At 43.9% G+C, this 138,215-nt stretch overlaps 9 protein-coding genes and 1 long non-coding RNA gene across 22 annotated transcripts; 7 read left to right on the forward strand and 3 right to left on the reverse strand.

Annotated features, from left to right (window-relative positions):
* Positions 1-1,900: 1,900 nt before the first annotated feature.
* rel (v-rel avian reticuloendotheliosis viral oncogene homolog) lies at positions 1,901-14,493 on the forward strand. The gene is made up of 11 exons (XM_029521252.1): positions 1,901-2,002; positions 2,425-2,460; positions 3,874-4,013; positions 4,092-4,240; positions 4,885-4,976; positions 10,860-11,000; positions 11,585-11,689; positions 12,003-12,221; positions 12,322-12,372; positions 12,474-12,548; positions 12,653-14,493. The coding sequence occupies exons 1-11, from the start codon at positions 1,996-1,998 to the stop codon at positions 13,549-13,551; spliced, it is 1,914 nt and encodes a 637-aa protein (XP_029377112.1). The 5' UTR covers positions 1,901-1,995; the 3' UTR covers positions 13,552-14,493.
* A 6,823-nt stretch (positions 14,494-21,316) lies between these two features.
* On the forward strand, positions 21,317-24,296 carry pex13 (peroxisomal biogenesis factor 13). Its single transcript, XM_029521430.1, has 4 exons — positions 21,317-21,495; positions 22,162-22,868; positions 23,103-23,225; positions 23,389-24,296. Exons 1-4 carry the CDS (start codon positions 21,422-21,424, stop codon positions 23,742-23,744), a joined length of 1,260 nt encoding a protein of 419 aa, XP_029377290.1. The 5' UTR covers positions 21,317-21,421; the 3' UTR covers positions 23,745-24,296.
* Positions 24,297-24,842: 546 nt separating this feature from the next.
* On the forward strand, positions 24,843-32,138 carry sanbr (SANT and BTB domain regulator of CSR). Of its 2 annotated transcripts, XM_029520600.1 has the most exons (21): positions 24,843-25,142; positions 25,850-26,001; positions 26,109-26,277; positions 26,368-26,464; positions 26,547-26,785; positions 26,985-27,043; positions 27,796-27,956; positions 28,106-28,192; positions 28,276-28,386; positions 28,518-28,641; positions 28,736-28,888; positions 29,039-29,181; positions 29,268-29,364; positions 29,451-29,483; positions 29,569-29,668; positions 30,586-30,671; positions 30,841-30,869; positions 30,965-31,038; positions 31,121-31,209; positions 31,342-31,424; positions 31,591-32,138. In XM_029520600.1, the coding sequence occupies exons 2-21, from the start codon at positions 25,852-25,854 to the stop codon at positions 31,625-31,627; spliced, it is 2,121 nt and encodes a 706-aa protein (XP_029376460.1). In that variant the 5' UTR covers positions 24,843-25,142; positions 25,850-25,851; the 3' UTR covers positions 31,628-32,138. The 2 variants fall into 2 exon arrangements, 1 of the variants encoding a protein (XP_029376460.1); XR_003841657.1 differs by lacking the exons at positions 29,451-29,483; positions 31,121-31,209; positions 31,342-31,424; positions 31,591-32,138 and having other exon boundaries at positions 29,268-29,384.
* Positions 32,139-32,846: 708 nt separating this feature from the next.
* On the reverse strand, positions 32,847-53,924 carry xpo1b (exportin 1 (CRM1 homolog, yeast) b). 5 transcript variants are annotated; one of them, XM_029520598.1, is made up of 25 exons: positions 51,760-51,794; positions 51,366-51,467; positions 47,584-47,656; positions 46,733-46,781; positions 46,240-46,301; positions 44,094-44,138; positions 42,675-42,856; positions 42,017-42,065; positions 41,812-41,931; positions 41,579-41,707; positions 41,333-41,491; positions 41,042-41,239; positions 40,125-40,263; positions 39,417-39,598; positions 38,942-39,098; positions 38,671-38,834; positions 38,457-38,591; positions 37,694-37,886; positions 36,799-36,905; positions 36,149-36,343; positions 35,694-35,862; positions 35,357-35,491; positions 35,108-35,267; positions 34,924-35,020; positions 32,847-34,265 (listed from the first exon to the last, which is right to left on the reverse strand). In XM_029520598.1, the coding sequence occupies exons 3-25, from the start codon at positions 47,650-47,652 to the stop codon at positions 34,119-34,121; spliced, it is 3,042 nt and encodes a 1,013-aa protein (XP_029376458.1). In that variant the 5' UTR covers positions 47,653-47,656; positions 51,366-51,467; positions 51,760-51,794; the 3' UTR covers positions 32,847-34,118. The 5 variants fall into 5 exon arrangements, with proteins under 5 accessions (XP_029376458.1, XP_029376459.1, XP_029376456.1 ...); XM_029520599.1 differs by lacking the exon at positions 51,760-51,794 and adding an exon at positions 49,827-49,893 and having other exon boundaries at positions 51,366-51,439; XM_029520595.1 differs by lacking the exon at positions 46,733-46,781 and adding an exon at positions 53,314-53,924 and having other exon boundaries at positions 34,119-34,265; positions 51,760-51,891.
* A 4,345-nt stretch (positions 53,925-58,269) lies between these two features.
* Positions 58,270-66,939, reverse strand: nanp (N-acetylneuraminic acid phosphatase). The gene is made up of 3 exons (XM_029520900.1): positions 66,815-66,939; positions 65,570-66,233; positions 58,270-60,648 (listed from the first exon to the last, which is right to left on the reverse strand). The coding sequence occupies exons 1-3, from the start codon at positions 66,902-66,904 to the stop codon at positions 60,527-60,529; spliced, it is 876 nt and encodes a 291-aa protein (XP_029376760.1). The 5' UTR covers positions 66,905-66,939; the 3' UTR covers positions 58,270-60,526.
* Positions 58,795-64,358, forward strand: LOC115055242 (RING finger protein 122-like). 6 transcript variants are annotated; one of them, XM_029520905.1, is made up of 7 exons: positions 58,797-60,210; positions 60,426-60,682; positions 61,215-61,368; positions 62,712-62,754; positions 62,854-62,895; positions 63,243-63,325; positions 63,797-64,358. In XM_029520905.1, the coding sequence occupies exons 3-7, from the start codon at positions 61,259-61,261 to the stop codon at positions 63,915-63,917; spliced, it is 399 nt and encodes a 132-aa protein (XP_029376765.1). In that variant the 5' UTR covers positions 58,797-60,210; positions 60,426-60,682; positions 61,215-61,258; the 3' UTR covers positions 63,918-64,358. The 6 variants fall into 6 exon arrangements, with proteins under 6 accessions (XP_029376762.1, XP_029376765.1, XP_029376766.1 ...); XM_029520906.1 differs by having other exon boundaries at positions 60,492-60,682; XM_029520904.1 differs by having other exon boundaries at positions 58,797-59,583.
* Positions 66,940-70,701: 3,762 nt separating the features above from the next.
* On the forward strand, positions 70,702-73,026 carry LOC115055699 (uncharacterized). The gene is made up of 4 exons (XR_003841712.1): positions 70,702-70,819; positions 70,988-71,060; positions 72,237-72,473; positions 72,654-73,026. It is a non-coding gene; the product is annotated as an uncharacterized LOC115055699 (long non-coding RNA).
* An 11,271-nt stretch (positions 73,027-84,297) lies between these two features.
* cyp1b1 (cytochrome P450, family 1, subfamily B, polypeptide 1) lies at positions 84,298-88,884 on the forward strand. Of its 2 annotated transcripts, XM_029521025.1 has the most exons (3): positions 84,298-84,600; positions 84,682-85,704; positions 87,034-88,884. In XM_029521025.1, the coding sequence occupies exons 2-3, from the start codon at positions 84,692-84,694 to the stop codon at positions 87,626-87,628; spliced, it is 1,608 nt and encodes a 535-aa protein (XP_029376885.1). In that variant the 5' UTR covers positions 84,298-84,600; positions 84,682-84,691; the 3' UTR covers positions 87,629-88,884. The 2 variants fall into 2 exon arrangements, with proteins under 2 accessions (XP_029376885.1, XP_029376884.1); XM_029521024.1 differs by having other exon boundaries at positions 84,298-85,704.
* Positions 88,885-91,167: 2,283 nt separating this feature from the next.
* Positions 91,168-112,710, reverse strand: rmdn2 (regulator of microtubule dynamics 2). Of its 2 annotated transcripts, none has more exons than XM_029521166.1 (11): positions 112,667-112,710; positions 110,978-111,432; positions 102,730-102,907; positions 102,543-102,645; positions 101,247-101,307; positions 95,619-95,694; positions 95,053-95,130; positions 93,824-93,922; positions 92,806-92,859; positions 92,626-92,706; positions 91,168-92,537 (listed from the first exon to the last, which is right to left on the reverse strand). In XM_029521166.1, exons 2-11 carry the CDS (start codon positions 111,421-111,423, stop codon positions 92,484-92,486), a joined length of 1,230 nt encoding a protein of 409 aa, XP_029377026.1. In that variant the 5' UTR covers positions 111,424-111,432; positions 112,667-112,710; the 3' UTR covers positions 91,168-92,483. The 2 variants fall into 2 exon arrangements, with proteins under 2 accessions (XP_029377026.1, XP_029377027.1); XM_029521167.1 differs by lacking the exon at positions 112,667-112,710 and adding an exon at positions 111,894-111,939.
* A 14,931-nt stretch (positions 112,711-127,641) lies between these two features.
* cdc42ep3 (CDC42 effector protein (Rho GTPase binding) 3) lies at positions 127,642-133,086 on the forward strand. The gene is made up of 2 exons (XM_029521478.1): positions 127,642-127,884; positions 131,251-133,086. Exon 2 carries the CDS (start codon positions 131,472-131,474, stop codon positions 132,549-132,551), a length of 1,080 nt encoding a protein of 359 aa, XP_029377338.1. The 5' UTR covers positions 127,642-127,884; positions 131,251-131,471; the 3' UTR covers positions 132,552-133,086.
* The last annotated feature ends 5,129 nt before the right edge of the window (positions 133,087-138,215 follow it).

The raw sequence follows: 138,215 nt of genomic DNA on the forward strand, positions 1-138,215 counted from the left end.
AGGCATTTTTATTATGTTTGATTTGGTTCATTTTCAGTCAGTGAATCAAATGAGAATTTACATGCTCAATTATTTTCAGAGAAACAATAAAACAGGAGTCACGCCTGTTAACCTCGGTTAATGTTTTCAATTATAAGGGCCACAGATGACTTCACACTAAAATGCCATTCATTGTTGTGAGCCAACCAGTCGCTGAGGAACACCCCTGGTGACATAATTTAGCATCACTGACTCTGTCGCAGGAAAATATTTGGTTTTGGGTGGAACTCGACAGTCAGGGCATCCAGGGAATCTGACACTGCAGAGCGTTGGCCGAAGGGCAGGAAGAAAACAGCTGATACACCACATGACCCAGTACAAAAAGAAAGGGGGGGTTGAATCAAAGTACCAACATGTGACATCAAACATTTCTATTTGCTCTGCATATGTCACTACAGTCTGATACTTATCGCTATATGCACCAATACACAACATACATCTAGAATCTTGTGTTGGACAAATAATAATAACTAGCATATTTTATTGTACGTGAGGACTGAGTGGGGCTGTCTGTTTCCTCTTTCACCAGACTTTATGCTCAGCTACAGCTACATGTCAAGTGTGAAATACTGAGCCAGCTAAAGCTAGGCAAGCTGTCTATTGATTCAAAATGTTCCAGTCCATTTTTATATGTTCTTTAAAACCAACTCTCTGCTGTTCCAAAATCCGCAGGTACATTTTAGGTTTCTACAATGTGGATTAAAATGAAAACCATTTTTTTTCTTTTATAATGCATTTTTTTTACTGAATATAACATAAGAAATGTAAGTAAGTGCTTTCTTTACCTAAGTTAGATGTAAATCAGGCCGAGGGAGCGACCTCTGAAACGTTTTCAAAACCAATGTCTCTTCATCAATATATGAGTATTAAAATCTCTTCTTCATCCGTGATACCAACCAAGGTTGCAAGAAGAAACCTGGGTGCCCCTTCTCTGACCCTAAATCAGTGCACCTGCTCCCAGTCCAGGTTTTGCTTTTCCCAGGGTGCAGCAGCCAGTCCAGTCTTAAATTAACCCAAAAGACCACACATCCCTCTCCTGCTCATTGATGTGCTCCGGCCACCTCTGGTGCCTGGACCGAGGTCAAGTCTGTAATGTTCCTTCAGAGACTTCTGGGTCTGAACCGTTTTTGTTGAACTTAGTCATTCATCCCTGTGATCCTTCTCTTCCTTCCCAAATGTGGTCTGTCATCATTCGTTCCTGCCAACCAGACCATCTGAGCCCAGGCTGTTCTGGTCTGCGGTTCTCTGATGGTGAGCCAGGTCCTGACGTCTCAGAGCAGGGACGTCCCTCTCGTGACGACTCATCTCTTCAGAGGGAAGCTTGTCTCCTGAAACCTGACAGGATGAGCTGGAAGTTTTGTTGCACGTTGTTATCTGATCTCCTGCAAAAATGCAACAGACATAAACGTTGACCCCAAGTCCCGAAGCTGCACTGACGACCCTCAGTGTGAATCACTTCTGAGGAAATGTACGTCAAAGTGAAGTTTTTTTCCCAGCCCAGTCCTTGGTCTGAGCTTCTCAGACTGAGTCCTGGCTCAGAGGGAGACACAAGTCCAAACCTGCTCCTTCAAAGAATCAGAATTTTAAAAAGAGCCGAGATGCAACAAGATGAACTGCAGCATCTCAACCGGCCATAATCCTGTTATTATCTATTATACATAACAAACTGTAAGTAAACTATTACACTATGCAATCTTGTATAGTGTCTTCATGTGCTCTGCCCCCCCTTTCAGGCTGTGTCAAGGGGAGGGGCTCAATCTGTATTCCCTGGAGCTGATTGGTCTATTCAGATTAAATGGGCGGTAACAGAGGGGAATTCCCGCTGGTGCCTTTTTAACAAATAAAACTTTTTCCTGTCTCCTGTCAGTCATTCATCTCGGGCTCATCTGAGAACCACAGAACTTGTGAATCCACTGAGAGTGAAGGTGTGTGTGCGTGTGTGCGTGTGTGTGCACCATGAATGGTGAGTAAATGCACTTTATCTACTGAGTATTGTGTAAAAGTGTGATGTATGAACTCCCTGATGTTCAGACCGTGAGCACCAATGTCAGTTATAGGAGGCTTTTTGTGTGTATGTTGATCTGAAGCCTTTGTGAGGAATAACTAAGTTTTGATGTTTGTTATCGATATAATTATTAGCTGCCACTTTATCCTGAATCTTTGAAACTTCCTCTTTGTCGCAATGATTGACAACATCACTGGAGTCAGTGTCAGTGATTGTAGAGTAGTTTTAACAGAACTGAATATTCTTTGTTAACAGTAAAAACTGTGAGAGTGAATCACTCTAACATGATAATGTCATTATTATTCATTGTTCTTTTGCATCTATGCCAAAGTCAGTTTTGCTCTAATTTGTTCCTTCATGTCCTTCATTTTTCTCCTCAGTTGTTATGCCCTCTATGCTGGACGACCCACACTTGAGTAAGGACACTTTATCACCTCTTGTGTTGTATTTTTAACTGTCTGTCTCCAAAAGTCAAAACTCATCTCATCAGTTAAAATCTGTGTTGCACGTCTTTTCACTTCCTCAATTTCAAACCTTTTTATTTTGATTGGCTGTTTTCAGACCTGGGTGTGTGAGAGACCCTGAGGTCCTGGGAGTCTTCATGTTTTATAATTTGTGTAGCTGTGTGTGTAATTCTTAATGTTGTGTTATGACCGTGTGTATGTGTACGTGTGTCAGCTTGCAGTTGTGTGTTTGTAAATGTATGTATCTGCAAAATGAGGAAGGCAGGGCGAGGCTGAGCCACTTCTTTTTTTTTTTCCTTTTTTGTTAGCAAACGCACATATCTTAGTTATTTTAGAAATGTGACTTGACTTGTCTCATACTGGTCGACAACATCTGTGTGTGTGTTCTATATGTTCTATATGTACACTTTGTCGCTCGGCCACAAAATCATATTTTGTGTTGTCAAATAATTGGAAACACTGCACAACCTAAACAGACTCACTTCCCGTATCAGTTTTAGTTCCTCTCTTACTCAGCCATCATGTGCTGCAGGTTTGTTCTTTTAACACTGGAGGGTAAAAGTTGCGGACAGTTGACAAACCAAGTTCATGCTGATTTGGAGATACAACATCTTAAGTCTTAAACACACAACACCCTGAAAAGACACTTTACATTCTCATTTTGGCATGGAGGACACACATTGTGTTGTTGTCAGCATCTGTCCTTTGACTTTGAAATTTTTTAACTGTTTAAGATGTGCTGACTAACTGAAAATCCAACTGTCCATTTTAAATTCAGGCCTTTAAATGACGTACAAAAGAAAAAGCAGAAGGCAAGGATGAGAAGGGAACAGCTAAATACTCCGAGGTTGATGATCTGGGGCCTGTTTGTGCTGAAAATAAAATGAAAATTAATACAGAAATATAACTAAAACAAGGCATTTTTCTCCAAAAAATTGTATAAAACAAAGATTTAGACATGAAACTGACAACGCTGAGGAGAACTCAGCTATATTTTTGCTGGCTCCACCTTCGGCAAGGAAGCTAAAGCTCTCTGCTTCATGGTGACAATTTGTCCAACTCAGAAAAAACCCAAATCATTTCTGAGATGCTCCTTGTTAAAACAACCTGTTTTCAAAGATCATATTTGTTTATGAAAGCTTAGGAGCTTTAGGAGTTTTACCAAAACCTACTCATTTCTTTATAACAATCAGAAAAGACAATAATACTTGATTTGAAAAAGGAGCATCTACACCTGAAGCTTAACTTGTAAACCAGGATTTTTTAAATGTTTGACAACAATACATAAACTTTAACAATTGGCAACGACTTGTTGATGTCCCAGCTGCTGAAAACAACTCAGTCCTTCTTCTCTTCCTCCTGCAGTGGCGGAGCCAGCCATCCAGATCTTCGAGCAGCCGAAGCAGAGGGGAATGCGCTTCAGGTACAAGTGCGAAGGTCGCTCCGCCGGCAGCATCCCCGGAGAGAAGAGCTCTGACAACAACAGGACCTACCCGAGCCTGCAGGTCAGTCCCACGTCCTCTGGAAATCAGCAGCATTGGTGGTGCACAAACTAACCTCTAACCTCTGCGCTTCGCCCACAGATCTTGAATTACTCTGGTAAAGGTAAGGTGTGCGTTTGCCTGGTGACGAAGAGCGATCCGTACCGGCCTCATCCTCACGACCTGGTGGGGAAGGACTGCAAGGACGGATTCTACGAGGCCGAGTTCGGTCCGGACCGCAGAGTGATTGCGTGAGTCCTCGTCAATTATTTACTCAGTCTTAATCAGCAACACACACACACACACACACACACACACAGCAGTGTAATCAGGATGCTTTCTGTTTGTGTTTTGTGTTTCACGTGACTGTTTCGGAAGACACCAATAGTAAATAGGTGACCACTGAGACAGAAAGGAAGAAAGACACAAACAGACACACACTGAAAGCATGTTTGTTAACCTGCAATGGCAATGGCAAAATGGGAATTCCCCAAGTGACATCACTCATACTTGCTGTGTGTTGGGGAGAAAACTGTGTGTGTGTGTGTGTGTGTGTGTGTGAGAGAGAGAGAGTGAATGAGTCAGTATCTTCTGGGTGTATAATTTACAAATCCCTCCTGGTTTTCTGGAGTAACTTCAGACTCCTGCAGGTGGTCTTCACCTGCCTTCTACCCCGGTCCTGCAGATCAGGATCAAGTCTGTCCATTAGTTTAAAGAGACGTGTGCTGAAATGTCCTCGAACTAAAGGGCTGAGAAATAATTATTGCATCATCACATGTGATCTTAACCACAGCATTCATGTCATACTTCATTCAGGTGCGGCTCCCTGTTAATTTTAATCCTGCTGTTGTAGCAGTTGTGTCACTGTGTCATCATATTGTGTTATTCCCGACAGTTTCCAAAACCTGGGGATCCAGTGTGTGAGGAGGAGGGAGGTGAAAGATGCCATTTTACAGAGGATCACCAGAGGCATCAACCCCTTCAACGGTGAGTCCCCCTGAATGTTTCCTGTCTCTCACACCGACATGTCGCCGACATCAGCTGTGGATTTATTATCGTCTCCACTGATGAGAGAAAAAACAGACAACTAAAACGCTGAAAGTTCGTACTCAAAATACTGGCAGGGTATCTGTACTACAGGATTAAGTCCAGCAGCAGAGGTCGCACAACGAAAACACTGATTTGAGGATAGAAAGGGATAATATTCATTATTTTTCCCCTTTTCTAAAAATCCTGATCATTGAAATTATGTACTGATGGGGCGGCAAACTGATGACTAAGGGATGAAAGTTTCAGGACATAACCAACATATTCCAAGTTTAAGATGATATTTCTTTCAAATAATTAGAAAAACATTTGTTTGAGATTAAGATTATTTGATGAAAACCACTCATGAGGACTAGTGGTGAATGTGTGGTTCCTTGAACAATCTGATTTCAGCTGTCAGATTTGATAAAGCCCAGGAAATCACAGGAAGTCAAATTACAAAAACCTCATAAAATTATATTAACATCCCAAAGGATGACAACTTTATCATGAATTCATCACGAAAACCAATTAACCTTAGCTTGTTTCGTGTTTTCAAATTTTCCTGCTTTAGTCGTTAAAGGCACAGTATCTTTCTTATTCACGTTCACCTGCTGCACTGTGGCTGTAGGAGGTGAGCTGCCTCAGTTCAGGTGGTGCAGACGGTTCAAGGTAGTCGGAGCAAAACAGGACACTTCATTTAACCCTCATGAAGCAAAATATGCAAATGATTGGAAACATGAAGTAGATTGCAGCCGTAAAACACATTTCTTCTTCTCCTGAGGATTTTCGGTGGCAGTGACACTGCCACTGTGGTGATCAAGAACAAGACGAATTTGAATGAAAAAGTCACAATTCAGACTTTGACAGTTTGATTCAGACAGTTTCTGGTGTGAGGGTCTATTTTCCTTATTGCTGCCTAATCTGAAGTTTACTCTGACCGCCATATCTTCATGACAAACACAACGAAAGTGTTTGAAACCTGAAAAAGGAAATTGCTGCACTGAATTTTGTTTTGTTTCCATATTGGCCATAATCTTGTTAGCTCCAACACCAATATATATCTGATAAGGTAATATCAATAGATGAGTGCCAACTGTTATCTGCTGCGTTCTGTTAATGCCGCTGCTGCTGTTGTTGCTGGTAAACTGGTTGAAAACAATTCAAAAGAATTGTTTTGCAGACGCTGGTTGACCCAGTTCTCAGGCAGATGAGATGATTTTCCCTTACATCGAGTCAAACAATCTGTCCTGTTACCGCTGCGCTATCTACAGCAGCTGCCGTTTCCTCTGCATGCTTTCAATCTGCACACGTCCAGCATGCACACACACACACAACCACACACACAGTTCTCATGTACAAACAGGCGTTGAGCTACTTCCCCATTCTTGTTCACAGTTGCTCAATTCAGAGCAGTGCAGGATGCCACGTGAGAGCTGGGAATGCAGGATTCATTAGGGGGAGGGTGAGCTGAGGGGCTTCCCCAGCTCTCAGTGAGACTGACAGAGGCAGACTTTGGTTCTTTACAGGTCTGTAGGTTTGGGTTCACGTTCTCTCCGTTCTCCCTGTTAAACAGAACCAGCTGATCAGATCTGATCAGTCCGACTCTCTGACTCCTTCTGTGTGTTTATCCGTCCGTTCTCATCCTCCATCTTTGATAGTGACGTCTGGAGTCACGTCTCCACATCCGACGCTCCTATTGGCTCTGCTGGATGATTTCACAGCCAATCAGGGAGTCAGTACAGTGCAGTACAGGATCAGTCCTGTGTGTTTATTGTGCTGACAGAATAAAGACAATCAGATATTTGGAGCTGATTTTTCATCATTAATGAGCAGAACTCCTGATCAGATAAAGACAGAAAGGATCCAAACAGATGAGGGGAACTTTTCTTTCGAAAAGGAGGAAACATTCGGTCAGTATTTTTAGTTTTTCTAGTTTTCTGAGTTACTGTCTCTGATTATGGAGAACAGAGTCTTTATTGAATCACATAAATAAATTTTTGAAGTTGAGCTGATTCTGGAAATGTGGAGACTTAAAGGCAAAAAAGGCTGTCATAGAAGGATTCTTCAACTGACCTAAAAATAAACATGGCACAGATGAGTCTGTGTGAGGAGTGATGAACCCCTTAACCCTGCTGACAGTTTTAGACTTTTTGGTTTAGTGTTCTGAATCAAGAGCGTAATTCAGGCTCAGCTGTTTGAAATTAAAGATGGACAAATGAGAAAAAGTCTCGAGTGCTGCTTCTCGATATATTTCATAAAGGGATTTTTTTCTGCTCCAGGATCATGAGGTGAATATTTGTCATCTTCACCAGACAGCTGATCTGCTCTGCAGATAAGATATTTGCATGTCTTCACATAACTGAGCACAAAATTATAATTTCTGTTCATGTCAGAAACAAACAGAGACATTCATATCTCGTCGCTTGTGTTCCATTAGTTAGATCCTCATGCGATTGCCTTGTTCCTGGTGTGATGGGAATTACTGTCAGATGGATAAACTATGTGGAAAAACATGACATGAGCTTCTAAAACAGACGAGATCTTTATCTGATAGTGACGCATCATCATTATGTAGAAATTCAGCTCCATCTGTGAAGAGATGATATCAATATTTTAGTGCAGCATTTTATATTAAAGGTCGACCTTTTAGATCCAACTTCAGACCGTATGGACCTTTAAGTAGCCTGACTTACTAACGGGGGTGTAAGTTTGAGTTATTACTCTTCATTTTTACAGAATTGATGATTATTTGTTTAATTGTTTAATTGAAGACTTTGATCCACATAGACCAATGACGACGTAGCTCACAATATTTTATTGATCTGGACAATTTGGACCTTTCAGTGATCGTACAAATAAGTCACCAGATTTTCTGTCTTGGCCGTGATGACGGGGATGTGATGTGATGTGATGTGACGCCTTCATCGTATGCAGCGAAGGCGTTGATGGTCAGGTGACGGCAGAGGCAGATCAGACATATTTTTGACGTGGCGCCTCCCTTCAGCTCACTTCTGCTTGGAAACCCAGCTGCTTCCTGTGTTGGAGGGAGAGATAAGCTAACCCCCCTCCACACACACACACACACTTTCATCGCCAACCCTCTGCACATCCACATACACCGCTGACCTCACCTCATGAGGTGTGTGAGACCTGCGATTAGAGAGTAAAGAGGGTCACAGCACAGATGACACAGAACTGAACACCCACTGTGACGTCACGTGGTGTTTCTCTTTTACTGTGCTCATCTCTCTGTCTGTGGTCGAGCACCTGGATCAAAGATGGGTTTTATTTTCCATGAAAGACACGGCACATGATCATGGAGGGTAGAAGGTGTGTGCAGACAAATTACTCAGTAATTGTCTTGGATTAGAAATGTTGTTCACCACATTTAAATCTTTGTTCCCATGAAACGATGTGAAAACATCAGGTCAGGATTATTCCGAGCCAGAATAATTGTGATTATCATAAAGATTCAGCTCAATGAACTGAAATCACTTTTCTTTTTCATGACCAAATATCATGACAACATCACAGAGAGGACGCCTTTTCTAGGTTAAACAATCAAACTTAAATTATGCCATTCCAAATTAAAAAGGAAACTAAATAATACATAATCCTATATTGTACTCTTTCATCATGATCCTTTATGATCTAAGTCCGAACCCCAGGAGGCAAACCACGTTTTCTTTCCTGTGAGGAAATTATCATTTAAAATGAAAAATTCTCTTTCTCTTATTTGAGCCAAAACCAGACACACATTATTTGTCTTTGAAAGCGAAGTAGTGCTGGTTGTTGTTATTATTTGTGTCACTTCCTCTCTCTTTACTGAAGAGTCATTGTGTTTCCCCCATTGGCCTATCATCATTATTGTCATTATTGTTATTAATGAAAAAACATCCTTTATGGTTGTTGTGACTTTAGTCATTCCCCTCTGAGCTGTTCAGATTTAAAGATGGAGACTGAGTGCAGGTTGCATGTCATGTGTCCTGATGAAATTGTGACTCATTCAGTGTAGACACAGTTTGTGGCGACGTTTGGCAGCTGCCTCCCCTTCTTTCTCACTCTCCCACATTCAGATTACCTCTTACCACAGAGCCCCTACCCCGCCAACGTCCTCTTAACACCCCCGCCCCCGCCACTGTCACACCTCGGTTGTCCTCCGTCGCCCCCTCACCGCTGAAGCCTCGTCTCATGATGCCCAGTGTCTCTTCTTTCCAGCCCTCCTCTGTCCACCTGCATGTTTCTCCTCAGGCGTGCAGATCTGCTTCTTTATGTTCCACCGCCATTCGCTTCCACTTTCATACACAGGAAAGCCTCTGCATCTTTCCTCCCTCAGTTTCTCCACTGTCTCTGTTTCTTCCTCCCACTGAACTCAAACCTGATGACCAAACACAAATGAAACAGAGTCGAGCTTCTGGCAGCTGCGAGACTCTGAGCAGCAAAGACCATTCAGAGCTCCGAGGTTTGCATCTGATATCTGTCACTGTCAGTTTAAGATCAGCACACATATGTCACTTCTCTGCACAAACGTGTGCATTTTAACTTCTGCCTGTTGCTTTCTGTGTCTAGCTGCAAGTCAACGTCTCTGTGAGGGAAAACAGAGCTATTTCTAAAGGAAAGGACATTGTTAGGACCTTGAACGTTACCTGACAGTAACATCTCATCGGATTAAATAATTACTTCACCCGCCTCCAACAGTCATCTTTGTGTTTAGAAACCAAATTTAGACTTTTAACACTCAGTGTCTCACTTTGTGTCCCGTTGTTGAGGCTCATTCCAACCACAGCGGCCCGCTCTCTCCTCCAGCACCATCCTGTCTGTCACCATATCTTTAATGAAGGCAAAAAAAAAATCTCATGGTGAGTTAGAGCCAGACCGACTACTCAGCTGTAGCTGATATTCAACATCAGGGCCTGAGAAGCTGAAACCATTTTTGCCCCTCTCACTTTGTAGTTTCTGACTAAGCAGAATTCAGACAGACTTTAGCTGCCCTCACGACCCGGGACTCCGCTGGGAGCCTTCAGAGGAACGAAGGTGTTTGGTGCCAGCAGCACATGCAGAGACAGAGCCGGTGAAATACCTCATCTAAACTTATTTACACAGGATGAGGAGTTTCCCTTTGTCTCATGTTTAACTGCTCAACAGCTTTTTATTCTTCTGTGTCTGTATATTGAATACGTTCTACGTGAGTTAAACTGAACTGTCAGTTTTGAGATCATGCAAAGTTGAAGACGTTAAATTGTCCCACCACTTTCACACACGTCAGGAACCACCATGGTCACTTATGCAGGAGCCTCACAACTCATGCCTGCGTGTTGTGCAGAAGTTCACACACACACTTCTTTCCACCCGGTGACGTGGCTGAGCGTCACCGTATCGACAGTCTGTGGGTGGGGGTGGCCTCGACTTGAGTGCAGCACATAGAAATTGGACGATGTAGGCAGATGTGAAAGCCTGGTGTGTGTGTGTGGGTGTCTCTCCGTATAAAGCAGTCCTCGTGAGGCTGTGCGTGTGTTGCCTCTGAGGGCGGGATGTGTGACGTGGATGTAAATGCAATCCACAAAATCTGCTGTGATAATTCAACACTTAGACATTTAGATTTATCACATAAATCACCAAACATCTTCTAACTTCACCTGCTGTGTGTTGTTGAGATGAAGTCCCGGCTGTTTACTGTAAACATCCGTTCTATTGTTAGAGAGGTGAGAGAGATGATCAGACATGAGGTTATAAAAGGTACTTTTAGCTGTATGAAGTTTCAGTCAAGCTGATGTCGGTGACCCTGTCAGGTTAAAGGCTTTAGGAAGCATCTCTGTTTTATCTCTGGTGTTGTGACCTCAGTGCCACGTGAGCAGCTGCTGCAGACGGAGGAGTACGACCTGAACGTGGTCCGTCTCTGCATCCAGGTTCTGCTGCCGGACGAGAACGGCCACTACACCCGCTCACTGAAGCCCATCGTCACCAACCCCATCTACGACAACAGTGAGTCATGCAACGGGCCGTTACACATTAAAGCTGCTGCACAACTACACCACTGCAACACAAAATCAGTCTCCACCTCCAGTTCAGTAAATAATGACATAGTAATGATGACAAAACAACAGTTAAAGGTCATTTTGTGACCGACCCAAAGTTCTATCAGTGTCTGACAACTTGAAATGAAGAAACGATGAAAAGTAAATGGGATGTCCTGTCGGCAGGTCTACGCACTGTGCTGTGTGTTTGTGTGTGTGTTGCACCAAGTGTTGCATGTAGTGAACTGGCTCAGTGTTCCTCTCACACATTGAGAAAGAGGAAGTTCTCTGAACACACTAACCCTCAAACAACACCGTTGCCATAGCGCGCTTCCTCTTCTGACACCAGACATGTGACATGTGACTCAACGTGGCGAAGCCTCGACTGTAAACTGTTGATCGCTGACAGGAGGTGAATATTGGACCAGCTGCAATGAGTCACAGAAGCTGCTCACAACATCACATCCAGCTAAATGAAATAAAATCAGATGTCAACCTTCAGCTGTGCGTTTGTTGTGTCCGTCGGGTTCTGACCTGTCCCCTCACCCTCAGGGGCCCCGAACACGGCGGAGCTGAGGATCTGCCGGGTCAACAGGAACAGTGGCAGCGTCAAAGGCGGAGACGAGATCTTCTTACTGTGTGACAAAGTCCAGAAAGGTACCAACTATGCAAACAAATGGCCATGCCTTAATAGGCCTTAATAAAATGTAACGTTACATAAAACGTTTTAAAATGGAAGTGTCAGCCTACTGTGACGTCACCAAAGTTTAAGGAAGTTCAGCATTGACTTCACTTCACAGGTCCGGCTTTAGAGCTGGTCTGTGGGAGCCATTTTATTATGTTTGTCATGTAGCTTGTTTCTGTTTTCTCCTCATTCATCTTCATCCTTTCTCCATTAAACCATTCAGTTTGTCTCTTAGAGTCCGTCTCATTCATTTCCTGTCCTCCATTAATCCTCCTTCACCCCCAGATGACATTGAGGTGCGATTCTTCTCCGCTGACGGCTGGGAGGCCAAAGGCTCCTTCTCCCAGGCCGACGTGCACCGCCAAGTCGCCATCGTCTTCAAGACCCCGTCCTACTACAACACCTCCATAACAGAGTCGGTCACCGTGCACATGCAGCTGCGCCGACCGTCCGACCAGGAAGTCAGCGAGTCGATGGATTTCAGATATCTGCCAGACGACAAAGGTGAGCAACTAGTTCCTTTTCTTCTTCTTCAAACTACCGCTGCCCGTGGCCAGGCGATGGCGAGTGATATATGTGAATGTTTTTGTGATTGCTGTTGCAGATCCTTACGGCTACAACGAGAAAAAGCGCAGAAGAGAGCACTTGATGAAGAGTAAGAAATGAGATCTCGTCCAGCTTCTATGTGAATAAACGTGTCAGCTGTATGTTGACTTGCTTCTATTTATTTTAACAAAGATTTTCTGCCCTCTTCAGCTGCCCCGTTTGCTGGTCTAACCATGAACAGGCCGAAGGCGGTGCCACAGAGCACCATGAGTCACATGCGGAAAGGTAACTGCTTCAACTTGATTTCCCTCCAATGGCCAAAGGCGACGTTTCCATCCAACCAGATACTTTTTCTGCCGTCACGCTAAAAGTCACCTGGTGTTTTACAGAACTCAGCAACACGTACCTGAGACAACAGCCAGCGATGCAGCACCAGCCGGCCCCGTTCAACCCCTCCTATCAACCAGGGTCCCAGAATCCGTTGATGGCTTCACAGGTGCCCAATTTACAGATGAGCCAGACGTGGGCGAACCCCAACGCACCAATCCCGATGGATACGGTCACCATAAACCAGTCTGGCATCATGAACAATCTGCCCCGACCAAACAACAGCCGACAGCAGCAGCAGCACAGCCGGGGGGCCGGTTACCCCCACCGAGCAGAGCCCAGCAGCTGTGAGAACAACATCCTGCCCCAGCTCTCCATGAGGGACTTGCAGTGCTTGGATACAGTCGCCCAGGCCCCAGTAATGACCCAGGCGGAGTCCCAGCCTCTCTTCCACCTGCAGCACCAGCGGGACGAGCTTCCCTCCAACAACCAGGCCCATAACCACAACCAAAACCAGAACCAGGGCCTCCAAAATGTGTGGTCCAGCTTCAATCAAGTCCCGAACGCCTTCAATGGGTCCGTGCCTGGAGGCGTAGGGGGCTCTCAGGGGATGGGCACCTTCAACTTCCTGCCTGAAGGGGAGGACTTTCTGAAGAGCCTGGTGGGAGGAGTTTCTCAGACGGGCTTCCAGCTGAAGCAGGAGCCGCAGATCCTGGTGGCACAAGAGACCCATGGTGCTCTCATGCAGTCCCCGAGAGACACCCAAGGAAATACTTACACCAACTTGCTTCCTCGTCCTATGAGCAACGGCACGAACATGGATCTAATGAGGCAAGATGGAAGCGGCAGCAGCCAGGCCCTCAAAAGTCTCCACAACCCTTACTCCAGCAGCAGCATGAGCGCAGATGGACACTTTCCAACTCTGGACGACTGGATCAAATCGACTCGGCAAAGCGAATAAAGGAGGGACATTTTTTGAGATCAAGAACTGAACAGAAGCGGTGCCAAGCAGCGTTCTTTGCTCGCCATGTGAGGCCGGAGTTTAGTGGCCTCTTTATGCTCAGCAGCCGTTGGCTCGGGCTGTTGCATCTGTGGTCATGTGATCAAAGTTATTGGCAGCCATTTGGATCCGTGAGCAGGTGAAGGTATCATTTCCAGGTGGGACAGGTCTTTACCTTAATTCAGTTCAGTTTTATTTGTATTACCTCAAATCATTATAGACATTATCTCACAGCTCTGTAGAGGCCAAAACCCGACATTATTTTAGAAAGAGACTTAAAAGGTCCCATTAAGAAGAATGTGTGAGAAGAAACATCTCTTCCAAACTATATCAGCCAACTTTGTTGTCTTGACAAAACAGTAGATCATTAAGTTCATGATCAATGTAAAGTGTTGGTTTACTGAGTTTACCACCAAGTGGTGACGCTGTGACATCACCCATCGGTTCGTAGATGGCTGTCTGAAGCCTTTAGTTTGTAATTACTTTGATTTATTTTTAAACCGTTTGAACCATTTTTGGAGGAGAAGCTGGTGCTGAGGAGGAGTGAGTGGATGAAGAAGACGAAAAACACAAACTTACCAGGAAATCATTTACTGAAGTAATAAATCAAGAAAGTAAAAAAGGACTTCAGGCCAGTCGGGCTTCCTACCGAACCGTTCGCCTCTGGAGAGTTTCCAGAGCCGCCAAATTGAGTTATCGTTATAAAGACCACTCAGCTGGTGGATCCAAAGGTGAATGTACGGCCTTCTGCCTTCGTGTTTCACTGTCACTGTACAGTAATAAGTGTTTATTAAGTGTTTGATAATGAAAAAGCAAAAAAAAAAAAAAAATGTTGAGCATCAAAAAACTGCTTTTAGCGTTTATTTACTTCTTGCTTTCCCCACACACACATATCGATGTCAGCTAAGTGTTTGATGGTTTTATTGATTTTAGTCTTTGGTGTTAAGTGCACTCGGTGCATACATGTTCGCCATCGTTGAGAGTGAAAGCATGAAATGTGCTGAAACACTCAAGAATTGGCAAGGTGCCGAAATTTCCAATGAGGAAGTGGGAGGAAGCCTTTCCTTCGTAATGACTATGTCATACCTGTGATCACATGTTTCCCAGAGTTCTCAGAGCATTTCTACCAGATGTTTTATAGATACTGAATCAGATTTTGTGTGTCTCGGTTTTATTGATTGAACTGATGCTCTAAGGGCCGCTCACAGGAAACGCCTCGGCCCCCCGGCTGAGCTCAGCCTGACGGATTTTCTTACTTGTATATCTTTCAGATGCTTTTTTTTTTTTTGGTTTTAAGTAAAAGTAAATATTATCTGCTTTTGTATATTTTATTTTGTTCCTTAATAAAAATGTCTGTTTGTTCACATCATGTTTACATTGTGTTTTATAAATGCAGCACACTATTATACATAAACATAAAGGGGATTCTGAGTTACACAAAAATCTGCCACGTCATAAAAACTTGAGCACTCTTTTGAACAATAGCCTTCATTTTTTGGTCCTGTTGCTGTCAACAACCTGATGTTCACAAAGTCGTCGGGTCGTGTTGCCACAGGCAGGCGGTGAGTCACATGACCTCCAGTCTGACGCCTCGTGTCACTGTCAGGATGACTCTGCTTTTCTTTCTGGATCTGACAGTGAAACATGTTTGTTTCACATCCAGGTACGAATAAAGTGTCATGTAATGTTGACAAGAGGCGTCACTGTAAACTTTATCAGCCTGGAGACTGAAAACGAAAATGGGAACAGGATGGGAACACACGGCAGGTTCACATTAAGATTCAACATTAAACATTCTATAAAATACATTAAAAATACCACAAAAACAAACGGTGGAAAATGGGAGTTTGGATATTTCATACATCTTTAAACTCAAATATTCAAACATTCAGAAGACATATAATCATTTTTTAAACAACACAAAAACAACAAGCTGACCAAGCAGCGTTCTCAGAGACGGCGGGCTGACGTTCCAAAGCAGAAGGATGTTCAGGACATGATGAAGTCGATCTGGGAATGTGTGTGTCAAAAGTTACATTTCTGTGTGTTTGTAACTCTCAACAGAGCTGTTTTCATGCTGAACCAACTGAATTCTGGCTGTAAATGTGCTTCACAGACTCTTACAGCTCTAACGGATGCCCTGTAGGTTTATTAGTCAAAGTTAAACTCATGTTATGACTTCAGCTCACAGCACAGTGAAGTTACATAACACACAGAAACACAATATACAGTCAAATGAAGAAATCACCTCTTGCATCATAAAGGAAAGTGACAAAAAAGAAATCAATTCTGTCTATGGATGTTTATGTGATTTACACACACACACACACACACACACTCACATGCAGGAGTGTATTAGAGGGTGTGAATGAGATGAACGCAGTAATACAGTTGGTCATTTTTGGATGTGTGTTTTTTTGAAATGTATAAATATGTAAGTAATCTTATTGATGATATTCTACTTAAAAACAATAATAAGGGGCCTTTCATATTTAATGTGGCTCATCCAGTCTAACAGATCAAAGCTCCAACTATCATCCAAGTCTCAGGATGAAACCATAAAGGTTTCTGCAGAATGTGAATTTCCCCAAAATGAACAACGACCTATTCATCCTCCACAGACTGAGATTCCTTCACCTTGATGCCAAAGAACTTCTTTTTATCTCTGCCGTAGATGTCAGGAAAACAGTGACGATGTGCATTTGTTGTTTTCATGTTTACATCAGTGTTGTTCACAGTTCCATGTCAATGAAGCGATAAATGTGGATGTGACTAAAATTAATATATTGATTCTAATCTTGTTTCTTGTAAAATACAACACTGGTGTTTACAAGCAGTGTGTCCTGAAGCGTCATTACCGAGGAACCCAGGATGTGCTGCACGGACGACGTTGGTTTTCTCTTGTACTGGGAGCCAGAGGTGAAATGATCAGAGCGGCTTCCTTCCTGTCTTATTTAGAGGAACCACAGTGAACCCCAGTTTAACTTCAGCGCACAAGATAGCGTCAATAAACCTGTCGCAGGTTCTGATTGGAATCATCCAGCTGCTGCTTACAGACACTCTGCCTGCTTTCTTTGTTATCCATAAAATTCAAGGCAACAGATTAAAAATCACTCAGAACAAACAGGAGCCCCTCAGTGTGTGCAGCAATATCAAAAAACATACAAACAGAAAACAGACAAAATTTATATCGCGGGGCAATAAGTCAGCTGTAATGATCTTAAATGATTGAAACTAGAGAATGAGACCAGAAACTCATCAGGAAAACGTTTACTGAGCTCATAAATCAGAGAGGAGGACGAACATTTTCCCATAGACTTCAAAGCTCTGGCTCTTCATCGTGGACTTCGTTTTGCCGTCGTTGTCAGTGAGCCGTTTCCTCTGCGGATGACATCATGTTGTCAACCTGTCGAGGTTTTTCCTGTAACGGGTGAATTTCACATGACAGTGACCTTTTGACATATTTTGTCACCACCGTCAGTTCGGAGGAGAGACTTCCCTCCTGTTTGGCAACAGTTCGTTTCAGGTCCAACACAAACTCGACGTTAGTCTGTCGAAGAACGAGGATCCTGGTGTGGTTCTGTTCAGACGCTAAAGAGACAATATTGTTGCAGCAACAATGTTTAAAATGAAGTTGATGAACGAGATGATTATTTTCAGGTTTCATGTCAAGTTCATGTTTTATTTATATCGCACAAGTTAACAAGACTTTCCAAACAGAGCAGAACCAGAATCAGAACCAGAACCAGACTGAGGTCCAACCAGTTTTATCAGATAATTGGTCCTGTGTGTTTGTGAGTTTATTGTGTTGACAGAATGAAGGCAGTTAAACATTTGGAGCTGATTTTTCATCATTAATGAGCAGATAAAAACAGAAACGACCCAAACACATGAGAGGAACTTTTCTTTGGAGAAGACGGAAACATTCAGAGTGAGTTTAGTTAGTTCTTGTTTTCTGATTACAGAGGACAGAGTGTGAACGGAGGGACGTTTGTGCTGATTCTCAATATTGGGGGGAGGAGGTGTAATTTTTAAAACTTGAGGGGATTTAAACTAGAAAAGGCTCAATGTGGCTGTTAGGGGGTTAATTCAGCGTTTCCATCTCCTGGTAAATGAACGTCATCGTGTTCTGCTGCAGCACCACATGAAGAGACGGAGACCAGATCGCCTTAGTGGACGGAGACCAAAACGTCCTCACAGAGAAGCAGCTCTGAAAAAACTGTTTGACAGTCAGGATGTTTCACTTCTCCATGGAGTTATATTTGTATTGGTGCCTCACAAACACTGCATGAGTGTGCTGGTGCACATGCATGTGCAGTGTGTGTCTGTGTGTGTTTCCTATGCACACACACAGAGGACACTTGGTGCCTTTGGTCTCTTTTAGTATTTCCTAAGCATGTCCTGGAAAAGGCGAGCTAGACCTGTTTAGCCACCTATTTCCAGTAATTGCCCCTCCCCTGCTGCTCTGGCCACGCCCCCTTTCCTCCACCCCCCTTTCTTTGAAACTTGCAGACGCTCTCTCTCACTGCAAATGGTTGCTGACAGCAAGCATCCGGTCACACTTCACCTGAACGAGCAGTTTTTTCGGGGTTCCCTGAGGACGTCCATTCCTGCTGTTTCTAACATTATCTGATGTGATGTCACACAACACACTTCATATAAACGCACTAAATTTGTCTTATTCTGGGCTTCTAACTCTCTCCCACCAGAAATAAGATACTCCGTATCTGAAAACATTATCATTTTTATTTCAAAATGAGCCAAGTTCAGACTTTAATCATTCGGCAGTCTGCATCCAGAAAAGCCTCCAAAGGGTTCATTCCTTTCGTTGTCAAGTCATCTTCAGCACCTCTAAGATCATCGCACCAACACCTCCGAGAAACATGGAGGGCGGTTATTACTTCCATTCTCTGAATGCAATTTCCCTGATCCTACAATTTGCAAACTTCCTGCAGCACAGCTTAATTATAGGCCGCGTAGCAAATGTGCAGCTAGAAAGGCTTCTTGTGCAAGATTGAACTCATGTTTCTGAGGAGGGAAAACCCCGCAGAGCTCCGAGTGTGGCTGTCTGACCAGAACTGTGTTTACATATTTATACACTGTCTCTGTTGTTGTTCATCTGGAGGTCAGTCTCCATGTTTGTTTATGTGGATCGAAACATGAGTGACGTGAACAATGATACACAATCTGCTACAAAAACCACAACACAGTAACGCCACACATGATCGAACACTCTTAAAGCTGCAGGTCATTTGTAAAACAGTTTTCAGCGTCTTCATCTTCCCGCTAACTGAGAGACTTTGGCCAGTCATTGGCCTTTTCAGAGAGAGAGAGCGATCCTATTGGCTGTTCAAATCCAAACAAACAGTATTATGACTGGCTGTTTTCGGAGATAGCTACTAAAAATAAAGTGGATTTCAGTAAAACATTGGGAGAGTGTGAGGGTTTCTCTGAGACATTTACTGGATTACTGTAGAACCTTTAGATGGGATGGACCTTCAGTTTCTTCCTTCAGGCTCTGTAGTTTCTGCACTCTGCAGAAAACACGACTTTATTCATCAGACTCAACTGCCACACAACTATTTCAACACTTCACATCGACTCATCTCTGAATGTTCCACCAATATTTTTTTCTGACAGTTTCACTTTTTTTTTATTTTTTTTTTTTAGTAAACCTCCATCTTCCTCTCTTCTGCCATCGTTGTTTTGTGCGATTCAGCAGCGAGGGGGAACTAGTGCCTGTGAAAAGTACACACATCACTTTCAGGTCAATCCAGCGTGCTGCCCAGCAAAAATACAGAACACAACCAGTCAGAGATGCTGGAATTTCAGAGCAGGAGAAGGAACGCTGTGTTGCAGTGAAGTCACTGGTCTGGTTGGACCATGTTCCTAAATCAGCTTGAACCGAAGAGATTGCACAGATATCGTGTATCAGGGGAAACTCAGGGATTCTTTTGGTGTCTTTTCTGATTCCCATCTATTGTGTCAGTGTAAACAGAGACAGGAGGGGTAAGTTTGTGGCTGCTCCAGCAAATTTTTCTTTCTGAAATGAGCAGGTAATAATAGAAACTAGAAAATCGAAAACTCTTACAGAGTAAAACGTTCATAGCACCATGTTGGAATGTCTTTGCTGCATTTCTATGATTGCTGATGGTTTTCCTCCATCAACAGGCCGTCAGACTGTCGTTCCTCAGCTCTGATCGAACAAAGATGCTTTTCGTTCCTGATAAAGAGAAACAAAGAAACAAAGTGCCTGAAGATTTCGAATGATTTCATTTACATGAATTATTCAGTAAAATTCGTTTTATTTTCTGTAGAAGTCATTTCTCTGTTTCATTCATTCGTTATATTTAAACTTTCCTGACTGACTGACACTTATTTGGGGTTTCTGTGTGGATTCCCAGCAGAGAAGAAGCTGCAGAATATTTAAGTCCTGTCTGGATGTCTCATGTGGGATTTGTGAAGCAGATTTTTTTTTGGTGAAATCTGTTTAGTTTTTAACCTTCCTTTATCGTCAGGGTGCAAAGGTCACCATCATGAAGGTCACCATCAGCTCAAGGATCTTCCCCCACACAGCAGCAGCACAGGCTGACACGTTGGATTCCCACCTTTAACCTGGGATTCTGTCTCTGTGATGTCACACCCCCACACACACCTACACAATACAGCATCTCACAGGCATCTACTGCCGCCATACTGGGACAGCTCAGGCGACAACCCTCCTTCCTCACCCACCCACCTGCAAAAACACACAACACTTGACATCACAGGACTCCCTCACAAAACCGCACACAGGCACTGGCTGCCCCCCCCCCCCAACACACACACACACACACACACAGTCTTCACTGCGGGGTTAACTGAACATCACTCAGTGAAAGCTCATAGGGGAACCCGTCCTCATTCAAAATACACACGTCACTGTGAGTCAAATCTCCGAGCTCACTGAGACACAATAACATTAAACTGACATCAGTGATCTCACTGATTCAGGCCTGTCGTTGTTCTGCTGATGGTTTATGTGAAGTGATGGAGGGGCGAAAGTCTAAAGTCTTTCTTGGAGAGGATATTTAGAAGAATTGGAAATAGCACCTCACAGTAAAGTGTTTGCATCAAGTCGCAGCACTATCAGAGTGAGAATAGCAGATTTATCAGGTTCTGTGATAGTTAGGAGATTAATTTGAGGTATTAAATCGGGCTCTAAATGTGGAGGATGTTCTCTTTTGGGGAGTCGCAGAGCGCCCTCTGCTGGACGGAGCGGGGCAGTACACTCCATTCTGCAGTCCAGCCCAAACTAATCGAGAGAGCTGCAGGGTTGTTAATCGGCTTTCGGGAGAAGAGAGAGCGATTCGACAAATAATTGAACAAAACTGAGAATAAACAGAATTCAGGTGATCATTTCAAATTTAATGTGACAAACAAGAACAAAAAACAAGTTACATGAATTACATTGAACGTTTTTCACCTATTCCGGCGTGATGACATCACTTCCGTCAATTGCGGATGGTGCCTTCATGAACATTTGGTACATAATCCATTTTTTGACATTAACCAAACCCTTGGTAATTCCATTATTTAGATGTGGTTAAAGAGTATAATCTATATAAATAAATAATACTATATCTATATAAATATATTATAAAATTCTACGGAATAATTTACATGAAAATCAAAACAAGTCAAATGTTATTTAGCGGTTTTTATGGTCTCCGGGTTTGGTCTAACGCTGCGACATCAGGTGTCAGACGTTCCGAGGGGTCCGTGAAGGCAGCAGCGGCTCGGCCTGGGCCTGATCCACAGCTCGGTTCGTTCTGCGGACTTTTCCTCCGTCATGGACCCGCAGCCTCCACCCAAACCCTGGGAGAGACGGATTCCTGGCGCGATGAGCGCACCTGTCAGCTACAGGTAACCAGCTGCAGCCAAGGATCTGTGTTTGTGGGCCGCGGTTAGCTCTTGTTGCTAACTCGCCGTAAGCTAACACTAAAGTTCTTCAATAAAAAATAAAACAAAATAATAATAATCATAACAACAAAGTGAAGGAGTGTTATGTGTTTGTTATTTTATCAACCTTGATCCGGTGTGTCAGCTGGCTGGCCGAAGTGAAACAGCAGTTGTGACCTCCATTAAGGATCTTCATCCGTCTGTCTGTTTGCTCAGTTACACAATAATACACAAAGTGATTCTGGTTCTGAGGAGAGCGGACCACATTTGGACTCAGATCTGGATTCTGAGTTTTTAATTAGAATTATTTTCCATGAGGTTCAGTGTGTGTTCTTTTTACTTTATCTCCTGAATGTCCTTCTACTTCGACATATTTATGTCGATATCATGTTCAAGATAAGTTCTGAGAAAACTGTCCGTCCAATCTAGTTAAATCGATCTAATCTAAGTTTTTACCAACTACTGTTAAACTGAAGCAACAGATTCCTCTTTTTAATTGTAATGTGTTCATTTCCAGTCCGGTATTGAAGAATCTTATTCTCGGGTTTGTTCTGATTATCTCCTTTATTGACAAAAATCCAAAGGTTTATATAAGAATATCATTTATTTTTAATTATTTGGCTTTTCCAGATCTGCAGAGTTTGTACCGGCTGGAGGACCCTCCACTTCTGTCGGCCCTCCTGTCCTGACCAGGATGGCGCCCCCAGTGCCCCCTCGTCCCGTCCAGCAGTCCTACCGTCCAGCCTACAGCTCCTTCACGTCAGCATACAGCCCCTATGGGAGCTCCATTTACGGTGGCTACAGCCCTTACAGCTATGGTGGTGGCTATGGCCTTGGGGGGTACAGCCGTTTGCCCCACTCAGAAGATATTGCCCCCAGTAGGTTTGTGCAGCAGGCAGAGGAGAGCAGCCGTGGTGCTTTCCAGTCCATTGAGAGTATCGTCCAGGCCTTTAGCTCCGTTAGCATGATGCTGGACGCCACCTTCTCTGCCGTGTACAACAGCTTTCGTGCTGTACTGGATGTTGCCAACCACCTAACACGCCTGCGTGCCCACCTCACCCGAGTCTTGTCAGCCTTTGCTCTGGTACGTACATTGCGTTACCTTTACCGACGGTTACAGAGGCTGCTGGGCTGGAGGTCAGATGTTGAGGTGGAGGATCTATGGGCAGACAGTGCTACAGATGCCGTAGGTACTAGTGCGTCAGGAGGATTTGGACCAGGGATGGAGGATCACACTGTGAAATCCTGGCCAATCTTTCTGTTTTTTGCTGTCGTCCTGGGTGGACCCTACCTTATCTGGAAGCTACTAAGCTCAAACCCCCGCTCTGAAGAAAACGGTGAGAGTTCAGTACGTTTGAGATCACATGTGACTTTCCACATTCATAGACACCTTCAAGGTTTGAGAGTGTCATGCCTTTTTTTGCATTTTAGAACAGCAGCTCTCAACATGAGCCGTTAAAGCTATCCAAACTGCTCTGGGAAAGTAAATGTTAGCAGAGAAGGCAGTGATCATAATAAGATCGGTGTGTGTGTTGTGTCTCTATAACAAGTTGCATTCTGTGCTTCTTTAGCCACTAACTGGGCAAGTGGAGAGGATGACCACGTAGTCGCCCGAGCTGAGTACAACTTCTCAGCCCTGTCTGAGGAGGAGATTTCTCTGCGGGCGGGAGACATGCTCAATCTTGCCCCTAAAGGTGACAGCTCTTCAACAGTAGTTATTTATTAGATTTATGTCTCCCACATAGAAAATTTGTTGAATATCTGTCAGTGCAAATTATGACAACATTGGATATGAGTCAGATTTTTGAATCCCTCCACGCTGACAAGCTCAAACTCTGTACTCTTTCCTGCATGCAGAGCAACAGCCCAGAGTTCGCGGCTGGTTACTGGCCAGCGTGGACGGTGAGACCACTGGGCTCATCCCCGCCAACTATGTCAAGGTCCTTGGTAAGAGGAGAGGCCGTCGACATGCAGAGATGGAGAGCGTTTCTCAGGCGCACCAAGGCAGCACACTGGCCTCCCAGTCAGCTGTGGCTACGCGCCCACAGCCGAATCTGGCCCAGGGCTTCACCCCCAGCCTCGGTTCAGCCTCCACCTCAGCTTCCTCAGAGGAGCTGCTGGAGTCGCTGTACAGTGAAACACCAGCCTCTTGCAGTCTGGGAACGTCCAACTCCAGCACAGTTTTAAACATCCCTGAGAACCCAGACCTGTGATGTACCGGTGTGTGTACCTAATGTGTCTCTGCAGTTCTGGCTCTTTTCACTACATTGGATGGCTGAGTCAGCACTTGTGTGTAATGTTTAGCTTTGAGGCTTAACTAGTAACCAACTGACAGTATCTGTGCGAGGAAGTACCACAGATCTCTTCAAGGTAGTTTTTAGGCTCCACTATGAAGATTCAAATCACCTAATGCAATCTGGACCTTCTGATGAGGCCACTGGATAAACCGGTCGTACTGTTGTGTTTAGAGTGTGGGATTCACATGAAGAGGTTATCTTTTCACTTATTTCATGCTGATAGATCGGGTGTGTGACGGTATAAACTATTTCAGTGTTTCTGTTTAAAGCTGTAATTATGTAACCTGAATGTGTGTCTGGTCTTGGCCCTTGCTTGTAGGCTGCTCTGTCCTCTGTGTTGCCATCTTCGTAAAGCAAATGCGAGCAGATTGATTCAGGCTGAGAAGGGGCTGATTTTGCACATTTTCAACTGTTCAAAGAAAAATAATTTTGTATATATTTAATATAATTATTTTGAAAATAAATATTTTTCAAAATCATTTTGCCTGCTGCGTTTTCACACTGAAGCTATGCTGCCGATGGTCGGAAATAATTACAGCAAAAAAAAAAGGTCGCAGGACGGTTTACGGCAGCGATGGCAGATTTACGACCCCCGTCTCATAGCAGCAGGACGCTGAACCTGCTGCACTGCGACAACATGGACGAGCAGCTGCCGGAATTAACGGCGTTTTTTCCGCTAAACTACAGAAAAACTTTATCGCTAAGTTTGTATTCTGTCGGTGGAGCCTGTTAAGAACACGTTTCCTTCGCCACCACGTTAAAAATACTAACATTTAAAGTATTACTACGGACTTAGCTAACTGCTATGCTAGCGTTGAAATAAATGCTGCATTGAGGGACTGTCGGAAATTAATACTGAGCTTTAACTTAAAGGTTAGTTAGTTAATTAATTAATTAATTGATTAATTAATTAATGATACCATCTCTGAAGTCGAGACTTTACTGAAAATCGAATCAGACTTTTTCTTAGAAATCGTTACGATTTACTTTTAAGGATGTTACAAAAGTTCACTTACACTAAAATGGAGAAAAATACCAAAGGAGGGAAATTCAATCATTAACCCTGATGCTATAATTCCGCATCTTCCATAACTAATTAAAAAATACTAACAAAATCTGAGTGATTTAATTTGACTGATTTCATCTTTGCCGCTCGTGACGCTTTCTTTTCCCTTTTTCGTGGTGGTACTCGGAGTTTCCGGTGAGTCCCTGAAGGCAGCAGTTAGCTTAGCATTAGCACGATGACATAAAACCGGCTGCAGCTCAGTGTATCCAGATCAGGCGACGGCGGAGAAGCTCCGTGACACCGGATAAGTAAGCTATCTGTATCTGTTCCTCATTTTTGTTGTCGTCGTCGTTGTATAAATTGTTTGTTTGCAGCGAACCGGCCGAGTTCATTTTTGAGCCGAGAGCTTCGGGTGATGAGCAGCCGGAGGAGGAACCGGAGAGCCGGCCTGTTAGCATCACTCCTCCGGCCATTCACATCACACTCATTTATCAGATGCATATAAAACACCATGGATATTAAGGTTATTATTATTAATAACCACAATAAAGGTCCGGAAAGCTTCACATCATCTTTTGGGCTGCTGATTATTTATTTAATGAATGAAAATCAATTAGATTGAAAGAGAACGTCACATTATAATATAATATAATATAATATATAATCAGTAGTCACTGAGATGAAAATGAAGACTTGAATTTAACATTTGCAGGTTAAAGTTCATACAAAAAATATGAGTACATGTAAAGGACTCTGGCTGAAGCTGTTTCCATCATTGATCATTCAAAGATTATGTTGTTGGGTTTTTTTGGTAACATTTTATAAACTGGAATTTAAAATGTCACAACATGTAGAAAATCCATTCAAATCCCAAAGCAACATTAATTTAAAAACAAAACAAAAAATTATTAAAACTAATAACTAGTTAACTAATAGCCAGTTAATTTTCTGTCCGGCAGATTGAGAATACTGCTGCTGTTCACTTGCTGATACTTTTCTTTATTGTTTCTTATAGAAATGAGCCGCTTCTGCTCAGATAACAACAACTTTCCCTACGACAACAACGTCCTGGTTCTGGACATGGTGCTGGGCTCTCTGTGGGGGGTTCCCCAGCCCATCAACTGGGACAATGTGGCCAAGCTGGTTCCAGGCTTCACTGCCAAAGAGGTAACTGGGTTGTTGGCTCTGTGTACACCCATCTGTCCCTGATATGGGCCCATTAGTCCTGACTTGTTGGTAGGAGGTAACATCCTGGCGATCATGTGACCTTGCAGTGTGCCCGTCGGTTTGAGGAGCTGAAGAACGGCGGCGGTTTTCCTCAAGTGGACAACCAGTGTAATGCCCTGATGGAAGGGAACACCTGCCCCTCAGACGGCCTGTCCACGCTGATGGACACCGGGGAGGTGGAGACGGGTGGAAGCCAGAGCACCAACAAAGTTACAGGTTAGTCAGCGCCAAAACATGAACGTCAGCTTTACTGGGGACTGTTGGTATATGTCAGTCATAGTTTTTGTTCCTTTCTGGTATCTTCAGGCTCCAAATCGACACTGGCAGGAAGGGTCGGTTCTCTGGAGAAGAAAGAGAGAAAAGTCTCATCTGAGGAGGAGGACAAACCTCAGAAGCCACGAGAGTAAGTTGTTGTGACCCCCCAAAGGCCTGAGAAGCAGCTGTAAGAAGTTCAATAAACAGCAGATGTAACGTTCCTCCCACAGTCCCAACATGGTGATCCACGTGTGCGACGAGACCAAGAACCTGAAGCAGGACTTCACCTGTCCCCGAGACCTCCTGGTCAAAGAGATGCGTTACTTCGCTGAGTACTTGTCAGTGGACGCCCAGAGGTGGGAGGAGGTGGACATCTCTGTCCACTGTGACGTGCAGATCTTCGACTGGCTCATGAACTATGTTAGGAGGAACTCTGCGGGGGAGGGCAACAAGGACAAGCCCCGGCTCGGTAACACCTCCATCAAACCATAACAGATCTAACATTATTCCACATGCGATTGCCTGAACTGTAAATCCGTGGACGGTGCTCGATTTCCTGGTCACTAAACGTAGTGTGTGTCTGGTGGGTCACTGGCTGTGTGTTTTGTGCTGTTGTTTGTCGGTTGTGGGGTTTGCTTGGTTGGTCATGTGGTGTTTGTCGGTTACAGAGCCCAGCAATGTGATCTCAATCCTGATCTCCTCCGAGTTCTTGAAGATGGATACCTTAGTAAGTGTTGTGACATGTGATGCTTGGTGTGGTCATGTGCTCCTGGCCCCTTGTTTTTCAGACGTAATGCAGAGAACTCACGCTGCCGTTCAGAGCAGTATTTCTCAAGGGACGCAGATGGTCCGGGTTTTCGGTGTTAAACCAACTTATTTTTCTGCTTTTGGACGCACCGACTGTCTCCTGTCGTAGCTTCTTCAGCCAATTTATGGTCAGCTCACATTAGAGAGGAAATGCAGATGAAGCTGAAAGTTATAATTCAGTAGGTAGCTGAGTGGTCACGTTTCTCTGAATCCTTTTCTCTTCAGTTTTCACACTTTTGGATGGTTAACTGGATGGTTATCCAAAAAAGGAAACTCATATATTATTATTATTTTTTTTTTAATAAATTCTTCAGCCTCATCACAGTGACAACGAAGTCGTTTTTTTATTTTTGGGGATCTTAAATGGTTGTTGATCTGAAAGAGTTAAAGAAACACAACTTTAGAGGGTTGACATTCAAAGGTGCAAATGTTCTTTTGTCTTAGTTATAGTAACATTTATGACAAAAATGATTTTCTAACTTGTTCAGGGAAAACAAGAGGCCTGTGGAGAGAGCTTAAGTTGGTGTTGCATGGATGCTAAGAGTGAAGAGTTTAGTTGTGTAACTGTCCTCATCATGGCATTGACCTCTGTAGTGTTACAGCAGTGATGATTGTGCAGATGAATTCTTAAACTCAGTGAAAGCCCCTTATAAAATCTTTGTCCCTGTCCAGGTGGAGGAATGCATCCAGTACTGCCACAAACACATGAGCGCCATCGTGGCCACGCCCTGCAACATGAACTGCATCAACAGCAACCTGGCGACACGCATCGCCGAGCTCTTCAACCACAACGAGGCCGACGATATCCGGGACAAAAAGGACAAGTTCAAGAGGTGAGAGCCGACAGAATCGACACAAAGTGTGGCGCAATTACACACTCGCTCCCCGAGCATCACAACTGACGCTCCGTCCATCCAGCATCAGTGACATCACAGTGTCGTGTCAGATGTTTGATTGCCTCCGTTTCCTCCCACATTTGAAGCAAATTGTTCCAGAAGAAAATCGAGTGTCTCTTCGACCCCGTCCATCAGAGCAAAGACTCTCCGGGAAACGCCTCCACTCTCTACAGGTGAGCAGGAACTTGTCACGCTTTTCAGTCGGCCTCTGGTGTCTTTCTGAGACCTCATGGATGTTGGTACCTTCGTCTCTCAGGTGTGGTCTGTGCCTTAAGCTGCTGACCAAAGACACAGAGAGGAAGATTTCTTGTGTTCCAGGAAAAATCAACATCGACGCTCACGGAGAGATCATCTACACACACAGCAGGTACAACAGCAGCTGCTCAGCCTCACTTCCTGTTTTTATTTACCCTCAGGTAAACAGTGGAGGGAAATATAAACGTAACTTTATGGATTAGTTTCATATCCTGTGGTGTGTGTGTGTGTGTCTGTCTGCAGACAAAAGAGCTGGGATGTGCATGAATACATCACTGGTCTGTATGAGGACCTGAAGTCCTGGGTCCTGGTCTACTGGAGAATCTGGGGCACCATCAACGTCCTCACCTGCTCCCGATGTCAACAGGTGTGTTTGTGTTTGTGTACTGACAAGTGACTAATCACAAAAAAGGAGAAAATGATTCCATGAGATATTTATCAGGTCCTTTGTTTGTGTGCAGGTGTTTGTGTGTGCTGAGCTGACTCACTGTAAGTACCACCCAGACAGTGTGTTGTACCCCAGCCTGGGGGCAGAAAAAGGTCTGCACGGGGCAGGAATCTACCCCTGCTGCAACCAGAGGGTTCTCCGCTTCGACCCCACTGGAATTCCCAAGGTGTGAGCACACACTAATGAATGCAGGTCACCTCTCATCACCTGGAGGTTAACAGGATGAATTCAGATGAATACTCACGAACCTCAACAGCTGTTTGGAAATCCTGATCCAGCCGTGTGTGTGTGTGTGTGTGTGTGTGTGTGTTTTCAGGGCTGTAAGATGCGAGACCACATTGTGAGTGTTCCTGACGAGGAGAACTGTGACGAGGTGGCTTTGGCCCAGACCCGAGTCCTGAACGACCTTCTGCTACACAGAGACGCAGTGTGTTTGTCCAACACACCACCGGCAGACGGGTGAGACGGCGATTCTTCTTCTCAGCTGAGGACACACCAGGAAGCAGTGAACTGATAGTGTGTGTGTGTGTGTGTGTGTGTGTCAGGGCTGAGGAGAGTCCATCCGGTGCTGAAAAGAGTCAGGACTGTGATGTTCTGTTGGAGCCGACGCTGCTTGGACCTCTGAGAGGAGACGGGTGCACTGTAGGTGTCTCTCTCTCTCAGTGAGTGTCTCTCTACCTTTCTCCCTCTCCTGGTTCTGACCTCAGATACTTTCTCTTTTCAACCAGTTCTCCTTTTTGAAAAACTGGAGTCTGCAGCTGGTAGGACTTTTCCTTCATTTCCTTCATTACACAGAATCCGCTGCTGATCATGTCGTCGATGTTCAGTGTTCATGTCTCCCCTCAGAGGCAGCAGTCTCTCCTGTCGGAGGATGAGGACTACACCACGGGGTCAGAGGTCACCGAAGACGAGGTCGGGGATGAGGAGGAGCTGTTTAAGAAACAAGGTGGAGTGAGATCGTTTTTGTTTTGTTGCTGTTGTTGAGGAAAGGTTATTTTCCTGTCCATCATTACTTCCTGTTTCGAGCTGGAACCAGAACTTTATCTTAGTTCAGCTTAATCTGAAACAGGAGATGAAATTCAAACTTTGTTGAATCTAAAGACGACGAGCGACGTCACGTTTCATCTTTTAACAAACGAAGAAGTAAAAACACAAAATTGGTTTAAGGGAGAATTTGTGTTCAAACTGCTTCTTGTTGAAAATCAGTCTGACATGTTCTGGATGTTTGAAGAAGAAGATTGTCGAGAGGTTTGATTTTATTATCGTACTGTGACGACTAGTTGCTGGTTTTGTGGCTCATTGTGTATCTGCATCAGTGAGTCCTGACAGTTACATTCACTCTGATGTGAGAAGCTCAGTTTTTATTTCATTTTTCATTTTTCATTGGTTTACTTCTGTATGCCTTTTTCTTTTTGATTCTTTATTTTAGTTGCTTTAATGTTTATTTCTGCTTTTATTTTCCCGATTTTTATTTCTGAATCCATTTGGATATTTTAGTTATATTTTTCTCATTAGTAGCAGAAGTAGTAAAGACTGTTCGATACTTTCTTATAATCAATAGTCAGTTCTAGTCTGATTGAAGGAGGAATATCTGACCGACTCAGTTTATTTTAATGTCACCTAATTCAGTTTCCTCTGATGCTGAATTTTCGACTTCCAGTTTAAATGATGGAATTAAAATGAGGACACGTGATGAAATGTTGTTCTAATTATAGACCCCCCCACCCCTCCTCCCCAAACACCTATTTTTACTGCTTCGTTGTTCCAGCTCTACATTTTTAAAACCTGAAAATACTCCAGGTGCTGATTCTGACCAGCAGGTGGCGTCAGATGCTCATGTTTTTTTCCTCTTCTGTTTTCCAGCTGCTAAAAAAGCCAAGAAAGCTCACAGACCCCTGAAGAAACAGATGTCATCTCCCAACTTCCAGCGCAGAGACAAGCCAGAGAAGGTCAGTCGGTCGCTTCGTTCAGACTGTTTTCAGAGGTGTTGTGCATGACTTCCTCCAAATATCGGTAGACCCCGAGCATGTTTGCTGCTGCAGATACTGCTACAGTCACTGTTGTTGGTGCGTTGTAGTGTCATGTGACGAGCTGCTCTGGTCTCTTTCCTTCTGTCAGTCCCAGAGCAGAGACAACACGCCGTTCACGTGAGTTCACCGCAAACAAACATCCTCGCCAACACACGCACACACACCTGAAGCTGCTGCAGTTAGCACAGTGTGTATGTGTGTGTGTTTTGTAGTGTCAGCGTCCAGAAAAGTAAGTGGGACAGCTCTCGCTCGATGCGTTACAACCAGGATGCTCAGAGGGAGGAAGGTAAAGGAGAGGTGCTAATATCTCCGCATGTTGAGCGTGTCAGTGAACGCACCACGCAGCTCATCTTTTGTCCTATTCTCAGATCAGCGACGGATGGTGGAGATCATCAGCTACCTGACCAAGATGAGGTTTGGAGACCAGGAGCAGAGCAGATCTAAGGACACTAAGGAGGTGTGTGTTGTGTGGTGTGTCGCTGCTGGAGGTTTGAGCAGGATTTTTTCACATCATGTGTTCGATGTTGAATCATCAGCAGGCGATCTGAGTTTTTACAGCTGCCGTGTGTGTGTGTGTGTGTTATTGCAGCCTTCAGGGGGAATCTACTCCAGATTGGAGGCTCAATTTAAGAGTTCATCTCAAACCAGACAGAGTTCAGAAAAGACACCCAGGTATGGACACAGACAGACAGACAGAGACAGACAGAGACACACACACACACACACACACACACACACACACACACACACACACACACACACACACACACACACACACACACACACACACACACACACACACACACACACACACACACCTTGTATTCTTTTTCTGCAGATCTAAAATACGCTACGCTCAGATCCGGACCACATAAAGAACCGAGGGGGAAGATCAGAGCGATGTGGACCTACTGACCCCCCCAGCTTACCTCAGGTGACGACGTATGGATCACCGTTAACTGCATCCTCGCTGTTTATTTGTGCAGCTGTGAGCTCAGCGACTCTTCAGGACCTGACGATGTGAGAGACTCATCCAGACCCAGATCCCCGTCTGCTGAGCTCCAGACTGAGTGAGGGAAGAAAAATGACAAGTTTCAATAAATAAACAATAACATATATAAACAAATGCAAAATGAAAACATTTTGGGTTTTATCATTCATCCAAAATGTTTCTGTTTTGTTTGTCTCAGTATTTAATTTGTTTATTTGCTGACACTTCGGTCACTTTCTGTCCCTCAAACCAAACGGAGTGTTTTCCTGCATTAACCATCTCAGCTTCAGTTTCACTGAACAACATTAAAGTCTGTTCCAGTCTGTGTCTGTGGTTGTGTCCTGACCTACTTGTTGTTTATTTGCCCACTGGGGGGCAGCAGAGCCCTCAGAGAGGCCCCCCTCCCTCTGCAGGTAAACTTTACCCTAGTTTGAACTCTGACCTTCAGCCGGGTGGTGCCACCATCGTCATCCTCATTGTCGATCTGAAAAGGAAAGGTCAGTTTTTAGAAACTGAATGAGAGTCCTGGGGGGGAAGGGGGTGTCACCTGGGGCTCTTCCTGTCAAACTTACTCACAGGGGTATTAATAACCACCCCACAGTGCAGATGGAGGGCAGGAGCACCAGCTGTTCCCTCTTCTCCTCGACAGCAAATACCGAGAGTGGCTGAGGATCCGGATCCGGATCTGAGGGGAGGGGTGGGAGTCCAGTTACAGCCGGGCTGAGATACAATCCTAGAAAGATGGAGAGAAATAAACCATCAGAAAGCACGAGGTGCTGACACAGCAGGAAGGGAAACCTCCAGGACCACCGGCCAAGACCAGGATCTGGACAGGCCAACCTCGTCCATCACCGTCCTCCTTCCTTTATGAGACCAGAACAGGTCCTTTCTCTTCAAGGTGATGAAGAAAAATTATCATCCTGATTGTCTTCCCAAAAAAACAAGTTTCAAGAACTCAATATCAGTCTGACTTCATCTAAACAGTTTAGGGTTTGTTTGGGGGGTTTTTTTGGATCGAGGTCAGAAAAACATGTTTTTCTTTCCGTTGAACTAATTCTCATTAAGGTTGCGGTAAAATGAACAAACCTGAGCAGACGCAGACGGTTATAAAATTCTCAACTTTAATCAGTTCAAAAAGTTCACAACAAATGTAACACCTCGAGAAGGGAAACCTGCCATTAGAGACCGGGTACTTATTTGGATTTTTACATTCTTTTCCTAATTAAACTCGTTGGCAATTCATTTGCTCTGTGGACAAAAAGCCTTTTGTTTATTTGGACAGAACTCAAACAGGTACAAGTGAAAAATGCAAAAATACAAAATTAAATGTAAACCCAGTTTTTATTCGTCATTTTGCTCTAAAGGTAGTGACTTGCAGCACTACTGCGTGGTAAACAATCTAAATTAGTACAATTCAAAATCTTGAAAGCCATCTGAGTTAAACAGGAGTTGTTACAAAGATGCGACCAACCAGAGCGCCCATAAATACGTCACTTCCTTAAAACGTCCCATTAATGGAGGCTCACCAATGAGCAACAATCCTCTTAGAGGAAAACAAAACGCTGATGTCGACTCGGCGACAGCACACACGCACACACACAACAAAAAGAAACAATAGAATAAAAGGAAAAAAAATGTTCCCATGGTAGTAAAGATGCTATACAATTGGGATGATATGCACATATTCAGTTTTGCTTCCCCTAAAAAAAAAAAAAAAAAAAAAAAAAATTAACCAAAAACAACAAAAAAACAAAACTCCAACAGCAAACACTTTTTTTTAGGTTAAGCAGAACTCATGAGCAACAGATGCTGACACATGACGCAGCATCTCTCAGCCTTCATTCATTATCCATTAGGTTCACATTCTCCCACAATGCCGTGGGGCACCGCGCAAGTGGTGCGTTCATCTCTGTCTGTCCGTCTCAGGTCTGAAGCATCTACACCGACGTGACACTAAACCCGCCTCAGACTATTTGTACATTTATACATTAACAAATATATGGAGGAAGGGGTGGGGCGGCAAACAAAAACAAGATGGTGGACTTGTTATAACCTCTTCATGCAGGTCTTGGGTGGGACAGAGACCAACAGATTTACGGTTCTGAGAGATTTGACATAAAAGTCCCATAGAAAAGACAGATTATGTAAAAAGGACCACAGGGCGACGCGGTAATCAGGTTCAGGTTATTGGCGTTTTGGTCAACAAACATCAGGTGGGACGGCCCGCCCTGCGGGGGCGGGGGGCCGCCACACTCAAGTGCCTCTCCTGGGTTTTGATGTGTTTGCTGTGGTTAGGGTTTGTTTGTTTGCTTGTTTGTTTGTTTGTTTGTTTGTTTGCTGTAGCAGTACTGTACAGTTGGGCGGAGCCGTCCAGCTCAGTCACACATCTCCTCCGGGATCTCGTGGGGGTTCAGGATTCCCGGGACCGACATCTGGATCTTGTGTTTCTCCTCCTGGGCCTGACGCAGCGACGCCTCCCGCTCCTCCAGGAACAGGTCGGACGTGTCCTCACCGGCAAACTCCTGAGACACAATGAGGAAACGCCGATCAGCTGATCATCAATTCATTCATCTTAGTCCAAAAAACGTCAGAAAGAAAATATCCAGATAAAAAACAGAAATCTGTTGACTTTTTGAGCCACATTAAGCCTATAAGACAATTTTTTGTTTTTTTTTTATGAATCATTCTTCAAAGCCTCTAATGCTCTAAATATCTGATTGTCTTTCTTCTGTCAACACAATAAATTCAAACATACAGGAATGATTCAGAGACTTTGACAGCTAGGCCTCTGATTGGCTGTGACATCACCCACCGGAGCCAATAGGAGCGTCCGATGTAGAGACGTGACTCTAGACGTCACAGATAAACACACACTCCGTATGACTGACTGGAAATGATTTAAATGTTTTTGTTTTAGTCGTAATTTTGTAATTATTTTCAGATTATCTGGTCAAATCCAAAAATGGCTGTCACGAACTCAAGCCCTCCATGTTGGCGGCCGGTCATGTTGGAAAACTAGTTATTTCAGGAAACAACCATCAGCAGCCAAGTATGAAGCCACTGATAACGTCTGTGAGAGGAGACAGTGGCCGGGGGGGTCAGGGTGAATCCACCATGTGGATGAAATGAGCCAGTTTGAAAGTACGACGGCCGATTTTTGAAGATCATCCAGGCCCTCACCTTAATCTGGACCAGGAAGTCCCTCAGATGTTCCTTGAAGGCGGGAATGTCCTGATTTAAGCTGAACAGTCCAGTCACAAACACCTTCACCTGAGCACTGAGCACACACAGAAAAGATCAACAAGAGCTTTACTATAGTACAGAGAGAGAGAGTGTGTGTGTGTGTGTGTGTGTGTTCACTCACTCCTGTAGATGAGGGAAAGCGGTTTTGAGCAGATTGGCCACGTACTCCTGGATGAAGACCTGGTTGTTGGTGGGACTGGCCGGGTTCAGCCCAGTGGTGATCTTTCCTTCCTCTACCAGGTTGAACATGTAGGCCAAGATGGATGCGTGCATGGTCAGCCCTGCAGGACACACACACACACACACACACAGACTTCAGTCACCTTTCTAAGACGCTGAGTCGGTCAAATGGCGGCGACTGTGAGCTCACCTGCTGTGTGTGACGTGTCGGTGACCACGGAGAAGATGTGCTGCAGGATGTCACAGAAGTATGTCTGGTAGAAGCTCTGAGCGGCAGCTTCCTCCTGGGCCACGTTCTGCAGCATGGTGTAGAGGATCTGCAGACCTGCAGGGGCACAAACAGACTCAGCTGCAGCTTCACGCCGTCCCACTGTGGGACCAGAAGCTCGAGGCGACACACCAAAGTGACCGAGAACTCTGAAGTTACATCTCACACCTGCAGTGTCTGAATTCAATCAGCTCCTGCTCTGGGTTTGTTCCTCTGTTAAAAGATGGAGTAAAGTGTGTGTGCGTGTGTGTAGCCCCACCTGTGTCAGCCACATTCCTCATGGTGTGTTTGAAGGCCCAGATGATGGAGTCCAGCACCAGTTTGAACTGGGCAGGCGGGATGGCCAGGAATGCAGGGAAGCAGTGGGAGTTGACGGCTTGGAGCAGGTAGAAGAAATGAGTCCGGTGTTCCGGATACTCCTCAAAGTTCTGCAAGGAAAACACAAGAGAGCTGTTCAATGGTGCGTTCACAGGGTGTCAGAATAATCAGAGAAACAAGCTCCCAACTGGGAGAAGTACATTTAAAACTAGAACTCAAAGAACTGACAAGAAACTTTGGTTTCTATTGTTATTAAAGTTTTTCTTTTCTTCTTCACTGTCTCTTGAAAACAGGACCTCGCCTGTGTACTGACCAAGAGTCTGATTGAACTGAAGTCTATGGGAAAATGTCCCTACTATGTTTTGCTGACAAGTTTCAGGTTTTCTTCAGTCTCACCTTGTTGATCATGTTAAGGGTGCACTCGAAGACGGCGTCAAAGATCTGGGGTATCTCGCTGGTGATGTGTCCTCCCAGCTTGTTGACAATGGTTGCCATGGTACTGAGGACCTCGGGTTCTCTGGCGGCGGGGACGTTGCGCTGGTAGTCAATGAGGACGGCGTCCAACAGCGGTGGGACAAAGTTCTCCCCAACCTGGGAGACAAGAGACGGGATGGGTGTAGAAATTAGCAGCGGTAGGTTTAAACCTACCAACTAAATCCTGCTGATAGAACCTGACTGAATCCTTTTCACACTGTCGGTCCAGTTCGGTTCTGTTGAGACTGAAAACCGATGACTGTCCATGAAATCCTGATTGAAGTGACAGTCCAGATGTTGCAGTTCTTAGTGTGTTTCTTAGCAGCAGAAAAGTAGCTAAATATTACACCAAAGCTCAACATTAATAATTAATAAAAACAGCCAAGGACACAAACGGCTTCAGGGAGACATTTGATTTCGATCTAAAAATACGACTGGATGAGCTGCACCCCCCCAATTCAGCCATTTCATTTATCATCAGAGTGTGAAGATTCACCTGGGGACACATTGCTGTGTTTATCTGTGTTGTAAGTTTAGAGAATGAGCGTCAGAAAAGTTTCCTGGTTTCTCACCATCTGAGGGTCGTTTGATCGGCTGACCCAACCTGAGATCAGTTTCAGTGTCTCCCGTTTCACCGTCCTCATGCTCCGGATCAAAGGCTGTTTTGTCACCATCTCACCTGCGCACAGAGGACACACACATTATACACACAGTGAAAACAAAACGCCCAGAAAGTGTGTGACTGAATCACTGCATCAGTGCTAATCGACCCACCCTCATGATAAAAAGAGCTGAACGGCCCTCCTTCTGATTTTAGGAACAATATTTTTACACCAAAGACAAACTGGATGTGTTAGAAGTGTTCTCATCTTAACTTACATGTTAACGGATCAGAGTGAACACACTTCCTGCTTAAGAGCCTGCAGCAGACATTTTCCGAGAAGAGACCTGTTGATGTCATTTTGTCCAAAAACTAAAGAATACTTTCCTGTGTTCAGGCTGATTCTGATAAATGTGACAAACATGAAAATTATTTTTGTTTCAGCTTCTGCATGTGAAGAAAGGCGATTTCTGTCAAAAATAAATAATTCACCGACTTAAAATCAAACATTCATGATCCTGTAAACTCGACATGCAGCCTGTTGGGTAACTGCAGCTTTGATCTGACACCGATGGAGAAAACAAACAGATGATCCCAACAAACATCACCATCCTAACACAAAGCAGCTTTCCTCTCTGCTAAACACAGACTGACTAATGAGCCACCAGAATAAGTCTGAATATTAAAAATCTACTCAGCAACAAGCGGCATGAATAAAGACAGAAGGTCTGACCTCTGACTGAAGATCACACACCAGCAATTGGAGCTGGTTACAGATTGACACCTAAACTAAACCTGGTCAGTCAGTAACCACAACATACTTTATGACATGTTAGAAGTTGGTAGTATGGATTTCAAACACACACCTCCCTTACCGTTTGTCTGGATGGCAGCAGAGATGTTCTCGCTGAGGCACTTGTAGACGTTGAGCATGTCAAGGTAGATCCGCCCCAGCTGAATGACGAAGGGGTGACCGACAGCCTTACAGGCTCTGACATTGGTCTTCAGGATGCTGCCCAGCTGTTTCACAGTCTCTGGGTCCTTCAAGATGTCCACGTTCTGATGGTGGAGAAGGATCGAACAGATTATAAATGAATACACACGCCTTGATCTGATAGCACAAAAATCAGTGAGGTGCTTGTTTTTTCATCTCTTGGTGTTTTTAAAAATGTCTCCACATGTTTGGAAGCAGTTCAGCAGCTAATTGTTTGATGAGTTACAAAAAAAAAAAAAAAAAAAAAAAAAAAGAATAGTGAATTTATTTGAAAGATCAGCAGATTAAAATTAGTGAATAAAGAAAAGATTTATAGACCTATTCCGACAGAATGAATGGACATGCAGTTTCTAAACATGAATAAAGGACAAAAGTATATTAGCCGCAAAAAGCATTAAGATGTTCAAAAAATAACGCTGACAAAAACTCAGAGTAGATCTGAATGTTTATTGTCAGCCTGATTGCTTGCAAGATTTTGCAATAGTGGAAAAATTGCTTAAGCTGTTTGCGTGTGTTTATTTTTTTTTTCCTGAGCCATTCAACTGTAAATTTGATAATATCACATCCCAACAGAGAGCTGCACAGTTAGGAAAGAAGAAAGTCGGTTTGTTAGTTGCAGCCAACCATCGTCTCACCTTCGTGGCCTGCTGGATGATGCTGTCCCACACCTGATTGGGCAGCAGCATGTATTTCTCTATGAGGTGCTCCTGAACAGCCTGATCGGTCTGAGCACCGATCATATAACCTACAGCCTCGTAGAACGTGTGAACCTGCACGTCAAGAAGAAAAGCTGTCAGCCTGTGGGTGGGTGGAGAACATGGGCTTGTTTCCAGAGCTCACAGTGCTGACCTGTTGTGGTTGGAGGTCACAGATGATGGTGTTGATATTGTTAAGGATCTCGTCGATAAAAGGCATCACCTCTCCCACCTGCACCTGGATGAAGTGGCGCCGGCACTTCTGGGCGATCTTGATGAAGGTGTCACAGGCCATATCCTGAACACCATCATGGGTCTCTGATGGCAAAGAGACCCAAAGTAGCTTTTAAAATTCAGTCTTTAGAGATTTATTCTGTTTCTAAATCAAACATTTGTTTAGAGGAGAGAGGGAGAGGATTTCTCACCGTGCATGAACTCGAACAGCTTGTTGACCACAGTTTTGAGGAACTTCCAGTGAGCTCTGAGGAAACGTGGATACTGGCCAACAATATACATGATGTTGGATGCAATGATGGCCTTGTTGTCCTTCCCTCTCTTCTGCTCACAGAGACCCAGCAGATCCTGTGACGGGCAGACGATAATTCAGGATGTGGCGACTGCGCTTGCAAAATTGTGTCAGAAAGAAACTGAAACGTCTGGAAACTTCAGTTGAATCGCTCAAAAATCCATAATGCAAAATAGAAAACATACTTTTGTAAATCTATGTCAGTCACAAAAACAGGTACATTCAACTCACAGTACAAAACATTTGATTTATTCTGCCCAAATTTTGATATATGAATGAAATCATGTGATGAAACTTGAAGTTTCATAAACAATAAGAATCTTGGTTTCCTTATTATTCATATGAACCTGAGCTCCTTCCTCTTTGTTTTTTACCTTGATTACAGTGACCAGGAACCTCTTCTCATCTTCCTCGTGCATTGCCCCGCTGATGGAGCCGATGGCCCAGCACAACGTGTTGAGGTTCTTCCAGGACCATTCAGTACCGTTCACCTGGTTGTGGAGCTTCTCTGTCATTATGCGTTCAGTGTCTGCGTAGTCCAGGTGAGTGAGGTACACTGCAGGAGGACAAAGCAGCGGTTAGTGTTGGAGAGCTAGTGTTAGAAAAGTTTTAAGGATGAGGCTGAATAAATCTGCTCTTTCTGAAGTAGAAAAAAGAAAAAAGCTCAAACCATCACAAAGCCATAAATCTCGAAAGACATGTGATCTTTATAAGTGTTCACGCTTCCATGAGCTTAATGGGGTTAAACAGTTTGTCTTTTTCTGGGTCACATCACATCAGTCTGAGTCCATCCTGATTCCCTTTGGACAGAAAACCTGGATAAAAGCCACACAGCTGCTGAATAGCAACAATCATTCAGCAACTGGGTGTACAGTTATCTCACAGCATTTTAATATTCAAAACGTATTGAGTCTCCTGCCGGACTTATCTGACCGTTGAGTATATGTGCATCTCCATATCAGAAGAAGTTTGAAAGAAAAAACAAATCAGAAGCTGGCTTATGAAGTACCACCCATTTAAAAGAGAGAAAAAGAACATACAGGCTAAGACAGTGGGGGGTGGGCTTTGTTTCTGAGCCGTACCAAGAGTTTCCCTCATGTTCTTGTAGAGGTTGATGGAATCCGTGTCCTTCATGAACTCTCTGACCACCTCTCCCTGGTCGTTCTCCACCACCAGGACCTCCTCTGGCTTCGCCATTCGACTCACCATCAGCAGACGCACCTGTCAGGGGAGATAAAAACCCTGTCAGCACATACACACATCGAAGAACTGCATCGCTTAGCTTGTACACAAGCCGATGAATGCACGGACACACACACACAAAATTCAAACGTGTCCAAGTGTTGCCTGTGTGGGTATAAATGTTAGAGGATACTATCCAACCAGGTGTTTGTCACTGGGCTGTATTCACATTCTGTGCTGTGGAAAATTAAATATTATCATGAAAGAGAAAATCAATCTGCTGTTATTTTGTTTTAGCGGCTGCTGATTTTTCTGGGACATTCTAACTGGTAACTCTGCTGGCAGCAGCTCAGCAGCCACCTGTTGGGCAAGCAGCGCCAAATGATTCTAATGTGACTGTGAGCTGAGACTCTAAAGGGTCCATAGATTCAGACCTCTGAATTTGTTGCAGCCACATCCCAGCTACAGTCACTTATCATGCATCAATAGACACACAAAAAGGGGGGCGGGGAAATCTGAAAACTGACAGTGTGTAAGTGCTGATTCTTTAACTCATTCACTAAAACTTGCATTTTGTAGCTTCTGAAACAAAAACATTTAAAATGTAAAAAAAAAAGTAAATTTTTATGCTTCCAAATGTCACATTATGGTGCCAAGATCGTTTAGAAATAAAGGTTTTAGTATCAATCCGAACTCTAGCTAGCTTTGATGCAGTCCTCCTCCTGAGTCCCCCTCCTCTCACCCTGAGCCTCGACTTGCTGGTTAGCAGCTAATAGGGTGAAGTCTGTATCGGACAGATGATTGGCTGGTGCAGTACCTTGGAGAGGACGGGCAGGTAGAGCTGTCTGCGAGGCGGCACATCGAAGTGCTGGTTCCCGGAGAGCAGGGGAGAAGTGGACGTGGAGAAGGGGCTCTCTCTGTAGAGCTCAGCCGCCAAGTGGTTCCAATACTCCAGGCAAATTTTAAAGATCTCGGTCTCCTCCACCTCGGACACCAGCAGCATGTAGTGGAGGGCCTAAAAGGAGGAACGATAACGCTCTGACAGTTGTTCGTTTTGGGGTTTTTTTTATATTTCCTCCATACCTCCCATGTCCCCGTGCCCGCTTGCCTCCATTAATGTTTCTCTGAGGTTGAGCCTCTTCTCGATGAGCTGCCCGTGCTCCTTCAGGAAGGTGCAGAGGAACAGACTGAGGTTCTGGATGAAGTTCTGCTCATCGTCTTTCCCATTGGCATATGCCAGACGGATGTTGGTGTTCAGAGGCAGCATCTAAACAGACACAGTCCAGATTAAAAGCGTTCTCCACCCCTGAGCAGGACAGAAATGTCAGCATTGATTCGTCAGCTCATCACTCACCTGTTTGAGTTGACACATGGTCAGTGTGAAAAGCGTGACGAACTGCTCCTCATACTGGCTGACGCTCACACCGGCAATCTCCGTCAAACACTTCAGTGTCACATTTCGAAACATGGGCACGTTCAAGAACTGAGAACAGTTGAAAGGTGTTTAGTTACAATCTTATTGGGTAAAATTGTGTCTCTTCTGCACATTATTTCCACACAACATTGTATGTGAGGTTGTGTTCAGACCTTATAGACCAGTGTGCTGATCAGTTTAGTTTCAAAGATGTAGCCCAGAGGAATCCAGTTGAGAAAACGCAAGAGTGTCTCCAGAGTGGCGTGGACCAGAGGGGCATTCTGGGAGTTTTCCTAAAGTGGAACCAATGAGTTGAGGAAGAGATGAAATCTAAACTGTATGACAGAAAATAAAATGTAGAGACGAACATGTGCTTACCATCACAAACTGGCACAGCTGGAAAATCTGGGAGAATTCATTGCACATACTGAGAAAGAGACAAAGACAAAGCAGCATGTTATATTAATACAGTTTAATGTGAAGAACATTCAATAATATTGTCATAATTGGCTTTGTTCTAAGACATCATGTATCCTTACTCTGTACTTTTCCACTGAACCTATGTTTTCTGTTTTGCTGCTCATGTTACACAGTGTATGTCCTTGAAGGTCCAGAATTATAAAGATAACCTGACTGGATAGAACTGGTTTGCATACAAGGAGGAAGATGAAACTTTTCTATCTTGTCAGCTACAGTAGGTCTGTTGCAGAAGATACACGAAGATAAATCTTTTATCTATTAGTTTTATTGTTAATTATATTTTGTTAAATGCTGCTACAGTATGAAAACACAAAATAAATTTTCACAGTTAGATGAAACCTGAACTTCTAATTAGAGTTGCGTCACACTTGAATCACAGATGACCAATAAATATTTAGGTAGTGAAGTGTGTGAAATGGTGAGGAGACCAGATGGAAACATACATTTTGTTTGTAGGAAACTTCAAAGTATGCCATCCGGATCCTTCCTTTTCTTTATTTATTTACATCAAGATTTGTTTCCCAGAGTTTAAGACAGCAAGTTGTTGTGTCCTCACCTGTCTTTTAGGTGCTTGGCTTTGACTTGGGTCATCTGTCCACTGGAGAAGTCAAAGACCTCTTCACTGAGCAGCTTTAGAATGACCATGTTGTTCTGACAGAGGCTCTCGCTGGTGCGACTCGCCCCCACAATGTCACTGATGAAGGTGGGCCAGTGTTTGGGCCACTCCTGCTTCAGGATCTGCACACATAGGGAAACATTTATATGTTGATGTTATATCAGTGCTCATCAGTGACATTTTCTCTGTCAAGTCTGAATATTAAAAACCGAAAGGAAGAGTCTGAAAATTGAAAAATTTCTTCTGGCAGTCTCAAGTCAAGCATGTGCCAGTTAAAGAACTAACAGCGCAGCAAACAAACAACTGGTCATGACATTAGTGGTAGTACGTGCTCAACGGTAGCACTTGTTTAAATACAACACACATTAAACACAGCCTCCTGAGGTTGCGTGTGGATCTGGAGCTCTGGTTCCTCAAGGCCAAAACAACGTTAGCTCAGCTGACGTAAGCAGTGACTCACTCGCTTTAATGCCAAGACACTCGCGTGGCCTCGGACCCAGTCGCTGATTTAAATTAAACATACACAGTGATGGCTGCAGTCACTGTGTGTGTTTCACTAGTACCAAGGCTGTTATCTGATGGAGGACTCCAGGACTCTGAGGGGTCCTGAAGTGGTTTGGATCAGAGATCAGTTCTACAGTTGAGCCTTTACAGGATTCAGCGTTTTCCTGGAGTGAAGCTGCAATTATCACAGACACTATTTGTTATGTAACATCTGGTTGTGTAGATAATGTGCGTCATTGTTGAGGACCACTAAGAGCTGTTGGTGTTTTCATCTCCACTCTTCCTCTGTCATTATGATCCTCAGTTCGACCACAAGGCCGCAGACTGAGGTGTTCAGAGAGAGTAAAGACACAATTTTATGAATTAAGAATCATGAACTTCAGACACTGATGTTTTAAGAGCCAGTTAGATTAATTAAGAGTGACATCTTCAGGAAAAAACATACAACTAAAAGGGCTGAGGGGACCAGTCAGGTGGCAGCTCAGTGCTTAAAGCCTCAGTTACACCAGACTGACCTCCACATGCAGCTACACACACAGAAACAAGCCAAGACATTAACCCCATTCAGCCCAGAGAGTGTACACTTCCAAACATCAGCTGGTCTTTAAGAGCTGTTATTCCTCCTGACGGTTCTTCCTGTTTCCTCCTTAAAGACAATCAGCTGATCTGTCCAATCTGAAACTGACTTCTGTGATAAACTGATGAACCAAGTTAGTTCAGATATGGATCAGTCTGACGCTCTGCCTGGAGCTTTGCTCTACTCAGGTGTTTAAATTTCAACAGTCGTTCAGCAGCAACACAAGGCTGCGCTCGAAAATCAGCTCGTCAACTTGTCCCTTAGTTTTGTAAACTTACCTGAACAAGGATCATGTTCAGCTTCCCGATGTACACCTTCTCTTTCTAAACAGCAAAAATAAAGAGAAGATAAATGAAAGTAAGTGATATTGGCTCCATTTCACAACACAAGCCTCCTATCATGACAAATGATAATGTAATGTGATAAAATAATAAATATATTTGGGGGTAAAAACAACAACATAATTAAAACTCTAATATTCTGATTTATAAAAGCTCCCTTTTGGTAATAAAAGTGTGTGTGTGTTTAGGACTAGTTCATTAAATCTGAAGATAAATGTCATGGATCTAATTTATTTTAACATTACAGCCGGTGGAAATCAGTGTTTAAGTTTATATGATCTTTTTTATTCCACTACAGCAAATTATGGTTTTTCAAGCATCACAACATAATTATTCCCGAGGGTCTCTTTGAAACAACAGAATGTTCTTAGGATCCTTAGACCTGAATGTGAGGTATAAGTTTGAATCCAGACACTGTGCAGAGACAAACCTCTCATCTCAATAATCTGCAGTAAATAATAGTGACAGGTCTGTGCAGTAATGTGCAGTTTCATGCTTGAAGAAGATGAAAACAGCAGAGACGTGTCTGCAGAGCTGATTCCTCAGCAGGAAGTGACAACCAGGTGGTCAGGTACAGCTGCTTTCATTTAGCTGCCATCAGCGTTTTAACTGGTGACAAACAGACCAGAATCAACCTTATTCCTTGTCCTGTGCTTTACTTTCCAAGAGACTTCCAACTTTATTTCTAGGAATTTAGTTTTCATTTTGTTCAACGCCTCACTGTCAGGATAATTTCAACACATACTTTTACTCGTGTTTGTTTTCAGCTTATATCAGGAATTAAAAAGGGAGAATACGACTTTAATGTATCTTGAAAATTCAGCTACACACAAGCTGTGTCCTAATTCATTCTGCATTTACAGGCCGAATGTGTCACAGTTGGTGCGACTCGACTGTCCCAATTCAAAGGCTCCTTTATATGAGGCTGATAAATGTGTCCTCCTTTCCCTTGGAAACAAAGGCTCCAACAGGTGGATCCTTCACAGCTTAACTTTTCCCAAGATTCATTGTGCTCCACTAGTCAAAATAATAAAACAACAAAACAAGCCAAAAGGAAGGCACATAAGATGGCATTCACTTTGGATGCATTAATTCTTGGCTGAAGGCGCAGCTTCGACTTTCTCACCTGATAATAGACTTTGACTCCACGCGTCACTAAAAACAGTGTTTTAATGCTGCATTGAAGTAGAAAACAGAGGAGCTTGCCATCTAAAATAATTATATATCAATAATACCACCAAAAGGCAGCCTTTTAAATCAAAGTGTTAGGTTTTGACATACTAAGGGCCTTAAGTCCTCAGGTTTTTATGAATGAAGTCAAAGTTGCTGCATGTAACGGTGAGGGTGGAACAGCTGATGGTGTAAAATAAAAATCCTCCGTAGACCAGACTCTCGTCTCGTTCCTGTTCATCCGTGAAGGACCAGACCTTCAGGGACCAGGCTCTCAGAAAGAAGCAGCCTCTGAATTTGAACACAGCTGCTGTGATCATCAACAGATCTGAATTTATTTCATTTCAGTCCTGAATCACTCCAGACACCTGCGTTTGTTTACTTGCTGCCTCTCACTCTGAGTGATGCGTGTTTTTAAGGCAGGTTGATTACACATCAGAGTCAGTGATTACAGGTCACAGTTTTTATTTTCTGATTCGACCCTGGGCGTCTTTTTTAACAACTCTAGCCTCCAGCTGTTGGCTGAGAAAACTGCTGAAGTCACCATCTTTGGGTTGAATGGCTCAGCACTGTGGTTGCCAGCACCACTGACTGGTACCCTGACCTAGACTGGGAAAAGTGACCGCTCACCTGATGCAACATGTAAAGAAATATGTGGGTTACAGTGACAAATACCACAGTGAGGTGAGTATTAAGAGCAGTTAAGTCTGAATCTTGATACTTAAAAATTGGTTTAATTTGTTTTGGCGATATTACAAAAGAGCTTAACGCCACATTTCGTCAGAGCGGTTTTACTGCTGTGACATTTGTCTGCCAACTTAGTTAAAAGCAGGTCCAACACCAATTCACCCATTCAGTTACACCAAAATATGTCACTCAGGCTTAGATTAAACCAAACACGAAGCTTACTCACCTCCACATTTGATGCGTCTGACGAAGTCTTGATAATGAGACCAACAACATACTTTTTAATACCTGTCAAATACACAGAGTTATCAGGAAAACAGTTAGAATTATTGATAACGCGTGCCTATCTCCACACATCCATACATGTCGGGCTGCCTGGAGCATGACTCTGTTACCCTAACACTGTCTCTGCTGGACCATGTCTAGCTGAAGGTGTGGTCCTCCATTTGGTTACTGTTGATCTGGGCTGCAACTGCCACTGAACTTCTACTGTGAAAAGGTTTGGATTGGTTCAGTGGAAGCTACATGTCACCAGGTGTTTTCACAGACAGCCAAGATCGTCAGTGTGAGCAGAGCATCTAAAAAAAAACAATGTTTTCAGCTCCCTCGCATTATTTTCTAGACAGTAGCTGAATTCAATCTGGAAATAATGTGCTGCGGTGTAGTGAGCGGAGCCGAAAACAAGGCAATACTCTGGCACAAGGGGGGAAAAGACATACTTGCCGGTCGCCCTGCACTGGGTTTGCCACTTGAACAAAATTCAGGCATCTACGGTCAGAAGTAGGGAAGTCTTAGGTCAATGGGAAAAAAATGAATTTAGAGCAAAATTGTAAGAATGGAGGGAGGCAGAATCAATGGATTTGCATATGATTTCATAATTATTTCTTTTTGCTATTCTTTTTTAAGACATTTTTAATCCCACTCCATTTTCAGATATAAAAAAAAAAATTATAATAATAATAATTCAGCAGCAGGTTAAAAGAAAAATAAATTTTGTATTAATACTAAGAAAGAGGGAAAATGTTGAGATTGTATTGGCAATTAGGTAACAATTAAAGTGTAGGTCTAAAAAAGTAGAACTCATTGTCAAAGATTTCACACAATGTGCATAATAATGATAAATGTGTGGAGCGTGACACTTTGGGCTCTTAATGCTGCCATCTCTCTTTGCCATACGGGGACTTAATGGGATTAAACTGGGAATTTTTCTTACTGTCCTACAAACAAAAACATAAACCACCAGATTAATGTGAAAGACACTGTCACGGGAACAAAAATTATCAAATGGGGCCATATTATTTCAAGGCAATGTAAGCAAGTTGAGCAATAATTCCAATTTAAGTTTCCCTACTTCTTTAAATAAACCCCTGGCTCTAAAAACAACTCCTACAGTGTAGAATCCAACCATTTAGCAGCAGCCAGTGCAGGCCATTCGAGCAGAAAACAAACCAGCATGCTTAACGGGGTATACTCCTCAACTTGGCAACAGCACGTCACAAAATTTAAATAGGCACCAACACTGACAGAACGCAAGTATTTTGTGAATTATACCGTGAAATAAGAGTTTTACCTTCACACTGATTCCTGGGGAGGATCTTCCATCTTGTTTTGATAACCGTTTCCAGAATCTGAAGAGCATAGTACTGTAACACGCAAGGAGAGAGGAGCATTAGCATAAAGCTTAAGCATGACAGTCCATAACACACACTGACATTTTTATACAAACCAAAAACAGTATGAAGTGGACCAGCCTGTAATAACTTGCATTTCTAAAAAGGACTGGATAGAACTGAACCACATCTTTCATGCAGGTTTTGTGGTATGCAGAACATTCACTTGTAGTTTGTATCTTTTTGTTTTTTTCCTTTTTACATCTATGCAAGCAGCATAAAGCTGGAACACTGCAGAAGTCCTGCTGTTTCTCCCAGCATCACACCAGACAACAAAACACAGCAGAAAAATACAACAATTCATCAAGTGGCTTTGGCTCTGATTGCTCCGAGGTTGAGCGTAATAGTCTTGAAGACATAAGAAGGTCTAAGTTAAATGTTATGTTACAGAGGCTACAGAAACAATGTAAGGTTGGGCATCAGTGCCTGGTTTTGAACTGACATTGGTTCTGGTATACAAGAAGCGGGAAACCTGCTCTTTGGTTTTGTTCGTGTAGGTAAAGTAGAAAGTGTCTGTCTACCTCACAGGTTCCTAATGTGTGAAGACTCTTATGGAGCTGATGGCCAACAGACTGGAGCTCCAGTTTAATAATAATTATTTCAAGAACAAATGTCTCGACTTTGCGGTGAAACCAAACATAATTTGGTCAGCAACGCTCACTGGAGTCCTGCTAAGATTTTATTGTTATATACATTGTTCTGAAGTACATGACTATGCAAAATAAAACGCCCATCAATGTGATAACTTTCAAGAGTAGTAAAGTCACAACTGGGGCTGCAAAATATGCAAAAACATTATATTGTAATTTTATATGGTAGCAGATATTTCTATTTGAGTTGGAACAATAATTTATGCATTTTGTTTTCACTGGGGGGGGGTGGGGGGGAAGTCAACATGACCAAATAATTTTTGCTGCTTCTCATACATAAAAAAAAAAATGCAGCTCCTACATGACCACATTCAATTTTTATTGTTCCAGAGAATTGAGAATGGAGCTGCACAAATAATGGAAATACACTGTCCAGCCCTCAAATTCACCCCGTTGGATCTAACTCATGGATTTTATGTCACCGTCACCTGAAGCAACAGTCTGATCACACACCAAACACACATTTCCATCACCGCCAGTTGTTTTCATGATGCCCCAGAATAAAAAAAAACAAAACAAAAAAAAAAAAAAAACAACAACTCTAAAACAGGGACATTTTCAAAATATAAATATTTATCTAGCTTTCCTTGCTCAAAAACATAAACCTAAAATACTTATTCTGACATGTGACTTCTGCTGAAAGTGAAGTGACGTTAATTTAATTTCAAGGCAAAGAACCAGAATCCATCATCAGTATCCAAACCAGTAAAAATCTCCTTGATACCCAACCCTAAAACATTCGAGTCGATTTTCCTGACATCAGTAAACACATTTAGTCCATGTTCAGTCTAAATCAGATCCCTTTAACTGGTGTGTCATAAGGAACAGCAAGACCAACCACAGGTTACGCCCTGTATTCATTTCTGATTGCTTGATAGTGAAGCATGAATTAATAATAAAATAAATAAAATAAATAAAATTTTAATTAAAGTTAGTTTTTGATCTAGAGTTACTTAAAGACTGTTTCAACTGTAGGGATCATCGATTCAAGATTCAATGATTCTAAAAACAATAATGAATGACATGTATTTACGATGTTATTCAAGCAGGATTAACAATGTGCTACAGACAATGGACGCTGGAAGATTAAAGGTGAAATCTCCTTACTGACACTCTGACAGGTGTCACTCGGACTGATGAATGTGTTTGGCTTCACCTTTAACTGCCACACACTTGACACAAACCACCACAAGAGGTAAGACAACTGGAATTATCGGCAGGGAAAAGTGCCGAACACTCTGCAACTTTGGTTAGCTGGCAAAAGCACACCATGAAACAGGTCTTGGCTGAAAAACTGTGGGGGGCAAAGGGGGAGAATGGTGGGGAGGGAACAGAGTCATGATCCCTACAGGTGAAATTCAGTCACCAAATAGATTTTCGCTCTACAATGGATCCTACTGACTGCCGTCTACACCCTCCCTCTGTCCAATGAAACAGATGCAATAGAAACGGATGAACAGAATTCAGTCAAAGGGAATTTAAAAAGGGTAGACCTTGTGGAGGCCTGCCGTCAAAGCCTAGCTGTGTCATGATGCACAGGATGACACACCCCTTTTCTTCCTATTACAAGCCATAAACATAATGGAACATTGTGATTAATATCAAATAGTCACAGCTTGAATTCATTACATTTTTTTTCAAATAATATAATAAATGTAGTTACTAAGAAAAAAGCCAAATATTTAAAAGTGCTTTGAAATAATGCACTTTTTAAAGTAATGAAAAAAGAGAAATGCAGAATTCAAGAGGTGTTTACCTTTTGTTTCCTCTTTTCCTCTAATGCCCCAATTTTTGGGCAAATTACAAATTTAAAAAACTAGGAAAAAAAAAATTGGTTGATACATCATGTCAGACATTAGTAATGAATGTCAGTGTTAAAAGCAATCTTACAGGCAAGCAAAAACAGAAAAAGACAAATGTCACCATTACTTTGAGGAAGTCATGTACACTCAGTGCATACATTAAGTGTCTCTGGACAATTGGAATGGGCTCAATTATCCTAAATATCATGGTTAATTTTGTTTGATGCAACTGTGAATCCAAGTATTTCTGTAGGCTGAATCACTGGGTTCACTCAATCGCAACACAGGAGGGGGGCACAATGTACAGTTATCAGTTGTGTATCAGTTATCAGTAATCTGAGAATGTCAATGAGCCATGGACTTTAATGATTTGTCAATAGGCAGTTTATTAGGGTGGTAAATCAAATAGATAAAGATGATTTGATCCTACTGGGTACTTTTTACAACTAATTGCTAGATGAGCCAAAAAGTTTCTAACTAAAGTGTTTTGATAGGACAGGAAACTAAAATTAAAAAGGAACTACTAACATGTGTCTGGAAATTTTCATGATTGTATCTAGTCTTGGGTTGTCTCTTGCAAAACTGCTGCATGCAATTCAAAGAAGAACCCCAACTTGACACATGCTGCTGACCCCTGGTCATGCAAGCATGCCAATATAACTAAAGGGGCAGGGTAACCCACTTTGTGTTTCTACTAGACATTATTGGTTATTATTGTTTTTATAAACTTATAAAAACATGTATTTAACTTCAGTTTGATTTGATTGCTCTGATTGAAGAGGACGAGTAGAAATAACAGGAGCTTGTTCACATCCTAGAGGGCCAAATGTTTAAAGGCTTATTATTTGGTATTTATAATGTACCACCAGCAGGACTTGACAGGCAAAGTCCATTGTTGGCCTGGAAGGTACAGATCCAACAGAATCTGTTTTATCAGATGGGCAGAGGTCAAGAGTTAGGGCATGGAGAAACTGCTACAAGGACTTTTTTTTTATCTGACTTCTGTTGGTCTGTGTGCATCCACAACATGCACTTAAATTGTACATACAGTTGCCTTCAATGAAAAAGATCCGCCATAAGATATTTTTTATACAATTAACATGCCATAAAGAAACCACTAAGAAATTGGGTATATTGTTTGTTCCATTATGGCTTTTTCTTTAAGACTACTTCCTCAAAGCACCAGTTAATGTCTTTCCACCAATGTTTTCTGGAGTGCTGGTGGCTTACTTTAGTATTCATGTTCTGGGAGAACTCAAGGATGGTGTCCACTCTCGTCCAAGCATCCGGGTGCTCCTTCAAGTGTGTCAGCACTTCCTGTGCCATTCTTTGCTGTAATACAAATATGATTGACACTTTAAGTTCAACACTGAGATTCCATAAAAAGATTTGAAATTGCAGCTTGGAACGTATAGCGTGTCTTTCCTAAGCCCATCGTGAGACTTTGTCAAACCAAAACAGATTTATTTTACAGGTGGAGGGAGGAATGTAGAGAACTTGTGATATTGAAACTTTATATTTGGCAGCCTTTCTAAACATTTTCTTTTAATTCAAGGTGCACAAACATTCTTAGCAAACTTTGAGTCAAGTAATTTATACAGCATGTTTTGGCTTTAAAACATACCTGTGGTCCAACCCCATGATAAAGACAGTTCACCACATTATCCAACAGGTTGATATCCAGTTTCTGGTTGAAGTCCAGCAGCTGCTGTGCTGCATGGTCTGCTAACATTGTCATAACTGCTGGCATAGAGCTCTGCAACAAGGACAGGGGGAGGGTGCATAGGACACATTCAACAGGTCATGTGAACTGTGAGTTTAGAAACAATTCCAAACAGCTGATCATGTAACAAACACCGCCCTAAACCCACCAGTCAGCCATCATTTCAGGTTCAGCTCGTGGGTAACAAAAGAAACGCATCATTGATTTTAAGGGGCAGACATTTGGCTGACGTTTGGACACAGTGCCCTGGTCACTCCCCAGGTGGAGGGACTCTGACTGCAAAGACAAATCTAAGTATTAATCGCACAGTGCGGCCTTGAACACGTTCTGTAGGTGTACAAATGTTTAAAATCTCAGTATTTTTGGCGATGTGACTGGCACCGCAATACCTCAAAAGTGGGCTGATGGTGATCTGTGAACGGCCGAGTACACCATTCATACACCCAACGTCAATGACCCCCCCAGCTTTAAATAACCGACCTAACAGGTGACTGAGTTGGAAACAAGCCGACCTTGTTCGCTCCTCTTCTCTCCGCGACCGGATTAAGGAGGTTAACGGAGACACGTGCCGAATAAACAAGGCGACGTCACGTTGTTTACATCTGTAAGTGACGGGATTCGCCCTCCCAAGACGGACACCCGATGTTAAAAAAGTGCACATAATTCAACGACTGCTGGGAAAAGTCACAATGAACCGGGTGTAAAAGGGGGCTGATGTAAACAGCGTTCATGCTTCAGCGGCGGTGCTAAACGCAGGATGCTAACATTAGCTGTCACTTGCGCTACGTTCCTAGCTAGCCGTTAGCACAAACAGTTGACATGTGGTCCGCGATTTCAACCACTCCCACCTCGGAGATCAGGAGCGCTCATCGTTGTGCTCTCCGTGGTCGTTAAACAACACTGTTTATGGGGAAGTTCGCGTTTTCTTCTGCGGCTGGACGTCCCAACAGTTAGCATATTTGTAAAAGACGCTCCGCACACACAAAGTTAACCCCTGTTAGCTGCTAACTACCTAGCAACATCAACTTGACATCCGTTCGCATCACACACAGGAGTGATGCTGCCTGCCTGTCTGTGGTGGGAGAGGCACGGATTTTAATCACACATCGCTGGCTGCAGCCTCCACAGGACGCCACGTTTAGTTGTGTTGGAGTTGCAGCACTTTGCCCGACAGCTGAACGTTAGCTAATCCTCAGAATAAAAGTGTTAAAACGCTAGCTAACGGCCGGTCGGTGGTTTTATCTCCCCTGATGCGTCTGCAGTCTGAATAAACCTGTCTCTTTTTTTCTGGAGCACAGTGACAGATATAATAACGGCCAAAACACGACACTGAACAGTATTTGTAACGGTAAAGTGGAGAAACGTTCATCACAGTTAAGGGCAGGTTTGCAGCAGCACCACCACCACCCCCACCCCCCCCACTCCTCCTCCCCTCTGCCCTCCCCGGTTACCTACCTAAAGTCCGAGGCTCTGACTGAAAAAGAGGGGCGTCTGCCTGGGAAACTACTGAATAAATTGATACCCTCGGTTATTTCGGGGGGTGAAAAATAAAAATAAAGATAAAGAAAAAGATATTTTATTCCTCCTTCTGACGCGTTGACCACCTCCGGCTCCGGCAGTGAGCGGTGGACGGAGGATGTGTGGCCGGTGAGAAACTACAATCACGGCGAAGCCAGCGACTCGTTCCTCCGGCACATTTTACGAAACGGAGCGAAGCTCGATTCACGAAGAATCCGTCAGTGTGGTATTTCTCCGGTGCTGGTGGCGGTGTGGTGGTGGTGGAGGTTGTGTTGCCTCCTCTCTCCTCCTCTTCTCTCTCTCTCGGGCAGCTAACTCCGAACCGGTTGAAACCGGTTCAGACTGGGAGATTCCATCTCGGTTTAGTTTTCAGCCGATGGCGCCGCGTAAAGTTTGGACTCGGCGTCCCGCCCACGGCGCGCTCCCATTGGACGCGGCGTCGGCGGTCGCTCCCTCCTCGGCTTCCCATTGGTCCGCCGGCCCGTCAGTCGCGTTCAATTCGCTCAAGCGCCCACGCGACTCCTCCGCCCGGACAGAAAAGGAGGGCAGGCTCGCGCGCAGAGCGGATCCTCCATGACTCCGCTCGGCCGCCGATAACTTCTGTTCTGATCATGACTCCACCTGAGGGGGGGGGGGGGGGGGGGGTAAGTTTGCACATTACTCCAATTTCTGCACATGCAGTTAAACGCTGCGTGCACAGGAGGCGTTAAAAATGAACGCAGTCTAATAATTCCACTTATGAGACTTGCAGCACTTCTCTTTTAAATTAAAATTGAATTCTAAACCTTTTTAAAGTCCGCCCCCCCCCCCCCGACACATACACATACACACACACAGCCCCACACCCCTCCCCCGGCCTTCCACTCCAAAAGTGTCTCGTTAATATTAGAACGACGTGATGAAACCGCAACTACCATTCATTTTGCCTGTTGCTCGTAAGCTGGTAATTTTCCACCAGCCACGAGTGGGAGTGGTTTACACGGGGTTAGAAAAACGACCTGCAGGAGAAATATGTTTGAACAGCATCAAAGTCATGGATGGATCTCATTTAGGTGTCGAGAGTCGGCTGCTGCAGCTGCAGACAGGAGACGTGCTGGATGACTGTGTGCATTGCTTTTTATTTTTAGAGTCTTCTTATTATTTTGCTGGTTAGGAGCCTTGCAGCAGTTTGCATTGCTGTCAATTGATGCAAACATGACAGCGTTTCTTTTTTTCTTTTTTTTTTTTTTCCTCCTTCTCTGTGGTCACGTGGTCCAGCGCTACTTGATGGAAAAATACTGGATTTGGTGTGTAGTGGAGACAGTACACAACCCAGGAAAGTCATTCAGGGAGGGTGTTTCGAAGGGCATTTGTGTCCTTTACCCAGCAACACTGTCCACCTCCTGTGTCTTTCTGTCTCTGAGACCCTGGGACACATGTCCAGGTCCATTTATGTCATTGGAAGTAGTTTTTCCTGTTCTTTCTTGTTCGTGTTTGTGTGTGTGTGCTGCTTGTGCACAGTGTGTCTGTTTTTTGTTTCTATTTAGTTGCAGTTTAAATTGGAAAACAGATGTCATGTTTAAAATGAAGGGTGTTTATCTTTCAGGTCCTGCTCTTCACAACAGACGGCATGGTGTGAGGATTTCTGACTGTAATATAAAATCGTATTTCAATCACGGTCGTATGAAGCTGCCACTTGACATCTGAAATGAGAAGTTGTGTGTCATCTCGTCTTTTCTGCCTGTGCACTGTCAGAGTCATTGTCCTTGGCTCAGCCTCAGACAGCTGGCCTCTGTCCGAGCCTTTGTTATCAACAAACAGGATTTCAAAGACTGTGTTCTTCCGTGTTGATTCCTGGATGCCGTTTGCTTTGCCCCCCGCTCTGTGACATCCCTTTAAACCTTCATTCATGCAAGAAACGAAACTGGTCAGCCCACTTTTCAGAATTATACACAAGCGTCTGATATTCCACTTACAAACGTAGTGTGTGGATTAAAAGATGCTCTTATATGTCCAATCATCTCTCTGTCCACTCAACACCACTTGGACTGTTGTGGTTTATCATTTACATGCTCTCGGTTGTCAGCACATGATGCTGATTGAGAGATCAGATCAGTAAACAAATAAAAGTGCATGTTTTACTGCTTATTATAAAAACATGTTCACTTAATCACCACTGAAAGTATTAGATTTCAAATCTGAGTCAGTTCATACTACTAATGAAAAGTGAAAGTCAAAAATACACTCGTATGTTCTCCGGCGTTCAGTGATTCCTGTCCCTAAACACAGGCCACATTTGATATAAAGTTTACACAAGTTGGAGGTCAAGAGATTGAAGTAATAAATAATTAAATTTAATACTTGAAAAGTCAAGAGCCTTCAGGCCTGCCTGTCAACATAACAGAGCTGTGTCGCTCTTGCAGCAGTGCTGGAATTTATTGATAGACATGTGTGAAGTTTGGAGGTGAGTGGAGTCAGTCAGGCGTAGACTGGTTAAAGCTTGTTCTGTCTGGTTGGGCCATAGTAGCCCATTTACATATATTCTCATTGCACCACACTCGGGGGCTGACCTCTTTGTGGCAATCAACCAAAAGCAAACTTGTAATTTGTTGTGCTGGCTCACGCTGCTCTTGTCCCTCCGCCTGAATGCCGAGCGTTGGCATCTTGGCATGTAAGATGACAACAGGAAAAGGAGAAATGAAAACAGATCCAGAGATGTTACACAATAATTCAGTAACAGTGTGACAACCAGAGTCAAACTGTCATCATCTTAAAGTGGCATATATATTTACATAATTAAATTGGCTTTATCGTTCGGTGGTGCAGGATTTGACCAGTTTGTTGACTCAGGAAAAGGATCCTGCCTTTTGATAATCCTGCAGCAGCTCCAGTCAGGACATTAAATAAACAAACCACAGCGCCACCTGCTGAAGCTTTGGAGCTAAATTCGCCCCAGGATCAGATATCTGGACCTGGGGCGACCCCTGCTGGGGAAAAGACAGGCAAGACTTCACTAGCTGTGTTTTTTAAGGAAACACATTTTAGATGTACACTCATCCTCAGTGTAGAGCTTTTATCTGTGAAATGATGCAAGGCCTTAATCACAAGTTAAACATCTTATCTGAGATCAGTCATGAAGTCATATCAGCTGGATAACAGCTGGATGACAGTAGTTATCAGATTAGTTTTTTTTCTTACTAAATAGTTTTTGAAGTCCCATTCTCACACTGAGATGCAGAGATGAAGATAAATGATAAAATAAAACGACTTTTTCAGCATTCCTGCTGATGTTTTTAGTTTATATTGTTTTGATTCAGTTTATGTATTTGTGTGCAAAGAAAATCATTCAACCATCCGCCTGTCCTTTAACCATCAACCTGAGCACCTTGAATTGTGATGAATTCAATTGTTGGAAGAGGTTCTGTTTAAATGTTTAGTGAGACAGCAGCACTGTTATCATTGAAGTCAACAACAATCCCAATGAATTGTGTGAAAAAGGAACATGTTCAGGTTCGGACTGACACTTACGGCTGGATTTGGTAAAATGCAGGTTTATGGCTCTTTACAGTCTAATCCAAAGCTAGTGACTAGTGTGTTCCCAGTAAAGACTGAATTCAATTTTACTTTATTTTAAACTCTATATTTCTGGGTTAAAGCTCAAAGTCAATGCTAATATTGATATTAAATTGGCAGACAGGTCAGGTCTGATCAATGCCCTTCATTCAGCAATCATTTCAAGTCAAGCAAGTTTGTGGGAATGCATCATATCATTGATCTCAACCTTGGCATGTTCTGGATCCTGAGCCCAATAAGCCTGTAGCTGATTTAAAGTCTTAACCCTCCAGCTTCCATTTAAACATGTGACAGACTACAAGTGAAAGGAACTCTTAGTTTTCAGCTTCAGGAACTTAGTAAAATAAACCAGAACGCCTAAACCATAATAATGATAATATTCTGCACGACTGCATGACCGCCACTAGATGGATCTTTAGTTGTGCTGAAGTCAAAGAGCTGACAGATTCTCCAGAGTCCAAACTGTTGATCAAAGGTCAGAGCTGATCAGCTGGTTTAGGTAATGACCAACAGGGAGCTACATTTCATTATCGTAACCAGGAACAGCAAATCCAGTCAACAGCAGCACTTCCACAAAAAACAGCTAAAAACACTCAGAAGAAAAGTGAAGAGCTCATTCTGGTGAATATATATATATGTATATATATATATATATATATATATATATATATATATATTTGTCACAGATTTTTAGGTTTTCTCTCAGGCTGTTGTTAAATACTGAAAAAACACAAATTGCTGACAGTTTTTACATTTTTCACTGTCACCCATGCAACAACACTTAGTGTTTGTGTGCAGTCTTATTCTGTTTTCTGGTTCAACATGAAGGACAAAGCTGAACAGAACCAGATATCTATCATGTTGAGGTTTGTTTGAGCTGCAGCTCAGCTGATAGGTGAATGAGAAATAAAGAATAACAAACTGTGAATGTTTGAATGCTTCTTCATTCCGGATGTTGGCGCAAACTGACCAGGAAATAATCCCAATTTCTGCACCAGTTTCTTTTTCTACATTGTGTCAATATTTGTGTTTTCATACTCCTGACTGTTCCTCCCATGTTTACTCATCGTGACCTTTCTGCTCTTTCTCTCTCTCTCTCTCATTGTTTGACATTAATTAATTATTACTTAATATTTTGTCTTGATATTTATCTTCATCCTGACTGAAGACCTGTTGGTTCTGAATGTTCATTTTTGGAGTGTTTGTATTAATTCCAGATCAATTGATGGATCATTTTATATATTCACTGATGTGAATTGCCCCTTTAGATAAAAAATATCAAAATTTAAACAGCAGATTAAAATTTTGCACACAAATACATGCACATGTACTCATATGTAACCTCATATACACACATCATGGAGGACAGACAGGCCAGTCTAATGTTCTTATAAGGACTACATTCATGTACGTGAATGTTGTATATGCATAGGTACAAATTTTGTAATACATGTTTCATGCATGTTATAAATGTATGTCTTTAATATATCCAGACGATGTTAATATGTCACTATAATACTTCTTGTCATTCTCATATATGTCACTGTTGATATAGGAACATATTATATTAAATAATGGGATGCAGGTTTAAATTCTCCATCTGAATGTGAAGTAGAGACAGCATGAAATCAGATAAACACCTTGAAACCATCACATCACTGGTTCTCCCCACGTCTGTTTGCACATGTGCCATCTGCTCTGCAGCCACTTCAAGAAATAGCTTGCAGCTGCAACGGCTGGAGGAGAAGTGGGGGAGGCAAAAAGGTAAAGGGAGGGCAGTCAGTTGGGCAGGCGGGGGGAGGAAGAAGGAAGGAGGGGGCGGTGAAAGCAGAGCTGTGATGCAGACAGCGAATCACATGAGCAGGGATCTGTTTACAAACTGAGGGCTGGGGAGGAGAAGTGGAGAGGAGAGAGGAGACCCCCAGTCTGACTGCACACCGCCTGCACCTTCTTCCTGGATTTTGTAGCTCCTTGTTTTCTGTGTTCAGACCAGGAAAGCGTGGGAAGACATGAAGAGCTGAGCTGAGGCTGCCTGCGCCGCTGTGGAGCCCATCCATGTCTTTCCCTTTGTCTCTTCAGAATTTTCCACGGCAGGTTTTCACAGCAAGAGAGGAGGAAACATCACAAGGATTCAGAAAACAGAGAACAGGGAAGAAAGGAAGAGAAGGAAGGGAGGAAGGAAGGGAGGAAGGAAGGGAGGGAGGGAGGGAGAATGTTGTGACAATCCTCCAACCAGGAGACAAAGCAGCAGAACAGAGCTTCACTTCCAGAGAGCTGGATGTCCTCAGACTGGCAGAGACACTGATGTCTTTTTGTCCTTCGGATTTCTTCGTCATGCAGAGACATGAAGGAATATTCTGACTTGATCGCTGAGCTTGAAATAGAAAAGATTTTGAAGACAAATCATTCCTGCTGTCTGAATAATCAGCGCTCAGTTGAGCAACTGTTTACTGGGCTGATGTGTTTTTGAGGAACTGGAAGTCTCTCATCAGGTCTGTTTAGTTCAGACCAGAAGGGTTTAACCCAGAACACAATCCTATCAGGGCCGACCGGCCTGAACTGAACTGCAAATCCCAACTGATGCGTTTTACTTCCAGAAAAGTTTTGGATTCACCATCAAAACTTCTGCACTTCTGATTTGTCAGATGGTGTCAGGTAAGTGACACGGACAAGTACAAACACAATTTATATGAAATTTTAACCCAAACACAAAAATATTATTTCAAGCAGAAACATGTTCTAATACAGATTAGTTGTCTTTAATATTCACACCACCAGTTGTTATTAAGCTAACCAAACTAATGCTAAGCTAAAGGACAAAACTAAATGCAGCCTGCTGATATAAGATATAAAAGATCATTTAAGAGTTAAGGCAAGAGCAGGATCAAAATCTTCAAAAAATATGCTTTCGCTTGTTGACAAATAGCATCAGTGAGCTAGTTTGTTAAATTTCTTTACAAACAACTGATTTAAACATGTCTAATTTTTGTCTCTCAGTTGTTTGACTGGGAAAAGCAGCTAGTTCGTAGCACCTTACACATTAACTTCTAAAAGTCTGGATGAATACTCAGGAGACCAGAAGAGAAGCTCCGATTCCTGTTTATCAGAGACAATCCTGTGCTCCACCATCAATGATTCACCAACGCTGTGCTAAGATTACATTTTCCAGCTTCTTTGGCCAAACAGCCCAAACAACCCGCAACGGGCACTGAGACGACACCCTGCAGCTGCCGACCTCATCCATTAGAGGATGACCTTTAAACCCAGAGGTCACAGCAGCAGGTTAAGTTGCAACTCTTGACTTGAAGAGTGAGTGAAGTGATGCAGTTTGAGGCCGACATGCAAATAAAGCATTGTTCAGAACAAAGAAGTTTTAAATATGAACAAAATAAGAGGTTGGGTCCAGAACTGTTGTTACACAGGAACTCGTCTCGAAGTCTATGAGTTTATGGTCTCAGTCTGAAATACAACATGATGTTCATTTTTCAAATTTATAGGAAAATAGAGCAGAAAGAAGGGGCTGGATTATCACCTAACCCATGACAAACTGTACCACCAATCAGGAAGGAGTTCAGAGCGGGTCAGATCACACAGCAGCTCACAGACCGACAGGTGACGACCACTTCAGCACCCGACTGTCTTCTGGGCGATATGTGGGCCTGTAGCGGTTGGATGCTCCGTGACATTCAGCTGGTTCCGGCTTGGTCCTGAAGACTGGAACTGGAGACAGAAGTCCCCGGAAGAATAAACAACAGTGAGCTAAAAGAGGCTCTGCAGACCAGAGGCCTGCAGCACAGTCTCTCTTTGTGTTCTTCTGTATTTTAACATAAACATTTTGATGAGTGCACACAGTGAGTGGACTGTCTCTGAGGCCCGAAGACAGAAAGCAGTCCGATCATCAAACCTCTCAGAGAGGAATAAAACACGGCTGGTCACCCATGACACTAAGAAATATTCTCATTATTCATGCTGAGATCTGCGTCAGCGGAGTCGACAGTGTGGAAGACGCACACATTCCTACATTCATACATGATCTCTAAATGCCAAATGATGTAAAAGGATCCAACTGGTGTTTTGTTGATTGTTTTTCAGAGTGGCATTAGACACGCGCTGACACAGAGCAACCTTTTGTCATAATTAATGCTTGTTTTTGCTGTTGAATTCATAACTTCTAACAGGGAATGAGAGACGTTTTGTTTTTAAAGGAATCATCTGTGCTGCGAACTCAACGCTCAGTACAGAAGGTTTTCATTTACTTTTCCACTCTGTCATCATCTTCTTCTCAGGCTGTTTTTTGAACTTTGGAAAGGAGAGCCTCGACACCTTCAAGATGACGTCTGAACCTTCCTACCACCTGCCGCTCAACATCTACATCATCATCCTGGGCATTGGCCTCTTCATCCTCATGCTCAGCCTCATCTTCTGCTGCTACCTGGTCAGGTACGAGACAACTGCCCCCGAACCTTCAGGAGCTATTTCCTAATCAATTCCTAATCAAGTCCTCTTCTTTGTTCTCTGTCGTCTATTTTATGACTTTAAATTACGGTGTGAGAGGACTGCTGTTAAGAGCATTTGTGCCAGTTTACACCCTCAAGTTGGAATATACTTTATATCCTCAGCACTTGTCAGAACAAAACCTCAGATTCTTGGATTTAGCCACATACTGACGCATTTGATATCATTTGTCACTAAAATGGGACAGTTGGTCTCAGTCACAGTCCAGCCAACGCCATCATGGGCCACTTTCACGTGTAGAAGCCTACAGATGGCGTCTTATGTGTTCTGGGAAATCTCCTTCAAACCGTTCAGTTTTATGTAATATTGGAATGAAGGCCACTCAGTTGATTGAGGTCATCCGTCAGAACAGAATCCTCTCACTGTGTTACATGGGAATAACATACAGTAGTGCATTGTCTGCTGTTTGACGAATCACAAAGGTTCAAGTTAGCACAGCTTAAGGCTATTAGAGACAGGCTGGATCGGGTCAGTGCAGTGCTGCTGACGTTCTGGAAAAACCAGTTTAACCCTCACTGAGCTGAATTCGAGCTGTGCATCTGGACGGCGGGGGGACAGGAAGGTCAGGGGTCAGGTAAAGGAGACTCAGAGACGACTGGAGCGGCGGTCCGAGTATGGAGCTGTGATTTTTCTAAACCTGATACTGAAAGACTTAAAGAGCAGAGCTGCTTAAATAGAATCATAAATAGAAGGAGGAGAATGTCTTCAGTCATGTCGGTGTGTGTGCCGGAAGAGAAACTGCAGCATGTTGGTGTTAACTGAGCCAACAGAATGAGATCGACAAGAAGTGGACCTGGACTCTGGGTCTGAAACAGAGCTTTAAACCTTCTCTGGTCCATTGGATGTAAAAAAAAAAAGCCAGATTATATTGAAGTCTATGGGAAAATGGGTTGACTCTTGGGTTTTTATGGTGAAAAGAATCCATTGTCCAAACAAAGCTATCACATTTTCTTGGTTTATTTATCAAAAGAATCAAAAGAACAGAAAGATTGTGTCATAATTTAAAAGTATAGTTAATCCAAGCAGAAAATAAGAGCAGACATTATTACAAAAAACTAAGAATAGAGCAAGAAAACAACAAAGCAGTCTTATAGACTTGCTAGCGGCAGACTCACAGGTTGTTACTTGTCGTGTGAATTCCAGACTCTCAGCTGATTCAGACAACATGAGGAGACATGTTCCAGTGGAGACAGATAAGGAGCCAACAGGGACATCATAGATGTCTTTTAATCTCAAGATCGTTTGTTTGTTTTCTTATTTCCTCCCAGACTGAGAAGACGAAGACCAAGAGACCAGTACGGGTACAACGAGGTAACCTATTAATGTGTTATTGTGTTTCAGACTCTGTAATAATTTTCTCGTGTCTGTTAAACTTTACGCATTTTGTGATGAGTCCACTCTGATCAACAGGTTGTTCTGAAAGGAGCCGGCAAGAAACTGAGTCTTCTGGGTGTAAGTTGAATTCAGAGAGAATGAGAAGAGCACCGAGCTGACAGGCTAATGGGGCAGAATGAAGGGTGTAAAAAGTCAGATTGTACTGGAGTCTATGGGAAAATGTCTCTCCTCCTCAGTAAACATTTTCCTGATCAGTTTATGGTTTCAGTCTTCAGAACAATTAAACCAAAATGGCTGACGGACAAATTACAAACCGAAGGCTTCAAATCTGCAGCTCATGAACTGTTGGGTGACGTTGGGCCACAAATAGCTATATAAATAGCTTTATGGGTAACTGTTACATGTGAATGATGTCAGTTAAAGTGACTTCAGCTGATTTCATTTCCTGTAATCTCCCTTTTCAGCAAACATGTGCAGTTTGTTTAGAGGAGTTTCGCACCAAAGATGAGCTCGGAGTTTGTCCGTGTTCTCACGCTTTTCACAAGAAGTAAGTTCCACAGCCTTTACTTTCATGAGGTTTTCCTAATTTTAGTGATTCATGTGCAAACAATTTTCTCAGGCAGCTCTTCTGCAGCAGCCAATGTGTCGACACCTCCAAAGGCAAAAACATTCACATCATTTTGTTAATTCTGGCCTTGACTTTGGGTGTACTTTGGGTGTAGACCTCACAAAGCAGGTCGAAGGCCTCTCTTTAAACTGGCAGCTGAAACAGAGAGGAGTGAGATTCAAGTTTTTCTAGCTGCACTTCAAACGATGAGCAGATTCCTGTTCATATACATCCCTGCATGTGCAAACAGGATCTTTTTCTGCTCTGCAGCGAAGGCGTGACATCCACTGTAGCTTTGCCTTCAGGCTTGTTTGCTCTTCTTTGGCCTGATATGTCTCTGCCTGTATCATGATCAACTTCATTTTGTGACTTTACGTGCTGATACGTCTCTCGTTTTCCGCTCTTTCCCAGGTGTCTTCTGAAGTGGTTAGAAATCCGCAGCGTCTGCCCAATGTGCAACAAGCCCATCTGTCGCCTCCAGCCCGACCCCCCTCAGGCACCCGAACGGCCGCAGAGTCTCCTGGAGGTCTGAGCTGGAAACCTCCGTCCAGCAGCACCTCAGGCTCTCCGTCAGTCCGCAGAGGTGTCCAATAAACACGTCGCAGCTTCCGCAGCATGTTGGCGGACTTAAAGGACAGAGCTTGCAAAATGTATGGAGACGTGGAACCAGAGGGACGAGGTGCTGCAGTTTTCATTATATAGCCGGGTTATCCACAAGTGCCTTAAAGCTGCAGTGTCCGCTGCTTCCGAATCAGACAGACTAAACTCAACATGTCCAGTGTCCTTTCATCCTGACAAGGTCATAGGTCAAACAATCACTGAACTCACCCTGAGCTAAAGAAGATCTGTCACAGATGTAACACATTAGACTGGCCCATCAGGGCTTAGGCCTTCAACTGACAGGCTCTGCTGGTTTATGCTTTTGTTTTTGATATTAAAGAACATTTGCAGGAACTGAAATGCAAAAGTTCGAGATGAGTGTACTGTGATGCTTTTTTCTTTGCCTGTGTTTATCTGTCAGTGATATTGGAAAACTATGATGACTCAGAGTTCTTTGGAGTCGCAGAGGAGGTCACATCACGTCGGGAGGAGCTGCTGAGCTTCACGGCTCATCACCATCTGAGCACGGAGACAGAAGGTTCCCGCCCAGTCCACATTAGATCTCTGCATTTTTTCCTTTACAGCAACAGCAACTCAACTTGATCATCATCAGTGTATGTAATTGTGAGCAGACTGTGGCGAAGGCAGCTCCCTTTCCCTGAAACCTCTGAATCATCTGCTTTAACTGTTTCTAAAATGTGATCTGAGTTTTGTCTGAAGCTCAATGTGTTTCCGATAATAACACAAAATTGCTTCAATATTCTGTGTCTTAATTGAACATTCCCATGAAACGGTGCTGGTGGAAGGAGGACGTGAACCGTTGGATTTAACAGCTGCTCAAACCTTCTTGTTGTCTGGACTCTGAAAGGGCCAATTTGATGTTCTGGGTCATTTTCCTGCCAGAACAACCGCTCTGCCATAAAGTTCCCCCCGTCCATTATATCTATAACGGCTGATAGTTTACTGAGGTAACAAATCAAGGGAGAGGTAGGGACCTTTTTCCCATAGACTTCAATACAATCTGACTCAACCTCTGTTGGTCAATAGATAGAATGAAGGTTTAACACGTGGACACAGTTTTGGATTTGGATTTAGTGAGGAAAATTCAGGTTACATTCAGTGTGTGTGTGTGTGTCTGTGTTTGCACGCACACACACTACAGTCTCTGTGTGTACTCCCACTCATTACATCTTGCGTATTATTTCCATTTTTTAGAGAGCTTTTTAAATTAAGGTTCATTTGCATGTCTCATACTTGGTACAGAGTTGACAACAATGTTAGAATGGGCTCAATGACGCTGATCCTGATTCTAATCTGCCTCAGAAACCACAAAGTACTGAGTCTGCAAATGCATTTTCCGTCCAAGTTCCATTATCATGTTGTTAATGGATCATTTGATCATTTACTGACGTGTTACTGATCTGGAAGTTATTTATCTTTAACAACGTATTGGAAAGTCTGCAAGGAACTTTTCACAAGTATAATTATCACACAGTTAAAGTACTTAAGCTGAATGTTCCAAAGAAAAAATAGAACGCTTGAAATAAGCTCCTGTTCAGATCACACATTTATTTATAATCCCACCTGAAGCGGCGTCACAGGGTCCTTCGTGCAGCTGTGTCAGAACATGTGGCAGGTCCAACACAGTCGGGATGGTGTAGTCCGGTTTCACTGAGCCGTCGGGCACAGCCTCCCCGCTCTTGCTGATCCAGACTGTGGCCCGTACTCTGGCGTTCAGGCCCCCCTGAATGTCTGTGTCCAGAGAGTCTCCAACCATGATGCAGTCCTGGGCCTCCACCCCCAGCATGTCGAAACACAGCCTGAAGATGGAGCGGGACGGTTTCTGCTCTTCCTGCTCTCCCCCGATCACAACGGCATCGAAGAACTCCTCACACCTGACCGCCTCCACCTTCTCTCTCTGGGTCTGGGTCTCCCCGTTGGTCAGCAGCAGCAGCTTGTATCGGCCCTGCAGCTGCTTCAGGAGGCTGCATGTTGGAGGAGACAGGCTGAGGCGCTCCAGGCGACTGTTTTTCCACAGATAGTAGCACTGAGCCGGCAGGGAGCCCCCGGGGCTGCTGCCCACCGTCTCATGGATGCTCTGCTTCCAGTGACCCACCCGGACATCATCGATGGATTTGCCCTCTGAGGGGTCAAAGCTCTCGAGGAAAAGCTTCTCCTTGAACTTTCCACAAATCCTGCTGGTGGTGTCGTCATCGACGCCCAGTGTGGTCTTCAAAAGTTCACGTGTCTGCAAGTAACACAAAAGATACTCTCATTAAATCACATCCTTGATACAGATTTTTCACTGATGAGCTGCTGGACACCAGAATGCTCGGTGGGAATAAAGAACTACATCTACGTCTGTCTGAAAATGGTCGACAACTACAGGAGTGTAACTTGGCCTTTAGTTAGTGTACATACACAGCAAATTCAAGCAAACAAACAAACAAAATAAATGAAATCATCCAGAAAGATACATAATAAACTAATAATAATAATAATAATAACACAAAGTGTTGATTAACATTTTTTATGTGAAGTTTGTGTTTTGTGTTTTGTTGTTTCAGTGGAAACACCTAAACACTAAACGCAGCGTGGTTAAGATTATTCTAAAATGCAGCAACAGGCCAAAATAAACACAAAGAAAATCTCATTTTGGTGTGACACAAGCACACACACACAGATTTCAGAATAAAAATCAGTTTATAAAGATTAGCCAAACAGCGCGTTTTGTCGCTGCCCTCCCGCTTCCCGTACTTCCTGGACCGTGCCGCTCCAAACATGGAGCCCAGAAACAAACACAAAGAACACAACTTCCTCAGCTGTCACCTTTTGGATCGCTTCTTCTCCGGCCAGGCTGGTGTCGATCAGCGTGTTGTCCAAGTCGAACAAAATTGCCTTCACCGGTTTGCCGTCCATCGTCAGCACACGAACAACCGACGCTCTGCCGTACAGGAGCGGAGACACTTCCGGGTACACTGCATGCCGGGAATTGTAGTCCCGCCCCCTCGACTCGCTGGTGTTTACAACTTTAGTCCTCAAGAGAGCGCCAGCAATTAAAAATAAAACGAGTTTTCACCAGCAGAAATATCATTAATCCTCAGCTGTTCCAAAACAGAAGAGTTCGAATTAAAATAGAATAAAAAAAATAAATAAAACCAAAGAAGTTAAAGTGAAGGGGCCTATAACTAACTGATATTTAAAGGAAACATCAAAATACAAATAGGACAGTATTTACAGTATTTACAGTATTATTCAGTATTATTCAGTTTCCAGTGTAATCAATTTTATTCATAATGTTTATTAATTTATTTAAACCTTTCTGGTGTCTTAAAGCTCAAGAGGACTAAAAACAAAACAGAAAAAAGCAGGTAACAATTGCTACGACTTACTATGAGGACTAAAAATCTTTAGTTAAATCATTAAGATTTTACCAAATGGACCTAAATTATAACATTATTTATTTGTCATTATGTTATGAATGAATAAATAAATTATTGGAAACATTTTAAGTAAACATATATGTACACAGGAGTAACTGGCTCAGGATGGTTAAGAATAGGTTAATGAAAAAAAATCAGTTGTTAAATCTAAATATTATTGATTAAATCTATAGCCCAAGTGTACAGAATAAAATTAAATATTAAATCTGTAAAATAAGAATAGTTAAAAATAAATCTGTGCTCCTCAGTGGAGCAGGAAATTAAAAAAATGTTCAATGAAAATGTGAAAATACTTTTTTATTTATGGTAAAGAAAAATAATTTCCAACGGTATATGGGACTGATTTTGTTTTCATTACAATTCATGTTTTTTTTCTTCTTTATTTGCTTCTAGTCTCCAAACCTTAAAAAAATACAAGAATAATTTTTGTTTTATTTTTGCAGTTTTTAATATGAAATTCTGCCCAGTAACTTCGATTGGTTGACTAATTTCACCAGCTAAGTGTACATTTTAAACTCCAGCACCTGATTTATGCAGTCTGAATGAAATTAAAAAACTGACTATATCTGCATTTAGTAAAGAAATAAGATGAATACCGATCTAGTGTAGATTTTATCAACAATAACGTTTATCATTCAGTCCATGGAGGAGATTTTTACAGAATTTCCTTCTGAATTTAAAGTGATGTTGCTCGTTAGTTAATTAAAGTGAAACAGGAAATTGAAGTGGTAAATTGAAATGGACTCTGTCCGTGGTGCTGATATAACCTACACACACAAAAAAGAATTAAACTACACAACTCTTGTAGTAACAGTCACATCCTTCCTGCTCTAACAGAAGTCAGATCATATTTACACAACACATACATTCTGTACATTCTGTACATACAACTACTGACTTTGGAACTCATACTTGATTCATTTTCTTAGTATTGAACTAGTTTTTCCAACTGTGTTTGACATATAATTAATGTTGGATGTGAAACTGATATGATGAACAGAATAAATGTTACATCATAAACAGATGTGTTAAATAGAAATGTTATTACTATTACATCTCATCTAAATTAAATAGTCTAATTTAATGAGCTGAAATTTGTGTAAGTTAAATAGTGTTGAACCAAAGTTTTCGTTTCCCAGTTGGTTGTGTTTATTTTCTGGTAAACACACTGCTGTTGATGCTGACGGAGGCTTTCCCTTTCTGTAACTGCTCAATTAGATTTAGTACAACATTTTGATGTAAACATATTGTTAACAGTTCAACATGTTTTAGAGGTAACTGTTTTGTCAGACGTGAACATCATTTCCAAAATGATCAGCTTATTCATTTGGAACGTTCACATAAATTTTCTGATCAGAAGTATGAGCCTGAGCAGAGCTGAGCTTTGGACAGAAGCTGCTCATATCAATGAATTTATTTTTAGAAAGGCACCCATGAAAACGAGCGTGAAACATTCAGTGTCATCACTTGTCAAATTAAAAAGCCTACGTGACTTTTGTCGATGGATTTTGCCAAATTAAACACATATTCCGTGACACACACTCGTTCAAAATCAAAACATACCACAACTCTTATGCAACCCGTCCTCTAACACGCTCTCTCCTCTGGCGTCAGGCCAGAGGTTCACACGCAACAGTGTGCAGGCCTGTTGCTCTGCTGTACCAAACCCAGGATGAAATCACAGCAATCCCCTTCTTGCTGATTCCAGATCAGGTGTTTCAGTCCTCACCAGAAACCTGACCTAATTATCTTATTTATCTTGGGCAAAAAAAAAAAAAAAAGCTATCAATCAAGCTTCAGTGTGAGAAGCTTCACACGCACCTGCTGTTTGCATGCAAATCACAAATTCTGAGTCTTAAATAAGAATGAGTGAACTCCAAATGATTTTTCTTTTCATCACACTCGTTCCTAGAAAGGGAAAAGGAAACACAGTGTATGTATGAAGAGCAACCTCTCGTGTGTGAGGATGGAAATTCCCCCTTAAAGGAAAAAAAGAAGAGGCCAATGACTCCACTAACATGACACTGTTCCTCTTTAATCTGTGTGGGTGGCCGTGGCAGCAAACACCATTAAAGTGCTTTTATCTGCCTGATAAAAGTGTCAAGTTGAAGCAATAGCTGCTTCAAATGCAACCGTTCACGGTGGATTAGACTTAAAGTTGAATATTTAGCCTTTAATTTAATATTCAGATTTAATATTTGAATTCTAAATTTAGTGCGTTTTTCTCAAATAAACATGTAACTAACAATTAGACACAACTTAGTGTTTTACAATTATTTCAAAATTTATCATCTGAAAGTTGATTTTCTTTCCACCTTGTTTTTGTAAACAAAAACTGGATAATAATGACAATAAACTAATAATATATTTCAGTAAAATAAATCAAACCCCTTTTAGTTTTATAAGAAAAGCTTTTGTAGAGCTCCTGAAAATCAGAAATCAGGTATCAGGTAGAGACGTTTGTTCAACTTCAAGGATCCCAAATCCAGATGAGTGAATCTGTTAGCAAAGAGGCCTCAGCAGACACAAGCTGGCTCTAATGCAATAAATCCTCTGATACTTTGAGAGACTGGATTTTTAATTTCCATTTTTTATTTCTGCAAAAAACTAATAAAAATGTACTAAACGTAGCCAGTAAATGTAAACCTAAATATTGAATAGAAATCTGAGTTTTGAAGTAAATTATGTATCCAAAGACTTGAAATATTTCACATTCATTTATTAAACTGTGAGAAAAGAAAACTTTTCCTTGATATTGGCGTGTTGAGGTGTTCTGTGTGTTTATGGATTCCGGACCAGGACCTGGACGGAGGGACAGAGTTAGACAGGAGCTCTGACGGGCTCACACCAAATTCTTCACCTTTAGTCGTTCCATTGGAAAATATTGAACATTCTTCACATTTGACAGATACGGATCAACAATTCTGATGATGCTTCGCTCACAGAAATAACTGGAGAGCTTTGCCTTGTTTCTGATACCAAGAAAAACTCCACACGCACACGTAGATGTGAGATTTTATCGAGGCCGGGGGAATGTATGAACGACAGTCTAAAGAGAGAAACGCTGCTGTGCCTCATGGCACTCCTCACGGTAACAGGGGGAGTCTGGCAACCTGCACGTACACACAAACAAAAACAGTCTGATCCGGGGCAGCGTGGTGCCTCTGCAGGAGGTTATGCAACGCTTTTCTGTAAAGCTTATATAAATGGTGTGTTTGGGGCCTCTCGCTCATAGAGAACCGTGTCACTGTCAAATCACGACGACGGTGGCAGCTCAGATATGAATATTCATACTTTTCCAAATAAAACCATCAAACAGCTGCTGAAGTTCTGAGTCCAGCTGTGAAGGACATGAGAGATGTTTGAGGAGAAAGAGTCTGAAGATCTGCAGGTGAAATTCTGTCAGCCAAACTTCTTCTGGCTTTAAGAGGAAACTGGAAAGTGCTTGTGACCTGTTTTCTTTATTTCTGTTATTTCGCTGAAGCGCCTTTTCTCCCAGCATTCATCCTCTGGATGTGTGGCTGAAATTTCACCGAGCCCCGCTGTGTTTGTCTGGCAGGTTTCCAGAGCTGATACACCTGAATTCTCCCGACCGGCTGCTGAACCAGCACAGCAGCAGGGAGAGAGGGAAAGTATGTGTGTGGCTGGACCCCCATCCAGACCTGAACGTTAGGTTCACTAATGTAAACTTCCCTTTCATTCTTCAGCCTGGAGAGTTCATTTTTGTGAAGTGATTATTCTAAAAAGTGTGATTTGTTGTTGTTAATTTTTGATAATAATTGATCGTTATTTTAGTTTCTTTCTCGGGTCGCCTCATGTTCAGGCAGCTTCACAGGAAATACCAACCAGTTAGAAAAACACACGTAATTGGGACTTTAAATAATCTATGACTCTTATTTCTGTCAAAAACAACAAGTTGCAACAACCTGAACAATTTCTGGCACAATTATAACGTGGAGAGACAGACATAAATAATCCAAACAAAGATTATGTCTATTAAAAAATGAAATTCTGTGCCAATGAAAATGATTATTTTTTTGGCTGAAAAAGAAGTCAGTTTTGGCTGGATTCATATTTTCTTATTACTGAGGATAGTAAAAAAGTGACTCAGGGCAAATTCATTTGGTGAAGCTCACGAAGAATCAGCAGCAAACAAGAGATTGTGTGAAGATAACTTTCTTCTCAAACTGACTCATCCTGAGGTATGAGCAGCCTGAAGTAAATCAAACTGTGGTTCTACATCACAGCTCTGGATCCCGAAGGCACAATTTTCAGGCTGACTGGACGAGCACGAGACGGGACGTGCTGAGACAGGCGAGTGGACGAGCTGCATCAGAAGCTTCTCCCTGACACACGCAAAGAAAACCACAACACAGGCCCGACCTGCTGTTACTGTGTTGGCAGAGCGACGTCATTTCTTATCAAGACATATTATAAGTCAGAGCTTTAAGACCAGACGTGTTTACATTAATACCAGCAGGAGTAGAGCCACATAAATGAACCCTTCACATCTGATCAAAAGCGAGAAATTCTCCGTGAGACTGAAAGAAAGAAAGAAGGAAAGAGAAAGTTTTTGTAAATTACCGGATTTCTGGATAAAATCCAAACATTTGGAGGATGTTGAAAATTGTGTTTATCAGAAGGAAAATGAATGACAGAGCTTCTTCATTCAGGGTGAGGTCTACAGGTAGACCTCCATGTGGTCTGGGATTCCAATGTTTCTGACGTTAAACGTGACTGTTGAGCTTCTCCGCAGCCTGAATATAACTGTATTTTCACTTTTTAATCATCTGATTGATTTCCTTCAGGACGCTCTCACGATCCCGTTAAAGTGATAACTTGGAGCCCGGTCATCTCCTGTTCAAACCCAAACAGGACCCCCCCCAGATGGTGCGTTCACTTTCCTTTTTGGGTGTTGATGACATGAGAGCTTCAGAGAAACTTCCAGATGGAGAGTCTGGCTTTGATGTGGAGGAGACATGTCGTCGTTGTTTCTGTGCCGGTTCCACACCAGCTGCCAGCCGCGTTGAGAGCACATGCTCGAGGTTTGTCCTTCCCTGCATTTCTTCTTTTAGCAGCGAATGCCATGCCCCGAACCGAGAGGTTCCCATCACTGTGCTGCAGAACAACATCTGAATGATTTCAGGTTTAGATAAACTTCTCACTTTATCGGGATCCTGTGAGGACTCGGTGGGAATAATGGAGACTTGTGAATCACATTCCAGGCTGAACATCCTGAGGAGCTTCTCTCAGGGCCTCAGCAGAGAAGAGACAGAATCTGATGGTGCTGATAAGAGCTGCTGCCTTTAATCTCACCTGGCTGAGAAGAACGAGGCCTCAGACCAGACCCCCAGAGGCTCAGGGGAACCTTTGTTACAGCAGTGGACAACACAGAGTCTGTCTCAGCGCCGTCCTCTTATCAGAGACATGTCCCCTGAGGACGGGTTCCCCTGTGTCTGCCCTGACATGACGTGGGCGGAGCTGCAGAGTTCATCTGCTGTTTCACGGCTGAAGGAGATCCAATGATCAACTGCGGAGGTCTCATAGAGCTGATCTGAAGGTCCTATCTTTATCTGATCAGGAGTTCTGCTCATTCTTTGGAGCAGTAACGATTCTGTCAACACAATAATCTCACAAACATACAGGACGGATCCAGAGACACTCTGATTGGCTGTGACATCACCCACCGATCCAATAGGAGCGTCCGATGTAGAGACGTGCCTCTGACGTCACAGTCAAAGATGGAGGATGAGGATGGAGTCAGAGAGTCAGACTGATCCAGATCTGAACTCACTTCATTCATCTGTTTATTTCCAAACTTTTTGTGGTGATCTGATAGATTAGTCCAATTAGTAAAAAGGAGTACTTCCTGTTCACTGATACTTCAGGAATGAATCTGTAACATGATAAAATGATTGAGATGATTTTTCTGTGACTCAGAGCTGCTGCTGATGTGTTGGGACACGGACGGGGAGACGGTAAGCTGCTGATGACCCAGACTGTAGTTACAGTCCTGGAAAGAAGGCAGTGACTCAAACTGCCTCGCACGGCGAACAGTGTGTTTGGAGTAAAGATAATTGTCGGGTCTTGTTGCCTAATCCTGCTGCAGGATTATCCTTCTCATGGCATGTGTGTGTTATACAGTAAATATGTATGTTGTATCAGGCTGCTCTGTAATCCATTGTTCCACCTGCAGCCTTCGACAGAGAGCACAGCTTAATACTGAGAACCCACAAGCTGATACCTGAAAGTTTAATATCTCTAAGACATTTTATTGTGTGGTGTTTAAAAATCTATTTAGACTTCTTCATGTGTGTCATGTGCTCGGTGCACAAACAGGAGGTGTTTCTGTTAAAATGGCCGCCGAAACAAAAACCAGGATTTTCTGCACCGTTTACTGACGACACAGCGACAGTGCCAAATGTTCGGTCCGTTGACGACTGAGACCAGAAACACATCAGGAAAACAGGAGGGACATTTTCCCATAGACTTCAACACAATCTGACATCTATTCGCAGCCAGTGGAGTCGCCAGATAGGTTGATAAACTCAGTTTAACAAAGTTTTTATTTTTATTTAAATCCAAAACCAGGAAGCTGCCAACGGGCTTCCCAGGACAAAAAGAGACAGACAAAATGGCACCACGGTTGTTTCCAGTACCTGTCCGGCTCATTTTCCAACAAAAACATCAGAGACACAAACCTGAGCCAACTGAGCAAACACAATGGCAGCAGCATTAAAAATAGAAGTGTGCACAGGTAGACCATCAGCTTGTTTTCTTTTTTAGGAAACATGTCAGCTGGTACTGGGGAACACAATGACCATCACCGGGGAGGTTCCAGCTGAGGTGCTCGGCTTTATTCCTCAGGGTGGGACGTAGTTTGCTTTAATGCACCTAAATGCCTGTAAAAACACGCCGTCCACGGTGCTGACATTGTTCTGTGAAGGCAGAGTCACGTCACTCTTTGGTGAACGCCTTTTAAATCTAATTACAATTGAAACAACAAATAAAATATTCAAGTCTACGCTTCATTAATGACCTCTGACCTCTGCACTCTCAAATGTTTTATTGAATCTGGAAGAAAAATATCAGATGTTGGCATCAATTAGCAACCAGTAAACAGAGGAAAACAAAGGTCTGTCTCTAAGTTCAGTGGGAAGTGTTAAATTCAGCACACACATGTCAACGCTGAGAAGAACTGGCAGGACTTACACGACACAATGGGAGGCTGTCAGAGCCACCGTCAGCAGTCCGGTAATTACAGAACTCCGATGTGAGTCGTGCTGTAAAAGGAGCGCCGGCTCGAGTGTCACTGAACAGGCCGTGATCAAAGAGACGGCAGTGAAGTGGAGACTCCCAAAGAAGCGCACAAATCTCAGCGTATCACACACCAGGCCGTCTCCTGCCAGCAGAAATCAAAACCTGGAATAGTAATGAACCAAACTCTTCCAGCTGGCTGTGTAATTCTGATTCTGAAGGCATTAACTCCACTGAGCAATTTATCTGAGATCACATGTCAGCTTCACGTGGAAGAGATGCCACCAACCGTGATTTGACCAACCTGACTTCACTGCTCGGGTACGAATTCACGTTCCTGAAACGATCCTGACTTTCCATAAGTCACAAGAGAGTGGTGGGTTTTTTGGGATTTCCACCTTCAGAGCTGTCACTGAGCAGACAATTAGACCGTCAGCCTGATGCTTCCTGCGGCGTGTGCTGCATTCAAAGACCACTGTAGAAATCAGGTTAAGATAAGTGAACTGACTAATCAGACGTCTATGTGCTTCTTTAATATATAAATCTATCTTTTGACTGTCTTTCTGGAGTCATATTTTAAATCCAGCGCCGTGCTCAAAAGGAAGTTATTATCATCCAGAAGAGGTCGGCTAGTGCAGATCTCCTGAGCTCTGTTGAGTCTTTTTTTAAATAAACATGTGCGTCCCAGATGGACTGTGTTATTTCAACACTGAAATTCATATTCTCCTTTACTTTCACTTTGACATCGACTCTCTGGGAGGACTCGTGTCATTCTTCCGTCGTGCCGTCATGTCCCACTAAGCTGAGGCCTTTCAGCTGGATCTTGATCCTCATGCCTGCTCACTATTTATCTGATGCAACAGTCTCTAATAGCTACTTCTGAGAGATTCTTCATTAGATAGTGCACCGTGCTGTAAGTTCCTCCCCTCCCTCGCTCGATCTTTCCGTGAGAAGACGTTGCAGCAGAGAGTTGTCAGGGCAGAGTCACCACACGTGATGGTTACAATAACTCGTCGACAGCTCATCTTACCGCTGAACACCCTCATCATGTTCCCGTCTGCTGCTCAGCAGACAAGAACAGCAAGCAGAAAGTCCCGCAAACCCACAACAGCTAGCGTGGCCTATTAAAGTAATAATAATGAAAAAAGACTTTTTTACTTTGGGGTTCGGATTTTTCGCAAAAATTCAACCAAAGTGCTGCAGAGAGTCTGTGTGAGAATCACAAAGGTTACAATGCTGCTGCTACAACCTCGTCCGTCCAGTTTGGTTTGTTCCATTTAGCCTCACACACTCACACACACACACACACACACACTCACACACACACACACACACCATTACCTGATGACAACCAGGAATGTAAACTACGAAGAATGTTAAAGCAAAAAAAAAAAGAGACTTTCAGACACAGACACTTTTATGAATGGAAAGATCTCACTCACATATCACCATTCATAAAAGCATCTGAACACGCATCAGTGACTCTGAGCTGCAGAGAGGGACAAACTCACACAGCTGCACAGTTGTGCGTTGAAATGATTTGTTGCTCTGTTGTTGTGTCGTACGGAGCTCAGGTAGCAGCAGCGGAGGGAAACAAACACAGTGAGGAGGCGTCCGTTCCCGTCACTGCTAAAAGTTATCTGAGGCTGCTGTAATAATCCGGACTGACAGGCCGGCCTCTCGCACCAAAGCCGTGACAACACCTCTCCTGCTTTTCTTTTTCCAATCTTGACTCAGAGAAACAAAACAATCCCACACAATCCCGGCAGAGCTTTGTGCACCTTCTTAACGCCTTGGCAACCGCGGCGCCCGGTGTTTACAGTGGGAGTGGGCTGATGGGAAAGTTTGCAAAAGTGCGGTTTGCAGATTTCTGAGGATCTCCATCTGGATCACACCCTGAAGTCTGACTCGGTTTGGACGGACCACGATGCACCGGGCTATCAGGTCCTGTTAACGGCGAGCAGTCGGACGGCCGTCTGTCGGTCCAGACTCCATCGGAGTCTAATTAGAGTCCAGGCCGAGTTATTAGAGCATGTCGACACACCCGAACTGAGGAGGTCAATGTTTGTGTTGTAGGTTCATCTGCACACAATGACCCCAACAACACAAACGTTTTTTATAGATCAGTCAAAGAAATGAACACACGGAGCCTCGAAAAACGGAGAAAAAGTGAACTTTCTGAAACGTAAAAGTTCAAAAGCAGAGACCTGTGATTTTAACACTCTGTTTAGATAAAGCAGCTGCAGCAGATTCTCCAGCTGGCTGTCAGCTGTGAGCTACAAACTACGGTGGCCCTGAAGGCTCAACACACTGCAGCTGTAGAAACACAAGTCAACACACAAAACAGCAAAAATAATTCAGAACAGCAGCAGAAACGTAAAAAGTCAGAACTCGTCGAGCGTCAAGTCGGACCCATCGGACTCGTCACCTTTGTGTGTCCCCTGTGTGTTCTTTGTGCGTTTTTTGTATTCACATCGATTGTGTTCTCTGAAGTTGTGTTGTGTTGACCTCTCGTAGTTTACAGTACTGTTTTATCTAAACATCTTCTGGTTGTAATTTTAGAAAATAAAAATACAGGTGTGGGCGGAATTTAGATGAAAAAGAATTGTGTATTTGTGAGACTTGAGTTTTTTACATCTTTGGCTGATTTGTGTTAAAAAAACTACTTCTGAAGGATTCTGCTGTTCTTTGTGCTACTTACACAACAACTTTATCTCAACAAACTGAACAAGACTGTTCTGTTCTGTTTTTATTTTCCTTAACTTTGTCACATTCATATTTGAGACTTCAGTGTTTTTCTAACTTATACAAAAAATGTAATTGTTGTGTTTGACAGTTCCTCATGTTTTTGTGTCATCTGGAAACATCTGTGTGTCGTGTTGTTTTCTGAATTGTTTAGTTTTTGTGTTTTCTTAAGATGTCCACGCTGAGGTGATGATTCTTTGAGGATCTCTTCTTCACTTCAGATAAAAAAGACGGCCATTGTTGCTGAACCGTCTTTGCTGACCCCACGCCTCACCGCCCCCCCAGTTCCCCCAGAATCCTCTGCTGCCTTTCAGGATGGTTGTCCAAGTGTGTCACCTTCAGCTGCAACATGTTGTGGAGCTGTGACAGTGTTGTGGCAACACGATGAGAATGCCATGCTTGACAGATCTCACAGTCAATTTAGAGTAAGTGTGTGTGTCTGTGTGTGTCTGTGTGTGTCTGTGTGTGACGACGGTTACTCCAACCCAACAGGGGACCGACACACTTTCTGGGTTATTTAGTTGGGAAAGGCTCTTTTGTCATGTCGCTCTCATCTGTCTGACTTTCAGTTCTGATTTAAAGCTAATTGGATTTTGACAGATTGGAAATGAAATTGTTGAAGTGTCACATAAAGAGTTTCCAGGTTTTGCAACCAGAAAGAGGATTAAATAGGAATCATTTCCTCTTCTGTGACTGTAACTGATGTAAAATACCAACGTGGGTCTAAATTTAACCGACAAACACACGTCCAACAAGTTTAAGAGCTGCACCTTGTTCCAGCAGATTTCTTTATATTTGACTTTTCATTTGTGTCGTTAAAGTGTCGTCCAAAATAAACATGTGTGTTTGTGTGACGTGTTTCTGATAATGTGGATAAAATATGAGCAACTTCAGAGAAGCAGCTGATCCGAGTTTTGATTCTGAGGTTTGATGCTTGTGTGCTTTAAATGACTGAGAAGATACGGTGAACACAAAGTGATTACACATACTGAATTAATTTCATTTGAATTCATTGTGTTGTGTGTGTGTGTGTGTGTGTTCAGCTCAGATGATAAGTTGTGTTTTGCTCTCTGTATTCCTCCGCCCTTCCTTCTCTCAATAGAATCAGATCCGCTGGGACTGGATTTTATTTCTGTCAGGGGTTTTTGGTGGTGGGGGGGCAGAGGGATGTGGGTGGAGAGGAAGCAGTTTGTTTCCACTGTAGGTTAAAGAAAGATACCACAGATATTTATTTCTCCTCCTTAAAGCGGCCCAGCCCGCTCAGTCCGCTCTGTAAAATGCTTTTTCTAAAATAATTAAGAATTTGTTGTTATCTACTTCTTTTTTAAATGATAGAATTAAATAAAAGATGCAGGTTTGGCTTATTTGCTGCAGAGTTTATCAGAATCCAAATAAATCAGTAACATAACACAAATCAGGCTGTTCGCGGTGCCAGCGAGGTGAAGAAACAAGATAAATACACAACACAAACACACACGCTTTGACTTTTTGCTTTTTGAAAACATGAAACATGAACCTGCAAAAAAGTGCCAATATTTTTCACATTAACAGAAACCACTGAACAATCTGCAGATTTCCTCATCGTGTCTCATTTCCAATGAAACATTATCAACATTTCTGAATGCTAAATGGAAATGAAATCATAATTTCCTTTTTTTTTCCCACCTACTGTTGATCCCGCCTTCCTGAGCTGGGAATAAATCAGTCAGGAGAATAAACCGTAAACTCACTAATGTTGTATGACTTCATCTATCCGATCAGCAGCAGCCCAAAGGAAACCCGCCCCCCCCGAAACAGCTATGGGACAGCTATAGGACTGAAGGACTCTCAGGTGGTTTCCCCCGAAAGACCCACAACCACGTGACTTCATCGCACAACTGCGCTGAGCCTCAAGTTGACAAAGTTGTGATGGCATCACCTGCTAAATCAGCTGGATGGTTTCTATTTTCCAGCCAACTTTTTTTTCATACAATATGAAAATCTGTTCAGAGCACTTTTCTGAAGAAAGTTGGAGGGAAAGCAGAAAAAGGAAGACAATAAAATAATTTGGGAGCCAAAACCTTCAACGACTTCATTTGTGTTTCTCCATTAAACTTTCAGACCCAAAATATAATTCAGGTTGATCGCCTGCTCACACATTAAACATAAAGTCCAGCCTTACCTCCACGCAGCATGGCGTTCTCCTGGACGTCTGCAGGAGGAACCATCAGGTGATCGAAGCTGCAACAGATCGGATCAGTTGTGGCTGCTCCCTTTCAACGCTCTTCGTTTTCACATGACTGACAAAATAAGTCACAGTTTAATGCTTCAGCGGACTGATCGGGTTTGTTTGGGCTTTTCCAGCCATGAACACACAAACATAAGAACACAGTTTGTAATGTGATACGTTTGTGCTGCTAATGAGTCCAGTTCTGATGTTTGTGTTTTTAAAAGTCAAACAGGAAGTCTCCCTCCACAATAAGTCAACTGGATTTTTACAGAAAATAAGAAAAGGTTTGTGACGCAGCATAGCCGTCAAAAGTTTAGTTTGAGGTGGAAAGAAACGTGTGTTAAAATGTTCAACTTCACAACAGGACTGAACTTTGCAGGTTTATTTTGACAAAATGCCCTTTTTAAATGGGTTGGCTGCGTCTCTTTGGCAGCTCCATGACGTTGCCCATCAGTCCATGACATCTGTCGGCCATCTTGTATTTGGAGACAGCGGTGGAGCTAATTAAAAAAGGATGAGGGAGTCACTCATTTCCTGTTGCTCTCTGGAAATTTGGGATTCAGACTTTGGATGGTGGGGATGTTGTCGTTTAGAACCAGGCCTCCATCCAAAGACCAGGTTCAGGTTTTGTTCTTTCTGAACGCTGCACCTCGCATGACTTCACCTCCATCATTACTTTCATGTAAACCAAAGAAACGCCTGGGGGGGTGATTCACCTCTGACCTCTCACAGGAGGACAGAGATAAACACAAGGGGGGAGCTGACTAAGCTTCAGTGCCTTTTAATGACAGCCCTGGTTTGGGTAGAATAGCAGCAGCCTTCCTGCAGAGAGTTGATGAGATTCGGCCTCATCAGGCCGGAAAGGAAGTGGAAGCTTCGGCGGCTGCGTTTCCTCCCCGTTCGTCTGGACGAATGTGGAAATGGCCTTAACATACGATGAGCCCACGGGACGGAGAATAACGGCCTCAGAAGTGATTCACTGCAGGAAGTGGCCCTGAAAGAGCCCGCCGCTGCTCGAGAGGTGCCGGCTGGATTCAGTTTGAAAACGTTTTGAGACGTGATGTCGCGATCAAATGTAATTCATTCCTTTCACAGAATAATCCACTAAAACAAAACACCATTCACATGCTATTCTCTGGTTGTTTTTCCTGTCAGCCTCTTTAATCAGGCCAATAAAAACAAAGACGGACAACAGCTCAACGGCAGAAAGGAGGCGAGGCTTTTTTAGCTGGCGTGGATTTGAAAAGCGCAGTCATGCGGCGGAACGTGAAATAAGCCTCCCATTCTTTCCAAAAAGAAGTCCCAACAGTCCGAGTGGACTCTGCAGACCCCTGAAAAAGGGTTTTCCTCCAGTAATGCAAAAAAATTTCAGGAATCAGGGGGAAGATGCCCTTTTAGTGTGAGAACGGAGGGGAGACGCCTTCACGGGCGGCTGACTGCGCTTTGACAGGAACAAAAAAAGGCCCAACAGATAGAGGTACCTCAATGAGCGCTCAGTTAATCTGCAAGGTCATTAGGATACTTTCAGACACTCATTAGCATCATTCTCATGAACTTAGATGGAGCGGGCAAAAACAGAAAGGGAAAGGGAAATATTGGGGGGTCAGGGGTGGACGGGGGGGTTCGACATTTGGAGTCACCGCAGTCATTCAGTCGTAATGAGGCGCTCGCGGTAGGACCAAAGCTAAAAAAAAAAAAAAGGTTGCCCCGGCGCTCAACTCTTCCTGTCTCATCGCCAACATCGACCGTTTGGTCGGCGGCAGGTCGATTCATCTCTAATGGAAAGTAATTAACAAGATGGAGCCGAATTCACAGTGTGTGTGTTTTCTATCTTTATCTGATCAGGAGTTCTGCTCATTAGTGATGAAAAATCAGCTCCAAATATCTGATAATAAACTCAGAAACATGCAGCTCTGATTGGCTGTGACATCACCCACGGAGCCAATAGGAGCGCCCGACGTAGAGACGTGACTCCAGAATGGACGGATAAACAGAATTTTAATTTTAACATGAATTCCTGTAAAGTTAAAGCTTAAAAAAGGACGATGTGTGTGAAATGAGCGTCAGCAGCTTTAGCTGCGTTGGTGAAGGTGTCACAGGTTTTCCTTTCAGTTGTCATGGTGCTCTGCACATTTAGAATAGCCTTGGGCTGCCCCCCCCCACTGATAAGCTCTGTGAGTTTGTTGTGGGTGATTCTCCTTTTTTTCTCGTTTGTTATTTGTTATTTTATTTATTTTTGTTTGTTTCTGGTTGAATGTGTAACCGTACCTGTCGTCACACGCGATCAGCCATTCAGCTGTCAGTCAGCTGAACGTGCTGGTATGAAGGAGCTTCAGGGCGCCACAGAAAACGCTCCTTTTTATTTTAAAGGTTCATCTTTTTCAGAATAAATAAGATGTGAGAATAACAGACACGATTTATAAAATTATCTGATATTATCTGTTGCTGGACAAATTTTTTTATTCCCTGTTCTCCATTTATTCTAATGAAATGAAAAACAAGTGTGATGAACTCAGCAGGAGCTGATCGGGGCTTTCTGATATCTGAACCAGCTGACCCTCAAACTTGACTTCATGATTATTTTATTTATTTTGTGTGTGTGGAAAGCACTTTGGTCCACTAGGTGTTTTTTTAATGTGCTCTGTAAATAAAATAAAATGGATTGGAGTTGTCTCGAGATTCATTCAAGTTTAAGTTTAGTTAATAAAAATGTTCATTAAGGACACTTTCAGAAACCTTTTTGATGAAGTGTTTATTTGGCAGATCATTAAAGAACTTAAAAAGTCTTGGAGAAATATAATATTCTGGAAATATAATTGTTTGATATTTATATTTAATAAATCTGAAATATACAAAAGATTTTGTTAAAATTGACAAATAATGTATTCCACTTTTTGATGAATCGGCTTAAACGTGATGTTTATTTGTTTGATTATTTGAACAGCTTCATTAATTATTTTAGATGTTTTAAAATCTGAATGAAGCCAGATTCTGGACTGATCCGGGATCAGGACCGGGTTTATCTGGGCTGCTGTCCGCAGTGCTGAGGCTGAGTCCCAAATCCAGACCGGTCCGATCCGGATCGGGTCAGACCTCATGGGGTAAATAAAAGGCCCATAAAAAACATCTAATTATTCTGTTTAGTAAATAAAAGATCAGATTACATTTGTTTGGTTAGAAATAGACTGGGGGGGGGGGCGACACCTCAGGTAACAGAAGACGTCACACTGTCGTCAGAGCAGCCGCCATCATGGATCCGGATCAGCTCAGTCACAGCAACAATAAAACTTATTTATCCTTTTTTCAGTCAGGATTAATAAAAAGAGACCGTAAAAATAAAATACATCACTTTACTCAGATTTAGTTTCATTTGTGAAGTTTGTCCTGCAGCAAAACAACAACCACAGTTTGGCCCCAGTGCTGGCTGAGAGGGGGTGGAGGAGCTGATGGTGGGGGGGGCTGATGGTGGAGGGTGGAGGAGCTGATGGTGGGGGGGTGATGGTGGAGGGTGGAGGAGCTGATGGTGGGGGGGGGCTGATGGTGGAGGGTGGAGGGTTTGTTGGTGGGGGGTGGAGGAGCTGATGGTGGGGGGGGCTGATGGTGGAGGGTGGAGGAGCTGATGGTGGGGGGGTGATGGTGGAGGGTGGAGGAGCTGATGGTGGGGGGGGCTGATGGTGGAGGGTGGAGGGTTTGTTGGTGGGGGGTGGAGGAGCTGATGGTGGGGGGGGCTGATGGTGGAGGGTGGAGGGTGGAGGAGCTGACTGTGGGGGGGTGGAGGAGCTGATGGTGGGGCTGGAGGGGCTGATGGTGGGGGGTGGAGGGTTTGTTGGTGGGGGGTGGAGGAGCTGACTGTGGGGGGGTGGAGGAGCTGATGGTGGGGGGTGGAGGGTTTGTTGGTGGGGGGTGGAGGAGCTGATGGTGGGGGGTGGAGGGTTTGTTGGTGGGGGGTGGAGGAGCTGATGGTAGGGGGTGGAGGAGCTGATGGTGGGGGGTGGAGGAGCTGACTGTGGGGGGTAGAGGAGCTGTTGGTGGAGGGTGGAGGAGCTGACTGTGGGGGGTGGAGGAGCTGATGGTGGGGGGGTGGAGGAGCTGATGGTGGAGGGTGGAGGAGCTGATGGTGGGGGGGTGGAGGAGCTGATGGTGGAGGGTGGAGGAGCTGACTGTGAGGGGTGGAGAGTTTGTTGGTGGGGGGTGGAGAGTTTGTTGGTGGGGGGTGGAGGAGCTGATGGTGGGAGGTGGAGGAGCTGATGGTGGAGGGTGGAGGGTTTGTTGGTGGGGGGTGGAGGAGCTGATGGTGGGGGGGTGGAGGAGCTGATGGTGGAGGGTGGAGGAGCTGATGGTGGGGGGTGGAGGAGCTGATGGTGGAGGGTGGAGGGTTTGTTGGTGGGGGTGGAGGAGCTGATGGTGGGGGGTGGAGGAGCTGATGGTGGGGGGTGGAGGGTTGTTGGTGGGGGGTGGAGGAGCTGATGGTGGGGGGTGGAGGGTTTGTTGGTGGGGGTGGAGGAGCTGATGGTGGGGGGTGGAGGAGCTGATGGTGGGGGGTGGAGGGTTTGTTGGTGGGGGGTGGAGGAGCTGATGGTGGGGGGTGGAGGGGTGACTCCCTTTGAAACAAACCTGCCCACAGTGACGATTTGCGGCCATTCAGCCGCTGACGGGCCGTGATGCTGCTCCGTCTGTGGATACCTGAGATGAGGCTTCAGAGCTTTAAAACGAAAGGCTGCAGGACAGACTCACACAGACTCACACAGACTCACACAGACACACACAGACACACAAACACACACAGACTCACACAGTCTGTGATGCCCATCAGGCTGCTCTTTCTGGTTGAGCGGCTGATAAAATGTATTCTGAATATTCAGTTCATTTTCATTTAAATTAGATTTATTTTACTTCGTTTGTTTTTAAGACAAACAAACAGGAAAAATTGGGAATTAAAGCTGAACAGCTGGATTTTTTCGGTAATTTTTCTTTTTTCTAACAATGATTTGGGATGATTCGTGGTGGTCTGTGTTCAGATGGCTCTTCTTGTCCCGCCTCAGGGTCTCCGTCATGGATGTGACGCTGCAGGGAATCGACCCCGCGGCTCTCAGAGCTCTGCTGTTCGGCTGCGTGTCTCTGCTCCTGTCCCTCCACGTGTGGCGGTGGATCCGGCTCCGGCCCGGGTCCCGGTCCCGGTCGGCCCCCGGCCCGCCCGGTCCCTTCGCCTGGCCGGTCATCGGTAACGCGGCGCAGATGGGCGGCGCGCCGCACCTGTACTTTGCGCGCTTGGCGCAGAAATACGGCAACGTGTTCCAGATCCGGCTCGGATCCCGGACCGTGGTGGTCCTGAACGGGGACTCCATCAAGCAGGCTCTGATAAAACAGGGACTGGACTTCGCCGGCAGGCCGGACTTCACCTCCTTCCAGTACGTGTCCAACGGGGACAGCCTCGCCTTCGGAACCATCACCGACTGGTGGAAGATCCACCGCAAAGTGGTCTACTCCACCGTGAGGATGTTCTCCACCGGGAACCCGCAGACCAAGAGGACCTTCGAGGGCCACGTCCTGAGTGAGATCCAGGAGCTGCTGCAGGTCTTCGTGGACAAAAGCGCGCAGCTGCGCTTCTTCCAGCCGCTCACCTACCTGGTCGTCTCCACCGCCAACATCATGAGCGCGCTCTGCTTCGGCAGGAGGTACAGCTACGAGGACGAGGAGTTCCGGCAGGTGGTGGGCCGGAACGACCAGTTCACCCAGACCGTGGGGGCCGGCAGCATCGTGGACGTGATGCCCTGGCTGCAGTACTTCCCCAACCCCATCAAGACCATCTTCGAGAACTTCAAGGAGCTCAACCGGGAGTTCAATCAGTTCATCCGGGACAAAGTGACCGAACACCGGAAGACCATCCAGTCCAGCAGCATCAGGGACATGACCGACGCTTTCATAGTGTCCCTGGACCAGCAGAGAGACAAATCCGGACTCTCCCTGGGGAAGGACTACGTGTCCCCCACCATGGGGGACATTTTTGGAGCCAGTCAAGACACACTGTCGACTGCAGAGCAGTGGATCGTGCTGATCCTGGTCAAGTAAGCAGCTTCTTCTCATCATGTTTGTCAAGTTCAAGTTAAATGTCAGCAAATAAATCAGGCAGATAAAAATCTGATTGATTATAAATGAGACTGAAAAAAATTCAGCCTGATTGTAAATCAGACATAAAAATCAGGCTGATTATAAATCAGACAGTAAATAAATCAGACGTAAAAATCAGGCTGATTATAAATCAGACGTAAAAATCAGGCTGTTAATAAATCAGACAGATAAAAATCTGATTGATTATAAATGAGACTGAAAAAAAATCAGCCTGATTGTAAATCGGACATAAAAATCAGGCTGATTATAAATCAGACGTAAAAATCAGGCTGTTAATAAATCAAACAGGTAAAAATCTGTGATTATAAATCAGACAGATAAAAATCAGGCTGGTAATAAATCAGATGTAAAAATCAGGCTGGTAATAAATCAGACAGATAAAAATCTGATTGATTATAAATGAGACTGAAAAAAATTCAGCCTGATTATAAATCAGACATAAAAATCAGGCTGATTAAAAATCAGGCTGTTAATAAATCAAACAGGTAAAAATCTGTGATTATAAATCAGACATAAAAATCAGGCTGTGAATAAATCAAACAGGTAAAAATCTGTGATTATAAATCAGACAGATAAAAATCAGGCTGATTATAAATCAGTCATAAAAATCAGGCTGATTATAAATCAGACGTAAAAATCAGGCTGTTAATAAATCAGACAGATAAAAATCTGATTGATTATAAATGAGACTGAAAAAAATTCAGCCTGATTATAAATCAGACAGATAAAAATCTGATTGATTATAAATGAGACTGAAAAAAATTCAGTCTGATTATAAATCAGACATAAAAATCAGGCTGATTACAAATCAGTAATAAAAATCAGGCTGATTATAAATAAGTCAAAAAAATCTGTGATTATAAATCAGACAGATAAAAATCTGTGATTATAAATCAGACAGTAAATAAATCAGACATAAAAATCAGGCTGATTACAAATCAGTAATAAAAATCAGGCTGATTATAAATAAGTCAAAAAAATCTGTGATTATAAATCAGACAGATAAAAATCTGTGATTATAAATCAGACATAAAAATCAGGCTGATTACAAATCACACTGCGTCTTCAGGCTGAAGGAGGGTCAGTGACAGAAAACTGTCTGCTCAGCATTTCACCCAAAGCAGCAGAATCTCTGCCAGATTTGACTCAAACTAGTTTTCAAAATTTGTTGAATTGTTCAAGCTGTCAGCCGAGCTGCTGGTTGAGGGGTGAGACCGAACACGGCCGCCTCCATCCTCCTTAAACGTGCTCACCTGTTGTTACAGGTATCCGGAGGTGCAGCGGCGCCTCCAGCAGGAGGTGGACAAAGTGGTGGACCGCGGCCGCCTGCCGTCCATCCAGGACCAGCCCAGGCTCCCGTACGTCATGGCCTTCATCTACGAGATCATGCGCTTCACCAGCTTCGTCCCCCTCACCATCCCCCACTGCACCACCGCCGACACCTCCATCATGGGCTACACCGTGCCGAAGGACACCGTCATCTTCATCAACCAGTGGTCCATCAACCACGACCCGGCCTTGTGGTCCCACCCGGAGACTTTTGACCCTGAGCGTTTCCTGGACCAGGACGGAGTGCTGAACAAGGACCTGACCAGCAGCGTGCTCATCTTCTCGCTGGGGAAGCGGCGCTGCGTCGGCGAGGAGCTCTCCAAGCTGCAGCTCTTCCTCTTCGTGGCCGTCCTGGCCCACCAGTGTCACATCACCGCAGACCCGGACCGGCCGCCCAGTCTGGAGTACCTCTATGGCCTGACGCTCAAACCTCAAGCCTTCTTCATATCGGTGTCTCTGCGAGACCGAGACGGAGCCTCCAGACCGGAGACTGATGAGGAGGCCAGAGTCGAGTCCACATCAGACCAGTAGAGAAAAAACTCATCGCGAAAAAAATGAAGGCTGAATCACAAACAGACTCAAATTAAAGCTCCGGATTTTGGACTGACTATATTTATAAGCTGAAATCTCTGAACTCAGCAGACTCACTGATCGCACACTGACTCACATTTAAGTATTAACATGCAAACAAACTTCATCTCCTGCTCCTCAACCAGACCAACACAGGCCGGACACCGAGACCGGACCAGGCTGGACACCAAGACCAGAACAGGCGGGACACCAAGTCAAGAACAGGCGGGACACCAAGACCGGACCAGGCGGGACACCGAGACCAGAACAGGCGGGACACCAAGACAAGAACAGGCGGGACACCAAGACCGGACCAGGCGGGACACTGAGACCAGAACAGGCGGGACACCGAGACCAGACCAGGCGGGACACCAAGACAATAACAGGCGGGACACCAAGACAAGAACAGGCCGGACACCAAGACCGGACCAGGCGGGACACCAAGACAAGAACAGGCGGGACACCAAGACCGGACCAGGTGGGACACGGAGACCAGAACAGGCCGGACACCGAGACCAGAAAAGGCCGGACACCAAGACCAGAACAGGCGGGACACCAGTCTCAGGACTCATGAGCTTGAACAGCTGTTGTAACAAAACTTTCAGCTTATTAGGACAAATTATTGTGTTATTGTTGTCGTGCTCTGTCACTGATATCTATATATATGAATACACACAATACAACACAAGTTGACATATTTCATATATATGTGTTTGTGTAAAAAAGAAGTCCTTTAGCTCAAAATTTTATTTCCTGTTTTTCCTGATAAATGTTCCAAACTCTTTTTAATGCCACAACAGGAACTCTAAAAATCAATAAGCTCCTGGATTCCTTCAGTCCTGATGTGTTGTTGGTCAATCGTGAGTCCGCATTAAGGCCAACTGAACTATTTGAACACTTTCACCTGCTCTGAGCCGTGAAGGTGGTGAACTGCTGTCCGAACAGATGAATTTTAGCTCAGCGTTATTTTGCCTTTGTCGTCAACAGATGTGCTGATAAAGGCACACATTTGTAGGATGTGGAAAAGGCTTTCTAACCCACTGATGCCAGTAACCAAATGATCATATTTACAGATGGATTCGTGTATTTGGGTCTGTATTTATTTATTTTTTGCTGTCTCACACTAATGCACTGACTGTAACGTCTTGGATTTGAGCATATGTTGATTTCTGACTTCTGAAATATTTTAATTGAGGTTAATAAATGAACTGAACATACATATGTGATTATTTCTGCCTTAAATGGAGCTGATATGCTGATAAATTGAATAAATTGAGATATGAGATAAAACATAAATCAGGATGATCCAATCTGTGATGGGGGGCGGGGGTCAACAAATACCTCAAATCCAAACAGTTTCTTTACCTCAGTTGCTTCTTGTATAGAATTTCTATCTTGGATGAGTGGACGTCGCTCTGGAGTTACAGGACTTTAAGCTTTTGATCCAAATTACTGAGTGTTACTTCAACCCGCTTGCCTGAAAGACGTTTTTAATGTTGTCCTTTTTAATAAAGACACTTTAACAAGTCTAGTTTTCCTCTGATGTGTTCAAACTGGTCGAAACTCAACTGATATATTTACATTTCATCATCTGAAATAAAAGTAAAAATGCAGCAAAGTCACATGGACACGAGCAGCAGGACCTGAAGTCTGGACTGTGATCTCTGTGAGTTCTGAGAGCTTTCTATCAGAACCAGCAGGAACTCCTTCAGTAGCTCTTCTGTTGCATCAGGCCATCGCTGACCTTTGACCCCTGACCCTGCGGTGCGGTAACCGGGTAATAATGTTGTCTTGTGCTCTGATTTGCGTCGCTGATGTTTAAACAGTATTTTGGATCGATGCGGCAGAAACGGCTGAAGATTTGACAGCAGTGTGATTCTGCATCCAACGAAGAGCCAATTAACATTCAGCCCCACCGCAAACAGAAAAATATTCAACGAGGTCTTGGCTTGTTTCCCGGTCAGGTGGGAACAAAAGGGAAGTGTTTGGGAGATCCCTTTCCCTGCACGCCGTTTTTATCTCACCCTGCCAGAACATCCTGTTCTCGATCAGCGGGGAGACTTTCAGCCAGCCAGCCAGACAACTTTTTGGAGTGCGTGACAAATTCAGATAAAACTACAGCAGATGATTACTGATACGGCCGCCTCCACGCTCCCTTTCTGCCTTTTTACTAACACAGTACTAAGACTGGAGAGTGAGGTCATGTGTGGCCACGTCCCAGCTGTGATGGGAAGAAAAACAACATGAAGCCATCAAGAGTCCAGAGAGAGACTGATGCTGTCTCCTCCATGAATTACACCATTCTGCACAATTTCTGATCCACGTGTGTCCTGCTGAGTGTCACAGGATTTTAATGTTTTCATTTACATCTAACAACGTCTGAGTGAATTTTTATTTTTAAATGATGTTTACCATCACTGACGGAGCAGTGCTGTCAAAAAATAACTATTCAGAAAACTGCAGCCATGAACACGGTAAACATAAATATAAACATTACAGTCACATGTTGAGGCGCACACCAAAAAAAAAAAAAAAAAGCTGTGGTGGAACAAGCCTGCTGGGAAAGATCAAATATTGCATGAAGAAGTGGTAAGACATATCTTATGTCACTGCAGCTTAGACCTGTCAAGGCTGCATTAGCCAGATTAGAGTCAATCTCTCCATTTAAGCCTGAATCCTGAACTGGCTGCCGATAAAGCACGTAGGCAGACACACACACACAGAAGCACTCCAGGAGCAGGAGTTGTGTAACTTGGACATATCTGAGCCTCGGCTGTGAATGGAGGGATGTGAGGGGATCTGAATGAAAGTTGTCAAGATGTTGGCTCCTCTGTGCTGACAGGAGCGAGAACAAGCTGTGAAATGTCAGCACAGGAGCGGATGTCAACACCATTTCACCGTTACAGTCAGTCATTTGGCGCTTTTACCCAAAGAGACTGAAAATGAAGGAGTCCTATCAGGAGCTTCCCAAAGACAGAAGGACGCTCCTGCTCTGAGAGACTGCAGGAGCTGCTTCATCAGACCTGAACGCTTGGCAGACTATGGAGGGCGTCGCCATCTGACCTGAATTCAGAACGCTGCAGCACCATTAGATGGAATCCCACTCTGGATGCTGCCTGCACGTTTCCTTCATATTGAAGAAGAAAGCAGATGAGTGTCAGCAGGAGGCCAATAAAATTCCCTCCTGACTGTGTAAACAAACACCTGTGCTCATCAGGTCGGCCCTGGCCCTGACGAGACATCGGCCTGAATCGGATCCAGGAACTAATTCCCAATCGGCCCGTCACAAAATGTTCAGTGTGGAGAAAAAGGAACGAATGGCTTTTAAAACTACAGAAGCCTGCTGAGACTTCTACTGTTAGTTTTGGATCAAGATCAATTTAGTTTCAAACAACATAAAAAAAAAAATACCGTTAAATTTAACAAGAACTTCATCTTACATAAACTACTCTAACGTGCACACAACAGTACAAATGACAAACTGCCAATTCATATAAAGATCACACATATTTAATCATAGACGCCAGTACCATTAATCACTCAGTGTGATGCTGCAGTATGATATAACCTTCAGGAATCTTTTAATGACTTTGGCATTTGAAATAAAAGCAAATAAAAATCAAATACATTCATGTTGCTGGTAGAAAAATATGTTGTGACAAATAAAAACCTTCTTTTCATAATTTTTCTTGGTGACAGAAGCAATAAAACCTAAATTAAATATATTTAAAACTGTAAATCTGCAGAACTCTCCAGATGAACAAATAAAAGCATTCAAATCTGAAATGTACATCAATAACACACAATCACGCAATAATTAGGAATGACTAAAATTAATTTATCTACCTTTTTTCAGATTTTAGTGTCATCACATCACATCAGGAATGATTCATTCATCTCACAGACACACAGCCTTAGTTTCTCCTTCAGTGGTTGTTTACAGTGGGGCCATTTTTAAACAAACTCATCTAATTATGTTAAATTTTCTAAATAATTACTTCACATCATTGAAAATTTATTTATAAGCTGTGAAAGATTTCTCAGTTTTAAAATATAAGACAAAGAAAAAAAACTTCATAAAGCTGTCAAATGAAAGATTTAGTGAAAAGGAGAGTTTCACTGAAGAACTTCTGCCAATTAGATGATTGGAAATGTCAGAAATCATTTATTAATCATCATTATTTTACTGACATCACCTGCAGGACTTCTGCTCTACAAACTCTGATTCTTGTTTATAGAAAAAGAATAAATCTGTTTTCATTTGTCTTTTGCAGATGAATGAGTGAGACGGCGAATTTTGTTTCTAAATGGAAATAAGGAGAATAACAGAATATTAGACTAAAAGGTAAATGTAGGATGAGATTATTTTTCTGAGAGAGATGGTGGGAGTTCGTCCGGAGGTCACGGCATTCCAAGATCTTTGTTTGGGTGGACTATTGTCTGCTGCGCTTTTGTTATTGTCACATGACAGCGTGTTGGGAGACACAACAACAAAATAAAAAAAAAAAAAAAAAAAAGAGTAAAAAGAACGTGACGGAAAAGGAAGGAACAGCACGTCCCCACAGACTGCAGCTTCGTACCAACAACCACAACGATTCATGAAAATCAGAATGATCGACGAGCGGTTTGTTTGTTTCCCAAAATAAGTTTTTACAAAGAAAACAACTTCAGAACAAAAGTGTTAAAAGTCAAACAGGAAGTTTATGCCTGCAACCATCAACCCCCCCAACTCCCCCACTCACAGAGTGAATTAACATGTTGGCCTCCCTGTAGTACACACTCACACACACACGCACAAACTGCCTCTGCTCAGTCATCACACTCCGAGTGTTGGACAGAGTAAGTCCAGCTCCTTCTGCGCCTCGTTATCCTGAGGAGGATTAAAACCAGAGTCATTTACGGCTGACGCACACAGCGTGAACACAACCCAACAGCAACAGTGGCGGCGCCTACTGTACCTCCTTGGAGACGACGCTCATGGAACAAGCAGCTTCGTACATCCTGCGGGCCTTCTCCACCTGACCCAGGTCTTTGTGGCACTGAAAAGCAGGAGGAGAAAAAGTGAAGCTGGATTGTTTAGCTCCAACAGAACAGACTGTGTGTTACATTTTATATCTGTGCGGTTTTGTGTGACCAACCTTTGCCAGAAACACATAGTTGAGTTTAGAATATCCTGGCTGGATTTCCTCAACCTGATAAAAAGCAGATAAAATGGATGAAACTGGTTTGGTTTCTGTCTTCTGTATTTTCTATATTAGCCATATGTTGTTTCTGTAAAGTTTCGTGTCGATGCAGCACTTCCTGGTTTTTTCCTTTTGGGTTATTTTAACGTTTTTGCATCAAAGCACCAACCAAATTCCTCTGACAGTAAACATCCTTCTTGGCAGAAAAGCAGGTTCTAGTTCTGATACATTCACTCACTGCTCTGATTTCAGCGGCCTGTATTTACACGAAGATCCTCACACATGGATGTTCTTTTTGTTTTTGTTTTTTGTATCATTATTAAAGCCCGGAGCAACAGCCCTTTTCGTTGACTCATCCCGACTCTGCAGCAGTTCATCAGGTACAGATAAGCACAGGTTAGAATCTGGTGGGATCTGTGTTTGTTAAAGCAGAGGTTTTTCCTCCAGTGTCACAAGCGGCATGTCGTAACAGGAACGTTGAAAATCAAACGGATGAGTGAGACACAAGACGTCAGCAGGAGTCGAGCACTTAGGAATATTGGCCGGAAGCAAAATGAATTTCTCTCCTACATAAACATTTGGAAACATGGGAGCACAGATGTTGCCTTTTTAAACAACATCAATTAAAAATTGCAGCTTCTCTGTCAGCCCTTTTTTAGTTACTGTGTCGTTTTGCAGCTGCATTTCATTTCATTAAAATGATATCTAAAGTCCTGATTCAGCAACATGGACCGTGAGTTCTGGCAGCTTTCTATCAGAACCAGCAGGAACTTCTTCAGCAGTTCAGCAGCTCTTCGGTTGGGTCAGACCATCAGTGACCTTTGACCCCTGACTCTGTGGTTCTCCTTGTGGTCCTGATCGCTGCAGACCAGGATCATCCCTCAGAAAGACTTGTCTCCACTTCACAGTTCAGTTCTCGTCAGGGCTGCTCACATTTTAAAATGATTAAAATGAAATTATTTTAGAAATGTACCTTCAGAAAATTCTTCAGTGCATCTTCGACCGTAGCAGTCGGAGGTTCTCCGAATAATGTGGCTGCAACTTTCCTCTCCAGCCACGACAACTGAGCCACCTGCAAAACAGCCAAACCCAACGAGATTACTTTCTCTGGCCGCTCTGGCTCAACTTTTGGAGTTCTTGTTTGTGCTCAGAAATGTGTTTTGTTGCAGCTGCATGAACATCCGGCAGCGACGTCGCAGTTATCAGCTGCTCATCTCTACGACGGAGCGACACACTTCACCACCAGGAGTCAGCAAAAACACGATGTCAAGGAGAATTCGGTTACCTCCAACCTTCAGACAACAGCCACCTCTAAGCAGATTTCCAGCTCATGGATTTTTTCAGGTCTTGCACATTTAATGAAACTGAGTTTTTTTTTCCATTTTATCTCCTTTTGTCTCTTAAAGTAATTATATCTGAGTGAACGACCATAAAAGTAAGGAAACAGAATCAAACTATAAGCATTTCTTAGCAGGATCGGCTCCACATCGATCAGCCAGAAGAACAACATGTCCGGACCGTGACCTCTCAAAACTCTGTGACACTTTCTCTCGAAGGAGATAACGGCGAGAAGAGGCCTGGGTTCAACCCGTAACGTTCCCGCCTCACACAATTCATCAGAACGACGTCTAATTGCAGGTGTAGTGTTGCACCGGCGTCACCGTGGGACTTTTCAAACAGAACCGCTGGCTGAATGCAAACAGTGGATCATTGTTGAACATCAATGCCCCAAATAAGCCCATAAAACTCAATCTCTAAAAAAATATCAGGTGTTACCACAGCACCCAGTCCTCAGTACCAACTGTCCAGGAAGTGCTCTGCGATAAATGTCTGTAAGCTTTTATATCTCAGAGATAATTATTCACCATCATACATTATTTAAAAAAATATAATAGTGACTTAAACAGTGAAACAATTCTGAGCTGCATCCAAAACAACTGAGAGAGCACGAACAGGAACAGGAAGCAGAAAAATATCTCCGTGGCACAATATTATATAGCAATTTAGGGAAATGTAAACAGAGGGAATGAATGGGGGGAAGTCATGGGTGGGTGAGGTGCATGCAGACATGTCAACCTCGACAAACTAACAAACTCCCGGTCGGCAGATGTGAGCAGATATGGCAGACACAGATGCGTTGTGATGTGTTGTGATGTGTTGTGATGTGTTGTGATGTGTTGTTTCGTCGGCAGGGTCACGTACAGCGTAGCACCAGCGGCCCAGCAGGTAGTACGACATGGGATCCTCCGGCTTCAGCTCAATGGCTTTATCCAGGTGATCCTGGGAGGGGAGGAGGGGGAGAAGGTTTTTACTGTTGATTCATGACATGGCTGCTGTTTCACTGCTTTCTGTTCTGACCTGATCTGTCCTGCTTCACCAACCCACAAGTATTTCACAAACACCTCACACACGCAACCTCGCAGGGCGACCACACACTCCGGGTTGTGCCTTCCCTCCTTCCCTCCCTCTCTCCCTCTCTCCCTCTCGCCCTCCCCCCCGGCACTCTATCTCACTCTCCTTCACCTGTCAAGAGTTTTGCAGGTACACAGTAGTCAGAGAAAGCTGCTGACAGGAGATAAACTGCTACGTGCCGTTCTTCCACCCTCGTCTTATGAAACTGGGACTGAGACTAAAGGAGTGGCTTCACTGATGAGCAGCCGTCCCTGCTCTACCCCAAGAACACGAGAGAAGCATGTCCACATGAATATATGTGAAATGTGCACATGTAACAGTGCAAACGTTAAATAAAGCAGTTGTGTTTCACAAACCTTGAATATGTATCCGTTCTTTATCTTGTTCTGTACCGTGTCATATTCTGCCATTATCCCACACATGATGGCGTACCTGCACAGACCATTTGTACCATTAGTCAAACTCTTTGACTCATCATTTGCAATTTTTAACATAAAATAATAAAACAAATTACTTTTAAACATCAGAAACATTCAGACAAGAAGTGACATGATAGGGTAGCCCCGCCCTCTAATCCGTTTATGGTCCTTTACAAATTTTCCTCTAAATGGGAGCATCATCTAGAAAAGTGAAAAACATTTTACAGCAAAGAACAAATGAAATTAGAGAGTAAAACCATAAACTCATGAGGGAAATAATAAATCCTTAAATCAGTTCAGTGTCACCAAACAGGGAAAACACTGAACGCAGTCAGATCTCGAACGGTTTAAGAACAGCAGCTCTTCTTCAACTTGAAGAATCTCACGCTTTAATAAGAAGCATCAGATTTACAGGCCGGACTGACTGCAGCACAGAAGTCACTAACAACAACAACCCCCTAAAAAAAAACCTCCTCATTAGCCGCCATCAGCACAGATAAGCTGCTTCAGTAATTATAACCGCCGGCCTGGACCAGGGGACAGGTGGAGGGGAAGATGGGGAGTGATCTGTAAGTGAGCATGACGCTGAGGGTTTGGAGACGAGAGCAGAGATGATCAAAGTCTTTTCACTGCGCGGCCGCTTTAATCCTGCTGGTACTCTGTCAAACACCACAGAGCGACATAAACACCTTTTTATTGGAGGGATCAGTGTGTTAAAGGTCGTCTGACATGGTGGTGCTGATGGTAGATGGAATCTGTGGCCGAGCTCAAGTGTCTGGTATGTGTGAATGCATTTTTTTTTTTTTGGTGGTGGGCTACTGTTCTCTGTAGTCACTTTCATCCTCTTCAGTCTCTGGATAGCGATCAGACAACACGCCGACACGAATTAGAACAGAAGAAAAAAGAGAAGAAAGGAGCGAGATGAAGTGATGTGTGAAAGAATACAAAATATATTCCACAATTACGAGTTGAAATTTCATTTTGACAAACAAAGTTCTGTGATTTGACTTCAGCCTCAGGAGGTGAACAAAACGTTCAGAAAAGAAAGAAACATAAAGACGTGATTCAGCCGATTGCAATTGAGTGAAACATCATTCACACATTAATCTTTGTGCAAACTGCCACTACAGTGGGTGGCGTGGAAAAGTAACAGTGATAAGACAAGCACAACCACACCACTTCAAAGTGCCCGAAATAGTCCCTGTAACGCAAACAGACGAATTGTGTGGAGCAGTAACTAAAAAGATCAGTGTTTATTTTCTCAAGCTAGCTGAGGGTGAGGCCGCTGCGCCGCTGGTTGGTCCACGGCTTCACAGCAGCGCAGATTCTATCTGCCTGCAGTTGTGCTGCTTGGCTTCCGATCAAAACGAGTCCTGGATGTGAAGGCTTTGAGCAAATCCATCACCGGTGACTGAACGCCTGCTGTGAGGAAACAGCTGCTCACACTAACGCAGAGAGCGTCCATCCCTTCTGCAGCCGGCTGGTGACACCAAAGCCATCAGGGGACGAACCGTGGTATTGGAGTCTATGGGAAAATGTTTACGGTCTGATCACATGACCCAAAATCAGTATGGTCACTTAAATTTCAGCACTTTAGCATGTAGCTGCTAAAGTGGCTGTTGAATCGGAGCCATGGAATATGACGGCTTGATAAAAATTACTGATTGATTTATTAGTCGGGGAAATCTATCTGCAGATTCTTGCTGGAGACAATCTTTAGTTTCAGCCTTCTGCTGCTTTCTAAACTTGTTTTTTCACGCTCTGTTGATCAAAGAATGAATAAACTCAGCTAGTTGCGATATTTCATGAGGAGTTGTGCTAACTAGCAGGCTGTGAAAAGCTGATGTGATTAAAGCGTGCGGAGGAGCAGCAATCATCGTTGAGATTGAATATTGTCCAGGCGTGGCCCGAGGGACGGATTGCTCAACAGTCAGGCTGCCACAAAAAATATTTTTACTGCTGTTATATTGGCCAGCTTAAAATTAATCAGCATGTTACTAATTCTAGCAGTGCTTAGTCAAAAGTATGTAAACTCACAGGTGGAAAACAGGGAGGAGGCCGAGATGTTCCTGAGGATGTAACTCCAAAATAAACTGAGGCTCAACAGGAAGAGACAGAGCCAGCTGCTGAAACCAGGTTCAGGTCGGTCCAGTCCACATCCCGTCTGTTCTATTACAGCCAAAGACTTAAACCTTCATTCTATCTAATGAGCAAGTCAGATGGTCTTGATGTCTATGGGAAAACCTCTCTACTTTTCCTTTGATTTATTAAGTCTGCAAAGATTTCATGGTCTCAGTCTCTAGTTTCAAGTCTTCAATAGAAAAATTATAAACTTTTCTTAAGTGATGAATTCCATTTCCATTTATAGGAAAACAGACCAGAAAGGAGAAGAAGTCTGAGGGAGCGAGTAAGGAAATGGGTCATGGATGTTAGAGAGATGTGTCTTTAATCCTCCGAGCTGAAATATTATCTCTCCTTCACTATCTGGACCAAGAAACAGGAAAAATCAAGACGAGAAGAAAAGGTGGGGGGCAGCAAAACACGACAAAGAGGAAGGCGAGAGCAGGACGAAGCACTAAGTGCCTAAGTGTCATCTGCTTGGTGGAAACAGCAGATTGATTTCAGCCTTCAGATCCAAACATTCAGCTGGCCAGAACCAGACTCTGTGCTGAAACTTGTACAGAAACTTGGAGGAATTCAAGGACAACCTGAGCGAGATGAAGTGTAGCAGAGTGCGCAGACGAAGGAGCTGATGGTGCTTTCTTTGTGGATTTGTGTTTCCAAAGTGAGGCCTGAAGTTGAGCGTTTGGAGGACAACGGACAGCAGCAAACAGAAGCACGTGAAATCGAAGTTGTCTCTGTTGAGGGCGGTCAAAGTGACCCCCCCATGAGCCCTTCCTCCTGACTGACAAAGCCCCAGGCCCCCTGTTTAATCCACAGGCCTTTGTACCATCAGAGAGGCCCTACAGTTAGGGATTTCCACGGGCTGAGCTCACACGGCAGGATCATTGAAAACGTACCAATACACAAAGCCGGAGCGATACAAGAATGCGATCTCATCTCCAGCCGTCAGCGAGCTCAGATCAGACAAACAGGCCTCACAGCCGCTGTCACGAAAGCAGCTCGTGTGCAGGTGTCTGTTCCTTACACACACACACACACACACATTAAAAAGATCTTATGCTGCTGTACAGCTTCTGTCACACGTGGTTATTCCTAAAGCATGAAACCTGAGAGGGTGGAGGTGTCGACTCTGACACGCAAAGGGAGTTAACAGGTACACATCCAACTACAGGTGAGTCTTCACCCACCTCACCTGGAGAAGTTGAAGATTGTACCTTTATATTCTGGCTTTTCACACTGATTTTGTTTATTTGCTTATCTGTTTCAATGTGCTTATTTATTTGAAGGAGTTCCTTTTATTCTGATTTCCTTTTGATTGTTTTCTTTTTCAATTTCCTCTTCATACTAAAATACTTATAAAATACATAAAAAAACAAATACTTCCCTGTCAGAAGCTTGAGTCTAGATTTTGATATTAATGGAGGATCTGCAGAGACATTGTGTGCTCACTAGTTGTAAGTTGTGGGGAAAGAGCAGGTTTGTTGGGACGGCCGTCTTCGCCCCAGCTGCTCAGCTGTCACTCACTGAACACAAACTAACACCATGAAGAATAAAAATGTATGGACATTTTTATCATCTGCATTTTCAGGTTGGTGAAGGGCATTTCATTTATTTTAAACATTAATTTACTTTCAAAATAAAAATGTATACTTGCTATTTTTCTGCATTAAATAAGATTGTGACTTAAAAACTGCTTTAACACAACACAACACGGTCAGTGCTGCACTCCTGTACCGTCAATCAGCAGCATCGGCTTTGGTCGACAGTCATCATCATCATTTAATAGAGTTTAATTAAGTGACAGAAAGGTTTCCAAAAGCCTTCATTCACTGAGGCTACATAACAAAATCTGTATAAGTGCTTCCAGCGGCAGAGCAGGAACTGACTGGCAGTGTGTCTAAACAATATCTGCCAAATTGTGACAAGCTAAGCAGCATTCAGGAAAACGGGTGGCAAGTTTTTCTCACGGCATCGGTACGCTAAGTAAACAGTTACCTCAGACATAAACTTCCTTGCAACAGTGCCTGGCACCTTCCCCGGTCTCTGCCTCCTCCCTCCTCAAAGCGCGGCTTTACCTACTTTGCCCTGTCCATTCAACTTATGCTGCGTTTCTGCTCGCTTTAAGAATCTTACAAATTCCATTAGTGGATATTGGATTAAGTATTAAGCTTTTTTAAAGCTGTTGGTCTTAATTAACTAAACAAACACAGCCTTCTTTTTCACTTAACGTCTTGAGTGCTGCAGTATGTCCATGAGCTAATGCTAATTATTCCCTAACGAACAGAGCACGCAGGGCTGCTGGCGCTCTGTTTCTGTTTCCAAGAAAAATCTTCACATGCACATAAACACAGATTAAGCACATGATCTCAATTACACAGCAGACTAAGGAGGAGATTTAATAATTGTAACAAATGGGTTCACTTTGGAACCGTTTAGTTTCATATAAACAAGCAAACATAAAGCGCAGTTGAGCATCTAGGCCTGAATAAAATTAGGCCTTTGGTCATTCTTCTGAAGCTGCGTTTGAATCAGTGGCATCTGATGAAATCCTAATCTCTCTGCTGCAGCCGGGGAGCCCGTGTGTCATCAGCAGTCAAGTTTTGACATGAGCATCGCTTCAGAAGGGGAATGCAGAAATACCAACAGCCGCCAGACCGCACTCTGCACAGCTAATTAAAAGCAGTAAAAATGTGTTTGACTTCAGAGAAATGTCTATTAGCTGCTACCAAAACTCCTTTTAGGATAATTTGCCAGCAATATCTGCAAAACAAGTCAGCGATCAGAGCAGACGTGTGTCAGGAAGCTGGTGATGTACCATCAATGTTCTGGCAACACATGTGGCACCTGAGTAATGTCACAACTGAAGAGATGAGCATTAATCAAGAGTTATTGCAGTGTAACTGTCTGTCCATCTGAGCCAAGCTAAGCTAGGCTGTGTTTTCATTCCTGAGGGTGGATGTGATGCTATCAGGTGGAGCTGCAGGAAGGAGATGTTTGGGAGTTAAGCTGCATATTATCTCACAAGCATGCATCTGGCAAACACACCTTTCGGAGTATTTCAGCCTGTAGTAGCTAAAAGGATGTGAACTCTCAGCCAATTTTAAACCACTCTGACACTAACACCCCCCGCCAAGGATTCATTTCCTAAACTGCAGTCACACAACAAGTCAAACAGTGAGGCTCAGCTGCTCCAGGCACCAGCAGGCCCGTCACTCAGAGCCCCCTCCAACGCAGGACCTCTCATCTGGGGAAAGTACCCATTTTATGTTTTCATTCAGCCGTCGGTGATTCCCAAACTGTGCTTAAATGACAGCAAGTCACCTGCTATTACATTCTAGATGATTTGCTTTTAAAATGGCAGCTGGGAAGACTTGAATGAAAAGAACAGAAAAAAGGAGTTAAATGATGAAATGTGGAAGGAAGGAAACAACTCAAACCTACCACTGATGACTCTCAGCACATTTCGGGTTCAGGCTCACCGCCTCCTCACCTACTTTCTTTCCTAAGGCGAAAAACAGATAAGATAAGACAACAGATAATGATGTGCTGCTGAAATAAAAATTCAACCTGGACAATCTTGTTCACGTGGCAGCAGAGGGCCTGAAAAAATGCAACAGGGTATAAATAAATGAAGACATCACTGGGCAGTGGAATTAAAATAATAAGACAAAGGTGACATGAAATGCCGCCCAGGATGAGAGCTCAGGTTTAAATCCTTCATCGCCCGGTACAAAGTGTCTCATTCCATCTCCTCTATTAATATCTGGACAAATGTTCAATGTGATGTGCTTCTTTAAATATTCGCGTGCGAAACTTGTCAAATGCTGTGGCAAAGGTGTCGCTGCAGTCGGCAGCCGGCCAGCTCTGATTAGAGGAACGCTGATGAGGAAGGCTCACAGAGAAACAGGTCAATCCGGTCTGAACTTCAGAGCTGGATCACGGAACAGCCTGTTTTGGGGCAAGAAAGCATTTCCATCCTCTGTGCAAAGTCTGAGAGTGTAACACAAGACGAGCACAGGAAGTCAGTGTACCCAGACTGGCCGACACCGGCTCCGAGTATCAGATGAAGCTTCACAACAAGCAAACTTTGGCCAGAGCTGGTGCTTCTACACAATGAAAACATCGAAAACTAGAACAACAACATATATTATTACATTTACATTCATCCAATCTCTGTTTAGTAAGAAGGAAGGCCAGGCCCGCAGTCAGAGCTGGTTGGACATGTCATGCTCTTCATCAAGTTTATTTCTGTGTTCTTCTTGACAGTTTCTAAAATCTCACCATCTCCACACGCTGCAGCTGAAATGGTTAAAATAATAAACTGAGATGTTTTTGTGTCTGTCACAGATAAATCTATTTCCTTTAAACTTGGCTCTGAACGTCTTACATTGAAATGTATTTTATCTGGAGTCAGTACTTGAATGTGGTTCTACTAAATGAATGACTGTTGACCACGCAGAGATTACACTTCCAGTTAATCCTATCTGATCCATTGTGGGCTGTTACTGAGTTTGGTCACTGCTTGCCAGACATCATTTCTGCCAAATCATTGTGGGCCAATAACCGAAGCCAACAGACTGAGATCATAGCAGGAATACAGAATTGCACAAAGTTGGGCTTCCCAGATGAGAGGTGGACATCTGAGGTTGGTCCGGCTGTGGTTATGACCTCACAGCGCCTCACATTCTGAACGGGATGATCGGCAAATGAGACGTAAAACGAGGTTCAGGAAATTACCGGTTTCTGCGTGTGACTTCTTCTCCTCCTGAGTGGAGCTGACGTCGTGAAGGTCGCAGTAAGCTCGGATTAGCCGCCACAGAAACGTTGAGTTGTGTCCAAACTGCAGAAGAAGAATCTCAAAGCGTGAGCTCATGAATGTCTGTTGAGTGAAAATGTGATGATGTTAACAGCAGTGTTGTCACACCTCTTCTCTCCGCTCCAGGAGGATTTGGAGGCTTTCCCTTTTGTCAGCTTCAGCTCCCTGATGCAGACAGTCGATCCTCTCCAGGAGGACACTGAACTCGTCCACAGGCTGTTCTTCAACCGTCCGCTCTGCGTCACTGAGCTCTTCTTCCTCAGAGTCCGTCAGCGCAGTCATGTACCTGAAAGCACAAAAACACGAAGGTCTATTCACTAATCGTTTTTTATTCCCGTCTGTTGTGTTCAAACGAGGCGACCACAAGTTTGAAAGCTTTTTGTTCCTTGACTGAAATGTTCATTACCTCTTTCAGGATTTATTTCACAGCTGTATTTATTCCTTTACTAAAATGGCATTATATAGTGGAGATGTGGACTGAAAACACTTCAGCCTTTCAGATTAATTAAAATCTGTCCTAACGAGCATTTTTATGTGCTCTTTTCTGCCAGATGCTGATTATGAAGGATCAATCTTCTCTCCCCGTTTACACGCAGATGAAAACAGGGTTTGTTTACATAATTGTTTAGAAATACTGGCTGTTAAGAAACTCTTGACGTCTAAACTTGGATACCTGAAGGCTTTTATGTGAACACAGAGAGACTTGTTTTTCAGAGTGAGGCACGCAACACTCATATTAGCTTCTTTATGGGACCGTTTCAACTACTGTAGTCGAACGAAGTAACACCCCGAGCCAAACTTGAGCAGTAAAACAAAATAGCTGCATTCACAGCACAGGTAGCAATAAGAAACATAGACAAGGGTGAAAATATGAAACGCTTCTGTTGAGTGTTGGCAGCCGCTGTGTGTGCGTCATTGGTGGTTAGGGGAATATTTTGGGCTGCGAGCCACGGCCGTGGAGGGATGTGTCGGCGCGGGGCTCAGATCCAACAGGTGCCTCGTACTGGAGGCTGCTTCCTGACTCCACCCCGCAAAGCACACACACCTTCCAGCCCCGCGATTACAGGAGTGATGCAGGGGCACCACTTTACCAAAGGCAAAGGTTTGTCATAAAGCTGCTGGATTAAATAAAAAGGATCACAAGTTTGAAATAACTTTTTCAGCATCTATGAGAGGTTTATTTTTCTACTACCTGTGCAGTGTTTTGGGCGTATATATGAAACGTGCCTTCTTTTGAATGTCGCTGGGAGAGCGCTCACAATTACACCTTATTATAACATATTCATCTCATCTCATGTCAGTGAAAAGAAAACCACCCAGTTAATTATTATCACCTTCCTGTGGTGTTTCTCTCAGCTCCACCAAGTGAATCAAACCACTTTCATGACATTTTATAACCATAGTTTATGGTTTGTAATTAATCTTGATTTTTTTTATTTATTTATTTATTTTTTAACCAGAAGAAAAACATTTTTGAAGGTTGAAGAAACTGTGGAGGGTTGAAGGACCTCCTGCTCCTGATCCTGTACAATCTGTACAATCATCACCAAATCACCTGCAGCGATCACAACATGTCAGTGCTGAATTGTTTGCAATGGAAAGAACCAAGCGATTCGATTTTTGCTGAAACTAAAACTATAAAAGCGCCAAAATGAGCAAACATTAAGCTAATATTTGCACAAATCTACCATTCAGGGTTAAAGTAGTTTAAATGTTTTGTGACATACTGAATAAATTGTGTGACCCGTTCAGCACGGGGCTTCACAACAAATGGAGACTCAACAAATCTAGACTTTCCCACATCTTTATTTTAATCTCCCTGTTTTTATATGGTGATTTGGGATATTCCTCCAAAGCCTTGCCACAGCCTCGCTCTCGGCACTAACCCCAGAGTAAACCTTGAAACCTGCAGGTGAGGCTCACGCTGTTTATTGGCCAATACACCCGGCTTAAACAAAACCAAAAAAGCCTAAACTGAGCGGCTGTGCTTTGGTGTTTACTCTGACTGTGGTGGTCTTTCTGCTCCATACAGTATGATGGAGCAATAAAATTTACCTGAAACAAGACGGTCACATCATTGGACTTGTGTCATTCATTCATTCATTCATCCCCAATTCGTTCATTCATGCTTTTGTTCTTTTATTCATTCAGCCGTTCCTTTTCCCTCCCTGCCTGCAGTTATTTACTCAGTAAGCTGGAGAGACAGGCAGCTCAATATGGAGAGATCAGCGCATTCCTGTCACGCCATTCTACGGCTCATGAATCACTTGAGTTGAAAGAAAAAAGAAGCTGAGGATCTATTTGCATTACCGCTATATATATATATATATATCTTATATTATATATATTATATATATATATATATATATATTTTTTTTTTTTTTTTTTTTTTTTTTTTTTGTGCAGGAACCATTATTATCCTTGCAGTTTTTTGAAGAAGTGCCCAGCTCTGAAAGAACAAGTTTAAATACTGTCATCTTTATTTCAACACTGTCTAGGAACATAATATACCAGCAGGCCCTTCGATGACTCACACATCACAATAAATGAAATTATTTTCTGCAGGCAAATTCAAGGGCAGGGCAGAAAAGAATATTTAATACCTGTTCTCACATGCATACATTAAAAAAATAAAGAATACACAAACATTTACAACCTCTCCAATGTGAGCAGCAACTTCCTTTAATGTTTTATGGAATTCTAAATCTACCCCTTTTCACTGCAGAAGCTGTTATTATTATTACTGATCCATTTGAAAATAATTTTTAAACTTCTTTGAGAAACAGCCTAACAGCCAAACAACTTTCCAACAGGAAGAAAAAAGAGGTTAAGATCCGTTTCCTCCAATGAATCTTCGTTATTTCTGCACAGAAGGATGATAACTCCATCACTGATTTTTATTTTTCTAATTTTATCAAATGAATCTTTTCTTAAACTGAAGGATTATTCATCTGATTGTTAAAATAAATCCGTTTAGGATCTGAGAGCTTGTGATGGTCAGTCAAACTGTTGTGGGATATTTCAGTCTATTTGTCTAGAAGAGCTTGTGCCTTTATTTGGTGATGAAACAGGGTGTGTAAATCTGTGTACTATTAAGAATACCATGACTTGTGACATTTGCCTTTTTGTGTAGTTTGCTGCAGGCGTCATATTCTCCAGTTGTAAGGGAACACCTGTGCGTTAAAAGCATCATGATTTTTACATCCTGCAACTAAACAGTACCTTTTTTTTTTTTTTTACATTGGCGAGTATTTTAAAAGTGAACGAAAACCAACTTCTCCTCCACGTTCAGCTAAAAGAAACAGCAGTCCTGTTCACTCTCTAACTCAAAGTCAAAGGTTTTTCTTTTCAACAGCCTGAGTGAGATCAGCCTTTCAATTACAGACCCAAAGCCAAACCCAGGACCAAAGACAGGATCTCTCAATGGTGCTTAGCGATGGCCGTCTCCGTGGTGACACTGTTGAAAACAAACCAAAGTTACCATCCCAACATCGCCGGACCTCCGAACACGCAGCCCGTCTTATTCAGCCCGTGCAGCTGTGGCTGACAGGTCCAATTAAAACCTGATCCACGACAACGGCCGCCGACTGGAGGGAGTCCAGTTGGTTCTTCTCAACCCCCGAAACAAACAGCCGGATCACAAATCAACTCTTTAGACTTCAAACTTTTACTTTGAGCTGCTGAACCTCCTGCTGAGAATGAGACTGTGTTTTTAACTAAAGCCAGCTCTGCTGTGGTGAATAAAAAAAGAGGTCCTTTATTTCTCACAGATACACAATAACATCACAGGTCAATAATAACTCAACAATTCATTGTGTGAATTCATGAGTTTTCTCCTTTCTTCTTAAAATAGAACAATGGATGCTTTGGTTTGTGATTCTGCCAAAAGGCAAAAATGTCAATATTAATCTGAACAGGAATCAATACAACACCTGTGCTAACAGAGCTACTCAAAGGAAAAGGAAAGGAATGTGCAAAAGTGGATGACGTCATGAAAAGTTTACTCTAATAATAGATTTGTCAGGCAGTCTTGCCACGCAACATCACACAATCACAACAATCACACACCTGCCAACTCCACATGAACATCAGTCTTCACTCCTTTCACGTTTGCCGCTGCTCATATATATATATATATATATATAAAAAAACAACACAATATGATTTAATTGTACAGCTTGGTAAAAAACAAATGACCACCCTCTGGTGGAATTCCAGCTCTGCAGAATGAGTCAGCATACTTCAGCTTGTTATTTTAGATTCATGACTTCTGTAGTGTCTCACCAATGATAACTGGACTGTGTCAATTTGTTTTTCCTCTAAATGGAGCTTCATTTAAAAAAGAGACTGAGAGCATAAACTCTATGGGACATTTTCCCATAGACTTGAACACAACCTGACTAATACCTAAAGCACCAGAAAGGCAGGAAGTCTGAAGGTAAGAGACGGAGTCAAATAAAACGTGATATGACGATAAAACAGGAAAGATGATGTATAAAGAGCATGCTATTTTTATTTCTAAGGGCTGACCACGGATTTGATTAATTGAAGCTCCCTGATAAAAGATGTGATGTAAAACAAAAGGATTTTGTTCCCTTTCACAGCCATTTTCAGAGATTGAAGCATCAATAACATCATGAATTATGATTATTTTGGCTCAGGATAATTCCTGATGTGAGATTCTAATATCACCACATTCCCAGTTCTTTATTCTGATTTCCAGGCAGGAGGAGGTCAGAGTCAGACAGGTAAAGGTCAGACTGGACGGGTTGACTGAGGACACATCAGTCTTCTTCCTCCAGGCAGTTAACATGTTTGTTTGAGTAAAAGCTTTCCATTGAAGTGTGAATCTGAGGGTATCAATGCGAGTGTCTTGGAGGAGGACAGCTGCAGAGCAACGCGGGCCGTGACGTCACGAGGAAGACAGACTAAAGCTTTTAATCGCGACGCAGACAATGAGCCGCTTTCTCTCTTTCTAAACATTTCTCCATGTGATGATCGGGCTTGCCCATCACTAAACAAAACTGCTCCTTAAATCTGCTTAAATCAACAACTATCCCATGTCATAAATGTGTTTTGGTTTTTTTTTTTTTTGGAAGAGGAAAAAAGAAGATCTAATGTCCTTGAGCTACAGCAACGTGATGTGAATAATAAAGCTAGTGGGAACTGTTCAAGGTATTACAAGTTCCTACAAGACACTTCTAAATGAGGCCTTTGACAGCTTGGCACATGGACGGGCTGATTGATGAATCTCTATACCAGCAGAGAGGCAGCTCTGAGGACACTGTTGTGACAGACAGGGGGTGAATGCTGTAAACTGCTGGGACTCCCAGCGTGTTGTTCCCTTTTGTGATCGACAGAAACCTGCTCCATTATTTTGAAATCATGTCACACTAATTGTTCCGTTACTGGTGAACATTATAATTGCTATCATAATTACACAAACTGAGACTGGAGCGACACTTTTATTAGCAATTTGACACAATTTAAACCCCACTATAAGCACACGGGACAACGTCAGACCTACAGCAATGTAGAAAAGAGATCATTTCAATACTGTTTATAAATCTGGAACAGTTAACAAAACGAGAATTTACACGTCAACACAAATGTCAGAAAACCATTAAGCAATCAACTGCAGAAAGCTAATTGAACATCGTGGTGCATGTACCGTGTTCTGCAGCACAGCTGGCTGCAGGAGGATTTGTGGAGGGTCCTGTTCATATGTGCATGATGCCCCCTGTTGGAAGTCTGCAGCCCCACTAATCATGTTGTTTCTATTAGCTTGTTTTCATGCTACTTTACTAAATTCAGTTACTCCTTGCTCCTAAAACTGAGAGCATGCAACACCTGCAGACAGTTCAGAGTTTGAACAAAGCAATAAAAAAAACAGATCATGCTCATTTCAAACGTATTCTGAAGGACAAACACTTAATGATTACTATCCGGCCCCGACAGCCATGGCGCTTAAAAGGAATCCTGAGATCCAGTCATATCCACAAACCGAACAGACAACAAGAGCCCTTAAATAGGTGTGAGGATTAGGGGGGTGGTTGGCTCCTGTGGGAGAGCGCTACCGACTCCCTAAGGGGCAGGAATTTCTTCAGTGGGCTCTTCCCACAACCCCCCCACCCCACTCGTGCAAATAACAGGGCGGCAGGAAAGGCCCTTTAATTATGGGAGGTGTGTGCTTGATGTGATTTCTTTTCAAGAATAATAACTCGAGGTGTAATTAAGATCATTTGACGTAGCCAACGACTGTCACTCATAACCAGAGATCCACATCTGCTGAGGGGCTGCTCGCACCTCCACCTGTCCTTAAAGCCAGCGAGGAGGGAGACGGTAACACAAGTATGGGCAGGGCCACCTCAAATTCTCAACCAACATAAAAGAAGACTTGTAAAAAAAGGTCTGTGAGCTGTGCATCAACTCTGTACAGCCAAATATCATTTACTGCAGGCTAATGACAAAAAAACTTCTGAATTATAACAGATGACTTTGGCTTCTTCTCTGGGTAAAACATAAACAAAAAGGAATGTGGAATGTGATTCTTAGATCAGTGGATGATCAGCTGACCAACTTTTTGCTCTAGGAGGTGTAAAAAAATGTTCAAGGGAATTGATTAATGTTTATGCGACATAACGGAGAAAGGGAAGAACCCCACAGCTCTTATCTGAGGCCTAAAATCTGCGTGGTTGGGTGGGGTGAAGTTCTCTTGGCACATAATACTTCCTACACATATGAAGTGGTGGTCAATCCAGACTAAGTCTTCAGACAACAGACAGAATCTCCATCCTGGTTCTCTGCACAGATCTCACCAAAAAAGTTGTGTGTGGAGAACACAACAAGAACACAACAAGAAAGAAAGAAAGAAAAATGTCCTTGGCTGCTGAAAACACGAATCCCTCGGCTTAATCATCACCATTTAACTGTTCATATTTGTTTTTAAAGGATGAGATATTAAATAGCAGTCCATTGAAAAGGAACACATCTGTTGTTTATGCTGGGTTGGCATGAGTTCAAGGCATTTGGCTGAAGGTGGAGGTGGAAGACCGGGCATGCAGCACTTGATTAGTCTGCTGTTCTCTGCAGCACCTGAGGCACATACACAAACTGTCAGAACTATAATTTAGTGCCTTAAATGAGCAGGTGAGTTTAACGGGCAAAGTAAGATCAGCATGCTGATCAACAAACAGAATTGTTAATGTGTAAGTTAACCAGAAATCAAACTGCCACAAGTTGAAATGATAATCTGTAGTCTTGTTTGGCGTACAGGAATGATTTACACAAAGAATGAAGAAAGTTTACGGCTAATGCTTATTCTAAATTAATAATTATTCCATCCATCAACTCTCTGTACCGCTGAGTGTGAGTTTTTGGACTGTGGGAGGAAACTGGAGGCTCCAGGCCAACACTGCTGCTGCAAAATGAACTTTTAGTGGTACATAATGACCCCTGGGGCCTATTTGGTACCAATCTGCTGCTCTTTGCTCTACAGGAAGAAGTGAAGGGCAAAAGAAAAAACTGTTACAGATTAATTGGGACATTTCTGAGGGATTCATGCCATGTGACTCCAGCGTAGAACCAGAGGAATAACAGAAAGCTGGAAATGAGCATGTGAATCTGCATTTCATGACTCATCACACCGTGATCAAAACACGACAGGACACATCTACCTTTCTAGGACAAAGTCAACTGACCCGCTTTCACACATGCTCAGTCGTTTGAGTTCAAGAAAAATTCAGCCTCTACCTGATCAGCACTGAGCAAAGCTGTAATATTGACACAGTCACATGACATCTTGGGATCCAGAGAGACTTTTCACATAAATAACACACATAAATGAAACGTCCTGATGGTCTCTGACATTCTGACATTACTGGAATAGTCACAATTTACTGCTGGCTGTAAATTCTGCAAAGTCTGCAAATGAATAAGTTCATAATTCATTAACAACCTAATGCAATAATAATAATAATAACAGTACTCTAATGGGTACTATAAGAGGAAGGACATATAGAAATGGGAGGTTCAAGTGAGATGTGACACTCTCATTAGAATAAACTGACTGTTGGGATCTCACAGATTCATTAAAATAAAGTACTGTGTAGAGCACTCCACTGCACCACTGTGCAAAAGTTTTAGCAAAAGATGATGAGAGGCAATTCATACTGGACTGCAAAATAACCAAGAACAGCGTCAAGAGTCAGAGAATGAACAGAGGCTCTATAAATATCTGACTCCTGCTGGATTCAAATGAGGCATTTTAAAATCTGTGAGCTTGTCTCTGGGTGTTCATAAAGCCAAAGGGCAGTTACCATAAAGAAATGAAAGAAAAGAGATTTTCAGCACTCACCCTCCTTCACTCTCTGCTTCCTCTGAGCTCTGACCTCCATGTCTGGTGGCAGTGAGGGTGCCTGGCGCTCTTTTCCTCCGTGTTGGAGTGGTTCTGTGTAGAGGGCTGGCTCGACGCGCTTCGTTGTGAACTCCCAGCTCCTCTCTGAGTTGGTCCTGCAGCACTGGCAGAGTGTTTTTCAGCGCCTTCATCTCATCCTTCAGCTCAGATACACACTGGATCAGAGCCTCAAGGCGGTCCAGCACCTCGGACTGACCCATGGGCAGACCTGGACTGTCCACAACCATGACACCAGTCCGCTGTTCATTAGTGCAGTTGAAGTAGTTCAGCGGCCACGAGCCTCTTCGTTTTGACCTTAAGTTCTGGTAACACACCACGGCCAAGCCGATACCAGCCACTCCAGCCAGAGCGCCCAGAACCAGCGCCTTGCTGTCTGCCTGGGCCATCCTGCAGGTCTGCAAAGATTTATAATCAAACCTTTAATTCAATCTTTCCATTTTTTTTAATTTTGCTGCAATTCTACCAACAAGACAAAAGAAACCACACATATGACCAGCAGTTAGTTAAAACTGGCATAATCACCACCAATCATTAACTGTTACTTTCATCAAACTGGTAAAATCAAAGATACATGGATTGTAGTTTCTGAAATACAAAATCAGAAGAGGCCCACAGTGTAGACGACATAGTGTGTGGTCACATATTTAGGTGTTCATACTGACCAACTGTTAATTCAGCAGTATAATCCAAATCACAGCAACCATCCCGACTGAAATGTCAATATCTGCCATATAATATTATTTTGTGTATGATGCAGTTCTAGTGTGCGTCATATCTACAGAAAAATGGTGCTGCAGTTATTGAAGCAATCCAAAGTGACAGCAGCAGAACTCTGACGAGGTTCTGGTCCAACCACCTTCAGGTCATTCGGCTGTTAAACTGCTCCCAGTGAGGAACCTGGACTGAACTGAGCTTCTGTTGTCCCGACACAACAGCGTCAGATGGCTCTTCCTGCACCGCTGTCAGCATTTCCACCGGTTTATTCTGTTCACCTTATCATCCTGTGTGAAATCCACAGTTACTGGAATTTGGCTTTCTCTCCGGGATCAACAAAGTTATTATCTATCGATCTATATCAAAGCACTTTTGCAACCTTCAAAGCAGGAACACTGGAGGTAACAACAACAGAATCCTCCTGCTCAGACAGTGATCTTTAACCTTTGACCCTGAGGAGGGTGAATTGAACCTCTTAAGGCGGATGAGCCGATTGAACACTCCGCAGACACAGAACAACAATCTGACATCTGTGTTTGGACATCCTGCTCTGTGTGTGTCCTTAAACTATAACCATAAACATGGAGACACAAACAGACAAACAGGAGGATGAAATAAAAACTTCAACGAGACAAACAGAGTAAATAGACGCTGAGCAGATCAGACAGCTGACTCCTTCAACAGAAACACACCCAGAAAGTCCACATCAGCCTTCTGACTGATGTTTACTGATGATCCAACAGAATTCATGAGCTGCTAATGAAGAAGCCCCGCTGCTAGCTAAAGGTAAAAAAAACGAACTCGTCGAGAATAAAGATTAAAAAAACAGTTCGAGCCGTAAAGTTTAAAGGCAACAACAGAACTGAAATGACAGAATTGTGTGTAAATAGCAACGAAAAGGAGGAAACAACACACCTGACGGTTAAGAGGATGAAGGAGCAACTGCTCGGCTGCTCGGCTCTCCGGTGTAACCTCCTAAACAGTCCGAGCGCGCTCACGAGTCGCAGAATTAAGGTTCCGGCTTCAACCTGCGGTTTGCTCTTCATCACCATTTTATCAATAAATTCATGATAAGTGATCAAAGTCCAAACTGATACTCGTCAAGCTGTTTTTCTTTTTTTTTTTTTCAAAAGGTTCGATGTAAATAAAGTGTATTCTTCTTCTTTATTATCATTAGAAATACTTTTCGTTACAGAAATTGAAATTCTACCAGGAACATGTACATACTTAAGATTTACAATATAGATAGAACATAACAATAAATCAAAGTGCAAAGTAAAAGCTAAAGAGGATGGGCTGAAGATTGAGTGTGATAAAGAAAATATCAAAATATAAATACATTATTATTATTATCATCATTTTTACTATCATTATAATTATTATTATTTGTCTAAAATGCCAGAAATCTATCAGAGTGGGTGTTTATACTTTCACCAATGAAGTGTTTGCGCTCTGTGTTATCAACAAAGTTCATCATCCTTCTGTGTAATCAGAAAATGCTGACTTTATTTCATCATCGCCTGAACAATAGAATCACATTGTCATGTTTGTAAATGTCTATTCACAAATTATAAAGAGGTGCTTTGCAGTTGTATCATTTAAAGTTGTTAAAGTTAAAAGGCAACACACAATCAAAATCATTGGCTTTGTTGCAGACTTTCATCTGAAATTTTGTGGGTTTATGTTGCTGTTACACATTTCTTTGTTGGATTTTAATAACAGAGAAGAAAAAACGTAAGAGTTTAATTTGTAAACCTTAGCTTGACAACACCTGAGAGACTAATCAGCGGGCAAAGTCCAATGAAAGAGCTGTCACAGTATCATGAGCGTGTTGTTTAAAACATCCCATAATAATAACAGAGTCCCTGTAAGTTCTTTAACAAGCTAAGCTTCACTTTTTCTGTCACAGATTTATGTTTTGTGCCTCATAATCATTTCTCCACAATAAGAAGCTCAAACAGTGACTCACCGCTGTGATTTGCTCCTCTTCTCTCTGCAGTGAACTTTGTTTGCAGCAGGATTTAAAAAGTTACTGAACACATGAATTATCACATCAGCCTTGACCTGCAGTCAGCGAACAAGGAGCCGTCCTTACTGGGCTTCATTCAGGTGTTACAAATGGCCTTTACTGTGGGGGGGTGAGAACGCGTGACCAGAGACTAACTTTAAATTTAACTTTAAATTCAGAAACACTTTTCTTGTTCAGTTTCTTTCTTCTTTTTTTGTTGTTCTCAGAATATCATGATCATCTGCACATAGAAACAAGGTCATGGTCATCAGTTTAGTCTACAAAAAACAAACAAACAAAACAGCAGCAGGGAGTTTTGTGACCTGAAGAGTTGGTCTGTTACATAAAAGCTCTCCTCCTGGGGTCATCGGGTCTATTTGAGTTTGCAGATCTGTGAACTCGGTTGGAAACAGGGCTGACAGGGAGTTCCCTTGTATAACACGATGAGGGGATCGCTACGTGCAGTTTCTTCCCTGCTCTCTGAGCACGGTATTGTTCCTCAGCCCACAGCCTGCATTCTGCCTGCACACAGAACAAAAAGCCCACCTGGAACCTGGAGCCATGATGGTGTTAAAATAATAAAAAAAAGTTTGTGGTTCTGGTTGGCCCTGAAGACAGATATGTGACGATTACAGATGCGCATCCAGCCGTGGCCTTGCTCCCATCAGGTCAAAGCCAGCAGATAAGAGAGTACTGTCAACACGGTGGTTTTGTCCACCCACCACACAGCTCTCATATCACAGGGAGAGAAAGAACAGCAGCTCAGAGTCACCTTTGTGTTCAGAAAGAAGCCCATTACACCTGCCAAACAAAATCTGGGAGAGGAATCCGGGTGAAATCAGCCATCGCTATCAGACAGAGTGTGAAGCCCAATTATTCTCTGTCAGTGCTGTCAGAGTGTTTTCTGCTCATGTGTGTGAGCCGCCGTCATCGTTGTACGCCACGTTCACAGATAGGTTAAAAATTCATTCAGCCACAGAGATGGGATGAGTGTTGCATAACAAGACGCACAATATAACACAATATCACTCAGCTTCAGTGTGTTTTGAGGACTTTGGGAAGTCTGACTCACAGCTCTGTGCTGGCTCTGTTGATTTCTATCTCAGTAAAAACTGTCTGCCAGGAGAGAACCAAAACCAAAACTGTGACAAGTTGTCAGTAAAAAGAGTCACATTTTAGCTCTGAGCTCTGCGTTCAGCTCAAAATGTGTGTAGTAGGTGAGATATCAGGTTCAGGTGGAGTTTCACCAGAGGAATTCACCCCAACCCTTCAACAAACCAGTTTGAATTCAGGTGTGCTGGTCTCTTCCAGCAGGCCAGGTAAGCCTGATCCTGGTCTCATGGAGGTCAGTCTGAGCATAAGTTGTTTTTGAACATTGTTTCCCAGTTTGTTTTATGCTCGTCTACTACAGACAATCTGAGGAGGCTTTTAAAAGATGTTTGATCGAGCGTCAGAGGTGAAAAAGGTCCGACTGACCACATTTTTCGCTCCTTGTCATATGCAGTCCCATGTTATGGCTGTGATCCCCCCACAATTACGCCTGCATAATTATAAACCTAAGGAAACTCAGAATAAGCAGAGTAGCAGCAGAAGACACATCAGAAAAAGTGAAACTCGACATATTAAAGGGAACAGACACACACAACGATAATTTAAAGTTACATGCACCTTTGTTGCTTTTGTGACATTTTCAGACTTATATACAAAAACCAGAACCATGAAAACCGGCTTTTAACAAATAAAGTGAAAATGAAAGTCTCTCTATAGATTAGTGACTAAATTTTATTTGAGCTTCAGGTTTAAATCAGGTTGGGTTGGGTTGAAAAATGAAGTTCCTGCAGTTCATCTAATGACCACCAGAGGATCGACTCCAATGCTGAAGGACCACTCAGCAGGAAAGCTGTGTTGTGTGCACAAAATAAAGGAACGTGACGGATTCTGTCGCTGAGAGCATTGGATGAAATGACAGCAGGAGTTACTGAACAAACCTTTCTTTTTTTGGATTATCTGACAGAAACTGTGGCGGCTGAAATAAACTGAATTAGCTCATTAGTATGCAGACAACGTGCTCTACGACAACACACACCTGAGCTGCCTGACAATAACACACGGGTGTGGCAGAGAGCAGAGAGAGCCAAGCCCTCGTCTGTCTCTTCACATCTCATATGCATTCTTATACAAATGCTGCACTTCCTCCACTAACCAAAACAGTGATGGCAAAGTGGCGTGCAGCGAGGAATGCTGGGAAACTGTCAGGCAGGCAGATGACATCAGCGGCCCCTCGGAGACTTTTGGTTTTATGTCCTAATGATTTCCTCCTTCCTATCTGTCCTCCTCTGCCATCTGACATCAGATACTCATCGCTTGCACAACGCTGTGGGAGTTTTTTCTTATTTGGAAATATCTTTTTGACCTCCACAGTAAAAGTTTTTTGTTTTGTTTTTGTTGTTGGTTGGGACATGTGGTTCCCTGATAAGCATTAAAAGTAACACATTCCTGACGGTGACCTTCGGTGCAACCTCCGTTCTCTCCCTCTGCTGAATAAACAAACCAGCTTCTGACATGTATCTCTTCGGAGGTGTTTAGATTAACTTGACAAATATGTGTACAAACTTGATATCTAAATGAATTCTTCATGGGGCAGAGGTCACTGATGGAGCGAGGCACCTTTGCGTCACAGGCAGATCTTAGCCAGCAGGTGGCGCCCAAAGAATTAGTCTTGAGTTCTTTCTGTGGGACGAGGTGCAGGTGAGGAACAGGTAACGAAGCACAGAGATGTGGGCCTGTTGTCATCGTCCCAAATCACCGGTCTGCACTGAGCCGAGACGCCGCAGCTCCGAGCCAAAGATCCAGATAATCTGCTCTTAAACACAGTCCTAACTAATTACCCATACTGCATCACTGCAGGCGAAGGTGAGGAAATCCTGAGTCACGTCTATCTGTCTCTGGGTTAAAAACACCGAACAGAGAGCTCAGAGAACTCTTTTTGGAATCATAATGAGGTGGATAAAATAAGAAGATGACAGAATAGTTCATAAAGTGACCATGAAGCCGAATCAGCAGTTGTTTTCTTAATACAGTGCAGCTGCGTCCCGATTGGGGGGCCGCTCTCTGAAGGTGTGGCCCTTCAGGCTGAATGGTCTGCGGAGGCTTTTTTCTTTGTGTCACCGGCTGTTCACGCCCGTTACAGTTCTGGTTTGGTTTTAACAGTCTCACCGAGTGACGGAGCTGGATAATTGATGCTGGCTGCGTTTGCACCTTCAGGAAAAACTTTTGTGTTGTTGCTGTGAGAACTCTGTTATTACTGGATATCAATTGTTGGCTGCTGTTTTCTGTAACAGGATTTTGTTCTGGTTCGTTGTGAGCGTTCTGTATTCTGTTTTTTGTTACTTGAGTGTTTTGGGTTTTTTTCCTCAGAGCGAGACGGTTAGTTGAAAGTCAAACTTGCATTTTAAAGTGGAATCCGGGACTGTCTTTGTTTTTTGTTTTTTTTGCTGCCATTTATTCTGATTATTAGCACACGGTGAATGTGAACTTGGCTGAGCTGTTTCAGTCCTTTGGAGCTTTTTGTTCTGCACATTTGTTAGTTGCATATGAAGGAGCCAAAAATGTATCCCCCAAAGGATCCAGCCCCTGAAACAGTAAACATATATAAAGGTTCAGCATTTTCAGTAAAACAACCGCGCTTGTTACTTACAGACTAATTACTAATGTTGTTAATTGGCATTTAAAGGCCTATAAAGGCGAAGCAGTGCCAACAGCAGTCGCTGTGTCTGTTGCGCCTTGACAACGAACATGAAATGAAAATATAAGCGAGATGAAGTTGAGGGTCTGCAGGAGCCTCAGGAGACGCTGCTGTTGAACATCCGTCAGCTTCAAAGCGAGGCGGATTTCGGTTGCCTTTGATCAATGTTTCATGATTTCTCAAAGGGGCGGGACGTGAGCAGAAAATAAAGGCGTCTGTCTGCTTCAGCCACACAAAGTCACAGACGTGCTGCTTTTAACGCTCATCAGTCGGCTGTGAAATGCCTTTTCCGGTTCAGAAGGTCATTTACAGGCGAGGTGGCCTCCTCAGAACACACAAATGTGAAGTCAGTCTCATAAAGCAAACTGCTGAGGTCTCCTCAGTACAGGAAGTTCAGGAGGAGGTTGAGGAGACGGTTTATGGTCCTCGAGAGCACAGACTCGTATTGTCTGAGAGCAGCGAGGCTTTAGAGGGGAAACGTTTGTTTTATTCCATAAATGTGAGACAGTAAAAACAACCCGATGACGAAAATGTCATCAATACTTAAGAGAAGAAATGTGTTTGTTGGAATATTCCTGACAATGAGACGTCATATCACAGCTGTTCATCGACTTTGTGCGATGATTTAAAGAGATGAGGGCCGGAGGAGTTGCACAACAAAAAGAGCTGCTGCAGCAAAACTGGACCAACGATCCCCCACGGGAGGAGCCAGAAAGCAGCAAAAATGAGCAGAGGGAAGCCGGCAGGTAGAAAAATCATCGACATCATCATGTTTACAAGAACAAACACACAATTAAGGCTGCGGAACAGTTCAGAACAGTGAACAGACAGCGGCCCGTCCTGTCTGTGTCCTGTGGAGCATCCGTCCACACAAAAAGAAAATCACTCAGACTAAAACAATGAATGTGTTACACCATCACTCCTCCTCCTCACTTCATCGTGTGTTTTCTGTCGTTCTCCCTCTGATGGACCGGCAGCTTGTCTGGGGTTCGTGTTAGCCGATGTTTGATGGCTCAGTTAGCATCGTGGAACACCCATTTTCCTCCTGAACTTCTTTTTCCACGGCTGACAACATTTCCTCGTCGGGCAGTGAAGGAGCCGCACCACATGCCAGCTGTTCAGCTTTCTTATCAGGAAGAACCCTCCACATCTGTCTGAAGAGCCACAGCTGGATGTGGTTTGGTGATGGCAGAAGGTTAGAGATGTTTGGATGGACACGTGCTCGCTGATTATCACGTAGAAGAAGAGAAATGATAAAAATAGAAGCAGCAGAAGTTTTAACAGCTGAATTTGTTTCTGTTTGGTGCTCAGTAAACAGCTGCAGCAGTCTTCACCATCAGTTCAGCAGGTTGATTGTGGAGATCTGGGAATACATGAATTAAAAAATTCAGTCGAAACAGAAAGCTGTTTGGATTCAGATTCATTCTACATGAACACAGTTTAGTACGAACGACTTCGGCTTTTATCTCCAAATAAAGCATTTTTATAGCTGAGTCACTTCCTGTCTGATTTTCTGTCCATGTTGAAGACCCGACTGTTGAGATGTCGTCCCAGATCAGGAAGTCTTTGCTGTAACTAATGTTTCAAGTAAACTGATAGAAACAACAACTTGGAATAAACCAGAATTATCCTTTAAACAGATGCTGGCAACGCTTTGGTCAGAGTTCAGTAAACTGCAGCCGGATGTCTTTGCTTTGGCGACACCACAGTCCTGTAAACCAACTGAAAAACCGTCCATGCAAAAAAAAAAACAAAAAACCCAAAAAAGCAAAAAACAAAACAAAGAAAAACCAACAACAACAACAAAAAAAACAAGACAAACAGTAAACAATGCGGCTCCTCCCCTCCTCGCCTGCAGCTCCGGCTTCACGTGTTTTTCTCTGTCGGCCTTTATTTGTGTGGTTGCTGAGTGAAAGCCACCACAGGGGCCCAGAATAGCCGAGGGTGGGGAGGCCAGCGGACTTGCATGTGGGCTGCTGAGCTGAGCTGCGTCGTGCCTGAAGCGTCTGCTGGCCGGTGGAATGGAGGCTGCTTCCTCATGCATGCCGGCGGTCAGAGCCGGGCCTACACACCCTCAACTATTTCTGTCCGCCTCTCTCGCTTTTTCATTTTCTCCCTGTCCGCTTTCTCGTCCTCCTCCTCTCTCAGTCTCACGCAGCTGCCCATCAGAGACTATGTGTTAATGCCGTGGAAGCAAACGGGAATATGAAAGTTGAAGAGGGAAAATTGTGGAATTCATTTTCCCCCTTTACTCCAATTTCCGCTCTATAAAGCTTCTGTCTGAAAACAAATTCATATTATATCTCACTCTAATCCTCTATTCCCACTATTCTGCAATTTATTATGCGTTAAACGACTTTTTGGCAAAGGTTTTGACTTATTTGTTCCACACACTGCCTGTTTTGAGCTGCGCACATTTTATTTCTGGCCACGATTCTGTAATAAAATCCTGTGACACAAAAATATTTATCTTTATTTTCTCCTTGCTGTAAACTGCTGAGAGGGAAAAAATGCTTACATGTGAAAATGGAAGGAATAAAGTATGCAATGATTTAAACGAATGCTGCTATTCATGGATTTTAAGAAGTAAGCAGGGACGGGAAAAGGGATAAACACACCCAGTGGTGTTGTTAATCACAGAGCCGGTCATCAGCGTTTAACGATAACAAGGACATTCCTGCGCAGGATCACACAATTATGTGGAGCTGATTAAGTCTAATTCGGTGACTAATGAATATTTGGATAGCTCCAGGCCAGGCAGCGTAATCTGACAGAAATGTGAAACATTCCTTTTGTTTGGTATCCGAGTGTGTCAGCGAACTGCACCGCTGGGAATTATAAATTTAAAAAGACGTAATGACAGGCCGTTGGAGGATTCTGCAGCCGTACAGAGAGGGGTATTGTTTTAGGGAGGCCTTAAGTTAACATTTGTTATTCTCCAGCTTTCTTTGCTGACTTAAATGTGCAGCATTCAACCGCACAAAGGACCGTATGAGTGAAATATCGCCTGTTTGTCCAGATACATTCCAGGCACCTGGTGAAGCACAAACACGCACACACACTCAGGGTAGAAGAATGTGTAGCTGAACATCGTAGAAAACTTAAACTGCTGCTGTATCCCCCCCCCCCCCCCCCCCCCCCTCCCTCCCCCTCGTCTCCCGCCTTCACACTTCACGACAGGACTTCAGTGGGCTGGAAACAGGCCAGCAGAGCCTACTGTATTTCTCTACTGTGTGTACATGACACACTGTAAAGCGCCACGCTTTGTGGTTTCATGACCCAAATTGGCCGAACTGTCAAACCCAACACATCTCAGCCCAGGAGATGTAAAGGAATCCTCTGGCTTTCCATTCCCCCATAATGCACCCCAGCCTCGCCTTTGCGTCTCGGCTTGGAGACGTCCAACCATATCAGCGGCTCAGAGTCCTGATTGACGGCTACCCTTGGCTCCACAGAGTGAGAGATAAGCAGCCCCAGATGGGACGGGTCGGATGTGTCTGCCTGTATGATTTAGCCCCGAGTCTGGGACAGTGCAGGGGACCGGCGCTGGGATCGCAGCCCCGCCCCCACCCCATGTCAAATACATACCACATGGGAGAGGTGTAGATCACCATTTGATCTGCCCTGTGGGGGGATCGGGATATCCACACGGGGCAGGGCTGGTGTGTTTCTCCGTCCTCAGCCTCTGGATGACCTTCGACGCTTCGCTGTCTTTAAATATGTGGCGGTTCATTGTGCCACAGGAGGAAGCTGATTGGCTCTGCCGGGATCAGGAGGTCCATTTATATTAACGTAGGTAAAGTAATGTCGGTCAAAAATGGCAGAGATGTGGTGTGATGGCTCAGTCACAGAGGCAGATGGTATCATGAAGGAGGAAGTGTTTCTGTCTGACCTGGACGGGTCAAAGGTTAGAAGGTCATCCCCACTATTTTGGAGTAAAATATAACAAACAACAAATCAGCGTCAGTGTGAACTGAGGCAGGAAACAAAGAGATGGATTTGACCGAGTCAAGTTAAATACAAAAGCCTTACAGATAAAATAATTTGAGCCAAACTGCAGATGTAACTGTGAGAGCTCAGAAATCAGATTGTATTGAAGTTTTGGGATAAACTGATTATTTCTAACTTGATTAGCTCAGTAACATCTCAGATCTGTCCCTCACTCCCTCCCCAGCAGGGATGATATTATTAAATGAAACTAAAACAACACCCAGCCATTCATTTTGCAGCTATTTGTTCCCAAACCCATGAAAATCCTGAACTAACGACGCAGCTCAGTGTGTCCCAAATGGAAATTTAGCAAAGATTCTTTCATCTGTTCAATATTTAGGTCAAATCCGAGTTGAGCGTTGTTAAGTTACAGCAGCAACAACCTGCTTTGACCTGAAGTGAAGTTACTCGGTTGGATCTGGGTCAGAGCTTCCAGGACTTTCATTAAGTCAACCTTTTAATTTGGAATATTGGATGTTTACAGGCAACATGAAATCATAACCTGAAGCTACAGAGCGGAAAAGATGCATTTGTCAGCTCAGTGTTTGTGTTGATGGCGCACACACTTTGTGGCCGAGCTATCAAATGTCGCTTCTTTCACGCGATCGGCTCTTTTGTGGCTCGACTCTGAAGACCGTGAAGGCTGAAGTCTCCCTGTTATCGAGCCCCCGCAGCAGGAGCTTCTGGGAAACAGGCCGTTATTACAGGCCAAACCCTTCCTGAGCTAATTTCAGCGTTGGAGTTGAAAAACGCAGAGTTCTGCGCAGATGTTACATAAAGTGAGGCGTCACTCTGCGAAGCCGAACAGGCTGAGAGGAAACGTCAGAGAAGCTGTGGAGGTGTCAGGTGAAAATACCTGCAGTGTTTTTCTCCCCGGCAGGTTTGGACAGATCAGCTCTCAGACCAAACGTCCAGCTCCATGTGGCAGCTGTGTTTTACTGTTAAATGAATAGAAATGAGACCGTTAGAAAAACAATTATCACCTCGTTTAAAACTGGCATTCCATTAAAACGGGGAAATGAAAATATTTCAAACCTGGTCTCTGTATGTTTCTGAGTTTTTTTTGTCGACAGAATAAAGCAGATTTTTCATCATTAATGAGCAGAACTGCTGATCAGATTAAGATGGAAACTAACTAAGATTAAAACAACTTGCTGAGGTGGAGCTGATTCTGAATATGTGGAACGTAAAACAGATTGCACCGTTTTTCACTTCATGTGACGGTGATGCACACTGTCGGCTATCAGAAGGCTTTATTTAACGTCCTGCAGGAGAAAAAGGAGACAACATTAAGATTAATTGGGTCCTTTTAGCGAACAGATGAGTTTCACGCTGAGTTACAGTCAGTGTTTAAAATAACGAAATTCCTCAATTAAAACTGTTGAGATTAAAAGTGGAGCAGATGGTTTCTGGGTATCTTTAAAAATCCTGGCACGGATCTCTCCATTCTTTTTGTGTTTTGGAGCCGATCACATGCTTTACTGTGGGAAGGGTGCCGTTCGTGGAGCTGCCCCTAAAACGAGCAACAATGCCCTCAAAATCCTCAAGAATGCCTTTCTTATTTTAAATAACACAATTAAGCAATTTTATAAGAACTGTGAACACAATCAGGCCATCAAAGCGTTTGGAAGTCGGCAGCTGGAAGCCGCCAATGCTCATAATGAAGCGAGCTTCGGGAGATAATCTCACCAGATGTTACGGAGCGCATTTATGTTGCTGGGAACGAAACCGCAGATAGTTGTATCTAAAGCTGATGAGAAGCAGCTAGCACACACTCGCTCTGATCATGTACAGCGCTGCCACACACTCCCACAGCTCGTAAATACTCTTTATTATCATTGGCCTTATGACATCAAAGACACAACTTCTCTGTCGTCTCTTCTCTTCTGCCAAAGTGTGCGATTGTGTGAATGTGTGTGTTTTTCTAATGGATGCAAGAAGGTTTGAAGTGTCAGCAACAAACAGAACTCTGGAATGTTATTTACTGGATAAACAGATAGGACTCTCAAAAACCAAACTGCTTCTGAGTCGGCACGAAGCAAAACAGGAAGCGGTCACTCAATCGGACCGGAGGTGACCTGACAACGACGCGGGCTCCAGCGAAGGTCAGCTCGTCTCCGCCGCTGGAAATGTCACCGTCTGATAATTGCATCCAAACATCAGTTCGCTCACATGGAAGGTCATTATATAACTGCTGCTCAGTACATACTCCAAATTCCAGCATGTTCCAGAGCCGCAAACATGTTTCTAACAAGAAACAGACTTTGCCAGGGTCCGGGAATGAAATGGAAGAGCCTCAGCTCCGGGCCTCCCGCTCACCTCGGCTGGACCCGGCTATGAGCCTGCCGGTTGTGGACGGAGCAGGAAGTCGGCTGGTGGAAATGGACGACCACAAGCTGATTGCGAGAAGTTGGCCTGCGGCAGAGCTCCTGGGATTCCGGTGGGAAGACTCGCATGTATGGCATCTCTCCTTCCAACCCGTCGCTGTAGATGTGGTCAGATAGTCTAAATATAGAAATGTTTGCCCCCCCATCAGCCCCTCATCAGTCTGAGATGTTTAATACATCCTCCTTATTTTGTGTTACGTTTACCTCCAAGCTCGTCCTGTTTCCATCTCCCACAGAAGAGGCCTCAATTAGCTGCAATCCGCTGCGGTTGATTCAGGGACATCACGTCAGCGCAGACATGAACAGTAATAATTGGAGGTAATCCCCTTACAGAGTGCGTATTGGCGGGTTTCTTCCGTTAAATGAAAAATCATTAAAGGCGACTGTGTTTCAGTATTTCTGATGACCTCCTCCAGGTGAAAGCAGCAGCTCTTTGCTTTTTAACACCAAACATTTCTGTTGCTTGAGGTGCGGTCTGCTGTAACTCTGCATCGCCCACGTACAAGCGAAGACAGTGTTTAGACTACCCACAATCCCCTCCGGCCGGGCCCCTCCCTCACCGTCAGCAGGAAAACGGCCGTCGACACGCTGCATCAAGTCTCCAGAGAATATTGAGTCTATTGTTCGCTACGGTGTTATTAAAAAATGAAATGTGGAAATATGCCGCAGCCAGGAACGTCCCTGAACACATCTCTGTTATTTAAGGATGAGCCCAGAAACTCAGTACGGCCGACACAGAACAGGCTGCAGTTATTCTTATTACACAAGGAATTTTTCCATGTTGTGTTTGTGTTGGATGGATTACACAAAACGCACACTCCGGGCAAACCATCACACCATCACCGGTTTCAAACAACCACATTGTCGCTCTGATGAAGGATGTTAGCTCACATCCTCCATCTTTGACGTCCAGAGTCACGTCTCTACATCGGACGCTCTGATTGGCTCCACAGGCCAAAATCTGCCAAAATGAACTTTTCTTTGGTTATTCTGGTTTAAACCTTTTCTATCTGTTCTGTCAAAGATGTGAAAAAGGCTGAATGTGTCCCAGTCACTCACACTCCTCCACACTGTGTGATAGTTACCTCATCATGGGTGTGAACACACACGTCAGCTGAGCGAGGTGTTAACATCAGATCAAACTTATATCAGGGAGACGATCTGACATCATCAGCTTCACCAACAGCAGACGTGCAGGTCTTTACTGCAGCAGCTGACCTGGGATCAGCGTGAGAAGTGACCTCAGTGGAAACAGCTCAGGAAGGATCCTCTCTGGAGTGAAAGCTCCCCTTGTGTCCCACAGCGGAGCGGGACAAACGGCCCCTGAAAAAGAGACATGAAAAGGATGACCGGTGTAATCCTGGCAAACACTCACCGAGCGCCGACCGACTCATCAATGTCACACCAGTTTCTCACTTTATTTATGTTTTATACTAATTATATCAATTTAACAATGTGGTAACTGTCATAGGCTGTGTTGAAGTCTATGGGAAAATGTCCCTCCTCCTCCTCAGTATGGTCTCAGTCTCTAGTTTACAGTCTTCAACACAACATGATGTTCCATTTAGAGGGAAAGGGGAGGGTTAGGGGCGGGGCTACTGTGTGACTGACAGAGGGTTCCACCCAATCACTAGAGAGTCCAGGTCCTCCAAATATTGTTTCTTGTGGTTTTAACAAAAACCAAAATGTCAGACGGTCAGATTACAAAGTGGAGACTCCAAAACAGCAGCTCACCAACTGATGGGTGAATTCACAGTGTGTTCACACACAATTACACACAACAAGCGACAACAGATGCTCCATCAGTCCTGCAGCCGCAGCAAGAAGATGGTGGAATGTGTGACGCAATAACACAATAATAACCTCCACAGGTGATCATGATGGCGTGCAGAGAAAGATGAGGGACAGAAAAATGAAAGTGCATCACAGGCACTCCTGAAGACCATCAAATGTGAGAAGAAGGGACATATTCCCATAGACTTCAGTAACATCTGACTTCTTTTTACGCCCTTTGTGGAGCGTCCAGTAAGACGCCAACTTCCTGCCCCTCGGGTTGAGGATGAACTCCAGTGACAACAGCAGGATTCCCTCCTGGTTCTGCACACGCTGGCTGATTAGTTACCACGCTTTTCCTACTGTGACAAGTTGAAACGTGAATTTGAGCACATCTCGCCAAAAAGAGAAGAAACAGATGGTTTACAGATATTCAGATTAATGAGCTTTGTCTTTTTAAATCAGTAAATGAAATGATTTATTAGGCCTTTTATAAAGTCATCATCTACAACAACCTATAAATCCTTTTTCTTCGTTCGCCTGATTAGAACCTTGTGCCAGTTTTTTTTTTTTTTTGAAGAAGTTATCACTGACTTTAATTTCCTATCCCTCCGCTCCTCAGCCATCTATCATGTGGGGGGAATTATATGCTGCTTCTTTTAGAGCAGTAGCTCTGGATTTTCCAGCGTTTAATGGGCTCCTTAAATGAGAAGACAGTGTTGTGTGTTCTAGTTAAGGATCATGTGCCGGCCACATGGACGCCACGATGACATCACCCCCAGGGCGACAACGCTGCGTTAAATGGACTTCATTCACAGCCGCTGTTTAGCTGGTGCTAAGTGACGGCTGTGTGAGTTACACAGAAGGTGTCTCAGCGGCTGTGAGCTGTCCACAAACAGACACGACCCCTGCCTTCAGTTCAATTCAGCATGAGACTTTTACATGGGTGCTTATTACAGGGGGGCATCCATCACATTGAGCTGGAAGGGGGGGGGTGCAGTTAGGAGAATGAGCTTGGCAGGCCAAAGTCACTGAGGAGGAAGAACAGGAAGAGGAGGAAGAGGACGAGTGAGAATTTGCAGTGTTTGCAGAAGGATGTGGCGCTCCATCCGCAGGACAAGAAGGGATTACTGTTGCAGCTTGTGAGGACGTGCATCCACCCCATTTCTCAACCACAGACACAACTATTGAGCCACTGTTGCCCCCCCCCCCCCCCCCACACACACACACACACCTCTGCTCTGTTCTGCTTCTCCCCGCCTGCTTCAGGAGGGGAGGAACTGTGACATCGCCATGACAGCTGCATCGGTTACCAAGGTGATGGGATTTTTCTTCTGTACAAGAATAGAGGAAAGATTTTTTTTTTTTTTTTTTACGGAGGTGGGGGGGCATGTCGTTGACTTGAGGGCATCAGGTTAGAGCCTTTACTGTGTGTGCATTTCCAATCACTGGATGGATCCGCCGTCAATGTCTCCTGCACGAGCTGCAGTGCTGCAGCAAAAAGTGGAGTCACACAGCGTCGCCTCAGCCTGCAGGAAACATGACGGACAAGTGATGATGATTCAGAGTTATAGTTGGAGATAATGATGGGAGGGTCCGGGCGTGCACTTGTGATAGTCCAGATAAGGAGACGCAGGGAGAGTCCAGTCAAGTGTCTGCAGGCTGCATTTACAGAGCAGCTTATCTGATGTGGGCAGTCGCAAAGTCAGACCGAGAGGGGGGGGGCACACCACACCACACTCTCTGCCTCTGCATATCATGAAGGGCTGTTTTAGAGAGGCAAGTCAGCACAGACATCTGCCTCTCTCCTGTGTGATCACTCATCACTGCAGCTCCACCGAGACACAGGAAGACAGAACGGTCCTCAAACACCACAGAGCTGCCTAAAAAATCTGAGCTCTGGGTGGGAGGGAGGACAGACATGCACAGGTGCTGCTAGAAGGAGAGAGGAGGGAGGGAGGGGAGAGAGAGACGAAGAAAAGGGGGGAGTGAGGGGAGGCGTAGGAGGAGACTTGACTTGCTTCAGAGGAGAATAGGAGCCGGAGAGCAATTCCAAAACAGCTGTCCGGCAGACAGAAGTGCAGCCCCGAGGCAGAGACAGGAGGAGGGCAGCGTCAACAAGCCACAGGAGTAGCACAGCAGCCGAACACACAGGCACACAGGCACCAAGCTGGGGCTGCTGCAGCGATACCTGAGAAGGATCCAGACCTCCAGCTCATCAGCCTCTGAGGTGAGTGCGAGCCGGGAACACTGCAGTTGGAGCCTCTGCAGCAGAATGGGATTTGTGCTCGTTAACAGTGAAAACGTGCGACGGCGTGCACGGCGAGTTGAGTCGCATGTTTGTTCTGAGACATGCAACACAAGAGCTGAACTGTTGAGAGCAACATGATCTCCGCTCTGCTTTCCAAGAGAGACATTTTTAGTCCGGCTACACGTTTCAGCCATGTTCCTCTGAAATGCAGTGCTGGGGGGGGGCGGGGGGGGGGGCTTTTTAAATCCGGGAGAAAAGAACCATTTCTATTCTGCCCTTATGTGTTGACATTCCCTTCATGTTTCATTCACTTTGATTCAGCTTCCTGCTCTTGTCTGCCAAGGATAACTCTGGCAAGTGCTGTCTGAGCTTGCGGGTGGCACAAGGAGAGCGAGAAAGAAAGTCAGAATAAATACTCCACCCTGCTATTCGCCACCAGGCCCCCTGAAACTAAGGCCTTTGCCTATAATTGAGGTTTTTTTTTTTTTCACATAACAAAAAGCTCAGTCTATTCTTTACTCTCTGTGGTATGTGCTTTTTATAACCGCCCCAAACGGAGGGTCCTTCTGCTATTAAAAGACGTGACAGGAGTCGAGGCCACAGTTTGATGTTGGAGGAAACTTCAAAACTTCCATGAAGTTTCCTTTGTAGACGCAGTCGGAGCTGGAATTCGTCTCCCTCATCACTGATGATGTTCGTGACCACAACTGCTGCACAAGTGCAGCAGAGCGTGCTGTTTCTCAGCAGCGCTGTCAGTACAGTGATCCCATCAAGGGAGGATTATTTAGGGGATGATGTCTCTTTTAAAGAATGGGGAAGTCATTCAGCTGCTCTCCGTGCACGTCCTTCATCAGAGCTGTAAAGACCCATCGAACTGCAGCGTTTGATTAGACTACGGCGACTCTAAGAATACACTGACCCAGTTGCATCGCACGTGACCCTCAGGTGTCCAAATCAGGAGCATAGTTTCATTATCAGATACCTACACCGCATCAATCTGCCCCTCGTGCATAAAACTTCATCACTTCCCTCCCTCCCCCGCCGCCTCGCTGATACCGACCCCTCCGAGCACGAGCCGATGAGGCACAGCTCCATTTTTACAGCAGCTGGAGTGGCTCCAGACAGATAGCACGTTTCTGACCCAATGACACAGCTCCCGTTAAGATGGGACGGCTCTGTCAGGGACTTGCACCGTCAGTTCCTCACCTCCCCGGAGGTGTAAACGAAACCTTTGACTGCATTCTGCTGTGGCATGACGGCGGCGGCAGCGATGGCGCCGGGCCCGGGCTGCTCAACACGTGCCACGCTGCCGCCACCTCTTTCTGGAGCAGCTCCAAAAAGGAGGGTGTAAATCTGGCCTTGGCTTTGACATAGACCAGAATACACCTGCCCCGCTATTAACAGCCTGCAGACACACAAACAGATGTTGGGGGGGCCAAATCCTGAGCTATTTTAATTCATTAATTTCCTCCTCAGCCAAAACAAGCTGACTCTAACGTTGCTGAGTCTCTGGAGATTCTGCACACAGACTGATTCATTAAATTAGACCCGACGCAGACGCAGACACCAGCACGCTGGTTTCCTCGCACTTTGCTGGTGGCCTCTGAAATTCCACTCATGTTTGCCATATGAGCCAAAGTGAGCAGCAGGACGGCTGACGTGAAGGTCAGACCTTCAGGCTTTCACCTCACCAGCTGACTCCTCACAGGTCACAAGTGTTGCCCCCCACCAGGAGAGTTAAAAGCCCCGCTCTGCTCATCAGCTGGAGGATTTCCTCTAACTTCTTTCCTCAACTATTGATCTGCAGCAGCGTTAGAGGTGTGTGACCTTGTGTTCTTGAGCAGCAGATGATGCAGATGCAGATATGAGCGCTCAGAGCCCACAGGAAGCAGCTCTTGGCTCAGAGGTGCGTTTGTTCCGCTTCCTCTCCGAGCCCAGTATCATCAGCTGTCAAGGTCAGAAACGACTGGAGGGGCGAATCGGAGTGGGGGGAAAAGAAATCCAAGAGAAAAGGTTCAGCTAAACAAGTCCGGGATTTTACTTTCACCCCCCTCCCTTCATCAAACACTGCAGCACTCCTCTTCACCCTCCTCCCCTTCCTCTGTTTCACTGTGAACAAACAAACGCTCCTCACCCCCCCACTCCATCCCTAACCGTTGCTGATCAACACACACACATGCTCGGCATCAGTGTTTGTCAGGGTTATAAATAGGCCCCCTCCCACACACACACAGATTTCTGGGTGACAGGTTGGAATGGCATTTCCCTAAAGTGAGGATTTCGTTGGAGTTGGAGGAAGAGACTCCGTGGTTGATATTCGGCTCCACACTGATGCTGCGGCTCTTTGGGGTCGGTTTCAGCAGGAATGTGGATGTTTTCCCGGTGAAACCTTTTTTTGGGGGTGGACTTGACCGCCCAGGCACTTCAGTGTGGCGGTGTTCTCCATCAGACGGTCACTGCTGACAGAACTCTTATAAGTAAATATGTCTATAAATGGGCAAGCTCTCTCCTCACGGTCGCCCCCCCCCCCCCATCAGACACACACTGTCATCTCCCCGCCTCGCTGCTCGCTGTTTTTCCTTCTTATCCTCCATTGCTGTGGCATCTCAAACGGTCAAACAGAGTCCCTCCTTCATTTTTATTTTTTCACCTTCTGTATTAAACTTGCTGACAGTCACACCTTTAATCAAATCCAACACCCCCTTAATAACATCTAACCCCCCCGTGAGGCTGCTTGTATCTCAGCACTTATTAAAGTTCAAGTCCACCAGCTCAGCTCATTAAAGCCAAATCAATTCCCAATCTGCATCACCTTCTTTTTTAAAGATCCACTTGCTCTGAAAGCTTTCGCTCTATCTCCCCCTAAACCCCTAAAAGCCCCTTTCCTCCCCTCTTTCTCCCCCCTCGCTCATCTCCTTCCATCTCTGTGCGTGTCTGAGCAGTAGCTCACTCCTAAAACAGGCTGCCCTGCTCTGATCCGACTAAACTCCCCCTCCTTCTCTTCTCTCCTCTCAATCTGCAGTCCAGCTGTTCCACATTAGCACATCCAGAGCTGTGGAGGCCAAATGAGGCTCATGTGTGGAAATGTGAATAGAGCAGCAAAAAGCCTTCAACCAGCTTCATCCTCTTCTTCTCTGGCTCCGAAATTCAACAGATGCAAGAAGAGGATGTGTTTTTTTTTTTTTTTTTTTCTTCTATAGTTTATTTCTGGGCCTGATAACTTTCGTTCCCAGGAAGTCGAGACAGGAGCAGCACTCATCAAAAGAAGCTTCAGCGTGAATCTATCGATGTGTCCACGTTGTAGAAAAATATCCTGACCTGTTCTTTATTTGTCTCTGATTTCAGGAAAGCGTCCATTTGGCTGGACACCGCCGGCCCCTCGTTGGAGTCACGTTTCCTGATCAATGCAGCGATTGCTGAACTTATTTTTGGACTCCTGTTTGTCCGGCGTGTGGCTGAGAATGTAACTGGAGCTTCATCCTTGAGGAACTGTAACGTCCACGACTTATAGAGCGTTTCTGACCTTCCCATCCGGCACATCTCAGACCTCCGCCGCAGCTCCAGCCATGCCAGCAAAAGCACCCATATACCTGAAACCCAACAATAGCAAGAAGGGGAAAAAATGCCGCCTCAGAGATATTTTATCCCCCGACATGATCAGTCCGCCGCTCGGGGACTTTCGCCACACCATCCACATCGGCAGGGGCGGGGAGAGAGACGCCTTTGGAGACATGTCTTTCCTGCAGGGGAAGTATGAGCTCCTACCAGGGAAGGGAGACGTCCACCATCAGTACGGCCTCCAAAGTGAGTTTCTGCGAGCGAACAGCACAGGCGACGCTTCCTTGGCAGAGACTCCGTCTCCAGTGCTCAAGAACGCCATCTCCCTTCCAACCATTGGAGGCTGCCAGGCCCTCACCCTCCCCCTGATCTCCTCCGCCGTCTTCTCCATCCCACCAGAGCCGCTGGAGGACATCATGGGGCCGGCAGCTCCCATGAACCCCGACAGCACAGAGGACGTAGAGATCCTGCAGATGGACGCTCTGCTGCGCTCTATGGACGTCTTCACAAGCGAGCCTTCATCTCCCACCATGGACATCCAGCAGAAACCCGATGTCCTCTTGGATCTGCTGGAAAACACAGACAAGTCCACCTCAAGGGCGGTCGCCAAAGCTAACAAAATGAACAAGAGCGAGGGCAGACTTGACCAGCCGCCGTCCTTCTGCATCAGCGGTCGCAGCAGCAGCATCTACAAAGCCAACGGAAGCCTGGACAGCAACGTCAGCAGCGACAGCTTCGACAGCTTCAGCAGGAAAGGCGACTTCCGGAGCAAGATCTGCAACGGGAGCGCCGGCCTCAATGGCAACACCAACTGCAACGGGTACGGACCCTTTGACAATGACATTACCTCAGGCTACAAGCAGGAGCCCTCCAAGTGCAGCGGGGAGTGGGCGGACAGGGACAGCGGGGTGGAGGAAGGACGCATCTGTGATTTGGAGTTTGAGTTTTCCAAGGAGAAGAGCACGTCACAGGATTCCCTCACCCAGATCACGGGGTCATTCCTCTCCCTTGAACTCGATCTGGGTCCATCCATCCTGGACGATGTGCTCAACATAATGGATAAACCCGCAGTGAAGAGCAGGCCTTGAGCTGCGCCAAAGCCCCCGAAGGAGAAAGGGAATTTTTAAAATGATAGCCATGAAAAGAGAGAGCGAGAGAGACTCACAAAGCAATCATAATGGTGTCTGGATATATCATTAAGGTGAAAATGAGCTAAAGGAGACACAGCTGCTTATGTTTTTATTGTCAAAACATGTAACTATTCTAGCTTCCATGGAGTGTTGGTTCTTCTTCTTATTTTTATTTTTATTTTTTATTTGCCAGCCGCATGTTTAGGATGCATGTGATAGTGAGTTCCAGCTAAAACACCATCGCCATCGTGCCTTTGATTTTCAACGACTGTACGTGATAGGTTTGTGTTATGTTTCCACAGTTTGATGAATCTCAGCTCCTTTTGTTTCTCACTCTCGGACTCATGTATCATGGTGTGACTTTAAGTGTGTTTAACAAAGCACTATTTTGTTTGTCACATGATTCATTTGCCACACGACTATTTCAACCGACAGAACACTATGCATATTTGTGTTGTTAAATTTTTAACACAAATAAATTCATTTTGTCCGATTCTGGCCAATTTCTTGCAGGGAATGTGTGCAAACAGCAAAGCTGAGAGTTAATTTCCCAAAATGATTAAAACAAGATAACTCAAACAACAAAGGCTGGAAATCTGAACAATGCCGGGAAAAGTTGAGGCACACGAGGGGAAAGGACGATTCAGAGGAAAGAAAGAGCTACAGATGGACAGAAAGAAAGGCAGAATGGATTTATTTTCTCGCCTCTGACATTCCTTACATTACTTCCCTGCCCTGCAGTGGGAGCACCGGTGGGCCTTCATCTCCCCAGCCAGGCGCCTGCTCCATTTGTTTGCATGTAGATAGGACAGGCAGAGGAGGGGTCTTTGAAATTCCCTGCATTCCGGCCGTGGAGCACAAGTGTCCAGGACCAGACATAAATCAGCTGTTTCCAGAGAGGAGGGGGGGAGCTGGCGGGGGGGCTTTGGGTCTTAGTGCCGCACTATCCATCAGGCAGAATGTGTGGAGGGATGAGTCTATAAAAGACCAGCTCACAGCTCGCGGGCTGTGAGCAAACTATTTACAATACACATAAGTTGACCCAGCAGTGTGGTAGAAACAGCCCCAGTGATCGGGGCCTCGTGAACTCAGCCACCTCTCAGCAGCCAGCCGCCCCCCCCCCGTCCCTATGGGTCCTTCTGTGTCAACATGAAGGCTAAGCCATGACAAGATCCTACGGAGACTCATAGCAGGCTTCCCCCAAACATCCGCGTGCCATTTCGTTGTGTTTGTGCAGAGAAACCAGCGTCGTCTTGATTTTCACATGTAAATAATTATGTGGGTTCGATTCCCCTTCTGTCGCTGAGCGGGCTCATGTGGCGCACCTCTCCGAATCCCTCAAAAGGCCCCCGAATGTCCGTAAACAACCGCAACCGGTCGGGCCAGGGCCATCTGAAGCCGCCGTGAAACCAGATGTTAGAGAAGACGTGAAGAATTTTCCCCCCATGCTCAAAGAGCCGTGTCACGGCGAACGCCTCAGACGTTTGGAAAATCCCAACATTAACGCCGGAGAGTTTGCATCTGCTGAGCTGAGGCATGCAACCTCTGAGCATGAGTAATGAAAACCTTTGCTGTCAGGGTAATTACTATACTTATATGTGCAACGGCACATCTCCGACTCAATGACAGTCTTCATCCTGACCGGCTCGGACCCCAACAGACCGCCTTCGGTTTACAAAGAGCCTGCGACCACAGAGCTGGAGCGGGTTGTGTAATATATCTGAAGTATTTCTGTAGAGATGCCAAAGCTCTTGGACACAAAATACCAGGAAATACCAGTGTTTTATGAACTCCAAAACAAGTATTGGACATATGTTGTACCCCGCGCTGCTCTACATGAAACAGACTTTGGTTTGTGTAATTGATTGGAATTCATTTTATAGAGTTTTGTCTTATATAAGATTCATATTTCTATGTGTTTTTTTTTTTTCCAATAACAAATCCCAGCATCCATCTGTGTTGGCTACCAGCAGACCCACACGGCGTCTTGTCTTGTTCCTGGCTTCAGTTTTCTCCGGCAGCCCGAGGACAGGTAGAGCTGTTCCTCATTACCACCCGGCCCAAGGATGAAGATTGACCTGAAGAAACCTCGACTCCAACCGCCTCCGACAGTCCGCATGAACGCGCCACAAAGATGCTGCACGGCAACACAATCAGGCGACTCAGTGTGGCGCCCACAGACGAGGGAGGGAACAGAGCTCAGCTTGTTTCTGCAGGTCGCAGCACTGCTGAGCTCCGCTTGGTGTTTTCCTGTTTGCTTCAATCGCTCCTTAAGATAAAATCTGAGAATAATCACAGTTCAAATATTTGGTGTGCAGAAAAAAAAAGAATGCTGCCACTGAAACAGGAGTGGGTGTAAAAAAATTCACCTGCTGCTGAAACACATTTTGGCTCGGTGCATTCACTGCTGGTTCATCAGGGAAACTGAGAAAACACTTCAGGATATTTTTCTAAAACATCGACCCATCGATAGACTCATTTTCACAAAAAATACACATTTTCTTTCTTTTCTTTTATACAAATGGCTATGTTAATAATATTACACAACATTACACACATCTAATCTCATACTAATTGCCTTTGCTTTGCTCTCCTGTACCATCATAACTCTACTAACTGCTACAAAAATGTCCTTACTTTGCCCCAGAGATGAATTCTGATTCTAAAAATCATCTAATTTCCCAGCAGTTTTACCGTCTCGCCAATTTGTGCGTCTAATTTGCTCCGTCTCTGGTGCAGCGTGTGGAGAAGCTATTAGATCAACCGCAATAATGATGAGCGCAGCTGTCGAGCCACATGAATAAAATTAAGCAGAAATAATTTGAAGAACTGTAATCTGCTAATGACTGCGATCATAGGGGTGACCTGTGCTACCTCCCGCCGCCCCATCAGCCCCGCCTGGGCAATAAAAACAGGGGAGGGGACGGGGGTGTTGCCTCTACCTGCTCCCTTGTAATTTCCCATCCAGCTACTTTGTTGAGAAAAGCAAACCAAAAACTGAATTTGGCCTCTTGGAATTGATTTAGAAGGCTGGTGGGGGAAAAAAAAAGAAGAAAATACGCAACTTTCCGAGCATGTTAGCATCACGGCCTGATTTATGCTAACCAGAAAGAATAACTACACATCATGTCAGAAGACAAAGGTCCAAAAGGTTATTTCCTCAAAACATTTCCAAGGTACATCGCTCAAGAACATTTTGTGAGCGCTCCCCGGCCCGTCGCTGATCTGGGGGATCCAGCTTCTCGCTTTTCTGGGCTAAGGTGAAGCTGTCAGTTCACAGATGAATAAGCTTTGGCCCAGAGGCCTCCGGTGCCAAAGAAAGCACAGAACAGCCCGAGCAAAAACTTTCCACCCAACCTCCACGACGGAGCTGCATAATGTGCACACTGTTGGAGGCAGAGCTGCCGGACCTGAGCCTGTCAGGCGGACGGGAGGGGAAACTTTAATAAGATGTTTCCCCGCTCGCTGGCTCAGGATGGAGACAGCAGAGACGGGAGAAAGCTCCTCTTGTCTTCACCTGCTGTAAACGTTCTGCGGCCCAAACTGAGAAACAGAACGTTCCAACTGGAGGCCTGAGCACAGCGTTTTCTCAGAAATGTTATTGTTTAATATTTTCCCGCTTGCTGGAGAGATATCGTCCACTGTTGATACAAAAGTGAAAGCCGTGACTATGAAGACAGTGGAAGTTTCTTGAGAACATTTTCTTTGGGATGTGGAGCGTGAAGCTGGTTTAGCAGCGTAGAGAGAGAGACAGAGACAGACAACAACAACAGCAGACAGCAGAAAGAGTCCTCCAGGCTGCCCGAGCTCGGTGAAGTGAGGATGTGAGCGAGTGAGCGAGCTGCACTGTTGACTGCTGTTTGGATGGCGTAACCATAGCGACCGGAGTTTGTATCTCCAGCACGTGTGAGCGTCACCTCGGAATAACTGATCGGACGCAGGCCCGGCTCACAACAAGAGCTGCTGTACTTCATCTGTCTGCATCAGAAATCTGGGTCATTAACGCAGAATGGCTTTTCTTTACAAAGCTCACACACATGTAGAGCTACTTTCATGGCCATTTAGTGTCATTTGGACAGTTAAGTACAATATTAGAGGCCGATTATTTGTAATGCACATTCTATAAATTGGTATAATTTGGTGTTAAAGATCTCAGAGGATTAATATTTAAGAGCAGATTTAAAGGACCTCTGTGCAACTTTAGCGAGAAGAAATAACAAATGTAACTTTAGCTCATAAACAGACGCACTTTAGTTTAATTCAGCAGACCCAAAGGTTTGATTTGTACAGTCTGCTTCAGCCAGCAGCTCGTATTATAATAAAACCGATCATTTATACAGCATCTCTAAAAACAAAGTGGTTTGACATGAGAATGAGAGCAGGACATAAAGAAACGATAAAACAAGGAGCAGCAAGACAGCAAGAGGAAAGCATGGAGGATCACAACAACAACAACAGTAATGATAAAAGGATAACACAGCAGAACGTAGAAAGAGGTCAGGTGAGAAAAATACGATAAAATCAGTTTTTAAAAGAAACTTCCTGTTTGGTGTGGCGTTCATATTGACGCTCTGCAGGTACCTGGATGGTTCACTTTAAAGAACACTTTAAATCTGCTGACATTTAGGCTGGAGCATAAAGGGGAGGGGCCACTGTAGTGTTTTCAACCCTGCGAAAATGGCAGTCGAAGTTTTGTCACATGACGCAGAGTGCAAAAAAAAAAAAAAAAGAAACATAAAACTTCAGGATGACTGATGACATGATGGCATGGTCATTTCTGCTGAGTTTATATTTGGGCTGACACTTCGGAGAAACGAGTATCATCTTGATGTGAATAAGTTTGACACATAAGTTCAATAATTTAGGCTGAAATATGAACCAGCTGGTTCGATACAAAAACAATTTAGAGTCCTATAAAAAAATCTGCCTGAGAGCTGCAGTTTAAAACCTTTAGATTCTGTACATTTGTCTCCAGTCAGAGAGATTCACTGCTGTCGGCGTCAGGATAAATTCTCTGGAGACATCCAGCTCAGCGACAAAAACTGAGCTCCTCATTTAAATCGGATTAATTTACAGCAGCAACTTCTGCGCCACAATGAACAGACATGAATTTTTCATATTGACTCCAGCTGAAGGGCCGAAGGCGTCTGAGGCCTGAACGGGTCACTGAGGAGTTCTCCTTCTAAGGCAGCGGGTCTCTCTAAGATCACCACGTCTATATTTTGTCTCATTTCAGATGGCGAGCGCCCAACGTGGGGCAGCAACTGCTCCGCTTCACTAGAAAGCTATATTCTGCCCCAGGAGGTATTTATATATTTGCTCTTTGCTTTGCTGCATTTCCTCCAGACTGCCCCCTGAGAATTCCTCCGACGTCGGGGGCCGGGTATCTCCTTATAGATGGGTGACATCATTGGCCGTGTTCTCCTTTCACGAGTCAACAACATGTCTGCACCAAGTCGTCTTTTTGGATCCAGTAATGAGGCCAGGTCACGGAGGGGGGGTTGTTTACATCAGTCCTAATAATAACTCAGAGGTTGTTCATTTCTTTCTGCAGCATCATGTGAATTTCAGTGTTACTGTATCAACATTCTATAATTGAATCGTGATGTGTAAAGTTTATTT

Source organism: Echeneis naucrates, chromosome 15, assembly GCF_900963305.1.
Source record: "Echeneis naucrates chromosome 15, fEcheNa1.1, whole genome shotgun sequence".
Lineage (NCBI taxonomy): Eukaryota > Metazoa > Chordata > Actinopteri > Carangiformes > Echeneidae > Echeneis > Echeneis naucrates.

What these genes read in the sequence shown, in the direction of transcription:
- sanbr (XM_029520600.1), top strand. Translation starts at nt 25,852, where the DNA reads ATGAGCCGCTTCTGCTCAGATAACAACAACTTTCCCTACGACAACAAC. An exon ending in ACCCCACTGGAATTCCCAAG is followed by an intron (nt 28,889 to 29,038) that starts GTGTGAGCACAC and finishes GTGTGTTTTCAG; the next exon opens with GGCTGTAAGATGCGAGACCA. An exon ending in AGTTCAGAAAAGACACCCAG is followed by an intron (nt 31,425 to 31,590) that starts GTATGGACACAG and finishes CTTTTTCTGCAG; the next exon opens with ATCTAAAATACGCTACGCTC.
- nanp (XM_029520900.1), bottom strand. Translation starts at nt 66,904, where the DNA reads ATGGACGGCAAACCGGTGAAGGCAATTTTGTTCGACTTGGACAACACG. An exon ending in GAGAAGAAGCGATCCAAAAG is followed by an intron (nt 66,234 to 66,814) that starts GTGACAGCTGAG and finishes TGTTACTTGCAG; the next exon opens with ACACGTGAACTTTTGAAGAC. An exon ending in ACCCTGTGACGCCGCTTCAG is followed by an intron (nt 60,649 to 65,569) that starts GTGGGATTATAA and finishes TTCTGTCTCCAG; the next exon opens with TTCCAGTCTTCAGGACCAAG.
- xpo1b (XM_029520596.1), bottom strand. Translation starts at nt 51,885, where the DNA reads ATGCCAGCAGTTATGACAATGTTAGCAGACCATGCAGCACAGCAGCTG. An exon ending in GCCAAGCACCTAAAAGACAG is followed by an intron (nt 42,066 to 42,674) that starts GTGAGGACACAA and finishes TCTCTTTCTCAG; the next exon opens with TATGTGCAATGAATTCTCCC. An exon ending in TCAGAGAAACATTAATGGAG is followed by an intron (nt 41,240 to 41,332) that starts GCAAGCGGGCAC and finishes TCCTCCTTTTAG; the next exon opens with GCCCTCCACTACATGCTGCT.
- rel (XM_029521252.1), top strand. An exon ending in CAACCCCATCTACGACAACA is followed by an intron (nt 11,001 to 11,584) that starts GTGAGTCATGCA and finishes CCTCACCCTCAG; the next exon opens with GGGCCCCGAACACGGCGGAG. An exon ending in CATGAGTCACATGCGGAAAG is followed by an intron (nt 12,549 to 12,652) that starts GTAACTGCTTCA and finishes GGTGTTTTACAG; the next exon opens with AACTCAGCAACACGTACCTG.
- rmdn2 (XM_029521166.1), bottom strand. Translation starts at nt 111,423, where the DNA reads ATGGCCCAGGCAGACAGCAAGGCGCTGGTTCTGGGCGCTCTGGCTGGA. An exon ending in GAAGCAGAGAGTGAAGGAGG is followed by an intron (nt 102,908 to 110,977) that starts GTGAGTGCTGAA and finishes TTGTGCTTTCAG; the next exon opens with GTACATGACTGCGCTGACGG. An exon ending in TGAGCGTCGTCTCCAAGGAG is followed by an intron (nt 92,538 to 92,625) that starts GTACAGTAGGCG and finishes AATCCTCCTCAG; the next exon opens with GATAACGAGGCGCAGAAGGA.
- LOC115055242 (XM_029520902.1), top strand. An exon ending in TTCTGCTGCTACCTGGTCAG is followed by an intron (nt 61,369 to 62,711) that starts GTACGAGACAAC and finishes ATTTCCTCCCAG; the next exon opens with ACTGAGAAGACGAAGACCAA. An exon ending in AGAAACTGAGTCTTCTGGGT is followed by an intron (nt 62,896 to 63,242) that starts GTAAGTTGAATT and finishes CTCCCTTTTCAG; the next exon opens with CAAACATGTGCAGTTTGTTT.
- cyp1b1 (XM_029521024.1), top strand. Translation starts at nt 84,623, where the DNA reads ATGATTTGGGATGATTCGTGGTGGTCTGTGTTCAGATGGCTCTTCTTG. An exon ending in ATCGTGCTGATCCTGGTCAA is followed by an intron (nt 85,705 to 87,033) that starts GTAAGCAGCTTC and finishes CTGTTGTTACAG; the next exon opens with GTATCCGGAGGTGCAGCGGC.
- cdc42ep3 (XM_029521478.1), top strand. Translation starts at nt 131,472, where the DNA reads ATGCCAGCAAAAGCACCCATATACCTGAAACCCAACAATAGCAAGAAG.
- pex13 (XM_029521430.1), top strand. Translation starts at nt 21,422, where the DNA reads ATGGACCCGCAGCCTCCACCCAAACCCTGGGAGAGACGGATTCCTGGC. An exon ending in AGCGCACCTGTCAGCTACAG is followed by an intron (nt 21,496 to 22,161) that starts GTAACCAGCTGC and finishes TGGCTTTTCCAG; the next exon opens with ATCTGCAGAGTTTGTACCGG. An exon ending in GCTCAATCTTGCCCCTAAAG is followed by an intron (nt 23,226 to 23,388) that starts GTGACAGCTCTT and finishes TCCTGCATGCAG; the next exon opens with AGCAACAGCCCAGAGTTCGC.